The following is a 144,179-nucleotide window of genomic DNA, read 5'->3' on the forward strand; positions in this document are numbered from 1 at the left end:
AACAATAATTGCAAAATATGTAAACATTTTAGCATCCACTTTGTCTTCTGAAAACAGCGGTCCTAGCAGTCTTCTGGGTCATTCCTGGATTCAAATGACAAGGACAGTAGAACACAATAGTGCTCATTTTGCAAGTACCGGCTCTTAGAAGACTAGAAATATGAACTGGTGGTAGCAACTTAGGGATCTTAGCTCTTCCACACTATGTACAGGAAGAGTGAGCCACAAAAGCCAGCTGAGCGAATAAGGCTGTGTAGAAGGCAATTGGTGTGCTGGGGCGTGCTGTGTTACTTCTGTCTGTTTCTGGACAGGCAGTGTAATACAGGGTTCTTCTGGGGATCACTGAACGAGCTCCAAGGAAAATAGACTTTTTTTACACAGGAAAGTGATGCCCCACTAAAAGATAATCATTTGGATCAGGGAGGAAGTGCAAACATACCAGTTAATTAGCTCTGGTCTCAGTTTACACAGCTGCACTGCTCCAGGTTGAGTATGATGCTGGACTGTACAGGGTAGGCATGCCCTTGGAACTCTACTCAGAAGATATCTAACACTGATTTCCTCTTTCAAGAAAGCCACCTAAGCAATTCTTCAAAAATCATACAATTCTCACTCCTTTCAAAAAACAACCAGAGAAGGTGGAGTTTGAAACTCCCCAGTGCTATGCACACATCAATAGTTAGCATCATATTAAAAAGGAAAGCAGTCCACCCCCATGGAATTCACTGCTGTCCTCAGATGACGGTGTCTCAAGGCTCCTCCTTTTTTCTCCCAGTGAGCACAAAAACTCTCTGATGAAAACGCAACAGGTCTGAGCTGGAGACAAAGACAGCTACCCCGTCTCTGTCCCAGAGAGAGAACCCAGCAAATTGACTTCTCCCCCCCTTGAGCCGGGCCAACTACCCAAAAAAAAATCCCAAATTTCTCCCCCCCACTCCAGCCTTCGATGGGCCATTAGCTAGGAATTCAGCTTTGCAGGCCAGACCTTTTGTAAAGGTAATTGACCCCCTTCCCCCTTCTCATGCGAACTCTGTTCTTCTTACAGTGGAGCAGAGGAAGGAAAACTTCCCTCCTGGGATTTATAGCCTATAACAACATGCTAGCCTTTCAGAGAAGGAGAAAGAGGGAGAAGGCTGGGTATAGATAAAACATAAATTATTCATAGGACCAGCCTGGAGTTTGGAAAAGGATAAGGGCTAGAGAAGGGAGAAAACCTATGTGACCTCTCAAGGTCTTTTTCTCTCCATTTTTCTTTGACACTCCTATAAAACTGACTCATTTTCATGGGAAGTATGTGCATGAGTATTGCGAGGACTTAAGGTTCTCCCTAGTTTCCAGCTGTTGAAGAAGAGCCTAGTTGCTTGTTTTTGGCTTGGTTTGTATTCTCTCTTCCTTGTTTACATTTCCAGGGCCCTTCCTAGTTAGAATGCCTGGGTCTCCTCTCTTCTCTGTCAGGGCAGGGCGTATTTTATCCTTCCTTGCAATAACTCTAGAGCATTGTTTCTTGTCTGCACACTGATTTCATTAAAACTCTAACTTATTGATTTATCAGCTTGGACTTCCTGTTTCAAAAATAGAGATTTCTCTGAGTTAGAAGTTTATTCTCTGAAAATGCTGTATTTACAAAGTAGTGATTTCAAAGTGATTTCCCTGATACTATAATCAGTAGTATCATCTTTTTTAGAATCATCTTTTTTTAATGTGGTAGAAAAAGTACTTTTTTTAACAGTTAAATACTTGCCAGTCATTTAGGACAAAAATCTTAAATTTGTGTTCAAGTTTCAGGACAAACTTAACCTGACGTGTGATGGGATTTCAAATACTTTTTCTAGAAAAATAATTACTTGTTCACCTGGAAAACGTGTTTCTTGATTCTAAATGAAATTGCTATATGGTTTGTCCAAGGATAAAATACAGTACTAAAATTCATGTAATAGAAAAACTGTTAACTGTATTCAAATAATTTTGCTTTGCAGACCCAAGAGGATCAGTTATCAACATCAAGGAGTCCAGCATAAGCTGTTAAGGGAGAGTAATTATACAAGAATGTAGAACTCCCCTGATGTAAAACATATTGGGATCTTAGCCTCTAAATATAGCAACAGTTTCCTAAATGTCTGGCTAAGGACTAGTGTTGATAGTGTGGATTTCTTTCCCCTGTCCCTTTTTCTTGCCAAGTAAACATTCTTATCTATGGCAACATTCAGAATTGAACGATACTTGCTTATTTTTTACATACAACTATTTTCATTGATAGTAATAGAAGAGAAGGTATCGATACTGGAGCTAATATAAATCAGCACAACTCCATTCCTTCAGTGGTTTTGGCAGAACCCAGGGTGGATTAACCTTGAGTTGTTGCCAGACCCTCATTCATCTGCTCTGTTGCTCTCCTTTCTCAAGAGGACAGGGGGAGAAAAACAAGATGGAAAAGCTTGGGGCTGAGATAAAGGCAGGGATATCATTTAACAGTGGCTGGCATAGGGAAAACAGACTCAACTTGGGAAAAATTATTAAAATTAAGTATCTTTAAAATTAAAGTCATTAAAATGGAGTAGTATGGTGAGAAAGAAAGAGAAACCAAAAAACACCTCCTCCCCTGTGCCCTCTTCTTCCCAGGCTTTACTTCACTTCCTCATTCCTGAGTCTTTTATTCTTTCCCCCCAGATTGTCCCAGGAAGATGGGAACAGTGAGTGGCTTGGAGTCAGTTCATAAACACAGTCTCTGATTCTTCTTTTTCCTCACACATTTTTCCTACTCCAAAATGGGTTCTTTCCATGAGGTACAGTCCTTTAAGAAAACTTTTCCTTCATGGGCTTCTCTCCATTGGTCACAGTTCCAGCCAGAATTCCTGCTCCTGTGTGGACGCTCTACAGGTTGCAAGGGAACAACCTACATCACTATGGTCTTCTTCATGGATTACAGGGGAATTTCTGCTCCAGCACTAAGAGCATCTCCTTACCTTCCTTGTTGTCTGATCTGGGTGTATACAGGGTTGTTTTTCTCACTTTTTTTTTGTCATTTCTATCTCCCACAACTCTTGCACAGTGTTTTCTATCTTTTTTTTACCAATTTTTCACAGAGGCGCTACCAGGTCAGCTGACAGTCACAGCTGTGCCCTGCAGTGGGTCCACTGAAGTCAGCTGGAGCTGCATGTATCTGGCAAAGGGCAGATCCTGACCCTTCTTACAGAGGCCACCCCTGCAGACCCCTGTTCTAACATCTGGGCACATAAACCAAATACAGAAATATCCTGGAGAATATCAGCTAACAATTTCGAACAAAATGCATTTTCATCAAAGATCTTCACATCCCATTAAGTGTAGTAAATCCATTTGTTTAAGTAGGTAAGGCTTAATTTTTACTGTCACTAATGAGAAAATAAGAGCTCAGCTCCAAATTGTCACTTCCTTCCTTACACTTTCCTTCTTCTTTTTTTCCCCCCATTACTTTTTAATTGTAAATTCCATGTTAATTCCACATCTTGAACAGCAGAAAGATATGCAGGTACTGTCAGGAGAACAAGAAAATGCTATGAGTATCTGATTCATTAACTATACAAGTAAGAAGCCTGGCAAGTAGATAAAATCTCTTTAGAGCTTCTAACTGATAAAAGGTATCAGGCTGCAAATACAGGACAGTTCATGTGGTAGGGTGGATCATCCATTTCAACGAGCATCCAGAACACTAAAGTACTTATTCAAAAGCAAGGCTTTGAAAACCAGTAAAATTCTGTTATTTTCTAAAATAAAGTAAGCTTTTCTGATTTCACCTTTTTTATCAGGATAATTTTTGAGACAGGCTTGTTAAACCTGGTGAGAAAGCTAAAAGATCCTGTTCTTCCTTCTACTGATCAACCTCATCAGTGAAAGCATTGCCTCATCACTTCTACTGAGACAGATATTAATGCTTTTTAAGTAGGTTTGAATTTTGAACATTTTCTTCTGTCTACCCCTAATCAGCAGAGCCTGCCAAAAAGTTTATATTTTGTTTTTATTTCATTTCAATTAATGGATCTAGACTTAAGCATGTATTTAAGTTGTTTGATGAATGGGAAAGAAGGAGAATGCTTATCTAAGCATTCATGAATTTTTGGATTGATACACGTGATCATAGCCAAGATTTATTTTTTTCTTTCAGTCACAGATAAATATCAGCTTCAGGGAAAACTGTTCTCACTTACTTTAGTGTTCTTTAAACTTAATTTTCTATGACTTTCCTTTGTTACTCCAGATTTATCCCAATGTAGCTGAAAGCAGCAGTTGGCTCTTACAAATTGACACAAAAATAAGAGCAAACACAATTTAATTGCCAGTTTGAAAAGCCCTTGTCAAACATTTACTGAAATGGAGAGTTAATTTTTCTTATCTTTCTTCTTACATTTTCTAGGACAAGGAAGAGGTAGTAGTGGGAAATATAACATTGTTGTTTATAAAGACAAACATGTCTGCAACAGGGGATTAACATTCATTTTCCTCCCAGAAAGAGACCCACTTATATTGTCTTTGAGCTCTGTAGATACATGTAGATAGTATAAAAACCTTGAAGAAAGAGAAATGAAACTACTATTTCAATGACAAGGTCTTGAAATTTTGGCAGAACCTATAAAAATGTGTTTGAAACCTCAAACTCCTCTACAGACAAAGAAATTTATCCTTACAGATAAAGAAATTAAACCCTTGATGAGAGAAGAGATTCTAAAAAAGAATGGTAACCAAAATAAGTCAAGTACTATTAACACATTTACTTGATGAAAAGGCAGAAAGACAACTGGGATATTTTTTTTGTTCATTCTTTTTAATCGTCTTATATTTGTTTTGGGTTATTCTTGTTAATGATAATTGCCTTTCCCTGTACTGCTTATTTTTAATGAGCCCCTCAAATGAAGCATAAATACTGTAAAATCACAACAGTAATTATTCTCATCTACTTATAAGAGAGTATAAAACAAAAAAATAAACAGGACAGTGGTGAATTTAAGGCTTAAATGAAGCTTGATAAATGATTCAAAACATTGTTTTAATATCACAAATCTGGTACTCATACTTGGGTTTCACTTCAGAAAAAATTATCCAAAGCAATATCTTGAGACAACAGCTCAGTTTACAATACCAATTCCACTCCAATTGGAATTTGAAAGCCATAGTCAATACTGAGAAGCTCCATACCTGAGAAGCTACCCAAGCAACCTCAGAGTTAGGTTGTGTTTCTCTACTGCAGTACAAGTTCAAGTTCTAAAAAAAAGACCAGCTAGACCATGTGAAGTGCTGCTGCAGCTGTATTGCTTCTGTAACAAACTATTTGGTACTTACAAGGGTTCTCAGATATTAACCGTAGGGTGTAAAGTGGCTCAGAAAGGAAAGTGCATGAACTCCTATACCAGCACTGAGGGCAGTAGAACACCTCCTGTACAGAAGTCAAAGACAACGAAATTGTAGGAAAGCCCTTGAGAGTGTCAGCATAGATTTATGCTATTAAATTAGCCAGCAGAAGAGAATGCTTCCAGACACTCATTTACTGTGTATTACCGCCGGGGTTTGGAAGTTGTTAACTCACTTGTCTACCATTGGTTTCTGTGTTGCCATAGTTATTATATTGTCTCCTTGCACTGGCTAGCCAAATGGCCCATCCCCTCTTTGGCTCAGCAGCCCTTATAAGCTGCGGGAAATTTGAATAAAGTCTCTTCTTCGCTGCTGGATTCCCTGCGTGCTACCTGGTCTCTGTCTCCTGGCTTAAGTACCTCGGCCACCTGTCCCTGCCACGAGGGACGGGCAGCGGGGGGGTGATCCCAGCCCTGAAAACCTTCACAGAGCGGCCAGCAGTGACCCCCCAGAAACCCCTCGAACTGCAACATATTATCAGAATAGCTTTAAGAATGTTTTGCATATAACACTCCCAAACAATGTCCAGGTACAAATCAGGATTTACTACAAGGGAGTGAGCATTGCCAGTATGCAAAACATGTTCAGGCAAACTGTCTTGATGACTCTGAAAGTTTGATAGCTCAGATGTGGAACATTGGTCCTGGCTGGTTTTAAAGCCAAAGAATGGCACACTAAATCTACTAGTACAACCACAGATCACTTTAAACCAATTAAGCAATTGCACAGGAAATTCGGCATGCAAAAGGAGTTTATGCAATTTCTCTCATTTTCTTTAAATTTTCTGGGTCAATGGAAGCTAGATCCCTAGATTTAGGGCCAATTTCAAGTTATTCCCTCCTGCCTTTACTGCATGATTAACATCCTACTTCCTAGAGACATAGGTCAAGTTTTTTAAATGTTATTCCTTTAGAGCAAGTTATCTTTAACAATATATCTACTTTAAGTAAATATATAGGGTGGTATTAGTCTGTATATATTCATATACATGATCAAATATAAAATAATATTTATAAATATGTAAATGCATAATTTCATAAGTATATGAAATAATTTCATAAGTATATGAAATTAGTGTCAAAAAGTTAAACTTTAGTTCCTGGATCTCTTCTCAGATCTCCTCTCATATCTAGTTTGCACCCACTGTACCACGGAGGTTTTAGAGGAAAAATTTTGTTCCATTAATTCTGAAAGTAGTAGCTACAACATGCTGATAACTTCAGTACTCTCCTTCTTCAATGAAGGGTTTCTAATTGTTCTGTACCAAGGACCCATGTCTCTGTACCAAGAATTCATGTCTCGTAGATGTGTTACCTTCAGAGTTACTTTCTATGATACAGTAGAGGAAAAGCAGATAGCTCTCATCATAACAGTGTGCTGCTGGGAAGAGAAAGGATCTGTTCCCAGATCTGAATGTTAAATAATCACTTTTCATGCTCAAGAATCATGAAAGCCTGATTGCTTTATACCCATCCCTATGTTGTCTTGTACTTTCATTTTATAATTCAGCATGCCTTCCTGTAAGTTACTTTCCCTGACAGAGTGAGAGTTCAATGAGTGCTAATTCTCCAAAGCTTTTTCAGTACGTGTGTGCTGGGCTGTGAAGAATCCCCAGAGCGCACAGTGTAACAGGTTCGTGCCTTTCCATCTCCTGCCTTGGCACATTTCTTGAAATCACAGCGCACCAGCAGCAGGTTCCTGCAGAGTGCTTTGTTAAGATGTGGTGTGCAGCTAAGCACCACTTCTTCTGACAGCTCTGCCTTACGGGGGTGGATTTCTCAGTGCTTTCCTTGCTTTTGTGCTGCACAGTGAAGAGGGTGTGCAGCTTTCTAAATGTGCATACATTATAGAGACTTTTTTGTTCAGCTCAGGATATTAAGGGGAAAGTCATTAAATCTTATGGTGAAAACTTGACTCTGATGTCAGAGCACATCCTCTGATAGAGTGTTCATTTCTAAGTTGTAAGCCTCTCTTGCCAGGGCCGTCCACAAAGCTATGTCATTTCCTTTGTTTTCTGTGTAGTGTGTTTTAAAATTGTTAAGGATGACAGTTCTCAGTAAGCATTCTGCTCTCAGAACTGAAGCAAAAGACATACTAATAGGGTAGGATATTTGTTCACTTCAAATCAATTAAATCGTGAAACTATCTCATGCTATTGTATGTCCTTGTCTCATCCTTTAACAATATATTTCCAACTTATTCCAGTGTTTCCTTGAGTTACTTTGGCACATAGGGCTTCTGTGAAAGCAGAGTACAGATTAAAAATAAAAGATTGGCATTTGCTGTATAGGAGCAGCCATGTAGCAAGGGCCTACACCTTTTACAGGACCCCTTTATGCTGGCTAGGCTGGTGCACAGTGTCACAAAGGGACCGCAGATCAGATCCACAGTTCTTTATGACAGGCTTCATTTTTGTTCCTTCTTTATGCTTATCCATTGAAGGATGATCTGCCAAAAAGAGTAAACACTTTTTTTGGAAGATAAAACATTTATAGAGTTCATGTTGATCAGAATGGAGCTTTAAAACAGGAAAAATATGCACAGGAAATAAGGAAGTCAGGTACAAAAGAAAAAGTGAACCAAAACCCATGAAACAATATGGAACATAGAACAGAAAGATTTCATTTCACATGCAAGTACACTGTAATAATTAATTACTGCTTCAAGAAGATCTGATTTCATACTTCTAATTAATTTCATCCTCTCAGGGTAGCAATTTTGCATCTATTCCAGACCTACACTGCCATATATGACACAATCCAGGTCTCATCTGATCTCCTGCCTATTCAGCTCATGATTAAAAAGCAAAAAAAAAAAAAAAAAAAAAAGACCTTTTAACATACTTCCTATAGCAAAGATTTAGTGGACCTTATAACAGAAAGTCATGTATTTGGGGATACATAAACCATAACATAGTAGAGTAGCATAATTTCTGAAGACAGCAGTGTATATAGAGGCCTGCCAAGAATTTTTTTAAAGCCCTTTATTGAAACGATTGGTATGAGTCCCTAAATACAGACTGTTAGCATGGTGTTGTTTGCCTAGAAGTTGGCAAAAGTTAATGTGAAACTCTCACACAGCAAAGTGAAGAGCTATACCATAGAGGTAAGCCAACAGACCATTTCACCAAAAAGGTGTTAGCAACTATTCAGACAAGACTTGTGAAATGTTACACATTCTGTAATCTTTCCTTTTATTATTCATTAGGTGTGAATGTTTGTACATAAACATATGCATGCATGAAATCAGCGTTCACAGAAAGGATTCAATTTTCTATGATGGAGCATAAAATATTACACTCATTTCAGAGATAGTATGGTAGAGGTGAAACAGTATAAATTCTTCATACATTGCCTTTGTGAGATGTTTCAGTCATTTCTAGCGGTGGATATCTATGTACTTCTCATGCTCTTTCTGCTCAAGGTTACTAAAATGGGATTTTTTAAGCTAGAATAATTAGCCACAGAAATTTTGATGGGATTGAGGGTGTAAAATTCTTAGATCATTTAGGGTCTATAAAAAGGGGAACTGCTTTTTAGCTTATGAGTTATCTTTTATAACTTTGCAATGTCATATGAAATATCTGCAACTATCATGTTTTTCTACACATTGCTTCTCTAGATAGATGTTTTGTTGTGTTTTTTTTTGTCCAAAATATGCCCATCAGCAACTAGTGAGGGCTAGAGTTCCCTATGGTTCCTGCAAATAAGTCTCCCTGTGATTCTTGCCAATAAGTCTATTGACAGTGAAGATATCAGTTTTTGTCTTGACAGAAACTTTTACCAGATTTTCATGCCATTGTCTTTTCCTTTTTTTTTCAGACTGGTGTTGAAAAGTGTTTGTAAACAATAATGAATAAGTTTGCAATACTGGAGCTCTCTGTGGTTAAACCTTATTAAATTGTGTATCTTGAACTTAGCTACAAAGACAGCAAAGTAAAAAACCAAATCAGATGCTGACATCAAATGAAAGTACTGTAAGTAATGAAAAACTAAAGAGAAAGATGAATCCACTAGTTTGTTTGTGTGTTTTGTTTTGGTTTTAATTATTATTCTCAAACTTATTTTAGAGCTGCTATATACAAATAAATTGATTGAGAAATAAAATGAAAGTTAATCCAAGAAGTCCTTTCATACAGCTCTGAAGATACTGTGGTCTTGTTGTGTTTTCATAGCAGCATAGGATGGTTACACATGACCTTAACCATCTTTTCCAGATGATCCAGGGAAGTGAATACTTTAAACAAATCAGACAAATGAACTTTATAGTTAAAGGTAGAAAACACATTAAAAGATAAAGTTTATCTATACTATTTAAATAAATATTTATTAATATTTAAGACTTTGCATTGTGTGGTTTTAGAATATTTGTCCTGTTGTTTTGGTTTTTTTTTCATTTCATGGTCATGAAACTTTGTTAAGTTCGAAAAGTAGGTTATTCACACATTAAAACAAATGATAGTTGCTTAACCTGCATTCAGAATTAAGGCAAGCAAAACATGAAAGACAGGTAAAAAGCAAGTACACTTTTTTACAGGCATAGCAATCTCAGAAGCTATGTGATCTTGTATCTACAGTCTTTAACAAATTAATAGAGCTGAGGTACAAAGAAGATAAACAAATATTTAAGTTCATGTAAAAACTTCAAAGGCTGTCAAGAAGTTGAAACTGGTATGGGTAAGTCTAGCACCTGGACCTTGAAGTATTTTACATCTCAAAAGACAAGTACCATTGACAGATTGTCTGTAATTGCAGAGTAGATAATGAAAGCAGAAGATCTGTCTTTTAATTGACTGATGTAACCTCTATCCAAGGAAGATTTGGCTGCAGTAGAAACAAATATTCAGATAGTTGTTTTAATAATCTCATAGTTGAAGAAGAAAAATTTGAATAGTGAGTGTTCTGAAATAAAGGTGTGTATTGAGTCAGGTGATAAATATTTTTAGATATTAATCAGGAAAAAGTTCAATCAATTTAATTAAATATTGTACTTCTCTGCAGGAGAGTCAGCATAGTGGGAAAAGCTCAGCCAAGCATCAAAGCATTCATAAGCAAAAAAGGCCTCACACATGACCACATTGATCTAAAAATGCCTCAACTATGCTGAAATTTTGTTTACCATGAAATTTTCAAAATCTGGATCAAAACAGATGTATTCTCTGTAGTTGCTAATGCTGGCAATTACATCTTGTTGCTTATGAATGCATCTTGCATAGCTTGCAATTACTGTTCAAACAAGAGAATTATCCAGGGAGTTCCTATTGTGTGAGGAAAGCTCAGCAGTCCTGTTTTCTAAAATAGTAGATAATTGAGTTTTCATGTGCCCCATTTCTGTAACATTTTATCTAAATCATATTTTATTTTGCTTTTCATCTCAATACCTTTTTTTAATTCCACCAGTTATGACTCCTAGACATGCTAGATATACCCACAATTCTTACAGGATGAGACTCCTTTTCCATTTAATATATGACTAAATGCATGTAAGTTTAATGCATAAATCCACCCATTTTATCAGCCAGAAATATCAGAACAAGTAAACACTTTCTCTTAATTTTCAGTGAGTCTTCATTTTTTAAACTTTCATGGGGGTAAAAGTGATAGAATCAATTGTAATATTAAAGAATGTATCTTTAAATATATCTTAAAGAGACTAAGCAAAGGTTCTTCTTCTAGTACAGGAAAGTCACAGACCCAAAGATAGAACACTGGAAATTTCTTATGTCCATGTTTTTATCTCCTTTTCCCCTACATGTCTTGTCTACCACTATTTCTAGTTCTGCTAAGCACTAATTTTAATTAAAAAAATGAATGAATGCAGCTGTAGGCTTGATGGTTCATTGAGATCTTTGAAGACTTTAGTTTTATGGACATCTCTCTTTACTTTCTATTTAAATATTGTCACCTGGCACTGACATTGTTCACAAAATTGTATTATTCCCACCTTTTATTCAGGTGTCTTTTAAGTAATAGTACCATCTGTTTTCCTTTGTTTACCCGTTGTTTTCCTCTGTTGCTGATTTCCACATCTCTGTGAATCTACAAAGAGTTTGGAACTGATTACATGCAAAATATAATTGAGCTGTAAGTCATTTCAGTTGATACTGATTATATTTATACAATAGAAGAAAAAATTATTTCAACAACCGGCACATTTTTCACCAGAAGAAAAGCTACCTTTTATGGTGTTTGACAAACTCACATCTTGACTCTTCTACGTTCTGAATAGGCTATTGAGTATAAATAATTTTTATTATAGCATGCACTCCTATTTATAATACAATTTTAAACACTATTTATTGTATTACCTATAGAAAATCCGTACCTTTTAGACAACAACAAACTTGCACCTTTTGGACAAGTAAAGATTTTAATAAAAGACTAAAGGAATCATTGATATTCCAAGAAAGCCTAGCAGTACCAATTGATTGAGGCTATTCCCACCCAGAGCACTTTTTTGCATTCAACTGTCTAATTCTATCTCTTCTCTAAAAAGGTCTGATTGTTTCCTCCCAGCACTTGTAAAGTAATTGTCGTTGTATGACCAGCAAATAACTACACAAGATAGAATAAAAAAAGACAATGGAACAACACCAAACCCTTTGATTCTCACACAATCAAACACCAAAATAATTTTTCAATGACTAACAGACTCTATACGGACCATTTAATCTCTCTGTTGGTAAGATTTTGGAGGCCACATATGAAAAATTTAGCTACCCAACACTTCATACAGTATTGATAATCCTAGTAGTACCTGAGTGATATGAAAGATAACAGAACTCTCTTAAACCATTCACTGTTGGATCGTGGGATAGGCATTAAACCAGTGAAATGAGCTTGGAGTGAAGGGTTTTGTTCTTTCTGCAGAATTAAGTTTCTAAGAGGTCTTCCCAAACTCTTAATTTAAAACACAAATCCAACAGATTTCATGGCTCTCCCTGAAATGGAGACTTTGGGATACAGGCTCTCTTTTTTGGAATAAATTTTTAACAAATAGCAGTGGTTTTCCTCTTACTCTACTAATCTATGTAATGGATCAGAAAGTGCTGATACACTTTTTTACCTTTAAGAGTTTATCCAAATAGGTCCAAGGAAAAAAAGTGTCCACCCATTGCCTTATCATCGAAATGTCCATCCTACTGACTTACTGATGCATTAGGATAGTTAGTGGTGTCACTTAAACTTTCTTTTGAATCTTGTTTTGTGTTGAAAGTGAGATACTTTGAGAGACAGTATAGAGGAAATGCATACTAATTATTCTGTGGTTATAAAAAAAACAAACCCAAAAGCTTCAGACTTTTAATTTAAAGGTTTTCAACTTCAAGTACCTTCTTGACATTCACATTCAATATTCTCAAAAAATCATAAACATGTATAAAAATATAACTATGGGCTGTAACTATGGACAGGTGTGGTGGTTTGAAAAACCTTTTTTGAGGTAGTAATGGTTTGCCCCACTGATAATACTCTCACTGGACCAATCAATAGTCCATGTGCTCCCTACGGAAATTACATGCCCACAGAAACAGAAGAGAATGTAGTGAAGATAGTGTAGAAGGAGAGTAGCCATGATCTGAGCCACGAGGAGGAAACAGGGGGCCAGTGAGCCCCTCTGGGGGCCAAGGGTCAAGGGCCCCCAGACCCCAGCCGAGGCTACAGGAGACCCAGTATAGTGTCAAAGCTGGACCGGGTCCCGTCCAGCTGGAAAAGTTTCCTTACTGTCAGCAGCAGCAGAAGACATTGAAAACTGGCAGTGGAGCAGTCCTGAACAGAGACAACAGTGGCTAAAAGCCAAAAGATAGCCAGTAGCAGTAAGATAGTGTGAAGCCGGCTGAAAGACGCAGAGATGCTCCTGCAGGAGGGAGAGCTGGCAACAAAACAGAGGAAAACTCAACAGAGCTGGTTTGGGGTAAGACTGTATTATTTTCCCAAAAACCAGAGACTCTCTGAAGAGGAGGGGTGGACTTCCAAACCCTTAGGGAGTCCCGAAATGCAGCAGCAGCTAGAGAGAGAGAGAAAGGAGCTGAAAACCTGGAGTTTGTCCTGAGAGCTGAGACGGAATGTGGAGGAAGAGGCCATGCCCTCTGCTGCTGCTGCTGCTGTTTCTATCAAGCTGTCGAGCTGGGACAGAGCAAAAGAGAGTTGGTAAGACTGAACTGAAAGCTGCTTTCAATGTTCTAACCCAAGAGGAGTGAAGATCTACGAGGAAATCCCCCAAAGGCTCAGGCTCGGGGATGGAGTTTCCACAAAGTAAGAACAAAAATCCTGACTACCATACTTAAATCTGCTGCCTCAGGAAAATGAAGGACACTAACCAGTGCCACAAAAACTGAAATGAAGGAACTGTGGCCTGAGAAGTGATAGACTTTTCTCTTTTCTTCTTGGACTTTTATTGAAGAAGATGAGAAATTTAATTTAATGTAAATATATATGTGTAAATAAACCTTTGTAAATATTTTCCCCTTCCCCCAATAACGAATGGTTGTGTTTTGTCTGAAAACTCTTCAGGTGGGGTGAAAAAGATATCAAGTCCATACCATCACTAAACCCTCTCACAGGGGCAAACTGTGGGAGGGAGGGCTTGAACTTAAAAATTAGATTCTCAGGAGTTTCAAACCACCACAACAGGTTACCTCAGCAGCTTCAGAGAGCCTATTTTTCTTAAAATATAAATTAAAAAATCCCTAATTAAAGTTCGCCCACAATTTCTTCAACTCCTTACAGATAGTGTTGGCTTCCCACCAGCAACTCTCTGAACTTAGAGTAACCAAGTTGACCTTTCTTCTATTATTCAGGACTCTTTTGTGTCTCATAACATCTGATACATCCTAGTTATGCATCCTATTAAACTAATATTTGTAGGTAGTTGAACAATTTTTGCAGAGATATTTCTCTATTCTGAGCAGTAATCACATTTTATTCATATATCTTCCCTCTTTTCCCAAAGACTGATACAACACTTTTTAGGATCTATCTAAATTCTGTAAAACTGTGAAGGAGGCAAAAGCTACTATAGACCTCTAATCTGACCTGCTACATCACTTGGGCCAAATATATTCATTGTGACTTCATGAAAAAAGTAGCTTGTAATTTTGTAGATGATTTAATCTATAATTTAAATATTTATGGTGACTTTTTATTGGTAAAAGCCACAAAGCATGCTTCTGGGTGTTGTAAACCCAAAGTATTTAATAATTAATAATTATTAATCACTACTATGAATAGCACAGAGAATTTTCAACTATTCAACTAAGTTATGCATACAGAACTTCACTAAATCATTGAAAAAAGCTTGGGCCATGAATCCAGGCAATTTTTGCTGTGCTTCTTCAATATTGTTATATGAATAGGAAAATTTCATATGTCACCTAAAAAAGCAAACATAAGAGTTATTTCCATTGATATGAAATCAGTTTTCCTTTCCTAATTGCAGTGCCCTTAGAATCTGTTCCACCATGTATGAAGAACTTATTTCACTGGAAATTAAATAAGTCAGTGAATCCATTTCTCACTAGTATGCAATTTAGCTCCAGGTTAAGTCACGTAGGTTTCTCTGGTGACATGTTAGTTAACCAAGACCTAATGAATAAAGTCAAATAGCTTAGGCAGTCTTTCAGCTTATCCTAAAGCTGACACCTCCAGTATGGTCAGTGGAAAAAGTCTTTTGGGCTTCACTGATGATATTGGCTTGCTCTGTGTTAACTGTAGTGGCAGGTCAGTCACCTTACTTGCTTGTAAATACAGGTCTGGAGGTGCCTAATCTTAACTGTCTGTACAAAACTTAACCTGTTTGAATGAAGTCCTTCCTGTTTTAGTACAGTCCTTGTGACTGTAGTGGAAAACATTAAAAATCTGTGATGTTGATAGCAATCTTCTTGTTATGAAGCCTAAAAAATGAGAAATCATCAAGAGCGTATGGTAATTGATACAGGTAATGAAAACAGATAAGGAAGGATTCAGCATTGTTAATCTCCATAAGAGAGGCATCTGTCCTTGCATGAAAAAGAAGTCACTCTAGTAAAGGAGAAAGATGCCTTTAAAAGAATACCTCTCCATCATTATCTTAGCAGATAAAGACAATATATAGGAAGCATACTTCCTACAGTATAGATACTCTTTATCCAATCTGAAGTTTCTTTTCTACTGTATATCCAATGACACATTGAGTCCCATAGTGCAGTATCAGTAATTTTAAAGAATTACACAATCCACATGAGTTTTATGAGTTTTCTGTGGTTTAAGATACGTTCCTTTACTTTTAAAGGTAATACAGCTACAAAGCCTATTTAACACCCTGAATATTCCTTAAGAATAAGGAAAAAAAATGTTCCAAACAAATAGAGTCTTTGAATTTAAAATTTATAAATCAATTTTCCAAAACAGCTTTTTACTCAAATATTTTACATATGCCTATTCAGTATATGAATTTTTAATACTCAAGTGAAATGGATACACATCTTTGTGAATATATAGCTACTGACCCCACAAAAACATAAAAAAGCTAAGTAAAAGCTGTATACCACAGACTTAGACTGTTCTTAAAGACAAAGTCATGCTTGAGCTTAGAAATACAGACAAGAATGTCAGAAAATCTGCATGCTTCACATTTAAATAACTTTAGATGTTGCTTGAATGCTCTTTGAGCCTTTCCCAGGGTTTAGCCAGAAACAGACAAAATGGAAACAAGGCACTATTGTCAACTCAGACATCACAGTGTGTCTTTTATATTTATATTGGTAGACCTTCAATATCTGTCACATTGTGAGCATAACCACCCATGTTGTTGGACCTGAGAGGAGAGAAGAAAAGCAATATAACATGAACAAACTGATTTCCAGAATCAGTTTTGAAAACTTAATTGTCAATTAGCAGTAAGATAGTCTGTTCATACTTTGGATATTTAGAGGACATTTAAAACGAAATAATGTCTGAGACTTCTCAGTTAAAACTGACCTATGATTTCAAGCTAAATTAAAACTAGGCTGAACCAAAATGCTTCCACTTAAAGAGTGTCAGTGAAATGTGTAAGACCCTTTTAAACAGTCACATACTTCAGCTCTCTGCTTTTTTAGCTGTTCTTAGTAGTCACTTCAGGAGAGCCCCGCAGAACCTGGCGTCTGTTGTGTAATCTCTGTGTTCGTCTTTTGGTTCAATGGTCTCTATATACACAATAAGTGACAGACAACGGTGATATCTACCCATAGGGAAAGAAATTATGTCAATGAAAACAGACATTTATAGGATGAAGTTATATGTGGACAGGAGCTTAGAAACAGTGTTCTGTCAGGTGCGTGTGTATATATATATACACACACATATACATACATCTCATGTAGTAGAAAATCTAGTCTTCAGATAATTACTACTTCCTATTAATCAGAGGCAATGGAGGGTGTTGTCCTGTTTTTTGGCTTTGGTTTGTTTTGTGGGGTTTCTTTGGTGGGTAAGAGTTGAGTTTTTTCCTGCTTGTGCTATGATTTTAATTCTCTCAGGAATTGCATGTGAAATAATTACATTTCCTGAAGCTTATTTTGTATTTATACATTAATTAGAACTAGAAACTACTATTGGATAATGTTTTCTGATAATGTCCTGAAAAATTCCAGTCTGAATCAGCCAGTAAAGAATTCTAGATTATACATAATACTGTGCCTAGCTAAAGAGATAAATAAATTGAAGAAAAAAACCCCAACAAAACAGAACAAAACTCCACAGCCTTATATACATGTGTAAAGTGATGTACTATTCAGACTGAAGATAATAATCAGCTGCTCCTCACAATGGTAAGAAAAGCCTTGACAGCTGTGAACCAATTACAGCCCCTGAAACCTTCAGGGAGACCTAATCAAGAAAAGTGTTTGTTACTGTGTTCCAGACATTGCAAAGTAAACAAGATGACTGAATGTCTTGGAGGCAAGCAGGAAGTTTCTTAGGTATCAGACCTCCGAACTATCTTTGGGTATGTTTGTATTCCTCTCAGAAGAGGGAGAATTTTCTGAAATAATAAAGTAAATACATTCCTCAAAGAGACCTCCTTAAGAAATAATTCTGACATAAATTTTTCGGCTCCCTATCTTTATGTTAGTGAACCTTTAATTCTTTCCTCCATGGAAAACTTTCATTACACCTCACTTTACCCATATGAACCTACTCCACCCCTTCCAAATTCCTAAGTGAAACCATACCCAGAGCCAGAAGTATTCATAGCACTTGTCTAAAATACTTAAAATTATGCAGAAAAAGACTCTCATTGATCAAACCTGACTAGTTCACTGCTGCAAATGTTTGCAGTGATCTTCATTTAAAACTTGGATTAAGCAGCTGCTGCATTTGGCTCCAAATATTCTATCCAAGAAGGATGAGATCAGGGAGAGCGAAGAAGGGAAGAGCCTTGAATCATGGTGCAGGGGTTATTTTCTGTTGGTAGAACACAGAAACATAACTAGAAGAAAGTTAGTGACTAATTCACAGTACTGAGCCTAGCTCCCTAACTGCAAGCTCATGTAAAATTTAGTTCACAAGAAGTCTTTGAGCTGTTTTCTCCCTGTGAGCATGGCATGGGTGTTTGATACTTATACAATCCAAATTTATCACTTCAGGGCAGTCAACAAAGTGTACCTTAGCCTATAGGGTTAAATATTTTTTTGGCACAATTAAGCAAAATAGGAATGGGAGGAGATAAACAAATTTCACTAATAAATAAATAATGCAATAAACTAAAAACATCAGAGATATCCAGTTGTTAGTGATAAATTTGGATATTTTTTTAAAAAGAAGATTGCACCCTTTTTTGATTTGAGATGAAAGTAGAAGTCTGTGAGATATGGTAGTTTTCTTTAAAACATTTCACAAGGATATGTTCATCTCTCTGCCTAGCTCCCCCTTTTAAGTTTCAAGACCAGTCAAATTCAAAAATTAAAAAGAAAAGAAAAATCTAGACAGATCAGTCAAGTCTGAAATGGTTTTGATGTTGGAACCACAAATCATACCCAGATTCATTCGTCTGGACCTGGCTTTCATTCAAAGATTAGAAAACCCTCAGTAATCCTCTTGATGAATCTGGGCTCTGGGCAGAATATTCAATAACAAAGGCCGAATTGTGGTGGTTCCTGAATTTGTAATAGAAGGGCTACAAATTCTAGAAATCTAATTCCTCAAATATCTTACAGTACTTCTCATTTGTCCTTGGAAATTGTTTATCTTACTTGCTGTTTGTGTGGTGCGAATATTAAAACTTTTCAAATTTAAATAGAAGAATAATGAATTGATGTGGGTTTATCAGCTTCAAGATCTCCTTAGCTGCTCTAGTATTGTCAAAGCTTGGCATTTATAGGGAACAACTGTATCAAAACTTATCCTCTCCTGCAGAATGATGAGAAAGCTGTTCTGACACTAAGTGCTACTAAGGAAGTTGACCTAAGCTGGGAATGCCAGAAATAGAGCCAAGATAATCCAAAGGACATTCAAGTGCATTTTGTGGCATGCCCTGAGGCACTGGTTCCTCCATTCATGGAGACTAGGGATCTGTCAGGACACTCCACAGTAGCCAAGTATCCAGTCCCTGATTTTCATTACCACGAAAACACAGAGGAAGAATGAAGGGAATACTAAAGAAAGTGAAAAAATGTAATACATCTAGGTCTGCCACTGGAGATGGAAGTCTCCAGAGGAAAACTGAATCTGGGCATCTGAAGACCCCATGAAATTTGATAAAAGCTGGGTTTGTATCTCACTCCTTTCTTGAGTATCGCTATATATCCAGTTTAAAAAACAGTATTAATTGGTGTTATTTAAAAAAGAAAAATGTGGTTTGGATGGATTTAGAAGGTAAAAATCTTCTGATCTCTGTGTCAAAAAGTGTGTTAAAAGGATGCTGAGTAGTCATTCACCAGGGACATATACCTGGTTCCAAAGAGACCAAGTATGTGGATTCTATGGAATTTGCTATCCATTCATGGAGATCATGGCATCTGTTTTGTTTTCTTGTTCCATAACATCCATAGGAGTAATTTTTGCACTTTTCTGGAAAATATATAGCTGCCAGAATATTTCACTAGATATTCCTAACTATAATTCAAGATAATATTTAATTTTAACTGCTGTAGAAGAAAACACAAATGGAAAAATAGGTGAAGAAAAATTTGAATTATGGTTGCAGGCATGCTCTTTGGATTCTGAACACAGGTGAGGAGAGGGAAAATGTGGTTTTGTACCTGTGTATGTGTGTTTCTTAGTTTTGAAATTTGACCTTGAGTTTCAGTGGAATGATATTTGATTTTCTCATAAGTATATATATTACATATATAATATTCATAAGTATATATTATAAGGACCTTCCACTCTTTGTACCCCTTTACTATCTTGAATCAAATATGAAATACTTCAATTTTGACCTGGGAATATTTTTGTAGTATTCTTCATTCATCTACTTGAGCTTATCAGATAGGTTCTTCTCAGCAGTACTTGCTTTAGCAGATTCTCTGAGGATGCCAGAATAGCAAGGAAACTAATAATTTCATTATATTCAGAAATGAGTGATTGCTGTAGATGTTTTAGCTTTTAATTTTTCTCTCTTAAGACCTGTTTGTAACATTTCCTTGTTTATGAATATATCACTATGGACAGGAGACAACGTAATTTGGTTCAGTGTAACACAATTTAAAAATAAAATAAAATGTATACTTGTTGCACAAAGGGGAAACAATAAACATATAAAGGTTAAAGTCTCAGCAATGCATGTGTGATGGAATGCCTTTTTCTAACTTTCAGTTTTACAATCCCTTTGAAGTATATCTCTAAAGTGCTGATGTCAAGAAGCACTGGTGGATTGTTCAGAAGAAATATCTGATCTCGTACAATTTAAAACATACCTTATTCAAAACATATCACAGAATCACAAGCTTTCATATTTCAATAGTAAATATGATTCTTTTCAAGTATACTTTGCCTGGATCTGCTGTTTTGGGTTAAAACAACAATGTCAACTATTTTTATTTGTGTTTAACCATTTTTTTTTCTCTACGAACCAGTTTCAACTTTGAAAATACTTTTCTTTTCTGATGTGAGTATCTATTTGGTAAGCATTAATATTTTTATTCCCTAACACAGATAAATGCTGGCACGATGACTGTTTTCTTATAATAGTAATAACAATTACAATTTTTCTAGCATCCTAGCAAATCAGTGTTATTTGTTCAAGCTCATCTGTTGATTATTACAATTTATTTTTGATTTTCACTCATGACAAGAGAAGCTTTCTGCTCCGAGTTAGGTGCCTGTTCCACTTAACTTTATAATATACAAAGAAAAAGGTAGAGCATTCCCAATAGACTGATGAAACCAACATCAAAGGACTTCTGAAGGCCAAAATTAACTGCTTTGTTAAAGGATTTGAAATACAGGATTGATTATTTAATTTTCTTGATTTTCTCTCTTGCTTCAAAACAGTGGAGGGAAAGAGCTTATTTAGAAACCATATTATTCATTTATTTTTCATAGTATCCTGTGTGATTGTCCTTGTGCCAGACATCTTGACATATTCTTGTTGATTTAAGAATTTTGCATTTCACATTTATTCTTTGTGCTAGAATAGGGTTATACAAGCATTTTAAATGAACCTCCTATAAACTAGTGAAGCCCACATAAGAAGTAGAGGTTTAAATTATATAACTGTATTAACCAGTTTTACAATGTTTTCAACATACTGCTAGGGTAAGAGAAGGATAACAAACTATCTACTCTTCTCCATTGATTTCTATTAGTTATTCTCTATAACAAGAGCTTCCTGTTGAACTATTTACTATATACTCTGTTTCAGAAGCCAGAAATCATTGTGTAAAATTATTTTATATTTCTCAAATCCCTAAAACAATTTTCCTTTTGGTTTTTTTTTTTTTTTTGGTTCATAATATTTTTACCACATGCAGCAGGTAAAATTCTGTTAATGTGCTTTTCATAAATTTGAAAAATTTCTTGAAGCACACATGACTTGTTTGATCTGGATTTAAGGGCTAAACTAAATAAAAAAGTCATAAATCAGTAAGAAGTTTGATTTCATATCATAAAAAAAAGAAAGAAGTTGTTTATCACCCTTTTTAAGTATCATTTTGCCCACATAGGGTAACATAAAACTACAAAAAGAAACGGTTGTGGTGGATTTTTTCATTTTATTATGCTTGAGTTTGTTTTGTTTTTACATAATTATGAATTCCTAAAGTTGCATTCAATAGCTAGATTCTTCTTCTCCCTATTCAACATATTCAAAATTTAATCCCTCTAAAAGCACAACCAAATTATAACTGTAGCTGGAAGAAGTCTTGTATTTCAGCAGAATAGGGTGTGATTTGGATGGTGCAACAGACACTCAGGAAGAAACAAACAATTCTCTTTTGTGTAGTTGTCTACATAAAAAAGAAGAATTTGGGGAGGGATGAAGGAAAGAGAAGATATAAACTAGCTGACAAGTATGAGAGTACATGTAGCTAATATAAATGATTAGTGGCATGAAACTGCTGCAAATGATTTGCTCTATTTTCTAAGCCAAGAGCAAGAAGGAAGTGATTTTCCCCAATATTAAGAATAAGGAGTAGTGAATTTATATGGCATTTGCTCTTGGCTGTGATTTCTGTCAATAGTAAATTTGTGCTTTGAGTATTAGTATTACTCTGATTCAGCACTCAGAAAATAGACGAATGTGATAAGTGACAAGCGCTATTGTGAATTAAGTGCAAGTGACCCTTCTGTTCTTTCGGAGTTCCACTTTGGTTTTTTTATGAGTTTAGGACACTTATAACTTTGAAAGTAAAATAAATAAATCAAAACCTGCTGTGACTAGAGTATTCTTGTGCAAAGAAGTGAGTGACCAGTAAATTCGTTATTGCCTTCTTGTGATCAGTAAATTCATTATAGTCTTCTTTCCATGGAGATCTCTTCATTAAAAGAAGATTCATTCAATTGATTTGAGTTAAATAAAGGAATCTAGTCTCAACTAATCTAAACTAATCTAATCATCTAGTCTCTCGCTCTCCGGTCAAGGAAAATCTGAAAGTGTTTTGTCAGACCATGAACTTATGAAAGAAAAAAATCCCCTGCTGGCAATGTTATTGACTGGCTCTAAAATGGAAGCAATTTGAAACTGGTGATCAATTTTTAATACTAATAGTAGTAGTTGTAGGAGCAGCAATAGACCACATACAAACAATAATGACAGCAGTCATAATAGTGACAATAATAAGGGGTTAAAGTGATAGTGGTACTCACAGTAGTAGCACTAGCAGTCAGTAATGTTACAGCAAAAGTATACTAATAACAGCAGTGGTTTTGACCATTGCATAATGTTGCAGTTTCAGGTTTTTAGCATAATTGTTAAGGGTAAACACCACCAAATCTCATTTCACAAGCAGCTATAGTAGCAACCAAACAGAGTATTGCTTTCACAGTCAGTAGCAAGAGTTACTCTTGTTCGAGGAACACAAAGAAAGTTTTATTTAAGGTAAGAATGGTCAGTTCCCACACTTACAGGTTAGTCACTCTGTTGTATTAAAGCAAGTATCCTGTTTAGATTTAATACCTTTTCTTTTTCCGATTCAAACATATTGTTAGTTAAAGATTCATTTATTAAAGTAAAACAACTTCAAGAATTAAAATATGTCTTGCAGTGATGAAAATATAAATGATAACAGATGTAAGCTAACATGTTTAGCATTCTAAACAACTTTTCCTCTTTTAAATTGTGTTTTCCATCTCTTTGGTAGCACCTCTATTTCCATCCATGCCTAGTACACACACAGCAAAGTATCACAGTGATTCTGTCCAGTGAGCCACTGAAAGTTCATAGGTGGGCATTGTCATACCTGAGAGTGAGAGAGCTGGCAGCGTGACCTTTGGCCAGGTCGCATGGTGAGGAATAGCTGGACTTTGGCTGTTGCCCAAAAAAATCAAAAACAAAAACCTGAAATGTAGTATAAATGTCAGGAATGTTGTTTTGCAGTTGGGCTTAATTTTCACATAAACAGAAACACACACTCTTCCAGTTAGAAGTTTTATTAAAAAATCAGAAGATATTTTGCTTGATATTTAACGACTAAAAACTGTTCATTGAGACCTTGTCAGATTCAAAGTCAGAAAAAAAGCATAAGATGCTACACCTTGCATATGTTCTGTGTTGGAGAACTTTCTGAATATCTTTTTATTTTTCATAAGAAAATGGTACTTATGATCCTTATGGACCCTAGATAAAGCTCAGGCTAGGTGAAAATACATGAATGTGGTGTTAATGGGCATTCTTCCTTCACACGTTTAGGTCTATTGTAGCTGAAAGCCCTAATGTCGAAGCCAATTTTAAAGTAGAATTATTAGCTTGTGATAAATCTATTTTAAAATGCTGGGGTTTTGGATCTGGAGGAAAAATAGAATCTCAGATTATTATATTTTTAAGATATCAGAAAATCACAGAATATGTTGAGTTGGAAGGGAACCACAAGGATCATCGAGTCCAACTTCTGGTCCTGCACAGGACCATCCCCAACAGTCACACCATGGGCCCGGGAGTACAAATCAAATGCTTCTTGAACTCTGTCAGGCTTGGTGTTGTGACCACTTCCCTGCGGAGCTAACCACACACTGGGAGAAGAACCTTTTTCCAATGTCCAATCTAAACCACCCTTGACACAACTTCAGGCCAACTCCCTTGGATTCTGTCACTGGTCACCACAGAGAAGAGATCAGTGTCAACCCCGCCTCTTTCCCTCACAAGGAAGTTGTAGACTGTGATGAGCTCTCTCCTCAGTCTCCTCTTCTGCAGGCTGAACAGACCAAGTGACTTCAGCCACTTCTCATACAACTTCCCCTCAAGGCCCTTCACCATCTTCATTGCCCTCCTTTGGACACTCTCTAACAGCTGAATATCTTATACTGCAGTGCTCAAAACTGCCACAATATTCAAGGTGAGGCCACCCCAGTGCAGAGCAGAGCAGAGTAGGACAATCATCTCCCTCAACCGGTTGGTGATGCTTTGCCTGATGCCCCCCACCCTGGACACAGTCGGCTCTCCTGGCTGCCAGGGCACTGCTGACTCATATTCAACTTGCCATCGACCAGGACCCCCAGGTCCCTTTCTGTGGCACTGCTTTCCAGCATCTCATTCCCCAGTCAGCATGTATATTTGAGGTTGCCCCATCCCAGGTACAGAATCTGGCACTTCCCCATATTGAACTTCACATGGTTGGTGATTGCCCATTTCCCTAATTTGTCAAGGTCTATCTGCAGGGCATCCCTGCCTTTGAGCTCCCAACAGCTCCTTCCAGTTTTGTGTCATCTGCAAACTTTCTTAGTATCCCTTCCAGTCCTGTGTCCAAGTCCTTTATGAAGATGCTAAAGAGCACAAGGCCTGAGATGGAGCCCTGTGGAACCTCACTAGTGACAGGTCACCAGTGATGTTCCCCCATTCACTATTACTCTCTGTGCTCAACCTGTGAGCCAATTGCTCACCCACCAGTTTATCCAGCTGTGTGCTGGACAGTTTGTCCAAAAGGATACTGTGAGAGTATGGAAAGGTTTACTGAAATCCAAAAAGTTTACATTGTCTTCCCTAGATCAACCACATGGATTACCTTGTCATAATAGGAAACCAAGTTGGATAAGCAGGACTTTCTTCTCATGAAGCTGTGCTGGCTGTGACCAGTGACTGTGTTGTCTTTCAGGTGTTTTTTCAATACCTCCCAGAATAATCTTCTCTGTAACTTTACCAGGCACTGAAACGAGACTGACAGGCCTGTAGTTTCCAGGGTCCTGCTTCTTGCCCTTCTTGAAAATCAGGGCAATGTTCTCCAGCTTCCAGTCAGCTAAGACCTTCACAGACTCCCAAGACCACTCAAAAATCAAGAGGTTTTGCGATGATATTAGCCAGCCCTTTGAGGATTCTGGGATGAATTCCATCAGGCCCCATAGATTTGTAGGAATCCAGATGGAGCAGCAGATCCCACACAGTTTCAGGTTTGACTGGGAGCTGATTGTTCTTGCAGCCATGGTCCTCCAGCTCAGGGCACTGAGACTCCCTTGGTCCATCATCTGTGTTGAAGACAGGCAAAGAAAAAGTTAAGCACCTCTACTTTATCTCTGCCCTTGTTTTTGAGGTGACCATCCTCATCCCGTTATGGGCCAGCAATATTTCTATACTGCCAGCTGCCATTAACGTATTTGAAAAAACTCTTTTTATTGTCCCCCACATTTCTGGAAGCTTCAACTCCAGTTGAGCTTTGGCTGCACGAATTTTCTCCCTACAGTAGCGAGCAACATCTCTGAATTCTATCCATGTCACTTGACCCTGCTTTCACTGGGAATACACCTTTCTTTTTTTCCAAGATTTCTGTTCAGCCAAACCAGACTTCTGCCTCACATGCTTGGCTTCTGGCATTAGGGAATTGCCTGCTCCTGTGCCTTTAGGAGGTGATGTTTGAAAAGTAACCTGCACTGATGGACCCCAGCACCTCTAAAAACATTTTCCCAGATAACCTTACTTACTAACTCCCTGAGCAACCTGAGTATGACTTTAAATATATTCTGCCTTTTAATACATCTTAATTTTAGCAGTAAACTTTTTAAAATTAGTTTTTACCTTCTATTTGCATCCCATAGATTGAGAGAAAGAGGAGAAAGCAAAGATGTTTATGAGTTTTTAAAGGCACATATCTCTATAAGCTGTGCAGTTTTATCCAAATACCTATCAAAAACTAAGAAAGGTTAGATGTTTATTTTGATGGATGCTGCATAGATAAAATTCAAGTTTTTGCAGAAAGTAAAAATAATATATCAGAAGGGGTTAGTAGAACCTGCAAAGATTTGTCAACCTAAGAAAATCTATACTCTTCAGGGAAAGATATACTATAAGTCTGTCCCATTAACACTCACATCTAGAGTGTGTTTGCAAAAGACATGTATTTCAACATACCTTGAATGTTGTCACATACTGATGAATAGCTCTCTTCATTGAGAGCTGATATCACTTTGGACACATGGTATTTCGTTATCTAACACATGGTATATTAAACACAACATTACTGAGTTGATACTGAAACTTCGGTAACAGTACAGAGAACCAAGTTAAAAACAAAAGTGAAATGGACTTAGACTTTTTTGTGAAGTTTTGGAAAAAGCTTGCAATCAGGAGAATAGTGTTTAAAAAATAAAATTTTATTTGCAATGTAACTTATTCCAATAGAATTCATGGCATGATGACCTTTAATAAATACATGGATTCCACTTGTTTCTTTATTGCCGTGTTCCTAAATTACTGTTCTTTTTTAGCCACTAAGCATTGTATTAAGTCACACATAGACAAATATCTTAACATGAGTGACCTGGCTAGATTTGGTAATTTATGTTTTGTCTGGCTAACATTCTGCTTGTATCTATCATAGGATATAACATTCTCTTTCCTGTTTTGTTTCCGTGAAATTTTGCTCAATATAGCAAATATTTGAAGCCTAGTGTTTCAGATATAGATGACTGGGATAAAAAATAAAACAAAACTGAGAACTGATTTCCTGTGAAAAAACCCCACATATATCACATGACAGTAGCTAGAGCTGAAAATGTAAGAGGTTGACCTTTGAATATAATTCCACACACACTCACATATACACTCGCACACAATCACAGACAAGCCATAAATAAAAATGTCTCAAATTACTGAGAAATAAAAGAGCCTTTCATGGATCACTTGATTGTCCCACAATGTGTTATATAGTATGGAGTAATAGTTGTTTCACATCCCAAAGCCATCAGGTATTTCAAGACAAAGGAAATATAAAAGCCATCTTTAGAGGGGGAGGAAGGTTGTCAAAGTCTGAATGTACCTATTGAATCTCAGTAATTGCCACTTAGTGTTTGATTTAATGAAAGCCACTGAATAAAGGCAACTATTTCCTTTGTCATGGCTCCTGTTCCCATTTGTACATACCCTTCTCTGTCTTCCAAAGTCAAAGCCACAATCCTCCATTTCAATGGAAGTACCACTTCCTTCCCTTCTCCTGCATTCATCCCCATCTACATGTCTTTCCCACATGCTAAATGGCTGTGTTAAAAATTAGATTCCAGTTATTGTCTCTGAAGCTAACAAGCTTGTTTTGACTCAGCCTTAGACACACTGAAAAGACACAACCACAAATGCACTCAAATCTGCGGGCCTGCCTGTGTGTTCTAGCAGAAATATTTAGCCTTTAATATAAACGTTTTTGTCATCCAAGCTCCTTGCAGACAGACCATTTGGTTATCGCAGAATAAACTGTTTACAATTTTTTTTTCCCTTTTCTAGTTGAAAAAAATCTGACAAATATACCAAACTCTCTGTGTCAATCAAGAGATGAGAGGGTACTGCTTTTATCACAATCAACTCTTTGAATTGTTGAAGTCCCATTCCGGTGGCAACAGTGGTAAAAAATCAAGATGATAAGAAAGCTATTTGTTGAGATGTTAATTTATTTTACTGTTAACTGCTGCTGAGTCTGTCTTGGTTAAGTTTTTTTTAGGGACAAAGAGATTTTGTTATTTCTTCAAGGGATAGGTTTTTTTAGAATTTAGAATCTTTTTAACTCATTAATTTCTATCCTAATCATTGTATTAAATTTAAAAGCAGGTATAAAAACATAGATTTGGAAAATGGATATGAAACTGGTTTACTGAAACATTCTGAGAAAGACCTTTTAATCTTTCTGTTCTCATGAATTAACTTGAAAAATAATGAGATACTTAACTACAATTCCTGTATTGTAGAAAATTCCTGAACTGAATTTAGAATTTAAAGTAGGAAAAGCTAATTGCAAAGATGGGGTACAAATGAGAACATATAGAGAACACAAATTTCTTCATTGTTTTTATTCTTGTTGAGAAATTAAGAAAAATGAGGACGAATTTTGGAAGAGGTGGTGAAATGGGCAAGGTAGCAGAATTTAGCAAACGATATATATGTCTGCGAGTGTATATATATAAATATAATTAGGTGTTTAGAATAATGAGGACATGGCAATACTCTTAGTTCACCAGCATCTGTAACTATGACTTAAATTCCACCTATGTTTTCCCTTAGGTTCCAGAATGTGATTGAATCCTTTCCTTATAAACATGTGATTAGGTTCCCCATGATTCCTAAAACTTGCCTGAAAGGCAAAAAGTTGGCACAGCAATTTCATTATAAAGGCCTTGTCATGAGCAGAAGAATTATTCTTAAAAATAAATTAAAAAAAAGACATTTCTCTTTACAAATAAAGTGTCCACATGAGAACTGTTCTAGTCAATTTACAAATGAAGACAAGTGTCTGAACTCCTAAAAGAATAATTACATCTAAAAATGCTTCAAAGTCAGATGGGTGCTTTTGGGAGGGGAAAACTCAAAGCAATTCAGACCAGAACACCCAGTGAAATTATTTTGAATAAATAGAAATACTACACAGCAAAAAATGCATCAATTTTTGAATGTCTATGAGACATAAATTGTTTTAATCTATAAAATTTATTTTCTATTTTCATGATTGAAACATCTGTACTGTACAGGCATAATAAAACTTCCTTCTATCTTCATTTCTATCTCTCAAATTCAATTTTGAAAAAACTGACAAAAGTTTTCAGTGAAATAGGAATGGATTTTTATAATCATTTCTGAGAGCTGTTCACCCTTTCTAGTCTGCTTCTTCTTTGTCTGTCCAGGTTCCATTTGTTTGAAAACCAGTAGCCTTGTCCTGTCAGTCCGTTTATTTAAAATCAGAAGAAAAAGCTACAGACTTGGAAAAAACTTGACAGAAGACATAGGTATTTCTAGACTTATTTTAACCACCTGGTTGCTTCTGAGCCCTCCATGTAGATTCAGGTAGAGTGCTCTGCCTGTACTGCTGCGCAAACACCATCTGTGTTAGAGAGCGTGCCAAAAGCATCCATGTAGAATGTGTCTGCTGGCAAGTATATCCAGTACTGCATATCCTGGTAAACTACATCTGCTGCAAAGCTGCCTTTTTTGACATTTTGAAGCAACACTGTCTTTCCAGTCTTCCAAGACATCCAGCAGCAAGAAAATGGCACATACAGATCAGTAATTTATATCTACATTCCATAAAACAGCCATGGGATGGAGTGGGGTCCCAATGCACCTTTCAGACACAAAGGTCTCTACCCAAATGGCTAAATATTACTCACCAAAATGACCTCAATGTTGTTTTGAAGTTCACACTGAACAGAATAAAATAAGCAGAATAAAATAGGAAGTAAAAGGTTGAGTTTCACAGAAATACACAGTTTATACCAGGACCCCCATTACATGCATGCAATTATACTTTTATTAATAGTTGTAGTTAAATAAATATACTAAAACTCTTCATCTTGCTTTTCGTAGTTATTCATCCTTATGCCCCCGTTTGTAATTAAACTGGAAGCCAGGGTAGGATGTTATTTTTTTAATTTCTGAAATTAATACTGTTGGGATTTTTTTGTCACATTAGAATGCATTTTGGTAATGCCTGTTTAGGAGGGAGAATATCCACATAGGGTGTGAAAGATCGTGAAGTATGGTATGGTCAAATTCCTTGTCCTGGAATCAATATAAAGAATCACAATTTCTGGGATAGCAAACCTGAATTATGTGTGCAGTTTAGTGTTTTTATTGCCTTTTTTTTTTTTTTTTTGGGGCGGTGCATTATACCTCCGAGCTTCTAGGAAACTTACTTGTCTGTAGATACAGTAGACACTGTAATAAAATTTTCATATACTTAGACAAACAACAACAAAAAAAGCTTTTATTATTACCTGAAGCTTTTATTCTTTTTCCTTCTTTCTTTTCCACAATCTAATAACTACCTACTTTTAAATTGAAAGTCAATGTTAGCAATTTTTGTGAAGAAAAGTAGACAACTTTACAGATTTCTATTTTTAAAAGCAGGAAAATTCTATAGAGTTTTGGTGGGGGATTTTTGTTTGGTTTGGTTTTATTTGTTTAATTTTTTTTCTTTTAACAGAAGTAATTAAGAAACACATGTTCTCTATGGGATATGACAACCTAATTGAGTGGTTGGAAGGCTAATGAAGGCAGGATGGGAGGGAAATAACAGGTGAGCAATTCAGAAGAACAGCTCATTTCACTAGTGGTCTGCTAGAATCACAGAATATGCTGAGTTGGAAGGGACCCACAAGGATCATAGAGTTAACTCTTGGCCCTGCACAGGACCATCTCCAAGAGTCACACCATGTGCCTGAGAGCATAATTCAAATGCTTCTTGAACTCTGTCAGGTGTGGTGCTGTGACCACTTCCCTGGGGAGCTTGTTCCTGTACTCAACCACCCTCTGGGTGAAGAATCTTTTCAAATATCCAACCTAAACCACCCCTGACACATTTTCAGGCCATTCCCTTGGGTTCTGTCACTGCTCACCACAGAGAAGAGATCAATGTCTACCCCTCCTCTTCCCCTCATGATGAAATTGTAGACTGCAGTGAGGTCTCCCTTCAGTCTTCTCCAGGATGAAATGACCAAGTGTCCTCAGACACTCCTCATACGACTTCCCCTCAAGGCCCTTCACCGTCTTCATTCCCCTTCTTTAGACACTCTCTAACAACTTAATATCTTTCTTATACTGCAGTGCCCAAAACTGCACACAATATTCAAGGTGAGGCTGCACCAGTGCAGAGCAGAGCAGGACAATCCCCTCCCTCGACCAGCTGGCGATGCTTTGCCTGACGCCCCCCAGGACATGGTTGGCCCTCCTGGCTGCCAGGGCACTGCTGACTCACATTCAACTTGCCATCGACCAGGACCCCCAGGTCCCTTTCCATGGCACTGCTTTCCAGCATCTCATTCCCCAGTCTGTATGTATATCTCAGGTTGTCCCATCCCAGGTACAGAATCTGGTGCTTCCCCTTAGTGAACTTCATACAGACAAGGGAGAGAGGGAAAGTAGGAGGTGTATAAAGAAAACAAGAGATGAATGCTTGGTTTTAATAGATGTTGTAGGCTTAGCATTGAGCCTTTAAAATGTTAATGTTCATTAGCATCTGAAAGAGTCTACCAGAAGGAGAGAGTAGAATAGATCAAGATTCTTATTTAGGTAGGTGGAATAGGGGAATATCCATTTGTCTATATGTGAACTCTAAGTTTCCTAGGGCAGGCAAGTAAAAAAACCTGTGACAGATTGAGCAGAATCCTTGATTTGAAGATCACAGCTGCAATCCAACTGAAAGATTCTGCAAGCGTATCTTTTTTTTTCCCCCCCAGTAAGACATATTTGAACTTTAGGATGGTAAAACAGATATTTTAATAAATTCATGGAAGAAGATGAATTGAAACACTATGTGCGTGTATTGAGTGTAAAATACTTCAGAAAAGAAATTTCATACAGTTTTTTTCTCTATTGCCTATCCTAGCATTATTAGCTTTAGACATACTTTGTGAAAAATACCATCTAAACCTAAATCTTTCACTTTCACAATCATATGCTGACAAATCTTACAGTACCCCATAACATTGCAATGTCTATTTCTGTAGCAGTGATGTAGAGGTAAGATTGTAAATACCTGTTAAAAACTATGGTATTTAACGCTTTATTATCCTTTATGCAACACTCAACACTGTGCAATAGGTGAAAGATAGTTGATCACAAAGGCTTAATGCTAAAAAGAAAATGAGGATAAAGGTAAAAAGAGGAAAATATTTCTGGATGGTGCATTTTCGTTTGTATCCTAAGTGTCTTTTTCCTTACTATAAAAAATGCTGTAAAACTTAAGAAAATTATTTTAATGTTTTAGTTATGAAAATTTCCTTACAATTTAACATCCTCAAAAGTAGAATTCTCACCTATAATTAGAAAATATATACATATATGTAAAATTGCAGATATAAATTATGTATATATGTGTGTGTGTTTAATTTTGCTTGTTCAGTTCTACAAAGACTCTTTCCACTCACCTCTTACCATGGAGTTTGCAATAAATTCAAAAGAATGAATGAGACAAAACATACAGTAATATGAATGAGACAAAACTTTAATAGTAAAATGAAAATTGTGATTTCACACAGAAAGTGCTACTGAAGGCAACATTTTAACTTTCTTACAGTAAAGAAAGAAGAATGTTATTGAGCTTTGGATGCAGTAAATTTATCTAAAAAGTGTTTTTTTGGTATAGAGCTACTAGAACGCAAGAAATATTGGAGTAGATATAACTAAAGCTTTGCCCATATTTAGATGAATCTCATTTTTTATAATCACATTTGTTTTGTTGCTTTTTGCTTTCTCATTAACATTAAACTTTTCATAATTTGTTAATTATATCAACATTCACTACTAGCAGTACTAGTCCTTAAATTAAAACAAAGCAAAGAAAAAACAAAAGAAGTCTAGTTCTAAACTGCAAACGATTGCCCTTTTGGAAAGTGACAGTAAACTACAACTATGCTCTATGGCTGTATTGGCTATAAATAGTTGTTTGTATGTGCTCAGGGACCAAAGAAGTACAATTGCAAAGTGGAGCCGTGAAGCTGATGGCAGTAGGGGAAATGACATTTGCTGTGGTAGTCCAGTTGTCATGAGTAGGAGCACCCAAAATACTTTCAGAAGAGATGTATAATCCAGCTTCTTCTCCTTTGATGTGTTCAAGCAGCTGGGCAATGTTTGCAAATTTTTTTTTAGAGCAAATCATTCTGTTCATAGAAACAAAAGGAGACCTTTTGGACCTGAGCAGCCAAAGCCATAAAACACAACCTGCACTTCTCTGTGTCTGCTCTGCACCAGGGTAGCAACTGGAATCACAGATGTATTTATGCTGAAGGACTTTTTTGAGATGAGCACACAGGCATTTCTACTCTGGGCATCCAGAACTGGGAGCCAACATAGATTAATAAAGGTTTATATTTTGGAAGTGTTTTCTCTAAATAAAGAAATTTTCCTTCTTCCTCCAGTGACCCATTTTTATCTCATTGTTGGGAGAATATCTGCCTCATTGAGGTCGGGGTCATGCGATTTATTTTAAATTATTCTACTTTCATTGTGGAGTATGTCATAATTCCTTTTCCCCTGAAAACCTTTTCTAAATTTCCAGAGAAACTATTTGGACTGCCTAAAATGCAGCTGATATGACCAATGTTCCAGCAGTCTACCCCTTACCTGCTGCTATTCAGACGTCTTTGATAGCCAACAATCTGACAAAGTCCTACTTTAGGGTACAGGCTGGGCCCTACCAGTATCAATAGCCCAGATATAAAATTGTTTCCAGCTATTTCATGTCCATAGCCCTTTGAGATGAAATTCCTTCTACACACCAGGCATCTCACTAATAATAATACTGACCTCTTAAAAAATCCATCTGTGTGTGGATTTCAAGTTGCTTTATGTAGCATGGTTCCATTTAACGCAGGAAAGCAGAGGCACACTCAAATGCCATGGCTTCTATGCCACAACCAATAGTCTGTATGGCAAACTGCCTCATCATCTTGTCACCCATAAAAATAATGACCAAACTTGAGAAGCTTGTATGACTGGCTTCCCAGCACCGTTTTATTTTCAGCAAAAGCCTTGGAAGACAGAAACCTGTTTGTCCTCCCCTCATGCAAAACAAGAACCTAGGAGCATCAGGTAATGATAACCTTAACGTTGTCTTTTAACATGTTACTATTTGCTGACAGATCAAAATGTGCTATACTGGCTCACACAACTAGCCATTTCACTCTACTGCTTTTTCTCAGCTTTGACATGTGTACCTTGACTCTCAGGTGCACAAATAATCAGAGAATGGCTTGGGCTGGAAGGTTCCAACATCATACACCATCAAATCTTTTTTTTGGGAAGCACTCATGGCACTCATAAATGGCAAAACCATGAGAAAATTATACAGGTTGTCCCAATAGGGCATTAACACAGTTATAAAACTCTCCCACACTACAAGCAATCTGGATGTGCCATGTATATTACAGGAAAGAAAAGTGAACTATTTTATGAATGTGTTTTAAGGAATTATAAATAAAAAAATATAGAAACCATGTCCTTATCCCCCACCTGTGAAGCCAGGTGCTTTATTTATTGCAAGAAACTGAAAGACGTATATGTTATACTAATGCCACTTAAAAATATCTAAAGTTTCTTAAAAAGATCTTTCTGTGTATTTGGAGCCCAGACTTGTGAAATACCAGAATTATATGCAGAGACAATGTCCCCATCAGGAAAAAAAATATTAAGACTTTCCACAGAGTAAAGACATTGTTCTCAAGCTTAATGATTTTTAACAGGGCGAGTAATAAAATCTGAAAGAGTTTCAGGATTGGTACTGATTTTTCTGTCCTTTTAGAGACATATTAGAATGCCACACTTTCCAAACAAAATGAGAATTCTTTCTGAAGCAGAAGTACAGGTTGTAATGTGTACCAATAAATGGTGATGAAGTTTTTGTGAGTTTATATGTGTGATAATTTAGCATATGTCTTTTACCATAGATAAACTGTCAATTTTTTGCTACACACCTGTAGTCATTTTCTGTGCTTCTCTCATGTCTTTGTGACACATAGCATTATTCTGACTTTTTCCTTTATTAATTTTGACACAATAAGCATATACTTCCCAATGCAGCTGATGATCTTTATTTCTATCCAACTCTGTGATAATGAACTGAACTTATATTCAAGATCGTCACTAAGCATGTCTTTGCAAGGAGGGGAGATTAGCCTACTCCTTGTATTTTAAATGATTCTGTAAGTGGCTTTGGGTAGTGTGTTTTCTACCACATGCACCCTGAAGTGAAGAATGAAGCTACATTGTGTCAGTGATAAATGTTTTATAATTCTGTAAGACTCTAGTTTCATAATAAATCCTGTGATTTTATTCTAGAAAAGGCAGAAAGACAGCACAGTTGACTGACTTAGTCCCTTGAAACAATCACTGTAACATATCTTGATTTTGCAGCTACACGTTAGGGTAGTAACAGCAGTTGTATGGTACATATCTACATTTGTTTATAGGGAGATACTTTCATTGTAGTTATTCTGGTTTTGTCTTCCAGAGGCTCTTTCAATTCTTTTTGTCCTCAGTGTCATATGGTGATTCAGACAGCAGACTTCTGAGGTAGCAAAATTCTTCTATTATTTCTGTGTATTTTAAGGCCTCAACTTCTCTTTTAGCAGGAAGAGGCTGGAACAGACTTTTGTTTTCCTTATGTTAATGGCCAAACAACCACTTGGCAGTGTGATCAAAACAGACAGAAATGGACTGGACATCTACAAGAGTGCTTACCAGCAACTTGCAGTAGTGTCTAAAATACACACCGGCAGATTTGGAATAGCACAAAGAGTCTACAATAGGCAAAGTTGAATAAAGATGCTTTTATTTTTCTTTGTCCCTAAAACCATTGTGTACCTATATGCAAGCACAAGGAGAGCATATGGTTTGCTCACTGAATTTTTTTATAATTAGAGAATCTACCAAGCCTTTTACACTGAGGATCCTCTGCACCATAACTCCAAAAGATAGGCAAACATTTATGTGCTTGGATGTACAGTCGAAGTCCTACAGAAACCTAAAGAGGTCTTCTGGGCTGACAGGATAATATGCTCTGGTCAGGTTGTATGTGATTACATAAGGATTTTTATTCCACTCCTCAAATGGAATAAAACTTTCTTGCATCTATTCAGATGTATAAATCATATTAGGCTGAATTTAATTTATCATTAAAGCTGAATTGACATACAGGAGTGGTTTTTGAGTAACACCAATACTACCTCCATTGCCTGCTTTCCTGGAAAGATTTTTTTCAGGAGGCAGACAACAGCAAGTCTAACAAGCAAGTCCAGAGCAAGCAAGTCCATAGCAAGCAAGTCCATCATTTATCACAGCATGATTGGTGATATTTTGTTTGGAGAGGTCAATGATGCTGGTAAACTTGAACTCCCAGGTCATTATCTCCTTATTTAATCTCATCTTGGGGTGTTTGACTGCTATAAATTGGTGAGAATAACATCAGACCTCCTTGGTCAGCAACAACTGTGTAATCCCTTGAAGAGACTGAAAATAGCTGTTGCTTTGCTGGCTGGCTCCTACGTAGAGCAGTGGAATTTTATCAAAAGTTTCATTACAGTTGCCATACAAATAGTTTAGAAAAACATCAAAGCATCTGCATCAGTACTACTCAAGTTCATATTTTTTCTTAATGGAACCTGGTCATCTTCAACAGATATGTAGAATGCCACTGATTTAAGAGAACAGACTGTTTTTGAATCCTATAGAAATATGTGACCTTTTCTGTATCTGCAGCTTGTTGAAACTCTTCCCACCTCTTCTACCACCATTTATAATTTTTTCTTGAAGGCTTGTTTTTTCTCATTTGTCTGTAAGATAAGCTGCTTTTCCCTAGATCATTTTTTTCTTTTATAAAAGCTTTTATAATACATGCATAAAAGCTAATAGAGGTTTGATATACACACCTCTTTGTCAAATTAATTTTGATAATGGCATTTGACAAAGGTAAAACCCCTTATGAGTCACTTCATAAACACCTATGAGTCTTTTCTACTCCTCTTAACACTTTTTGATTTGATTTGCTAACCAGAACTGAATACTAGTTCTGGTCCCCCATCTTTCCTGCTCATTAGCTGTAATATCTGTGCTTTGGTTTAACAGAAAAAGACGATGGAGGTCCGCTTGAATGTGTCTGACAACTACAGTGTATGAGACTGACATCAAAACTCCATTCCTCTCCAGCTACATACACTTTGTTGTTTTGTTATTTTTTTTTAAGAGAAAGTCATTTGAGAACATAAAATAAAATTAAATATAATAATCTTTAGTGCTCTACTACTTATCTATCTTGCCTCTAGCTTCACTGACTTGTGTAAAGCTGTGACTAGTTCCATAACTTACTGTGCCCCACACCAGATCCAACAGTATTGCAATGAAATACACAAACTGTTATCTAAAACTTCTGATTGTGACTGTATTTCTTGGATGAACAATGATGAATATGTGGGATATGTTGGGAACCATATCTTTAACATGGACTCAAGAAAAACCCTTTCATTTTCTCCATCAAAGATTACCTCTACCAACAGAAGGAACAACACCCAGAAGTAGTTTGCTGTGAGCCTGGAGGCTAAGCATGGAGCAGAAAAAAATACTTAGCATGTGTTTAACTGTTAAATAAATATATTACACATTTTGGATCCATAAAATAGCTTGATTATAGAAACTGTGGAAAATAAATTATATTAGCAACCAGATCAAAGAGGCAAATAATCTGTGAAGAATTTGACCAAAAAGTAGATTGGGTATCCTACAGGGAAATCTCAGTTAACACTACTAAAATCAGCATTGCAGGTATAAAGGCTCAGGCAATGAAATCAGAGTGAGATGTCCATAAGAGAATAGATATAATGCAAAAAACTTGGGATCCCCATGGAGCTTGGAAACTGAGTGTGGGAAGAGCAGAGAGGGACAATAGGAGGAACTGGGACAATCATGTTAAAAAGCAGGATTTGATTCTGTACATTTTCTTATAACTTCTTATCAAGAGGTTCATGAGGGGAGCACAACAGAAATCCAAATACAGTTTTGTTCCATTTTGACCACCACCCAAGCATCTAATGTTTACCCTAGAGATGCTGGGTAGGTGTGAGGCTGTATTTTAGCTTGGAATTAGCATCTGAGCTCACATTGAGGAGAATAAATAAACACAAGTGCTCTGGGTTCACACTTGAAATTTTTTTTTTCCCTTTCTTTCTTTTTTAATAAAAAGCCTTAACCACCAAAATGAAAACTAGCTCTACACTTGATTTAATATATTCTTTTCTCTCTCTCTCCATCCAGGAAGGAGGAGGAGCAGGAAGACAGACACCGGCACACCTGGTATGGAGGATGAAAGCAATTATAATACAAGATGTAGGAGGAAGAAAATTATGGGGAAATTATCTATAGCAGTTCACTGATAATTACCTTCATAGATTATAAAAGAATCACTGAAAATATATATATGTAAATTACCTGAATTTTCTATTGAATTTTCCCTCTGCTCTCTATATTGTGAAACTTCAGTGAAATTTTGTAAATTAGGGAAAATGATAAAAATAAATGTCAATATATTTTATTTTAAATGATTTATGTTGCCAGGAAGATGTGTAGATGGTTGATTTGTATGTGTGTTCAATTCTTTTGCAAAATACACATGTGATGATTAATTAATTAATGTACTGCTGAAAGGAACAGTACAGTTTGGAGTGATGAAGGTAAAGCTAAATAATTGTATCTGGATTTTATTATTTTTTTCTTTTTTGTCTCCAAGAGTCTACTTTATTAAACTTTTGTATAGTGGAAAGATAATTCAGCTAGTCATGTACTTAGTAGCTATGCAGAGTCATTTTCTACTGTATGCTTAGATATCAGAGTTCAGATAAGTTCCAGTAAAGCCATTTCTTTAATGTACTGTTCAAGACGAATATGGATAAAACAATTTTTCCCTTTTTCTGTATTTATTTTATTTTTTACACCAATACTATTTCATCTATTTCACAGGAAGCTTAAGAGTTATGGAAAATCATTTGGTGGACCTGGAAGAAAGGGGAGAGAGGGATGAAAGATCTGATTTTTCTCTATAATCTGAACTTCAGAAACGGTGGTCGTAAAAGTTGTCCAGTTAAAAACTTTTGAACTCATATTCAGTTACACTGGTATAAATCAGGGGCAGCCCTTCCTAAAACAAAGGCAATTGCTTAAGAAAAAAGGTAATAAGTTATGAGTAGAAGCTTGAGGCTTTGTTTTTCTCTTGTTTTTCATCAAACTGCTTAACAAGCTAAAATTTTCACTCCTTATTTTAGCCATTTTTGTTTGTTTGTTTGTTTGTTTGTTTTGGTTGGGGTTTTTTAGTTTAATATTCCTACTGCATTCCATATATGCAACTGTTGTGTTTTTTGGACAAGATTTTCTCGAAGTTTTGTCGGACTGAGATTGCTGACTGATACCTGCATGTTACTGTTGACAGAATGTTGTTTCTTTTCTGTTTCTTTTTTACTTGTTATACTGTAATTCCTGCTAAACACTATACTACTATGCACAAAGTTAATTTCCCCACTAGTGAGAAAAGTGACATCTGACTCAATCTTCTGTTGTAAAGGTATAGTTGGTCATTGCTTACTGCTTTGTATTGTCTGGGCATCTCTGTGTCTTGGAATAGGAGTTAACATCTGTTCATAGAGACAAGAGATGGGGTAGGCACTGGCCTATTGCATGCAGATGCAAGTGTTTCACATTGTTTCCTGTCTTCATTCTTCCCTGCCCATGTTTCTGCCCTGTTCATCACCAGGAATGACAATCTAACTCAGAAGCGAGCAGCAGCTCTCACAAGAGGTCACAGATTTTTTGGAGGAAGGTATTGCATTCACTACAAATCTTTTCCTCTTCAAGGTAGTCCCTATTAATTTTGACAGAATTTCAACAGCCTCTGTAATCCCCATAAAAAACTGGAAGAAAGCAGGCTCTGATCAGATAATGCCAGGCAAAACCAAACATTGAATTTTCCCCACTTTCTCTCTGAACTGGTTTTGGGTAGCTTGCAGCAGTGGACTTGTTTGAACTGTCTGGAACCATTACTCTTTCGAAATGAACCACCCTGGAAGGTATTTTGGGATCACAGTTCATGTCTCAGTCAGTTCTATGGTTGTTCCTGAAGTTATTCTCATTTAACATGAAAATATAAAATACTTGAATGAAATAATAAACACTTGTATGATTTCCACTGATTCTATTTCTTTGTTATATTGAAGTTTTTTGGGACCAGGTCAGAACATTTTGTTTCTTTTAAAGTTTCTCCCCAATACTTTCCGATTTCTTTCCTGAATCACAAATTCTGCAACTCAGAGAACATTCCCAAGATGCATTGTTTTGTTCTTTCCATTTTGGAAAAAAATTAAAAACATTATTAGATAGTTTAATATTTAGTTATCACCCTAGAGAGTCAGATTTTATCAATAGTTAATTTTAGATCATAATTATCTATCAGTTCAGGGGGATTTATTTAGCAGAAGGGAATTTAAACTACCACAGTATTACGCACAAGGGTTTCTCTAGACATTTACTTCAGGTTTTATCTCAGCAAGGAGGCAAATGGGGCAAGTCTGTGATTGTACCTCATTCACTAAAGTTCCATGAGGCAGGTATAGGTACTAGCAAGAATTTTTCAATACTGAACATAATGAACAACCTGCAACACAGCCACAGCTTACAAATGTTTGTGTTAATAAATCATCAAAGGTGGATTCCACTTCTTTTTAAAAGAAAACTTCAGAAGGATCATCTTACATTTGCTTCTGCATCTGATTTTCAAGGTGATGTGCAGAATACAAACAAACTTCACTGAAAGTAAGAAAAGTGAAGATGATCTAAAAACTGTACTTTTTGATTGGGAGACTTAGCAGCAGCAACAATAACAAAATATAGTGAAAATCCAAATCAAGTCTTCTGCCTGTGAAATCAGTGAGTTGCACACCTAGAAACTGAAGCTTTGCCAGAATTCAAGAAAAATGCGTATGTTATAGAGTGGACAGAGAGATCTTTTATGCAAGACAAGTCAAACAGTTTTTTGTAGAGATGATGGAGTTTGTGTGGTCCGAGTCCTTATGCCATGTAATTGAACTGTTCATGCACCCTGTAAGCAACATGCTGCTATTCTCCATCACTAAATGGCCGTATGGAAAAACTGTACACAATGTATATACAGGTAATAGGAAAGCATATTACAGAGCCTTTAGAAAGAGACAGTGAGGAGTGTGATGTCAGAAACATCCAGATGACAGAAGAAAAACTTCATGATCTGAGGAGAACATGAATAAAACATAAGAGAGCTGGCATCCATTGTCCAGCACCTAACGGAAGAGATAAAACTTCATACTAACATACAGGTTAAAAAGATGACCTGCTTATCATTCCAGTCACCTGAGAGCCTGAGCATCTTTAAGAATTAGCATAGACATGCCATAATTTTGATCCAGACAAGGATTGAAAAGATTCTAGAAAAGTAAACAGACAGAATTTGCAGTACTGAGATATGAATGAGAGTCAAATGCTGTAAAACTATTACTGGTTAAATATCAATCGAAAAACTGAAGGCTTGGAAAACACATTCCAATTAGTATCTAAACATGCAGAATATTCTAATGCTATTTTCTCTATCAAAAAAAAGTAGCAGTAATACCTTACAGATGGATAAATGTTTTCCTAATCAGCCTGTCACATGCTGAGCATGGAGCTGTGTTATGATACAGTTATTAAAATTATTAAAATATTAAAATTTTTAGAAACGCCTGAATTAAGGTGCAAACAAGACCAGATGCCAATAGTATGGGTTTTATTTAACAGTAAATGTGAGGCAGAGAGAGATAGAAAGAAATAGGGAAAAGGAGGGGGGGAGAAGAAGGAGAATGACAGAGATTAAGTGGAAAATATATCACCACTCTGTGGAACCCGACAATGTCCCATAGGTCCTCTTCCTCTAACCTCAGTAGTGAGAGCCCTTCAAAGCATAGAGTCCAATGGATTAATATACATTCAGAAGATGCCCAGGCACATCCCCTGGTGGGAGGAAGCTTTGCAGTCTCTTGCCACAGATTCTGCAACTGCTACCTCACTTGGATCATATGCAGTCCTCTGGTGATGGAAGGCCTCAGGAATGAGTCTGGGGGGGGTGCTTTGGTAGTCCTTGATGGTTTATGACCCTTTTTTAGCTGACTTTCATATGAATGTCCTGTGTGTATGTGGTCTTCCCAGGGTGGTGGTGAGGGGGTGGTGTTACTCCTGTTTCCAGTGGACAGATTTTGCCATCACTTACCCAAACCCTCCTCCACCACCCACCAGCTAGGACTGATTCTTAGCTGAGTTTGGCTTTCTTTGTGGATTCATTCTTCTTCCCTGAACCTTATTTAGTTCTCCATATATGTGAGATAATTGGACAATAGTCTTATCTCAAGCTTCTGTCACAGTCCAAATTCCAGTCAGGACACATATTCAGGGGAAGGGAAGGGGTGAGTGGGACATGTAGGAGTGTGGGTGGGGGTACTTTGGCCGTCACAGATGGGCAGTTGCTTCTCTGCAGTTTGACAAAAAGTCTTTCTATGATTTTGACTATGTTTAAGAACTTTTCAGTCTCTTACAAGCTGTTAACATACCTTGGAGGAGAAAAGGCCTTGTTATATTAACTGCATTATTTGTGTTTGAAAAGCAAGTGCAAAGTCTTGGAATAAACAGATTCAGGGCTGTGAACTGCTGGTGTCATTTATTATTCTTCCAGATAAAACCACTCATAAGTTTTTGAGTCTGAACATCCTTTTGTCTCTTTTCATATGCAATACTGCATTCCTTCTCTTGAGACAATTTTGTCCTATAATTTCAGATACATGTGAAGGAAAGCTAATCCCTTTTATTGGAATGAAGAGCACTCTGCTTATATTGTAAGAGAACCAGGGAGGTGAAGACATATTCTTCCTTGCAGGTCTGTCTCAGTGTGGTATTATTCAGTATTCCTCCAGGCTTCTACTAAGTTATACTTCACTAAATCAAACACTATATTGCAATTCACAGTATTGAATACCTGAAAAAGATGACATCTTGCTTAATCTGTCTCAGAATTGCACTCTAGTTTAGAATGATTTCACTAGTATTCCAAGGTTTAAATTCTCAGTTGATTTAAATTACCTAAAGAAATTTTATTCACATTTCCTTTTGCACTGAGGTCAGTAGTTCTAAACTAAATTCATAATCTAAATATGAGTTTTCTTGAAACATATAGGGAAAGTGCATCAAGGCAGCCACTAATGTTTAACAATGTTTCCTACCTGTGAAGCATCATGTCTCCTTAGAACTAGAATATACACTAGTGTCCATATTTTTTAAAGTCATTTCCACCTTTTTATCCCTCAGTGATGTAGACCTGCAATCTATCAGAGTCATAATTGTGTCACAGTATAGGAGCTCAGACAATCTAAATGTCATTTCTATGGTTTTAATCTGAAGATGACACAAACCTCTGCTCTTGAATTTGATTTCTATGTTGAACACTGAGATCTAATTTGTTGAATTTAAGATTGTTCATTAAGTCAGTGACACAGCAACAGCTTCTGAAACTGAGGGAGTTTATACCCTGACATCAGTTAAGACAACATCTCTTTCCTGTTGGCAAGGCTCGTAAGGAAGTCTCCAGTGGTTCATGGTCATGCTCATAATGCAGTTGTATTACTAAGTTTCTAAAATATGTATTGAAATCAAAGGGAAATTGAAAGCAAAAGAGAAAGTTAGATATGTAAGAAATTTTCTTTCTTTTTACTCCAGACCAGTAAAAAAAAAAAAAGGTTTTGAAAGGAAGCATGAGCAATACTACTTGGATTTTACCACAGTGAAAAAGTCACTACGCTTTTTTTTTTTCTCTCCTTGCTCTCCTGCTAACTGATCTCTGGAATCTATTCTTACTCAGGTATGTTCTTTTTACTAAAATCTCTATTCTCTCTTAGATGCCAAATGCTTCATAAAGCAAAATACTGTATAAAAGAATGGTTAAGACAAACTGATAACTTGAGAAGAATCAGAATTAAGCACTCATTAAAACAGCAAATCCAGTCTAATAACAAATTATTAAGTACTCTTCAACAGCTTTACACAGTGAGTGGAATGGCTTTATCTTCTCATCAGCATTAACCATAAAGTTCATAATTTATTGACTCTCTAACTAGATAAAATCTGTTCGCAAAATTAAAAACAAATAATCATAGTTCCCTACATGATGGAAATACATTTTGTTGCTTTGGAAAATATTGAATATTTGGTCACAGAAGGCATTACCCCAAATTCCATATTTCCAGCAATTAAAAGATGATTCCTGGGGCTCTGTCAGATCTCTACAGTTTTCTAAGGTTTTCCATCAGCCAATAAGTCAAGTATATGGCCATGATCATTCCAATCTCTTGAGAATGATGTTCAGATGAACTAGTTTACTTCAATTCAGCTTGACAATAGGAAAGTATAATCTGTGCAACTCATTGATCAAGTAGATAAAAAAAATTGCACATTAATCCAATAGAGAGCTTTGCTGGTAAAGTCTCAGGACTGTGTTCAAGAAAAAGAAAGAAGAAAGCCTGAAACTTACCTTGTAGCTAGGTGTGTATTTCTGCTGCATTACCTGCATTTTATACCCCTTTCCCAGTATTTGAAGTCCTCAGACTCACATAATTATTCTGTAATTAGCATATGTTATGTCTATTTTACCTGTAATTTGCCTTTTTTTTTTTGAGGGAGTGAAACTCAGGTTCATAGTTCTGTCTTCTGACAACTGTAAGCAAATTGTGGTAGACCACAGTTAGTTAAATTCTGAGACCAAGGAATAAACAGATTGCAATGAAGTAATTCATGGGATGTGGGATTTCTTCCTGTGTTCTTTTCTGTGTAGTGAATGGTGTCCTGATTTATGTTTGTAATAGCTATATGGATGGAAGGTAGGTAAGGAACATACACACTACTCTTGATTTAAAAGGTGGTTTGAAAATGGCCAAGAGATAAGTAAGTTTGTCTTTACAGTGAAAGAAGTAATCTCATACATAACATGCCTAATATGTTCAACTCTGTGATGTCTAGATAGCTACCCTTCTGAATGTAGTACTACTTTTCATAATCCTCAAATATAAAATTTTACATATTTCAGAGGACTTGGGAACAGAACATATTTTCAGAATTTACTTCTGATTGTTTGAACACCCACAGATACTTCTTCAATACTTATCAGCTTCTGGAGAGACCACATAAACTCAACTCCTAATTCTCACAGAATCACAGAATCAATTAATTTAGAAACTAGTTGATTGATCATCAAGTCCAACCTATAACATAACATCATTTTGTCAAATAGATCATGGCACTAAGTGGAATACCCAGTCTTTCATTAAACACCTCCAGGAATGGTGAATCCACCACCTCCCTGAGCAGTCCCTTCCAATGTCTAATCACACTTTCTGTGAAGAAATTCCTCCTAATGTCCAACCTAAACCTCTCCTGGTGCAGCTTGAGACTGTGTCCTCTTGTCCTATCACTTGTTGCCTGGGAGAAGAGGTCAACCTCAACCTGGTCACTATGGGTCTGCTGTCCCACTCGCAGCCTATTTTCTTTCAAATATAGTAACTTCAGTTTATTTGTAGAGAGACCATTACAGTTATCACTTCTCTGGATTTAGAAGAGATATTTAACAATTAGGGAAAATTTATTAATTACTTTATTCCAGTTGTTTTGTGCTTTTCTCTAACTATATCCACTTTATCCATTTTCTGACTCTCATAGACTCCTTCTTTCCTCTGGCTTCTTTTCAAATACTTTTATGGAGTCTCTGACAGAAAGAGGAAGATGTTATCCACAGACATACAGATAGTGGACATTGTTTGAAGGAGGACTGCAAAGCATGTACCCGACGTGTGGATTGATTCCTGAGCTTCTGTGAATGAGAGCTGAAGCTTTATTTCTGGCTCTGTTCCAAAACTCACAAAAGCTTGGAGAATATTATATATTAATGAACACACTAAAAGAAGTCAGTATTTTCAGCTAGAGTATAGATCAGTATTTACTGAGCACAGCCCTTGATTTGTCCTTTCTGTTATACTGTTATATTTTTCTAATAGTCATATTGAGAAGTATAGAACCGTAGCATGGCATGTCAACAGGATTAACCCTTACCTACTGTTGATTTTAGATTTTATTTCTTATTGACACTCAGTTTAGTTCAATATACCTCTAGCTTTAGATTTGTAAAGACCACTAGATAAAAGATCAATTTACAGAAAGTATCATCTGCTGTTTGAAGGACAGGTGCTCATTTGTCAAGAGCTATTTCTTACACAGAGAGGTAGTAGCTACCGAACTGCTAACATTTCATGTGACACCAAGTAGATATTTAAAGAATTATTCATTAGTTCTTGTACTTGGGATTGGATAATCTTGCATTAATAAAATGTGTTTTTTTCACCTTTCTGTCTAAAAGCCCAAGCACAGATCTAACATTTTCCATAGAGAAAAAAGAGTACTATATACTAAAGGAGATTGACATTGAAACATGCAGAATTGCTGTTAGCTTCTGTAAGCCATTAATGATCAGCACCACCGGATATCAGCCTATGAAACAAGCTTCTTTTTTTTTTGGATGTTGTTGTTGAGGTTTTTTTGGTTTGGTTTGTGTTGGGTTGGGGTTTTTTTTGGTAGTGAGAATTAAATTCCCCCAAAAAAACAAACCAAAACTAACCAGCAATTCCTAAAGAAAATCCAGAAGTCAGAATCTGACATGCCTCACAAATAAGTTGCCTGTGCAATCTTTAATGGGACTTCTATATACATATTTCACACAGAATTGCAATCTGTAAAACTGAGAAAGTTTCCTGTCACAGTACACAGGAGAGATGATGCTTCTTAACAGCTATTGGCTATATGGGTTTGTCCTTAGTGCTCAAAATGGATGATGCTTTTATTCTGCGTGGTTATTTAACACATTCAGTAGACAGGACTATTTATTTTCTACAGTATATAAGCACTTTGCAGAAATTAATTTTCCTCTACAATACTTTTTTTATCACTTTCTTTTTATGAATTGAGGGGTAGAGCATTTTGATATCCTGCTTCATGTATGAGGATTGTGAATTTTATTTTCTTTGAGCATGTACTAGTACCAGATATGTTCAAAAGACTCATCCCCACAATTTAATTTACATGAATGAAGAACATATGAAACCCAGAAACAACAAATATGTAGTTAGGGGCCCTCCATATAAAGTTTTTATTTTAAAAATGTAACATTTGCTTAGCCTGACAAAGGAAGACCTTTGTCAAAGCAGAAATTATCTTGCTTTATTCAAATATTTTATTACCTTCTGGTCACTATATAGTGTTTTCTCATCTGTTATAAGTAAGATCCAAGTCCTATAGCAGCAGTCTGCTTTATTGCACAAGCTGGCTCATCTCTTAAGTCTGCTATACACAAAAATATTAGCAAATGTTAACTATTTAGTCCACTGTTACTCTCAAGCAACCTTCACCCATTACATCTCTCTCTACACTACCATATGTGATAGAGATCTGCTCTCTCTGGCAGTGTGCCCTTTCTGTCATTGATCTTTCTTTTCTAGTCCCTTGAAGTAACTGATATATCAGCTTATGCAACTGGTTCCTGCAAAGCTTGCAAGGAAAAGTAATATCTCTTACTAAAACATCTGCATATATTTGGAAAAAAAGCAGGCAAACTTTGAAGAATCCGAGTCCTTCTTGAAGCCTGGAATAAGAGTAGCAAATTTCAAGATATGTATAGATCAAGAATATTTATGCCAATTTATTAGGTGAGGTGAGAGGAAAATGTAGTTGGCACTTGTGGAGCAGAGGAGGCAGAGAGGAGGGAAATCTATAGTCACTATGGGACAGACAGTTATTTATATTGTATGGTTGGCTCTTGGCACAGGAGTCTCTGGCTTCATTCTCCTAGAATGAAGCACTGATGGCACAGGTGGCCTATGATCTAGAACCAGTTTAATCCCTGTACTGATGCTCCTGGAACTTTAGAGGAAAATCCTAATTGTACATCTCTTAAGGATGCAGTAGATGTTTGATATTATTCTAGAATTCTTGTGATTTTTACTAATTTCTGAATTAGTTGTCAATGTATAATAATAACCAGTTTTGAAATATGCCTAAAATTTTCCCAACTCATAAAGCAGAAAAATTCAAAGTCATTTAAACTAGGAGGCATTAAACACTCGTTTTATGTCTTAAACTTTTCAAATTCAAAACTATATCTGAACAACCACATTCTTTTCTCAGTAATGTACGTTCAGGGCCAAAATAACCCAAATGACATCACCAAAGTATTCTGAATGCACATTAGAAGCTAGCAGGAATGTATCTCTCTTTCCTTTGTAGGTTATGATGGTGCTTCCATTCTGATTTAGCTCAGGTCTTTGTTCAGACACCAAGTTCTCTAGAAGAGTTGTGCAATTTAACATACTCCTGAAAAGTATCCAGTGTCCAAAACTGCATGCTACTTCTTTTAATTCCTCCTTTCTTGGCTGTCACAAATTTCCCTTACAAATCTGTGAGTTTTGGGATTTGAGACTTTTGTCTTTAAATTCGTTGGATAAATCCTATTTTTTAACTACCATGAAATTAGATGTTTAAGTTTAAAAGTTTGCTGCCAAGTTGGAATGACTAAAACTTACAAGCAGCTACTGGCTTTCTAATTGTTTTTCTCTATCACTCCTACTGCTATTGTTGTTTATATTCTTTACTCCTATTTATGTTCCAAAGCATAATATTAATTATTATCAGTCTTTGGCTCAAGTAATTCAATGAGTTATTTGATGCATCAAGACTGAACAGACTGCAAGAGATAACTGTAATTTTGTTAAAGCCTTCTCAGTTCCCTGATATGACAGATTTCTGTCACCAAATTCAAAATCTGAACAGCAGTGTGTACCCTATGACTGTCTTCTAGGCACTGACAAGAAACAATGGCTTACACATTAAAGAGCACATCATAAGTTTCATGCCCTGATACCATTGCAGATTTCTGAGGCAACATGCAATCCATATAAACATTCCTTTTATAGTTTTTCATGAGTTCAGTGTAGGTTTCCTGTCACTCTGAAAAGAACAAGTGTGGGCAGGTGCTGTGCACTTTTCTCTTGATGGCTCTGCAGATGCTTTAAAGCTTTCCTTTAATGGAACTGCACGACAGTATGTGGTAATGCTGTGAACACCTGGCAATTAATTAAAGCCACGAGGTTCTGTTCTTGACATAAACCAGTCTCATACTAAGCCCCACAGAACTGAAAGCCCACATGCTGTATTACTGCCTGCACAGTCTCTTCCAACAATACTGCAGTAGTAGCCCTTCAGATAGACTGACATTTTCCTGTCAGTGAATTACGGGAAAACTCACTCTCATCTTAGGGTTTGTCATGTTTATATATTCATCCAGGAAGGCCATGAACCTTGTCAAGAGGTCTCTTGCTTCAGTTTTTAGACAAATTTTAGGCTCATTACTAGCAAATATAACTCAAATTCTTCACATTCCATTCTGTATTGCTGGTCTTTAAAGTCTTTACCTTAAAGTTAGTGATAAATCAAAGATTAATTTTACATAAGAAAGGGCACTGGTTATCTTAATACCTACTTCCATGACAGTAATGTTTCACCTAATGCACTTTGATGTCACAATCACCATTACAAAGCTTGATAATACATTAATTGCACCAGCTTTTGTGATTTATATATATAAATTATTGGCTCATTTTAAGGAAAGAACTGAACATTCTAAAAAGCATATGCTGCAGAATAATACCAATTTTATATTTGACTAATTTATGCATTTTTCAATTTGGACACATAAAAATATTCTCTTTGCAAAGAAAGGAATGGTTTTGGTATATTCCACTAACAGTTTTATTTTTTTAAATAAGCTTTATCACTCTTTGCGCTGTGAGTGTTAGTAATGAAAACTAAATTATACTTGGCAAAGTACATATATAAATTGCTCTTAATGATCCATTACTTTTAACATTTTACAGTTTGTTGTTATAATTGTATTGGTTTGCTTACCTAATAATAAGTAGCATTAAGTAATTTCCTTTGTTTATTTCTGTCATTAGTGAGTTAGCAACACTGCCTCATAGTGCTGTAAAAGACAAAAACATTGGTGCACGTGCCTGATACTCTTTTAAGCAAAAGTTCTAGAATAGTGTAAAGTGTGGTTTTTTTCTTTGTTGGCTTCAAAGAATTAAGGAATCCAGTTAGTCATCTCATAATTATAGTTTGAAGATATTTTGGTGGATAATGTTATGGAAAAAAAAAAAAAGAGGATTTGCAACCTTTCTTAAAAGGAAACCACTTTTTTCTTTTCTTATTACTGCCATTGTCAGAAATTTAAGCAGGGAAGCTTATTCTTCCAAAATTTTTCCATGCAAATCTGGGGCAGATTTAAGAAATATACATCTGAAAAGCTTAAGATAAGAGCTCATCTATTTGACTGTGTTTCTTTTAATTTATGGCTAACTAAAAACTGTTAAAAAATAAAAAATTGCAAAAGTTTCTTTGTACCCTCAAGTTCCTAGCAACTTCCTTACCATACAGATTTACTCAACCTCAGTCAGAATCACTGCTAATCTGAGTGAAATATTGCAGGTCCACTTATCACTAGTTCCCAGGTGACCAATCTGCAATTTATTCATATCAGAAACCATTTTTCCTCTGGCCACTCTGATTTTAATGTGGACTGTATATCATCAGGCCATGACAAGAACAGAGGGATTGATCTATCTTAGCATAATAAGCTTATTTTTATCTTCAACCTTGCCTTTGTAGTGGAGGAGATATTATAAGCTGTCTGACACTTATTTGGAGATGTATACACAGAAGAAATAACTCCCAGCAGCTTCAGAGAGTGAGCTGTGTGTGCTGAAGTAAAACTCATGAAAACTTCATAATAATCTTTGCAACAAACAAAACTTTTAATAGGAGAAATGATCTGTTACTACCCCAGAAACTTTCAATAAATGTTCTTCTCCACAGATGAGGTGCTCAGGTAAATTGGCACACACTGACCTGGATTCAGGGACAATGGCTATAATTTGTCTGCAAAAAACCCAGTAGGCTGTACAGAGGCTTCATGTCAATCAGAGAAAGAAATGGAAGTTAAACAAGCACTGCTAGATTTTTGTGCTCTTTTTTTCACATGCTCTGTTTGTTTAACCAGCAGGGTGTCACCAGGTGGATGTTAGTGTTCATGTACAAGGCTTTCACAGAGATTGATGTTCACAGCAATAGCTGAGTTCATTTACAATGCCATTCTCTGAAAGCCTTGCTGAATAGATTCCTAAAGACAGTAATTTACTGCCTGTCTTTTCCTCTTTTATTATATTCCACCACCAAAGATGCCTATTCTTATTTGATGACTTAAGTATCCTTGCTCAAAGGTGCTCATACATTTTCAAATTCTGTTGCTGTTAGAAAAAGGAGAGAAGGAGGAATTATGACTGAGCTGTCTTTCAATAGCTACCATGGTCTTGCTGTCCTGTATCCTGTAACTATTGTAATGTGTTGGATTGTCTTACAGGGAGGAGTGAACATCAAGAATCTTGACAGAAGAATGCAGCTTCTGGAGAGGTCCCTCTACCCTGAATTCTCTATTATCTCCTTTTCTATTTAGTGTGTCTAAGTATAACATCCTGAGGATTAACACTGGATAGGATTGAAATCACTGAAGAATTAAAAAGTTGCAGCACTTCATAGGAATTTAATAACTGTTTGCCCCAGGATAAATGTCATAGCCAGCCTTTTATAGAAGAATTTTTGTTCCTCAGCCCTAAATATGAGGTGAGCACATATTCCTTCATTCATTTTATAGATGGTGGATTAAACTGACAGAGCCATTCACCCTTTAAATGCTTAAAATCTGGAGAAAAAGAAAACCAAACCAAACCAAATAAAACACACCAAACCATAACAAAAGCCCAAAGAAAAGTCTTCTATTAAACGACTGAAAATTTCTGGCAGTTCCCATATTTTCTGAGATGGGGTTTTGATGTTAGAGTGGGGGATCAAAAAGGTATTTTTGTACCCTTAAATCAGAATCCAGAAATAAAGATAATTGAAATGGAACAGCTTTTGGATCTCCAAGGGCCTCTTATAAAAATAAACAGGTATTCATCAAGGAACTGAACTAAAGTTTGTTGAAAACACCAAGAGTTTTTCCACTAATTGTATTATTGGCTTTTGGAGAAGGCTTTGAAATTCAAATTCTCAATTTAGCAGCAATGCCATCACCCCATTCAATATCTAAATTGCTAAGTACTTCCTAAGAGATTGTACATACTAATTTCAGTGATCAGAATGATACATCTTGTTCACATCTTTGTTTCAAGTTTCTGTCTTTTAATTTCACTTATTTATATGTTACAAAATTTAAAATAAATATATATAAGGGAAAGGAGCTATAGGAAAAATGGACAGCACACTGCTGTTTATAGCTTAGAAAGCTGCCGTGTAACTGAGATTTGTCAAATATCATGTGCATTATGTCACTTTTGTCTCTTTTCCTGAAGGAGACCTATGTTCATGTTAGTTTTTTCAGATAGAAATTGCAGTGAATTGTTGTAGCTTTTATAGGTATCAAAAATCTGAGTGAATTTCCCAACAAAGTGAACTAAAATACCTATTGTAACTGGATCTGCAGCTTAATAAAACTTCACTCATTTTTAAAATATGAAGAAAAAATACAGGAAAGATGGGAGACATCTCTGTATCCAAGGGTGATGCTATTAAGAAGGGAATCCTCAAAGTCTAATGATCTATTGTCAGAATGATACTCTGTGTGAGCCTCTATTTTACTACCACCTCCAGATTTTAGCTTTCAATGAAAGTAGAAATATGAAGAAAAAGGATTCAGTTTTTCACTGTGTACTTTCCCTGACTTTCTTTTTTTAGGGTAAGTTATGTGATTTTTTTTTTCTTTTTTTTTTTTTTTTTTTGGTTCATGTTTGAAAGCTTGGCTTCCTTTTTCTCCTTCCCAACCCAAGCTGAGACATGGATATGCTTGTGCATATATGTAAGAGGTTGGTCTTGTAAGCAATCTTCCACCTTTGACTGGTGTCAGTGGCTCCTTCTCCTCCAGAAAAATAGAAAATCTAACCCTAAATTTACTAAAGACAAAAGTAACTAATATCATAAACAGTAGACAAATATATGAGAAAGAAACAAAGTATTTAGTAGTTTCAAAAAAATCCTCTCTTCTAATCCTGGTAACACAGATGCATATCCAAAATAGTCAGAAAATTAAATATTGTTCCTGTTAATGTTTTGTTAAGCAATTTTGACAACAACAGACACTTGGCCAACTCACAAATAAAGCATGCCTTGTCCTTTGAATTGTGGATGGTTTGCACTATGCTAAGAATGACAACAATTACAGAATTTGCATGCATCTGCCAAGAGAACAGATGGTTTTGTAGGTGTAGGACAATGGAGAAAAAAAGGAAGAAAAACAATCCTCAAATTAAATCCAATATGTAAAAGAAATCTTAACTAGATGCTGATATAAAGAGTAATAAAGGACTTGATTTGAAAATATTGCAGTGTCAGGGCAAGTAAAGATACTGTAGTGGATTTGAGATGATTTCTGAGGAAAGTATTGGAACTGGATGACCATGCTTCTGCCATATTAAATCATGAATATTCCTTAGCCCTCTCCTGGGTGTGATTGCTCAGAGTTACATTAATGTAGTTCCTTCAGTCCTAAAGTCTATAGTGCAGTTCAGGTTTTGATCATGATGGGCAGGCATATGAAGATACAATATGGAAAGTTTACTTGTAGAAACAGCTCTAAGAATATAAATAGTCAAAAAATGATTGAAATATTTACTATAGTAATGATTTTGAATAGCTAAAGAAGCTAAGGCATATTCATAGTTCCATTCCTTTTATCCTTATACTTCAGTGGCTACCTTTTCAGACAATCAGTGGCAAGACATAGTATGTGCATACTGGTACTGGCATTTTCCAGCAACAGAAACTGTTTTTCTACCACATCTCTGATAGATGCTTTGCAATATACTGAACAAGAATATACCTGTGCCCCATTCATTTCATAGTCTAGGAAACAAACAGGTTTCTGTGTGTATACGAAAAGCAAGACACAGGGAAGTTTATGATGTGATATGATAGTGAGTAACATGGGAGACAGGTACTATAGCACATCAATAGCTGAAATGCTACCCTTTTTTATTTCTTTTTTTTTTTTTTAATTTTTTTTGAAAGCACTGGAACAGAAACAAATTTCAAAAGTAAGATTTTAGTGATAGAATGCAATAGATCTGCAGAAATCCATGGTGACCTCTCCCCATGTATGAAAAACATCATTGGAATAAGTGAAAAAATAAAATAATTGAATATGTAATTAATTGAATATAACCAATTAGAACTGTGGTTGACCTAAATTATAAACAAAAGACAAAAGGAAAGGTGAATATCAGCTAAGAAACACTGTACAAAAAGCTGTATTAAGAAAAATGAAACAGAAAAAAAGACATTTCTAATGATCCAGTAAGCAAACAACTGATTCACAACCGTTCCCTATCATTCAAAATACTTTTAACAAATGAGAGTGGGGCAAACCCTATGCTAATATAACCAAGTTTTTCAAGCTGATGATTTGTCCTTTCGGGACAAAATCATACCTAGTGTAATTAGGGACAAATGCTGTTTGCTTGGTATCTTATGAACTTCTTATCCATTGTTATATCAAATCCATATTTGGTCCAAATTATTTTACTTTTACTAGTATTTATTGTAGGTGGTATCTGTTCCCTTGTTTTACTACCCCCTGTAAGTACCTCTAATTCCAGTTTGTTCTCCTGGACAACATTGTTTGTGGTTTAGTCACTCTGTATGCACACACTATCTTATCTCATTTCACCTTGCCAGGAACTTCTATATGACTGCAAAGCATTTTTATTGAAGAGGGAGGATTTGACACTGAAAATTGCTTCTTGTGAATTCATCCATGGAGTGTTTTTTCCTAGGTGGTTATATATTCACATGTAAATGAATCATATTACTGTGGCACCAGAACACCTCACAGAAGCTAAAAATAGATACACCTTGTCCCAGAGCAAGATCCTGGGACTTAATTTTCTATTTCTTATTGTATTGCCTTATTTTCATGTCTCTCAGTATCTTTACTTTTAATTCTTTCATTTTATTTTATACTGTGAGAAATTTTAACTGGAAGAAATGGATCTTGCAAATTGTGTTGAAGATTTTGACTCTTTTTGTGGACATTTCTGTCTCCAATCAGATGAGAGTTACAACAGCTTGCCTTTATTTCTCCTTAGGCTCTATTTGCAACTCTCATGACTGCTATCTTTGAAGCAGACAATTTCATCACATATCCTTCAAGGAACCTCTGTTAAGGAGAAAAGAAAAGAGAGAGAAATGGTCTAAATTGTCTTTTCTACTACTGAACAAACGTGTTGTTTCTGTTTAACATCAAACTGTTCGTGAACGACCACAATGGTTAAAAGAAATAGATTCAAAGTCATAAAGGGGTAGTGAAATAATTGGTGACATCGCAGTCTTCTGTCCCAAAGTCAGAGGGAAGAAGTGAGATGAACTTAGGAAGAGATCAAAGAGCTGAGAACAATGACCTTCTATGTCCTAGTTTTATATTATAGTACCAATGACATTTTCAACTTATTCTTTAAGATCAAGACAGGGATGACTAAATGCTGACAGCATTGAAAGTTATGTATGTTTCTTTCACCAACAGAAGATGTGCTCTATACAGAAGGCATGAAATGCTATCCACAGTTCTATGTGAATTATAAGGTCTCTATACTCAGGCAAACAACAGGGGATGTGAATTGCTACAGACACAAATCTAAAAACCCAGTAACTATCACTTTTCTTTCCAGTAAAAACTGTCCATGAGTGGCATTGAGAGTCCTCTATTGACTTAAAAAAAAATAAAAATTCTCTGTGGTAATGCAAAACTGTTGAAAAGAATTCTCCGTAGTAGGATCCTGTTCAGACATATGTGCACCCATCTTCATTTCATATTTTTCTTTAATTTGGGTCTTGCAAAAAGACATTATCATAGCAGATATTTTTAATCTGAAATCTGTTGACCCATATGAATTACTTCATGAAATAAATCATTGAAAATATAAGAACATTATCATATTGATGTGAGGACAAAATTCCTAGATAGGAGGTATTTTCAGCATTTCTTTGGTGTCATAGTGTGCTTATTTTTTTACATTTAAAACAACAAAGAAACTGAATTCATTCTTAAGACATGAAAGTAAAAGTGTTTATATAACAATTTAGAGACTTTAAACATGATTAGTCACATTCTGATCTCAATTACATATGTGTAATATTGGAGAATTTCAATGAAGTTGAATTAGTAGTAGAATCTGTCTCATAATTTATTTTTTTTAGTAGTGTTTTCAAAGATCAAATGAACAGAGCATTTATACTGTTTGAGTTTATTTTCTCCTCCCAACAGATAAGGTGAATAAAATCCTCGCCGTATCTTAGATCTTCTGTTCCTATGGCTCACATAACATGAATGCAATTGAAACCTGAACATAGTCTGCCTAGAAACTCCATCTACCTTTGTGGCCATAAAAAAATGAGTATCCTACATGCTTACCACTAGTCATATGATATCTCAAAAAGGGCCCTGTACATATTTATTCTTACATTCACAGTACGAGCATCAAAGGCACCATTGCTTACACCAATGGCTCTAGCAGCAGAAGTATAATTGAGCCCAAATCAAAACATAACATCCTTTACCCATTTATTTGCCTTTAATTCCTCATACATCTAAAGCTATTCTGAAGCTCCTGAAGCTCATTACAATTGGTTTTGATTGGTTTTGGATTTATCACTTCTGTGTATATATATATATATATATATACATATATATATATTTATAAACTAAGACTGTATTTATCATCTTATTAATATATACTTTCATATATGTTACCTGTTATAACTCTTTATCTCTCTCTCTGAATCTGTACACATCCTGATGTATGTATTTCATAGCTATCACATATTATATATTTTCCTGCTTTTTTCTGTGTGCTTGCACAATCATCAAGACAGCTAAAAGTCTCATTTTATTTAATGAATGTAATCTTATATTTGAAAATGCGCTCATTTGAAGATACATTCATTAATAAACGAGTTGTCTATTAGAGTCTCAAGAATATATGTATTTTCTTTAAGGAAAATTTCTCTCTCTTTAAAGGTCAAGTTTTAAAAGGCTAATGATATTGATTTATAGCTAATAGTCACTTCATTTCTGTTATAGGAACTCTAAGGACAGACTTGGTCTGTGACAAAATGTAGGTTAAGTCTGTCCTTTATTATTTATACCTTTGTGATTAATTGATCATTTACAATGATGATTACTTAATCATCAAAAATATTAAGTAGCAGCCAGCTAAACAATAGCCCCAAATGTGTTTAATAACCATGACCAAGTGGTCACTGAAAGGGAGAAATCTGCTCAGTTAAAGAGCTAACTTTAGATTCTGCTATCAACTTCTAACTGTTAACCTCACATTCCTATTTGCTGATAAAAACTCAGTACTGATCTGGCATTTCACCAAAATCAGCCCTCTAAAATGCTGGAATCAGGACTTTTGCACAGCAAATGACTGCATTGTTTCAAAATCTCAGAAAAATTCCACAAGGCCCACACAATATTTTGTAGCACCATCACAAGATCTTCTGTATGAAAATAAATATGACTGCAGCACACTGTAAGCTAGTTGATCAATGCAATAATTCAAAATAATACTGCAATGGTAGCCAAATTCACTATCTGCTATGTGAGGAAATTCATTATTGCACAATTAAGTGTCAAAAAAATTCCATTTGTATCATCTTTATTATCCTTGGTGAAATAAATTCCCTGCTTCAAACTGGTATATTTCCTTTTCACTTTGTTAGTGAGTATTGGGAAAATTATCCTCTTACTGTAGACTCAACATAACTCAGAAAACAGTTTTGCTCAGTTGGCTCTATGGACTGAAGATTTAGTGTCATTTAGTGATCAATGAATTATTGTTGTGGCAACTGTGTTCTCACATTTATTGAAAAATAGCACTCAATCTCTGTGTGCCCTGGTTTACTGAATAATGAATGGGGTTTTTTTATAATGATGTTACTGGTGCAATTTTTGTAATGGTATCTTACCAAATTAATAAACACGTCCTGAACTTACCTAATTATTGTATTGCTAAACACAATAGAACTATTGATAACATGTTCTGTGCTTTAGCTGATTGTAGTATACTGCATGTATCAAACTGCAATAATTTACTGCATGACATAATTACCTTAAGAGGAGATAAGGACTCTTAAGAAAGGAGCAGAGTGGGCAGTCCGACTGCAATAAGCTACTACTTTATTTTGGTCTTACCAGCAAAAATATTGAGTTGTTGAGACTTTGATGTTGAAAAGAATTACAGAAAAGTTACATGTATAAAATAGAGAGGTGATGAATTTGTTTTGGAAAAACAAATTCAAAACAAAGCCAGATCCCAAGATATTGGGTAGCTAAAAGAAGCAGAAAAAACGTATCTATTTCATATTCAATTGAAATGCAAAAGAAAAAAGCCTGCAAAATGGGAGGCTTAGCTACTGGTCACCTACTGCGAGGATTTGACCTAGGAAGTTGTTGATTCATGGAGCAATCAGGTAGACAGTTTAGGTCTTAACTGCTCTGGTGTTACACTTTGTGAAAAAACAATCTGACCTGACAGATGGATTTTTGTATCTTTGTCTCTCTTCATCTTGAGGAATGATATCTAAACTTCTAGCTGAGGATCTTAGAAAGCTCCACAATTTTCAGTTTCTAGAGGAAAATATGTAGGTACACTCAAGAGAAACAGAGAGATAAACAAAATAGTGATGATCCATTGGGTTAAATGATAGAGGAGACAATTCAACTGCTGCTTCCACTCAGTAAAAGCAAGAATAATCCTTTCATGAAGAAACATTAGAGCATCAGAGTGAAATATTCTATAAATGCATCAAACATTCAGCTGGTACAGGGATTCAGTGCCCCACACAGAAATGAGGGTGAGCAAGCAATGAAAGTTAGAAAGTGATTAAGAATATAGATTAACGTCTAACGTACCAATAATCAGAGAGTACAAATCAAAATGCTCAAACGCTACTGATCACAGAGCAGAATAGGTTCTGGATTGTTTAACTACAGAGGAATGTGCAAAACTGAAGTAAATCCTATGAGTAATGAACTCATGCCTAAATCCAAAAATGAACAACTGTGTAATCAATGTGACAACGAGTCAACAGGAGTGAAGTTTTCCACTCCTGTATGGCAAATAATAGATGCTTCAGAAAAAGATACTTTTTTTTTAAAACTGAAATAAATTATATAATACATACATCTCCATCTATTTTTATATTGTTACATCTTCAATCAGGAATTGCCATTCCTTGCCTTGAGAGGTGAGTTGTAGTGATTTTCCATTGTGGTATAAACTGGAATTCAACAGTGCACTGCTATCCCTCAGAGCTTCATCCTGATGTCTTGGCAAGCCACTTAATCCTTCAAAACCACAGTAAAATAAGAATAATGCAACTTTTGTGACCTGTTTGTAGTTTTTTTAATAACAGATCTGTCATACTTGCACATATGGGCATGAAAATATTTGGTCTTAATGGTGGGAAGAACTAGTATGCAACCATAGTACCTGACATCTATGACAGAAGTAATGTAGTTAGAGGGGAAATTTGCTATTTGGTAGCACAGAGGGGCAATCTTGGAACATATTTGCATGTGTTGTGCATATTTAAGAGACACTAGTGTTAAATACTAAATTATATCTTTGAATAGAGATAAGCTTGTAGTTTCAAACATATATAGAAATCTAGGCTGGTTCTTCCTAAATATTCCTAGGGTGAGTGGTTTCCTTAATCCAAACCAATGGCTTTTAGTATTATGTTAAAATGTTCAAACCCGAAAGAACAAATAGGAAATCTAGTGCAAGAGCCTTCTGTGAGGAGGGACATATGAAACAGCTGAAATTCCTGTGAGCAGAGTAACTTTTCAGTTCACCACCAGTTCAAGAGCTGAAAAAACAAAAACTGTGGGCAGATCTGTGGGAGTTATTTATACTGTCTTTTGGTGGTAGGGACAGCTAGAGGGACAGACGCATGGAGTGAGGAGAAGCTTACAAAGCAAATCATAGTGCCCTATCATAGCAACTTAATTCACTCCTCAGTACCAACAAGACTTAAAAATACAAGTGAAGGAAGGCTATTGCAAGAGGAGGAAAGCAACCAGCTGTCCTTGCAGTGGTTTCCTGGAGATGGAGATTATATTGGTTCAGTTTTGTTGCCAAAATTACGTGTTCTTCTCTGTTAAGGTTTCCCATGAGAGCTTTTCTCTCCCTTTTAAGTCCATATTGTTTAACAAATTGCTTGGATCCTCCTGACAGAGAGGAAAATGAGTACAATGGAACCTAGAATTTTAATAACATTCCCAAAATTCAGAGAATTTTGCCAGAGATTTGAGCCAGGGTTTTTTGTGGTGACATTTAATTTCAGCCCAGACCTTGTTGCTGCCTATCAAGTCAGAAAGAACAAAGCCTTGAATAAAACAACTACATACCACTGCATTAGGACAAACCATAGTATCAAATGCCAAAATATGCATAATGACAGCTGCATTTGTTTGGTCATGCTCCACCTTGCAGATCCTGATGGGTCTTCACATCTTCCATATTGCCACAGTAGTTGAAATACCTCTTGTGGAAGAATCCCACTGGACACATCGGGGAGGTCAGGCTGACCATGTGAGCCTTGGGTGTGCTGCTGGGTATAGGCAGCAGTCTGAGAAGACTCAGGGCAAGCAAATTTACTTCAAATGTGTTTGGAGAGACCTTGAATTTCCTCTGAATTGCTTTATTCCTTAGCACATAACAAGTATTACAGCTCCATCTATTCAATGCCTTTTCAATTAGTAAAATAAACAACTCAGGAGCACTGGAAATCAAATTTGCATCCTTTGATAAGGACTAAGAAAAAGTGCTACAATTTATGGGTGATGTGGTTAAAAACCTTCCTGATAGATAATAGAGATACAAACTTGAGAAAATCTGCCTGGGAAAATTATTTCACAAGGAGGAAGATAGCTGCTGGCAACATAAAATATCTTTTCTTGTCTAGAGATTCACTACTACCATTCTTTTCAGGGGCAATATAAAAGAAATCGAGAGTATCATCTTCTAGAAAAGGAGGTGTCCAGCAAACTACCACACTATTTCATGTATTTCTCGTCTCAGCTCAGGACTATCTACTACCTTAATTGGCAATAAATTGTTATTACTTCTCACTATGGCAAATCCCTTTGTGACTTTTATACAGTTGGATAGACTGAGACATAGAGAGAATTAAAAAAAAAAAAACAACGACAAAACCCCAAGCGCAGTGCTTAAGTGCTATCAATAAGAATATTAGTGACAATAATATAAGGCCTGAAAAGTATTTTCGTATTTCCCTTGAGCTGTGCAATAGAAATTTTGTTCAAGTGCCACACCTTGTGCCAGGTCAGTACAAAGAATATAGGTTTCTTTTTTTTTTAATAGCATATATTATTAAAAAACATATTTGGATCCCACCTGTTTGCAGGGGTGTTGCCATTTTAGAATAAGTAGGTAGTGTTAGCTGACAGAAGTAAACAATAAGAAAATTATATCCCCTAAGGCTTTACTTGCTCCATCTTGTCGGTTCTTACTTGTCTTACATTTTTATTCTCCACTTCTTTTACTCTTTACTACGTATAATTGAATCTCTTAACACTCTGAAAATATATTTTAAAATAAAGTTTACCTTTATTTTTTTTCCTAAACCATTGGACTTCCTGCCAGATTCCTGAGTCTATTCCAGATTCCATAGATATTGAGAGAGGCTGTATTTACTAATTGAAGTAAGAAATAAACTGAAATAAACAAATAAACTTCTATATTACCTCTCTGGAAATGCTTCTTGAGTTCTTTGTTAGCTTATATGTAGCTGAAAATACTTTAGGATTTTTGCTTGAGAGATTGAGAGAAACAAGATAGAGACTTGAAAAATTTGTGACATGACTTGAAATTATCAGAGCACCTGGGGTACAGGTATTGAGAGGAGATTCATAATAACTGACTCATAGTCCCATAAACAAGAAAAAATCCAACAGTGCAGAAACAGAGGTGAATAGGTGAGTGTATCCAGTCATCTAGACCCATCACAATTACAGAGATTTTTATTTTTGCTTGGACTTTCTGTTTCAGCCATTGCTATTGCACTCCCCAAAATAACCCCCCAAGTCCTAGTTTGCAACAATTGTCAAAGATCCTACAGGCAACTTCACAGCATAGCCTGAGAGTGGTTAATTTCACAGAGTTAACCTGACATTGCAAAATTTACTTATATATGTCTTTTATGAAAGTTCTAGGAGACTTCAAGGTCTGAACCTAAGTTTCTCCAAATCAGGTCTAATTGTGTCCTGTGAGCTCTAGTGCTCTCTCTGTTAAATGTTTGGTACTGAAAATTATAGTTTGAATATAAAACACAGAGAAATTCTTAATTGTCTATACCAGTGCTGTCAGTAATTCATCTTTTCACCTTTACCAATCTTCTAACTTACCGAGGTAAAATTTTCCCTTTCTGCATATTCACAATGAGGTTAAAAAGAGAGAGGAAGAGAGAGCTCAGAGAGGTGACAGCGTTCTCAGAAACACAAGTGTGAAGTAAATTAGCAGTATGTTTGGAAAAAGAAGATTGCACTGGATCCAACTCAAAGGAGTCTTGAGATCTGCAAAAGAGCTGAATTCATATTTCCAAAGCTAGATCTGAAGGTCTCAAAATCTTATACTGAATGAAAATTTTCTCACACCTTTTAAAGTCCAGGTTGAGCAACCTGATCTAGTGGAGGGTGTCTCTGTCCATGGCACAGTGGTTGGAATGAGATGATCTTTAAGGTACCTTCTAACCCAAATCATTCTACGATTCAGGACAATGAAAAGATTGCTTAGAGCCTTTTAGAAATCTGAAGGAGAATAACACTCTCCATCTGTGAGATGTGATTAAAATATTCTGCTATTTACCTTGCACATTACTTATGAATAATTGCTCACTGCAGAGATGTGCAGCAATGTTAAGCCAAATCCTGGCAATTTTAATTTTATTTTTTTCTTTATTTAGGAGAAAGGCATGTTAAAGTCAAGTTGTGTAATATCTTTTTGAAATCTTTTTTATTCACAATACCTTTATTGTTCAAAAAGGACTTATACTATGTTAACATGCTTGCTTTCTGTTTTCTGTTTGAAACTACCATAGCCTGATGAAAAGTGAATAATATAAACCAAGCTTCAAAAAGAAAAAAAAAAGGCAGAAACCAACTTGGAATAAAAACTGTTCATGCACCTGTGCTCATTTTCTGTCCTCTTGATAAACTGGGAAAACAGATTCAAAACTGAGTGAGTATTTACGCATCTTTCCTCAGAAACTTGGAATTTTTACCATTGGATGCCTATAAGCACACGCCTTGCTGGGGTCTCAAATGTATCTTCTTAATTCTTCAATCAAGAATAAAGTACTTTATGCACAGAAATTCTGACACAAGATTTCTTTTTTTTTTAATTTGCTTATTATTTCTATCTTGGAGAGATTCCCTAGACACAGTCCAACTAATTTAGAAGAAAAAAAATTAGACCAGTTACATTTTATTTTGTCATAACGTGGGTTTTAGATGTATACTGAAATCTTCTCATGGCAGAAAATCCAATATATTTTACAGCAATTTGTTCCCTCTATTCATGGTACATCTTGTTTTACCTTTGCTTGTACGGTAGTAAGAAGAGAATTTTCTAGTTTTCAGATATTGCTAGTGACAGAAACTGATTTTATGTAATAGATGGTAAGATGTGGCTACTGTGACAACAGTAGCTAAGTGTATTTAATGACTGATGATCCTTTCCAGTTCCATTAGCCACAAAACAAAATTTTGCAATTATTTCTTTTTTATTCCATCTTGGGGTTTTTTACAATATAAATTATAATATTTTGTATTTCTTTGCAACTTATTTCTGTTCCTGTGTTGTATACAAATGGAATGTTCAAAAGGCCTCAGAATTAGTCTAATGTAGTTTCTGTGAAGTCTGTGACAGCCTTGTCAGTAACCTCACTGGCATCAGATAAACTAATGGGATTTTAAGAAATTCCCCCATGATAAGTGTTGACTTCTTTCTAAAGAAAGAAAGAATGAATCAATTTTTTATTTTTCGGTGACTACTATTGCCTAATAAATCAAACCTCTATCTTTTATTTTAGTAGCTTATTTATTTTTTCCATTGCTTATAACCACTATAGCATTAATATTTATAAGAAAAACAGGTTGACAAAAAATTGTAGATCAGTAAATGATCAGCAGTAATGAAGAACCAAAAACATTAGATAGAATTGTAACTACTGACTGTATTCAGGAGACTTCTGTCATTGACTCATTTTCTTCAGAAAACTTTTTGTTGCTTAGATAAGTAAACAGGGCAAGTGATACAGTCATTTCTTCAATTTATTCTATTTTCCTAAACCTTTATGCATTACCACTGTCTTGCAGTTCTCAGTATTTCTAATATCTCACTGTTTCACAACACCCCAATGTACAACTTGATGGGTTTTATACTAACACTCCTTTCAAACAAAGCAAGAGACATATAAACAGATGCTTAGCCTGCAGCAAAGCTCAACTGTTAGTTAGGGAGTCATGTGAACTGGTAAAGAATCTGGCTTCAGAACAAATTAGTGGTTTGTTGCTGTTTTGCAGTACTGCCAAAAAACACTCTGCTGAAGGGTCATATCAGGGAAATAATGCTAGTTAGCAGTTCTGCAGAGCACCTTTTTCATAGCTCCATTCATTTCAGTGTAATACACGGAAACCAATAAGAATTGGAGAAAACAGTTCAAACATTTTGCTGTCTTGCTTTTTTTTTACACAAAAAATTGCAAAGAACTCATCAAAATTTAAGTTTCTACTACAGCTGAGTGACCATATGGTACTGTTGCAGTACTTGAACAACTCATTCAGTTTTTCTGATCTTGGAAATCAAGAGAAAGGGGGAAGGGGAAAGAGTGACAGAAAACACCTTCCCATTTTAAATATACTTTGAAGACAAGCCCTGGAATTGGTGGAAATTGCTGCTTGCTAAATTTGACTTTCTACTGCTTTTTCCTGTGAATGTATGCCAGAAAGAAAAATGGACTTCATCTTCTTTTTAGCTGTGTTACAGATAAGAAACACAGCTGGCTGATTTGGACTTTAATTTAATTTTATTTGTTTTATTTTTTTGCATAGAAAGTAGAAATAGAAAATTCCTTGGTCAAACACCTTTTTTTTTTTACAATTAAACCCTCTTTCAGAATATTCAGTATAATCAGGGTTTTTTGTTTGGGTTACTTTGTCGTTGTTGTTGGTTTTGACTTTTTTATTTATTTATTTATTTCATTATAGCATCGTCTTGATTTTGCTTGGACTTTCTCTTCCATTCTTGGTAAAAAGATCAGTAAAAATAGGCCCTGAAAGACTAGAGCTTTAAAAAAATTTGTATAGAAGTCATGTTGAGTATAGGCTGGTTCAAAGCTTAGACCCTTTGTACTGGCTCAAGTGCTACCCAAGTACACACAGTGTGTTTCACAGATTCTCCTTTCTGTTATGAATCACTGAGAATTAACATCTAGTTCAGATAAAAACAACTGTTTTTTCATTGACTGGATATTCAGCAGGTCTATCTTTTTATGGGATTATATGACACATAATCATTTACCTACACTGAAAAGTATGTTTGTATCCTTTCTGCTTACCATTACATCTGAAAACATGTCTCAGTAAACTCATGGTAGAAAAATAAAGTAAAAATATTCTGAAATATTAAATTAATTTTCATCATTACTGAACACATTGAAATTTAAAAGTAAGTGATTATTCCATAGAGATAAGTATAAAAATAAATGTCCGGAGAGAGTTTGCAATAACCAAATAATTCATTAATCAATTAATCATGCTGCATAAATTTAATTAATCAAGTAGAAGCATCAGAGAACAAGCAGAGACTTTATATAAATGGGGCTGGAATTTTAGTAATTAAAAATAGCCAGCTGTTCTTTTGATAGATAATATGCTTGCTATAAATACGATGGGCTCTTTTTCTCTCTTTTGATAAATCAGCAGAATTCACATATAACACCTGTCTCCTGTTAAACAGAAATTACTTTAGCTGATTTTCAATATATACATTTCTTTTTTTTTAAATGAGAACTATGTGAGCTTTGGGATATATTATTACAGTGTAATGATCAATAATTACTTGCGAAAAGCCTGCTTTAAAATTTCCATCTGGTTAAATTTCTTTCCACTAATAAATTTACAAGTAGGTACATGTTCCAAGAAGGGCATTGATTTGGCTTCATTTGGTTTATACTTACACAGATGCCTCCCTAGAAGACTTGGCTGGTTTCTTTTTCTTCCTCACTTTTCCTTATCTACCCTTGCCTCCTCTTGCCTCCTGATGGCTTACAAGCATTATAATAACTTATCTCTTCATTTTCTCTCAGAATTTCCTACTTACAGGTATGATACTTCTAATATTCAGTGTGTCCATCAATATTCTATGAACTCATGAGGAATTTCTACCTTTTCAGTTTGCAAAGTTTCATATATTGGAACTAGCTATCAGTGGCCATATTAGTGAACTGCTTAACAGCTCTGCAAAATGAACTGTTTAATGACTCCTGTCTCTACTCCTTGGTCCTTATCTGTACCTTAGATTCAGTAATATACAGCTATCTCTCACAGGATCAAATCCACTTCCTATCAAAGTCAGAAACTGGACTGAGCTCAAGTGATTTTATGAGATGTCATGGTTAGAAAACTACTGCAATCATTTGACCACTTTCCTATACATGAAAACATTCCTTCTAGCAGGACCTCCCTCTCTTATCTATTTGAATGTGGGTTTCTGGAATTCTTCTCTTTAACTAAATCTGGGTTCAGTACACTCACAGTTCCTAGGCACACAAGCTCACATGCCAGATACATTTTCTTCCCTCTGAAAGAAGTTCAATATATATATTTTTAGCATACATGGGAATGAGAAAGTTTCTTTTAAAAAATGAAATTAAGAACTAGATTAAAACAAACCAAAACAAAACACCAAAAAACCACAAACTAACCAAATAATTCACTGTAAAACATGTGAATGTTTTATTTACCTGTAGATGCGGGGCAGGGCCAGACTCCCTTGTCTCCAGAGTAGAATTGCAGAAAATAGACAGTAGAGAAAGCAACCTAAGGTAGAGAGCCCTGTGAGAGCAAGATTCTTCTGCAGGAGGAGAAGTGTAAACTGGGGTCAAAACTACCTGTGACTCCTGCTCGGGTACCTCAAAACCTGCCTGAGCAGCAGTGATTGTTTTTGGGGATTTTGCTTAAGCAAATGTCATAGCAGTGTCGTAGATGCTTTCTAATCCCTCACTGTCTGTCTCAGGCAATTTCCCTTTTGCCTGCTTAGCTGCTTGCAGGGCCCAGGATTGTGTCCATACTTTCTAAACATTATGTGGTTCACGTATTCCTTTGTTAACAAAACTATTACTATATAAATCTCCACTCTTTCTTTGTGAGGCAGTTCTTTATATTGCATCACTCTGAACTGTAAATCCTAGATATGAAAATTTCTATTTTCTATAACCCATTTCATACAGTTGGATATTATTTGATTCTTTGTCATTCAGATTCATTATGCTGAAAATATTTTTTCTTACCGGTCTTCTCCAAGAAAGATCATACTTTCCACTGCCACCACTATTTCTTCTCCCTCCTGCTGTTCATTTCCTCTCTCTAATTCAAGGATCTTATACAGAAAATCCATTTTTGTAGTAGAGAACTATTGCCATTAGTGGTGTCCTGTAAGCTGTTGCACTGAGATTTGTATTTTCTTCAGATCCATGCTGAGAAAATATGTTCAGATTTTGAATTAAGTAACTGGTCTTACAAGAATCATCCTAAAGAGTCTGGTTTATTTCCTGTTGTTTTGACAGCAGCTAGGTCATATGAACACTTTTGAGCTTTAAGAGAAGGCTGTGGGAATCAATACTAGTGTATAAACATATAGTATAGCACGGCCCCAAAACTGAAATATCAAACCTTAGGGAAGAATACAGTCAAGGCAGTCCATTCATAGGGAATCACAGAGGCAGTTACTATGTTGAGTCCTGGGTTCCACTGTGGACTTCTTACCTGTTCATATAGTTTCTATATTGGTATGTTATATTTTTATTATATCCAAGATAACAAAAGGAAATCTAAATATGAAAACATGCCTCCACAGTGAAGCAAACATTCTATAAAGAAATAGACCTTTTAAGAATAATGAAAAAAAATGTTTAATCTTATTGTTAAAACAATCAATCTCCTTTTCACAAATAGTTTTTTTTGTTAGGGATACCAAATACATAACACTCCATGAACGTTATCAAGTTCACAGATAATTTCCAAAGATACATACTGTAATTTTTTTTTGTCCACTAATGAGTTCCATAGTTGACATTATTGCTTGGGATTTGTTTGTTTGAGGTTTTTTTCAGATTTGAAAATCTACAAAAAAAGTTTAATTTAGATAAAAATAATTTGTTGACAATTATCCATTTTTTTTCTATAAATGTTTTAATTTAAATATGAAAATACCATGGAGCATGGAAGTATTTCATTCTCAGTTTGCAACGAAATTAAAACATGCTGAGCATTTTAAATCATGTAAGCAATACTTACATTAACTTCTTTTTCCTAATGACTAATTATCGGAATTTTTAATGTCAGTATCCCTTGTCATTCCTGTTCTTGTATCGATTTCTCAACTTGTAAATGCATATGGGGAATATTTCTCACCTGTGCCTGGTAAAGCCAAGCCTTATGGCCTATACCCTTAGGTTTCCTTAGAAGCGTGAGTTTGAGATGTTAAAAAACAAACAAAAACCCAAACAATCCCATAATGAGAATATTTATGTATTAATCACTTTGAGATTCTGGAAAGCTTTAGAGTGGAACTAGAGGTGGAACTAGATCAGAGAATTTTTATCTATCTTGAAATAAATATTTTATTTCAGAAAGGAAAAGTGAACCAGTAGGAGGTTGTTACCAAACTTAATATTTTCATTTCAATAGTATATTAGAGTAGAAATGCTTTAGTAATGCACTTTATTTACATAATTAGTTTTAATTTACACGTCCAGGTGTGCTTCACGTTATCATTGATCTCTTCTTTTATATTTTTTCCTCCTGACACGTAAGTACTGTTAGTTCAGAAAAAAAGAAAACAAGATCAGTGAACAAATATAAATCAAAGAACAGAATGTAAATCTGCAGACTAAGAACACTTATTTTCTTATATTCTGTCTGAAATGGTACAAACCAGCAACTAGACGGTGTCTTAAGTGCGCATCTTTAAGACTGACTTCAGGGAACTTTTCTTCTATTCATTACAAAAATACCCGCCCACCAGCAAAACAAATTTTGAAGGCTGGAAGTGAGAGTCATAGACTTACAGTAGTGCTTCATTACTCGGTATATACTGCAAAAAGACCATTGTTTGTGCAATTATTGCTTTGAACATCATTTAACATCTGTGCTTGCTATTTTATTACCCATTTCTGAACCTTTGCTTCTGAGACTTATTGAAGATTTTGTTGCTTAAAAAATTATTTAGTGTTTCTTACTTGGAAGGCTAAGAATCTCTGGAATATTCTTAAATTAATGAAGATAGTTTCAGGGAAAGGTTGTAGGTAAATACAGAGAGAGGAGAGCTGCACAATGAAATAAAAATTAAATATTGAGATGACAGTAGCTCATTTAGCTACAGTGCTGAAAATCAAGGTCCACTGGTCAGAGCTGACATTGCCTTCTCAGGCCGCTGATCATCCATGACCTAATTACAACTGTCTGTAATAGATTGTATCTAAAGTAGGGGCCATGGAGCCACAGTGAATTTACTTAGATAAACACACAGTCACACAACATGTGCTCAGCTCTGTTTGTTGTGGGATATGGTGTTCTTTTATTATGTCTGTTTGTAAGATGAGTTAAATTAAGCTTAAAATTGCATAAGAGAAGTTCGGCTGAGAGAAATTTTGCCAGTGTTCAGACAACAAAATGGCATGTAAAATGGTTCAGATCAGCACAACTTTACCACAGCTGTAGCGACTTATTGCTATCTTAACAGCAATTATCATCTTAGTACTTCCTCAGAAAACTAAAAGATTTTAACTCTATTGACCTTAGTGCTGTCTTACCACTCTGAATGCTAATGTCTATGATAGAATTGAACTAATTACCTCATTTCTTAAAAAATCTGTGGTATGTTCTCCCCCTTTTGTGCTCCTGGGATAAGCTGTTTGTAAGGCAGGTTTAGCAGGGAAATGGACAGGTTCTACTGGTGTTCTCTGTTCAACTGCAAGTGATGGCAAGGCACTAATAGCATATTTGATAACTTAGATACAGCAGAACTGATTATTGGCAAATTCTACATATCCAGCAATTCTGGACAATTGAGCATACCACACACATTGAATAAACAGTGTTTTACCAGTAGAGCTGATACGGATGCAAACAGTATGTTTGGCACATCTGGAAATGCTGAAAAAGAGCAGAGAAGGTGGACTGCTCCATAGATATTTCCCAGTGCACATTATAATGTTCTACCCTAGATTTCCATTATTGAGAGACTAGAGAATGACTTGTGGGGTACGCTCACACTAGAAAAAAAGAATAGAACTTTTTGAAAACTTTATTTCATTGGCAAGATAAATAAATAAAAAGAATATATATATTTTTAATCAGAATGATATCTATTTTTCCACAGTTTTTGCAGCAACTTAAAAATGAATAAGTTAATATCATTTCACTGTTGGGTGATGTTTTACCCTTGAAAAAGAATTTTGTATATACATTTTTAGTGAAATAATATTTTTAAATAAAGTTCTAAATAAATAAGTTTTTAAAAAGCCAAAAGAAACTTTAACCTTTAGGTAGGTATAAGTGTAGCATACTGGAAAAAAACCACAAACCTCTTAATCAATTCCCTCAGATCTCTTCAGGGAAAGCCTTCCCAAGTCTAAGAGAAACAACTTCTGCCCTGAAATTTCAAAATGTTAGGGAGAATGGAAATGACCATGAATGTTTAAGAAATGACACAGACTACTTCCTGTGTTTGAGGACAAAAAATAACCATTGCTCTGATGTGAATAGAACCCAAAAGAAAGTGATTAATATGTAGTACTTTACTTTTTCCAATATTCATGTTGCTTATCACTGTATTTCCTGTTCTTCGACATTTTGCTCCTCATTTTTAAGTTTAGGAGTTTTATATCCCTTCAGATAATCTTTCAAGAGGATGTATTAAAATCTTCAGACTTCTTAAGGTTTTCAGATTCCAGTCCAAGTCTAGACCAGGTGCTTGGACATGCATTTTAGTGCTTAGACTTTTCCCTTCCTCATTTGCAATAGGTGGCCTGTCTAGAGGTGCTGGCCAGGAGCTGAAATCTTAGATTTCAGGAAAAGTGCAGATTAGTTTTAACAGAAGATAGAGCAAAGAGTGCAGTAGGCAAGTATTTAACACATTTATAGGAACAATATAGCATCAAAGTCTGAAGTTTTGAGGCATGACTTTGGGCTATTCAGTTCCAATATGGGGTTTTTTGCTTTTAAAATGAGCAATGAAAAGAAAAAACAAGGTAAATAATTGAGATATACCTGTTCATCTGGCCCATTTTGTACACTAGTCCTACAGCTGAGAGGATTCTGGCTGTAAAGGAGACCCCCTTAGATTTTCCCTTAAACATTGATTGCAAGAGTAATTGCCTGAGAAACAGTCTGAGCACAAAAATTGATAATCATTTGTACTGTAGAAACAAAAAACCAGGAAAAGCAAGATTATCTTTTTTCTCTTTTATTGTTTCTCCTGTTTCTTCTCTCTTCTAGAAAATACTTTTCAAGGAAATTTGCTGTGAATAAACATTTATCACATTATTTAAATACTTCCCAGTAATAATGGTGTTGTTTTTTTTTTAAGAAAAAGTGCAAAGATACAGGCTTTAGCACTTTAAGATAGGCTATTTGAGAGAAAGAAAATGAGGCAATTGCTGTCTGATTTCCAGTAAGAATTGTTATAATAATTGTCTTTATGAACTTACATCTTTTTTTTTATTAACTCAATCCTATGTTTTATAGATTTCTTTATATTTTGATTTTCTATAAAAGGGAGAGTCCATGAAGTTTCTTTATATACTTATTTATATATATAAAAAGTCTTTCTGAAATGTGTTCCCTCAGAAGTCATAGTGACTTCTAACCTCAAATTCAGTCACAAATACATTTATACAATCTCTTGTAATCTTCAAAAATATGAATATATATTAGTTCCTATTTTTCTAGGTGACTTGGTAAGCAAAGTCTTTACATGTTTACAAGTCATGAAGAATAACAAAATACTCTGATCTAAACCAAATAATTTTTAATTTTTTTAAAAGATATTACTTGGTTGAATTTTGCAGAAAAATCTCATACAAGAGTGATTGATGTATGAATAAGTAGTGTTTAAAACAATCCATCCTGCATTTTATAAATAAGGAAACTGGGGCTATTTCTTTGTTCACACATTTTTTCAGGGTAAATAATATATTTCCACATATCGACTAAATCAAAATTTTGACCAATGGTAAGGTTACAGATTTTATTTCATCTTGAACTACATAACTCATTCTCACAACTGATTGAAAAGCGGAAATTTAGGTGGCTGTGAGCCAACTGAACTGAATCCAGAGTAAAGTGCTAATCTTTGACATGTTACCCTTGAAAACAATGATTGAAAGGAAACTAAAATTCTTCTGCTGCAGTCGAACATTTTACACTGACTGGGAGCTGATTACTGCGGGCACATCAGACACGCAGGCTGGTCTCTTTCCAGACCACTTGTTTCAAACTGTTGAGTTTGGATTTAAAAAACGTAACAGAAAGGCATCATACAGACCAGTTTCCCAGATTTACTTGTTTTGATTAAGAAACGCATGGTAACAAACAACCAAGATGTTACAGTCATCATTTTACTTGTTTATGACAGTCTTTAGTCAAATGAATATGCAAGTATTAAAAAACCCACAAATTTTTATTTTCTCCCTGCTGATAGTGACTGTCCATATCTTCACATCGTTTCTTATCAGATTTGATCATATTTATTCTCTGGCTTTTGAGTAAATGCAGTTTCAATATATGGCTTATGACTGGACTTTCCAAATACTGCATAATAAAAAATACATACTACAAAGCTCAGTAGGCAAAAGTTCTGATTTCACATTATACAACTCAAGAACTACAGCATAAGACTGGATTTACACTGCATGATAATTCAGTCCTAGTCTGCATTAAAACTGTCACTCTTTCTACCACATGTAGGAACTACTCCTGTGCCAATCACTGACCTTGAGTAAAACAAACAGCACTAAGGAGAATTTTGCAAGCTGGAAAAAGGAAAGAGAATCATAAATAAGACATTTGAATTATATTGTATATCATTGATGATAAAAATGAGGATATGTGATGCATAAATTAGGTTTTAAAAAGAAAATCATGGTGGTTTTGAGTAAGAAATATTCACATATTTTTACACTGTAGTATTGACTTGATGCAAGATATCACTAACCAACTTCTGTAAGAAGAAAAAAGAGTTAACTTCTTTCTACTTCCGCAGTTACCTTCTAGACTTACCAGTTTCTATGCAGTTCCTTCTAAACAGAAGCAGTACTGGAAAGAGAGTTCTAAGAAGTTTGACACTAACGTCAAAGAGTTAGGGTGTCACTTTGGCAATAATAGGTTTCAAAAGTTCAATAACCCAGGACAAAATCTTTCTTTCAATAATGTAGAATAGCATTGTGATGAGCTTCATAATTGGATGGACAATTTGAATGATAGGTACTAAGTTAAAAATAGCTGCTCCTGTTGCATCAGACTGTAAATTGCCAATATTTTTTCCATGAAATAACAAGTGTGAACTGCAATGCACAGAGGAAGAGGGAAATACAAACCTTTCCAGGTACTAAGCCTCTTGTACTCAGTCATCAAATACGTGGTTTCCGTCTCTCTCTTCTGACATCCTTGATATGTTTAGACGTTTGGTCAACTTGGAATACACACTGTGAGTCTGAACAGTAATTTACACCATTTGATAGCAACAAAACAAAAAACCAAACAAACAAAAAGCAATGAGAACCCTCAATTATAACACTAGTAAGGGAGTTTGTATCACCAAGCTTTAAAAGTCTATATTGTAGATGTTTATGAACAAACACAGTTTTTTGTACTCCACTCCACTATCTAAAAGCAGAAGTAAAATAATTGCAACAGGTGTATTTTGATAAAACAGTAATTCCGAAGTTCCTAATGCGGGATACCTGTACATTGCAGTGAATGAAAGTAAGACTTCATTATGATAATAAATAAACTAAAAATGAAAGTTAATTATAATTTAATTCTATGATTTTCTAAAGTTATTAGGTTGGCTCTCTCCTTTATAATCTGTCTGGCCCTTTACTCAGTTTTTCTGTAATTGATGCAGGACATACTTGAGAAAGAGAATGAAACAGAGGTAATGCAATTTTAGGATTCTGCTAGTTGGTGACTGCACCAGAAAGCAAATTTTAACAATCAAAATAGGTTTGTTTGCTTTCTTCATAAGTACCTTTTTGTTTTTATAATTATTTGAATTATAAAGAAAATAATTGCTTTGGTCAATAGATGACCAAACTAGAAAAGAAAGATCATCATGAAATAAAAAATCTGAAGAATCTTAATTCTTATGATAACTGAGCAAAAAAAGACAGATTTTCTTTAAAACAAAGAGAAATAGTGCCTATGAGCATGTCTGATAGGAAGATTCAGAAAAGCAAAAGAGTAGATCACAGAAGCACCCATAGTTAATTTAAGGAGGTGTATACAATGCATCATATCTGCACTCACATAAAATTCAGTGGTACTTGTGCAATTTTAAACTTCATACCTGACTTTGAAATTCTTTCTCCCTGAGGGAATATATCACTACAAAATTTAAAAGTCTTTAATGAACAGCTTTACCTGGTTTGTAAAGCTACTTTTCAACTCATAATTTCTGTAATCTCCTTTCACTAGTCTCTCTCTATAATCTGGTGTAAAAGCAAATGTTTTAGAATAACAGGAAACTACATATGACTTGGATTTTACTTGTTTCTTCTACAGATGATATTTATTGTGCTTATCTGTAAAGCATCTTTTTGTATGACTTTTGCAGAAAGGATTGCATGGAGTTGTTTTCTTTACCAACAGGGGGATGGACTTGGTGACCAAGTTGGCCTGTGGCACTCATAGATCCATATAATGGTATTGGAATACTTTATTTCTTACAGAGTGAGGAGTGCATGAGAGCTATACTTTTCAACAGTTTGAACATCTGATAAATTGTGCTATTAATTAATCATTTCACATTATTTCACGGTCATTGTGAGCTGCCTGTATATCCGGTCCATAATTTCATGCACTGCCTTCTCATTTGAGATAATGAAGGTTCTCTAGAAGTGGGTGGAGAACATCTATGGAACACAAGGAGAGACTCTGAGAGATCACATGTTGGCTAAGATCAGAGCCATGTCTTAATGATAATAATAATTTGACTCTTCAAAGCTTTGTTTAATCTTTATGCTTGCAAAAAGATGAACTCAGTATTGCTAGTGTGGCAGGGTGGGGGTGAAATGAGGGAGAAGAGAGGAGAAGGGAAGGAAGAGGAAGGGAAGAGAGGGGAGGCAGGATTGGATGCAATAACCTACCCATCCACCCACTTTAACCTGGTGATTTTATTTCTTGCTAGTTTTCTTAAACTTAGAGTACAGACATATCTTTGTTTAATGTTATAGATTTGGATAACCCAAATTGAGATAAAAATGAATACCTGATTTAACTATAAACAGCTCTCCTCTTCTTTGTAATACATTCTCCTTGATGTGTTGCAGAAAAAAAAATGAATAAAACATTAGGTCACATTGTATATCTTCCAGTAATACAGAGAGTGTTCTTTAGTTGAGTTATCAAGCCACTTTCAAAAATCTAGAGTGAAAAATTTCAACCCATGTTACAGTGAGCTATGTCTTAATAGAGTAACTCTCAGCACTGTATTTTGTATTACATGATGAACTAACTTTCATGTTTTCATTTTCTTTAAAGACCAAGTAGTAATGATGCAGTGCATATGCTGAATATAAAAACCTATCTTCAAAAGGACTATTAGGTACTGGGGAGATTGCATTTAATACCAACAGGCATGGGAAGACAAAACAGCCAATAGCAATGCCAGCAGTATTAATGAATAGTAGTGGTCTGAGTAGGCTGGTGACTGGAGCCACTGTTGCCTTGGACAAGAATAGACTCTATAATGGGTTTGAGTGCTACAAACCCGTTCTACTATTCAATGCACCTAGAGGGTGCATTGTTTAATCTTTATGCTTTCAAAAAGATGAACTCAGTATTGCTAGTATGGCAGGGTGGGGGTGAAATGAGGGAGAAGAGAGGAGAAGGGAAGGAAGAGGAAGGGAATGCACCCAGAGGGTGCATTGTGGCTGAGTAAACAAAATGAGTGATAACACTCCTGTCTCTACTGACCTACATAACAAAATGTACACTCACAGTGCTCTAATCAATTAGTTTGCTAACCCAGCTGGTTCTTCCATTCTCAATCAATGAGATCACAGATGAAGCACTCATTCCCTATTTCCTTGATCTGAATAAATATGGATTTGCTCATGAACTTAACATAATTATTGCTTTAAGGACAGAGTAAAGAAAAAGGTGTTTCTCAACTTAGCAGATTGGTGACAAAGTGTTAAAGGACGTACCATTTTCCAGTGAGGTCAGTGGAAACTTTTCTAGTTATTTTGATTAAGACAGCACCAGGCATTTTCCTGAGACAAAGCCTGACATTACAGATTCCTCATACGCATCTGGAACACAAAGGTCTCACGTTTCAGAGAACTTGTGATTTACTTCAGTCTATGATAAAGTTAGGGCATCACTGGAAAGTAAAGAAAAGGTTGGGATTAACATCTGTGGTGTCAAGGCAGAAAAAATAGGTATTAACAAGATCTTGATATGCTGACGGCAACCTTTCCCCATCTTTTAATGAACTACAAAAAATTTTCATTTTTTCCCTCTCAAGAGTTTCGAGTTTTAAAACAACAGGAAAGAAATTTCAGAGTTAAATACATTTTTGCAAGAGTCAACTAACAGTCAGCAATAGACACGTTACTCCACATTTAAGGATTTCAATATGCCTGACCTGGTTTTCAAAAATGTTGAACATCAACAACTCTCAGTATCACTACTGTTAGTAAACAGCTGAAAATCAAATAAATAAATACCCATGTAGAGGCTCAATTTCATCCAGCAACTAAGGGTTACACAGCTCACGCACTCTTCCTCCAGTGGGATGAGGGGAAGGGAATCGGAAGGGTAAATGTGAGAAAATTCATGGGTTGAGATAAGAACAGTTTAATAATTGGAATTCTTTTTAAAAATTAATGGAAGTAGCCACAGTAATAATCATCATCATTACAACACTAATATGGATAAGAATACTTTGCAATGAAAAGGAAATAACACAGAGCGATAAATAAAACCAAAGAAAAACAAGCTACGGCAATGAAAACAATTCCTCACTACCAACTGACCGATGCCCAGCCAGTTCTTGAGCAGCCACTCCCTGGTAAACTTTCCCTCTAGTTTTATTGGTGAGCATGGCATGTGGTCTGGAATATCCCTTGGGTCAGCTCGGGTCTACTGTCCTGGCTGTGTCCCCTCTCAGCATCTTGTGCAACACCAGTCTACTCGCTGGTGTGGTGGGCAGGGGTGGGGAGCAGAAAAGGCCTTGACTCTGTGTAAGCACTGCTCAGTGGTAACTGAAAAATCCCTGTGTTATCAACATTGTTTTCGGCACAAATCCAAAACACAGCCCCATATTAGCTAATATGAGGAAACTGAACTCAACCTCAGCCAAAATCAACACAACCCAACATCCCAAAAAACCCATGAGCCCCTCCCCAAGTAATGCATTAAGTGCTTATACAAAACAGCGTGTCCTTAGCAACCATTCTCCTGAAAGAATGAAAGGTTCTCCTTTAGTTATGCATTTCTATACTCTTGCAAGACTCCAGTGCACTTAAAGAAACAGTGAAATGTTCCTCTGCTCAGTGGGAAATTAGCTAAATAAATATAGACAATATCACAGAAGAAATTCTGGTTCCCAGCACTGAAAATATACTAAGAAATTTAAATGTTATTTGTTACATCCGGTGATTAAGAGCCTAACCATTTAAGTTAACATTATACTAGCACTGAGACAGAACTTAAAAATCTGTACACAATTTGGTTAGCATTACATAATTTCAATCGGAAAATTACATCAGCAATAACCACTGCTAATTAGGCTTTCTTTAAAGCATGGATAGAAACTGGACTTTGACTCTGTTCATCAGTCTTGAAAACAAGAAATCCTTAAATGTAGTCAGAAAGCATTTAGAAAGAAAGAACTTGAATCAACTCAATAGTATTGCACTGTAGGCTGCTCTTTCTATCCATTTTAAGCCATAATAACATCAGTATGATTCTGCTCATAAGATTGTCTTACAGGTTAGGATTTTTATAAAGGTTTTAGGATATCCTATCTAAAACATTAAGTATATTTTCAAAAACATTTTTTCACTCAGAAACAGATGCAAAGGTCAGAAGACATTTATAGGGTACAAAGCCACTGAACATATTTACAGTGAAGACTGAAAGGAAACACATCAGTTCAAGTGGACATATGGTTTGTGAGAAGCCATCAAGCAGATGTAAAGTTTTCTCTGACACTGTTTTATTATACTGCTTCCCAAATTCTATTCAGTACAAAAATATTGGAATTATCTGCAAAGTAATAGTTATGTAGGCATAGGAAATTTTTACTCTTTTTATTATGTTTCAAAAAAAGTATTTGTTTTACATGATTTAAATTTCAGGCCTCAATTTATAAGCATCCTTTAATACTCTTACAAATTACCCAAATTAATAGTTACAGGTTCCAGAGAACCATCTTTATTTGAAAAGCAAAATGCTTTTTTTCTGATGCCTAAATAGTATCAGATTTTTCAGTGAAAAAGAAAGACAAATATAGGTAGAACAAAGAAGAATAACTAGTAATCAGATGAAGTGGGGAAATGGATGAATTTCAATTTTATATATTTATGTTTTGTTTGTTATATTTATAGCATGTGTGCTTTGTAAACAGTGCTCAAAGCTCATGAATGAGACAAATATATTCAATGGTCAACATAAGAACAGGTTTCCAAAGCAAAGAAACAGAAGTCATCTATGTGTAGGTCACAGCACAAAAAAATTACTCTTTCTTTGTACATTTCCAGTACAACACCTGATGATAAAGACAATACTCCCCAGGAACACTTGCTTTCAACTCAAGAAGAAAAAGACTAGATATCTCTATGCTAGCCACTGAAATCTGATCAAACTTCCTGCAGTGTATTTGGGTCAATCAGCAAGATGAGTGTGTGAAAAAACTTCAGATAGAAGGACTAAGTAAGATGGAGAAAAATAATTGGAGCTTCAGTGATGCTACAACTCAGCTGTTAGAACTGGAATGTTAGGGAGGTAAAAGATTTAATTATGCACTTCACCTATCTCAAGTGTAGACATAAGCCATGTAGTTTTTCTGGTTTTGTGTATAACCAAATGTAGGGAAGGTGTAATTCTAACTGATTGCCATTAGATGTTACTGTTCTTATTCAAAGTACTGAAAAAAGTAATGTCACACTAAAGCATTTGCATGTGGGGTCCGTGACCTACTTTAGAGGGAGTTCTAAAAGTTTATGAGAGGACACACATCTTACCTATGACGGTAAAGAATGACCTCAACAACCAATATCTACATTAAAGCAGTTCACAGAGCAGTTAATGTTTTGCATGATATAAGGAGTTTTATATGTGATTTAATATATTACTACAGCCTCTTGGAGATCTTGAAGTAAAAACTTCACAGGTAGTTTCAGTATTTTTCATTTTTTTTGACCTTATAACTATTAGTGAAATCATCTAGTCAGGTAGTTTTTAAAACTAAATTAGACTTTTCATCTGGGTCAGCTCTTTGAACTCACAATCTGTTTTGTTGTGATTGTCTGTATTCACAGTATTTCTCTGATCCATGCTTATTATCCACCATCTCAGCAGCTGAACAAGCATTTTACAAGTCTAGGTAGCAGTTTCATATGAGATAATAACTTTTACTGACTGTTCATTTCAGTCAAGTAATCATTTTAGAATTTGTTAATGATTGTCTCATATCTTTTTGTAGAGAGAACATAGGACAGAGAGAATGTGAAATGTGTAAATATCAGGTAGACAGCTTTTAAATGTAAGATGAGATTTGTCCAAAAGAATTAAGGAAAGCACAAAGCTACAATAAAGGCCTTGGAAAAGGTACAAATTAGCGTTAAGCTCTATAATCACTTTACAATTTAGAGACCTCACAAATATGCAGATAACATGCTTTCGTAATGTGGTTGAAATCATACTTCTGAAACCAGATGCTTTGTCCTGCCATCTGTCATAAGCCTGTTATACCCTAGCCTTCTCACTTCTTTAGAAGACAGAACAAATAAAACAAAAATGTCTCCTGAAAAGCAATGGTACAATATCGTCACTTCATTAATTTTCATACCACATCATTTTCCCATGTTAATACATTGCACATTTTTTTCTTTTTTGCTGTGGACAATAAAGTTATGATAATTTTATTTTATTAGCAATTTTTTCAAAAATTTTAAAAAAAAAGTTTCCTAGACTATTCTAGAGGGAGTCTCTCAGCTAAAAGCTGTGAGAACTTCATGGACACTTTCTAGCCATTTGAACCCAACTAAACCTATGGCCAAGGAAGTCTTCAGAATCAAATACCTTGGGTGGGGGCTGCTCATGACCATTGCACTAACAGCCAGAAAAAGGCTGCTGTGGGAAAAAGTTATATATATCTCTGCATGTGCTCTAAATTTTGGTCTTAATGTCAGAGTTTTCTCAATTACTATAAAATTGTGTACTGCAAGGTATTTTTCAGTCTATTGTTGTACGCAAAAGTGCCTTGATCTTATAAATAGGTAACAGTAAAACATTCAACACAATCACTAGCTGATATATGTATACAGATAGATAGATAGATATAGCTAGATAGAAATAAATAAATATATATATATTTGTATCGAGTGGGTTTGACAAATATTGACTGATTATTCACTTTGTTAAACCAGCTTTTATATACTGGATAGAAGATTTAAGACACTTTGATGTGTGATGGATTGCAGTATGTGGATATGCCAACTATACTTTGTTCTGCAAGAATGTATTTTTTCTTTTTTCTTCTGCATCCTTTGCTTTTTCACAGTGATCTCTTACTTGAAATGAGGGCAAAGGAAGCAATAAAAGGGATAACAATAAACCTGTGCCTCAACTAGAAATAAACAGACATTTCAGAGAGAAAAGAAGAGAATTTGCCCATGAATTTAATGGTTCAGAACACTGAGACTAAATATAAAGGTTATTTCTGTCCTTCCAAGTTCCATCTGCAGACTGCTGAGAATGACTCTGTACTGTGTTCTGATTTAGTGGTTATTTTATGGCTAGGACATTACAGTGCACTTGAGTCTTTTTATGACTAGGGAACCACTGTGTCCCTTAGTCTTTTCACCTCGTTGTAGAGAGAAATAATTGCTCTAAAACAAGATGGAAAGAAGTCTATCAGAGCTTCAAAATATAGAGGCTGAAAAATACTTCATTTCTTTCAAAACTGCTGCTGTCTTCCCACTGAACTTTACAACACCTGGAAAAAAAAGGTACCATACAGTCTAGCAGGTCTATGAAAATATTGGTAGGTCATTAATATTTGTGATATGATATCACTAACATTTTAGAATGTTATTACTGAATGGTAACACTAAATCTCTTACAGTTTATATGCTTTAATTCTTTTCTTTCATGCACATTTATTTTGGACTCCGAAGTGTACATTCAAATCACTTTCTCAAGGGCAGTTTAACTCCACAGTAAGACAGATAGTACAATTAAAAATTATTTTCTCTGAGAAACCTTCCATGAGAAAGTTTTCAGTGTATGTTTATGGCATATCATAAAGGTTTTTTTGTTCAAGCTTGAAAAGTAATATTGTGTAAATAATAAAGATTAAAAAAAAAAAAACCTGGAACTTTCACATATAAATTCTAAATTAAAGTTTTCTCAATAAAAACAGATTAAATCCAGAAAGTTTAAATACAAACTACCGGCATAACAACTACTGTGGACTCCTCTACAAGGGGTTGTGCCAATTGGAGACATAAAAAAACCTTGAGAATATTTGTATACTTGTTATAAAAAAGTGCTTTGGTACAATGTGGTATCATTTTTATACAGTAAACACTCAATAAAAATATTTGCAGTGTCATTCTCAGAAGCTTGAAGCCAGACTTGGGGAAACAGAACTAAGCAAGTGCTCATAACAAGTATATTAGCTGAAGTCTGTATAGGTCTGTGACAAGTGATCTTGTAAATCATAATCTATTTTGATTTAAGGACAATAAAGACCATCCAGATTTCTTCATAATACAGAATCTGATAATTTTAATATTAATATAAACAATCTACTGAGACTGCCACTTTTATTTATTTATTGATTCTCCTATTGTCAGCAAGGTACAATAGCCAGAAATAAGAATAGTCATTCCTTCTTAACAACAGGAAAACACGGTCTGATTTGGTCAGATAAATAAAGATACACTAGCAAAAATGTTCATAAGTACTCTAATACAGTATCAAAGCCTTGAGTCTCTGTTCTTATAATACACAAATCAGAAAAAAGTAAATTTTTGTTTCAAAAATCTACAGTATACTCTAAATTATATTAGTTTAATTCATTCTTTTCTGTATAGGAGTACTGATATGAAAATTTGGGAATCGTAGTATAAAAATCAGAAACCCTGTTTTTGCCTGTGTTCTATCCCTATGTGGAAAGGTCTGTTTCTCATAGTGGAGTGTCCTGGTGTCATATTGGCATACATGGATTCATCCTGGCAAAACCGTCTCTACAAGTATGTTTGTTTGTATGTGAGATTATATATGCATATTCTTGCATGTGTATACATAATTACATACAGACACATATCTATGCTTGATTGTATTAGTTACAAAATACAGAAAATTTAGTCTTCTGGTTTTAAAATCTTTCAACATTTTACAAGATATGCCACTAAAATTTTCAAAATAATAATTATTGGTTTTTTTTTTTTTTGTCAAGAAGCAGGAAATGTAAATAAAGGCTATTTACTGTTAAATATATTCAGTTCTCTACTTTCTTATACATTATTGTTCACTGTTTGTAATGCTTAATTAACCTTAAAATTTTCAATGAACAAGGATGAGATAACAAATAAGTCATTTTGAATTTTGATTTCTTATGTCATCCACTTGTAAGGGTTGAGGAACAGTAAGAGAAAAAACAAATAACAGTCTGTTTTGGGTGGGTATATTTTAATGAAAAAATGATGACATGAGAAAAAATTATGGCAAACTTGGCAACTTATTAAATAGGATCCAGCTGAATTTATTGGATGGAGTGCAGGAGATGAAAGTCAAAAAGGAAAAAAAACTGATTAAGAATTAAAAGCTGATTCCATTTTTCTAGATATACACGGGATTTATTTTATAAGTTATATGTATATGTGTGTCTGTAGTTTTTTAGATAGAGTAGAGATACAAGGTAGAGGAAAATATCCCAACAAGTTCTAAGATATTTCCTCTTTATCTATCCCCCTTTGGCTGAGTTGTTCTCCTAAGATATACAGTGATGTCAGAATGGGGAAACATGATACAGAACGAAGAAACATTATAAAGTCTGCAGAAAATATAATTTCTATTCTCAGCTTGAACTGATTACTGAATCAAAATGATTCAGAAAAGTATAGCTTTGTAGGTATTGCCATAAACAAGGTTACATGAAATCTGAACATTCCCTAGGCACTTAAGGGAAGATACATCAACACTGAGATTTAACTGGTGTATATTTAGAGAGACAGCGTACAAAAAGTATATAAAGAGCATATAAATAGTTACCATGATTAGAGTAGATTGAAACAAGGTAGACATTCCTTTACCAAAACAAGGATGACAGAGTTGCTTATCATTATTTAAAAAAAAAACCAAAAACCAAACACATGGAAAGTAGGGAATTTATTCATTTGAGCAGAAAGAAGGATCTGGATCATTCTGTATTTGCCCACATTGTAGCTGCTGTGGGCAAAGAACTGCAGAGGGAAGGATTTTCTTCCCTGGAGAGCAGGTCCACCGGCTGACATTCTCTGCCCCAGCATATGTAGATGCAGAATTGTAATCCTACCTCCCTTATTTATTCATTTTGTGTGCACACACATATTCATGGCAGTTAATACATTTTAAGAGAAAAGTAGGAAACATGGATTTAAGACAATAACTAGAATCATTTTTTGAGCTCTCTGTAAAGAAAAGAAGTTGATAAATTCTGTTGGGAAAATAAAGAGAGATCATTTTAATCTTATAATTTTAATTCTTCCTGGCTATCTCTACAGCTACCGACACATTCATTCCTTATTAAAAACATTTAATAAACTTAAGCTTTTTCTCTCCAATGTTGACATCGATTTTATGTACAACATATTGCAGAAGAAGGATGGAAGAGTGGACTGAATCAAGTTTGAAATTCAGAACTCTCTGTCTTCTTAAATGACCCACCTGAACCCGTGCACAGAAGTGTGTCATTGCCTGTGTCTATGGCCATGTCTTCATGTCTGCATCTTTGTGCATAAACAGGTGTCAGCTTGTCACACCTGTACTCTGATTTAATAAGTAAGCTCCAGCCTAAATGCATGTGCAAGTATCATGCCCAAGCCAGTTAAGTTCACCATTTCAGCTGATCTTATTGTGTCAGGAACAGCACTTCTCTAACATAGCTGGACAGCATGTGCCCGGTGTAATGTGGGCACACACGTATGCACACATTTTTGCAGACACTCCCTAGAAATTAAATTCTTTTCTTGCCATGTAAGTCTAAAATTATTACCCTCATACAAAGATGAGTTGGGATTTTTTCCATTTGTTTTTGTGGTGAACTGTACATCATAAAAATTTGTTTTTTTCTTGCAAAGAAGAAGCTCCTTGACCCTTATACCTGTATTAATCATTTTCTTGGAACTTCGAGTTTCCAGCTGGTAACACCCAGAGAGTTTTTGAGGTCTTGTTTTTTCAGGTGAATCTTCACTTTGTATTATTTAATTCTAGCTGCTTTCTACTGTCATATGTTTCTTCCTGTATATAGGTCCTGTACAGTGTAATACTCCACAAATGTAAATCATCATCCAGTATGATCCTTGAAAGTCCATTTAGTGATCTTGTCACACTCATTAATACCACTTAGTGACTGTTATTCAATTACCTGTTCTCTAATTACTTAAATGCTTAATGTTTACTGACATGGATTCAAGCCTCTGGTATGCTAAGAGCTGAAAGCCTTTTTTATCAATATTTTAAGGGTCATCCATAGATGAGGTCAGTTAGCCTTAGCTAACAACCACTTACACACTCCCCCTCCTCAACAGGACACGGGGAGAAAACAGAATGAGAAAGCTGTTGAGTCAAGATAAAGACAGAGAGATTGCTACAATTCATTGTCACAAGCAAAGCATACTCAACTTGGGGAAAATTAATTTAATTTATCTGGACTTGGGTAGTGAGAAACAAGAAGATAAACTTTAAATCAACACTTTTTTCCCCCACTCTTCTCATGTCCTTCTCTTCACACTGACCTCACCACCCTGAGTAGCTCAGTGGGGATCTGTGTTTGATGGGAGTGTATGTTACAGTAGGTACACAGACATTTCTTTCTGTCTCTTCTTCCTCAACAGACTTTTTCTCTGCTTTTGCATTGTCTTTGTGTGGGCCATACATCCTGCAGGAAAATCCCACTGCTCCCCAGACTGCAGTAGATACCTACTCCACATGGAGAGTTTCATTCTCCTTCTCTGACCTAGGTGTTTCTTTTGTTTGTCAAATTTTTGTAGCCTCTTCCTCTCTCTTTTCTTAAATATATTTTCCCGGAGGTGTTACCAGATGTGTTGACCATGGACATAGCTGGAACAGGCTGTGTCTGGCATGGGTCAGACACTGACCTCTTCCCCTGGAGGTGACCCGTGCAGCCCCATCCCCTCTTGCCTCTTCCTCTCTGCTACCAAAACCTTGCCATCTACACCCAATACATTAGTTTAACACTTTCAGAAATACAGTTTCAGTAAGTAAGATATAACATTATGTTAATTTTCTTTTAACTATGTGCTCCTTTGGGACACTTTTTCATCTCATATAATGAGGTTTTGGATCAAAAATGGAGAAATTTTTGCAGTACTTTCTGAGAGCTATTCTTCACAATCTATAGATTTTACAGACAAAAGGGGTCTAAATTCATTTGGTCTAATGTTCTATATAATGCAGACCACAGAGTTTCAGCACTTGTAATTTATTCTATTCTGGTCCTGATAAATGATATTTGACTAAAATATATGTTGTGCTTAGAAGCTGTGAAAAAAAAGCCTGTTGAACTTAGCATTCATAGTCACTGCCTTCAGTTTGAGATGAGTGTAAGGAATGATCAAGTTCCTTAAAATAATACCCAGACACGTGAGAAATCTTAAGTAGTAGTTGTACCGTATGGTTTAAGACAGTCCATGAAGCTTCATGCAAAATGCTTGTGCTATATATATAAATAAAAAACAGAAGTAAAAGCATCCAGTTATACAAAAATATAGAAGTAAAAGCTCACAGAAATATAAAAATCAAGAAGAAAATCTACCAAACACAACCAGGAAGCCTTTTGCAACCTGTCTGACTGATAAGAAGAGAAATGTTTTGCACAATATATGAAAGGGAATAAAAAAACTGGTTTGTTTCCTCACAGAAATTTCCCCATGCATTCTTTGTAAGTAAACACTAATGCATGGAAGAAATACTACATTCTTTTATGCATTTCTCTTTTCATATAAGTAAACAATTTCTCGATTATAAAAGAAAAGAGGAGTAATGATTTGGGAAAAAAGAAGTCCTCTCTTTTCCATGCAGCCACTGCAGACATTAAGTCTTAAATTATAGACTTTAAAAAAAATAAAAATATAGAGGATATAAGGCTTAAATATAGAGAATATAAGGCTTTTCTGTTTGTGAAAATTCATTATACTCAGTATGTCATTAATCCCATCTATTTTCTTTCTACACAATTCATTCCATGACCAAAACATAACCTGTTCCAGTAGAACAAAGAGCAGTTTTCCATTGCCATCCTTGACAGAAATCTTCCCATTCAGCACACAAATAGGACAGTAACACTACAACTCCAGTAAACTCATACAAGGGAGCTGTGTTGATTCACCAAAGCTCTGATAACATATTGACAGTATCTGTAAGGTGTATTCAGCCTCACTGGCACTGTTCAGTTTATCTGAAGTAAACCGGGGGATATAAGTCTACCAGCCTGTGATCAGGAACATGAAAAGATCTCACATGAAGAACCAGAGCACAATGACTGTCATCAGGTTTATACATATACTTCCCTCCGAATAATCTCAAGTGTCAAGACTTGTGAATACTAGTGAATACTCAGGTTTCATAATGAAGTTACATCTGGGAGGCTGTATCTGGATTGGGTGATCAGAGTCACCTCAAGTTCAGTAATTCTGTCATTGTTATTAAATGGAGTATTTGCATAAATTTGCAGTTAATTATTTACCAAGTACAGACTTGTACATTCACTCATACAAGCTACTGTTCTGTATTTCCTGACATTATGAGTAACATTTTGTCTCATCCTCTCATCCTCCTAGCTCAAAAGATGGGCAATCAAATGTATCTTAACTGCAGGTTAAAAGGCAAAAGTCAATAAAGACAAAGGGCAAAGCCGCTAGCAGAAATTTATTGATGTCCTTCAGTGTCTTGTCCAAGCCTTGCTCTTTATTGTTCTACCTCTATTCTTACAGGAAAGAATCACTCAAGTCCTCATAGAGAATATAAACAGAGCACTTGCCACTCAAATCTGACTGTTTCCCTCAAATTGTCATCTACTTTTTGGAACATATTGCTTTTGTCGAGTGAGGCTGCAGTTTAATTCCAGAGGCTTTCCTGTAAGTAAAGAAAGCACAGTCAAAGCCACCGGCAGCCTGATTCAAATTTCAGCAGGCCAGGCAGAGTTAATCCTCAAGAACTGATACCCATTCAAGGAAGATAAAAGCCCAGGCAAGGGAGTTAGTGTGAACTTGCACCATTAAACAGACAACTAAAAGGAAGTCTGTTCTCTTACTAATGCTACATAGTAGTGCTCTGAGTAATGAGTCTAAAAAGCTAACTATGAAGACAAAGGGAAAAGGAAGCAAGAAAATGAGGGGATTAATAAAAATCAGAGATGAAAAAACACAGGTTTATTGTGACAACTATTAAAAAAATATACATAATAAAGAGAGAGAAACACGGGCACTACAGGAATCACTCTTTCAAACCAATGTATTACATGGGATTACAAGAGAGTTTTTTTCCCTGCAGGCTCTGGTAATTTATATCATTCTATTTTGATTTTTGTCAAAATGAAGGGGATAGACAGTCTTTTTGCTACAATAAAGCATTGCTACTGGGAATTTACACTCAGAAGAAAGGGGTAGCACTGTCTTCAAACACAAGGTCTGGGCACTGAAATGTAAGTTCCTTTAATTCTCTCTGCATCTTGATACTAATGCAAAAATTGAGGGGCTTTTTCAAAGAAGCCTAAAGGTACATCAATGACTTTCAATATAACTGCCTTGGCATCTTTTTAAAGTCTCCACCTAGAAGACTAGGGGAAGTTAGAATGGCCTTAGGGTTTCACTTGTTCATGCTTTGTTACTTTTGTCCCTTGTATGTTGTTCTTTTTTGCAAATAGAATTCTTTTTTTTCATCTTTTATTTTTTGGGGGAGGAGGTGTGGGTGATGGGAGGAGAAGGAAGAACAACCTACTTGATTAGATTTATGCGTAGAAATAGGGTCAATATATAAGAAGGGAAAAAAGTTAAAAGATATTTACAATACAGGATTGCGAAAGATATTTAAATACAAAGTAAATAATATTCTTATCCATCAATTTGCAGTGACTATTCCCTATTTGGTGTGATTTATTACAATAAATAATTTCATAAATAGAAATAGATTAGTATGGATACAAAGGGAATGATGATTTTATTGACAACTGAGATTAAATTATATATGTATGTATTTATTTATTTGTTTATTATTCTGCAATTCCACGTTGAAAAGAAGACTAAACAGCTAATGGACTTTTGAGGGATTGATATGGGAAGGGGTTTGATATGTGCAACCCTTAGGCTACTGCCGTTACTTCTGGAAAATACTGATAGAAGATATAACATCATGAGAAACATACTACAGCTACATTTAAAACCTACATTCACTACATAACTACTTCTAAAGTCTATAAAAATTAAAAAATAAAAAACCTCTAAGGCAACAGAGCCAAAGATTTTATTTAGGGTTTTATAGAGTAGCTAACGTATTACAGCTCAAGAACAAAAAGTTCTAAATAAAAGAAGGGAACATTCATTTAGGCACATCATACTTGGTGCCAAAACACAGCCTCAATCATTAGAAGATAGATGGATTAGAGAGAGCTTTTAAAAAATCTCCATGAAAATTCTTCATTTCCTGAAAGGGATAGAAGGAGAGGACAGACCTATGAGGGCAGTGGGCACAGAAAATTCAACTTAATATCTTCCTCTTTAAAACCTGGGAAAAAAGCTTTGATTGTGAGAAGGAATAAGGATAAACAAAACAGCCTGTTTCTACTTTGGTTTTGAAGTGAAATGTAGACTTCAGCACTTCACATTTCCTTATAGGTTTGGATGTCATTGTCAGCATCCTAAGATATTCTGTACATCTTTCCTGCAGTTTACCCTTATCCTCACCTCATACAGACTCAGATAAAACCCCTTTCATGGCACTACCAATGGGGCTTTGCAAAGTTCATACTTCCAAACCCCTTTAAGACAGAATTTCGTGGTGTATAGGATCTGTCAAAGAGTTTAGTGAAGAGAGCCAGAGAGGATACGTTTGGGAAAGATAGGTCTTTAAGAATGTAGAGCAAATGGGAGTGTATTCAGTTCTTTGTTGAAGAGGTTTGACTTTTCAAAGTCTGAGAAAAGCTTCCTTGAGGGATATGAATTTTACATGAGCTACCCTATGTCAATGTATTTGCTTCTTTGACAGTGTCAATTTTATTTAGCTCATTAATACTATTTTTATGAGTGATTTAATCACTAATAAGTAGAAGAGATTTGGTTTCCTGTATCTTAATTATTGCTCATTAAGGTCTCATTTTTTAAAAGTGTTTACCAACTTTAATTCAGCCATGTCCAAACAGTGGCTAAATACAATACATTCCTCCTCCTAGTGTGCTTTCTATTCATTGCTCAGCTTATGTCAGGAGCAAAAGATATAAAAGATATTGGCCCCAGCTGTCTACTCTTATAGCACTAACTATAATTTGCTAAATCAGCTTGGAACAAATACTCTAGTATCTAGTAAATTTTGTTTAACATGTAGCAGGCCAACTAAGCACATGATGCATGTACATGGAGATGATGTAGATCAGCAATTCTTACTGCTGCAATTCTTCTGCAAAGTATGTTCAATAAAGATAGTTTTTCTGTCATTCTTTTTTTATATCTTGGATTTTTTATTTTTTGAAAGATTCAAAAAAATAATCATTTCTTATCCATATCAGAATGCTTTTCAGATTCTGTTACAGAATAATTCATATTTTGTTCTGGATTATTTATTTTTGTGGCTGTCTTTTTGGACCTTATTGCACCATTTTCCCTAGTAAGTGATTAATTATGTTCCTATGTATTGTCAAATCAAAAGAATGAAGTATTTATTCAGTGTATCTCCAGTCCTGATTTTATGATTATACTTATGTTTCCTTATGAGCATACTTATACTCAGAAGGAAGCCAACTCAGTTTGTACAAGACTCTGGGTTATGAGTGCTATATTTTCTACTTTTTCTAATAATAAGATCCTTGAAAATAATGTGCTGAGACTTTAGAAGACAAAGAATTTGTGAAAGAAATCAGATAACAGAAACTAGATGGAACAGATCACAAATAACGGGTGATTGTTTAGGTTGCTGCCACGTCTCTATTAAATCTTTAAGTGTTTTATTTTAGTATTGTTCTAGAAACAGCAACTTGAACTTCAGCTTTTCCCTTGGGTAACTCCTCTAAGAGTCCACTTAATGAATAATTCATACATATTCTTTTTTTCTTTTTAGCCTAAATACTTGGTAATTGCATGAAAACAGAACTAAATACATCAGGGGAAAACGAAAATTCCCTATTTTATGAAATTATATCACATTTAATATTTTCCCATAGAAATGAAGTCAAATCCTCTCACACTGGAGGAATTTTCACTCCCTGGGACAAGAAGTCAATGAAATAATGAATATTGGATAGCACATTTCCCTTGCCTTTGACATTTAACCTGTGAAAAGGTAGATGTCTCTCTATTCCATTTGGGGGATAAGAACTTTCTCATAACGATGGCTACCACAGCCTTCAAAGCAGTTGAGCTTAATGCATCCTTTTCTGACATTATTCCTCTGACTTTCTTTGGAATCCTACTACATTAGTATACTAGTTTTCCTGTCTTCATCTCCCAGATGCTTATTTCTTTGTAGTCATGAGGCTAAGGAGTAAGTATCTCAGTCAAGCACACAGATAATGGGAATTAAAAAGACCAGAAACTGGGTGCTGCAATAATGTCTTGAAATATTTTGTTCTTTTCTGAATCTACTTCTCAAATTCTCCGTGACTTCATTTGGATAGAATAGTTCTTCCGTACTTTCTTAGAAATAAACTTCTGCAAAACATCCTGAACAACCTTTCATGGTGCATGTCAGCATCTTATACCAGATCTACCCAGAAGGATGACATTAAGATAGAAAAGAAACTTGGCATCTTCCATGCTTGCTTATACATTGAATAGGCATCTAGCACACATTCAATTTATAAATTTCAAGAAAATTAACAAGGAACACAAAATAGAGTTGGGTTCCTCACCATGGGACATTAGACATCAAGAATTCTTCAAAAAAGGTGATAAAGAATCCAACTCCATACACTTTTTAAAGAAAGAATTAGGTTTCTTTATAAATTTATTGAGGTAATTAATTTCAGTCCATTAGTAAAAATACCCATGGCTTATGTAGTGTTACTGTTATTACTATTCATGCTGCTATTGCTGTTATTATTGCTACTACTAGTACTGGTACTAGTAGTATTACTACTGCTATTATAGGAATTACTATTATCTCTTCTTCCAGTCATGAACATGGATTTTATTTTCCCATGTTCAATTTTCTGGTTCTTTTTGTTCCTTTCGATAACTTGTGTACCTTGTCAGAAATTCATTTGTTCCCAGGCTATGAAGTAATGGGAATTGACAAATTTGGCAGAGAATCTTTCAGTCTCTAAGAATAGAGAAGGAGGACTTCTAAGGAAGTCTTCTAATAGTAAACTGCATCTCCCTCTCTTTCTCATATACGTGTTCATTCACACATACATATATAACTGGAAATGAAAATGACATTCAAAGAATGTTTAAGGTGGCTACAGAAAACAATGAATGAAAGGAAACGTTAGTCAAGGGTGAAAGGTACCATATGTCCTCAAAAGCCTTGGCACAATGGGGAACCACCTAAATAGTTTTCTTAATGCACCCTGTCGTGCCTAGGTATTGATGGACATATGGTACATTTCACCCTGAACTGTGAATTTCCTGAAACAGCTGTAATGCTCTTTTAATGTTTTTTTGGATAATGACACATTCACAGCATATATTATTTAACCATCCCTCCCTGACCCTTCAGGGGGCCCATGTGCTTTATCAGTCTATAGAAAACAGGATATCAGTGTATCATTTATCTTCTGCTCGCATAAATACGTCTTATTCATTGACATATTTGGCACAGCCTTAAAGTTGTTAGTGACTGCACCGTGAGAATTCCAGCAATGCATTCAAGATTTCTGTCCTCTGGTATAATTGCAAACTGGCTCAAGACAGAGGCACATAAGTAGCAGAATTAAGCACACACGTGTGTCTTTTCTTTAATAGTGGTATGGTTCATTTCCTTACTTTTATTTTGGCAAGATAAACTGGGAAAAGTGCATGGGCATACATGGAAAAATCAAGATTAACACAAGTGAAAACATATAAGGTAATGAGATAATATGGTATTGCCATACGTTTTTTGTTCTCCCTGTAGTTCTAATTCCTCTGTGTAAATCCTCCTGTGATTTGTCACCCTTTATACATGCCACAGCATCATTCAATTTTAATTGCGCTGCTGACCAGTAAAATATAATTTCTTGATTTTTATGATCAGTTACTGGTAGTGTAAGATCTATGTAACTGTTTGTGTAAATAGATTGGTTTATTTAGGAGAGAAATCATATTGTCTGTAAGAACCTCTCTTTCTTGTTATTTAAAAAAACCCACACCCCACTGATGTATAAATTTTCAGATTAAAAATAATTTTAAAAATTATAAAAAAATAATCATTTGGTCTAAATAAAACTGATTTTCTCATACCAGAAACATTATTTGAACACTTTTCTTACTGTCTTTTAGGGGAATTATTCACTGATGAAAGACTTTAGATTAATAAAGTTTTAAAGACTGTTGTTTCTTTTTTATTGTTACTACCCTTTCCTTTTGCTATCACCTCCTTTGTGTAAAAGGGACAGCGTATTTTACAAGTCATCAGTCTCTTCATCACTTCTGTGGAGCAATGGACTGCACAATCAGAATTTTTTCATGATAAAAAAAATCAGGTATCTGAGTGGTTTAGAGATATTGGTACTATAGCTTTATTTTCATCTTCTCTTTCCTGAAACTGTAGAACATATTTTCAATCATAAGAGCTAAAAACAAGCAAGAAAAAATAAGCAGTTTCCTCACCATATATTTCACAGATTATGAAATCACTAATTCCTGTACTACATGCTAGATTATCATGTTAAGAGCTCACATGTGTAGAATTGAACTGCTCCTTTATTAAAAGAACTGTTTCTAGAAATGCTGTGGCCAATAAAATTGCATATAAATTTGCTTTTGTTTGACTCCCCAAAAGCAAAAATTCTTGAATAGCGAGAACCCAGTTGGTTGCTGAATTTTTGTTTGGACTATTTTTGTTTTTGTTTTGTTTTGTTTTGTTTTTTTCTTTCCTGAACGGATTGTATTATAGATTTTTGTGTGTACCCATGTTATACCCAATGTGCTGGTCAGAAAATTGGTGTTGCTATTTTCCCCAGCTCTTTTAATCAAGATAACCCTGTCTCTGTCAGAGGCCTTACTCACACAAATGCTCATTTCTTACTCAAAGTGTACTTCTACCCACCCAAATTTCAAATCAATCATATTCTGTCACATACTGCATCAGTTGGTCCCAGCTCTCTACTTTCACATCAAATTTGCAAAGCAGATCCTCCCCCTCATTTAATTTTTCCTTTGTGTTCTGTCATCCCGATTCTTCTGGTATGCTTCAGCACTTTCTTGATGCCTGGGGAGGGAAGTTGCAAGGTCCTCCCACTTTTCAGGAGGAGGAACTGCAGTGAGGAGGAATAAGTAATGGAGGGAACAGAGTGAAATGAAACAGAGTTTTCCTGAAGCAGAACTGACAGTGCTTGTCTCCCAGAGGAATGCAAATAGGGTAGACAGGTAGTTGAACAAGTTTCCCTTCCCTCTCCCAGTTAAGACCAAAATTTGTGAGAATACTGGAATTTATTGCTTTGGTATGATAAGAATCCTGACAAAATGCACTTTCCTAATCTCAACGAACACAGAAAATACAAGCTATACTCCCACAGGGAAATGTGTTTGTCAGCACTCGTAGTAGAAACTGGAGAATCATTGATGTAAAGATTCTGACAGCTACAAAGTGGCTAGATTTCTATCTAACAGGATGCAACAATTATAAAATAATTGCCTATCTTTCATGCTTGCAGAAAGCAAAGAACTGCAAAGGTTATAAAAAAAGCCCATGATCTTTAAATGATCTGATTTTCACATACCTATTTCAGGGTTTTATACTATCTATGAATGAAAATACCACTAATAGAAAGTCATGTTATAATTATTCAAACAAAAGTAAAAATCACAAGTAAGTGTCATTGATAAACTTTTTTACTTAGAATTATTTCAGGTTCTTCATGCTGGCACAGGCAAACATATCTAATAGAACGAGACAGTGAGCTACTTTCTCCGGTTTGGGTATAGAAACCTTGTTACAGAGAGGTCTGAATCTCACAGTATTACACCCTGAGTCTCATTAGTAGCTTAGATTTATACTTATATCTTAACAGAAGTGGGCTTGTTAATTTCTAACTCAACAAATGCTGAAAACAAGCTTCAAGCTGAGGTTGTCTAGTTTTCAGTATGGCTTGGATTTTATTGTCTGCTTCCATATTCTGTATATAAAATCTACAATCAATATAAAAACCTGGCAACAAAATCTTAAAATTTAATTCTCCTCCACTTGTCCACAATTTGCCAACTTTGCAGCACAGCACTTCCTAATTGTATACTCAAACACCAGCTGTCACATATAAAAGTATTGATGGGAATGAAAACTCCTGAAACTTAGCAGGAAAACAAATGTTGAAATAAAATATTTATGAACACAAGTAAATTTTTGAGATTCTTAATGTTAGAAAGTAGCTCCAAAGAGCTAACATAAGAGCTCAATTGCTGCAGAGAGGTGTAGATTAAAACTATTCTTAAATTAATTAAAATACATATATCCTCAAATTCTTTTTTAGATTTGCATGTTATGTAAAGACCAGCCTTGGAAAATAGTATCAAAATGCAAGGATTACTGTAGATATGTAGAGACTTTTTTTAACAGAGGAAATATGTGGAATTACTGTAGATATTAATTGTCAGATAGAAATACAACTCACAGATTCCCAAGGGTCTCACAAGATGCTGATTTTATAGATCCCGATGCTTTAGACAGTAAAAATTACTAGTCAAAATATTCACAGTTTTGAAAAGACAAATCTACACCTAATTAACTGGAAAATGTGTCCTCTATTTAGTAAAAACCCACACTCTCACAGGAAAAGATTGCTTGTTCTTTTGTAAACAGAAGACAATGAAGAGCAGCATTATTGTCATATAAACCTGAATCTCACTAATGGACACCATATAGGCCCACAACTCAATTTGTTTAAGCAACATTGGGTAGAAAATGGTGCAATTCTGTAAAGATTCACACCTACCTTCACAAAGGTTTTTTTTTTTTTAGATTACTCAATAACCTTCATATATTTTCTAGATTCACTCTTGTCTACATTTTGCCATTGCAAAATGGAATATGAACTCCATGCAAACATGGATTTTAATATTCTAGATTAGTAGTCACAAGCAAATAATACTCTTTGATATTGGCCTATGTAAAACTCAGTGTACTTTATAGCTCTTGCAGATACTTGCTCTAGAAATAAACCAGGTCTAAGATGTATGTGAGACCAGATGAAGTTCAGATATATATTTATGCATTCTTTGCTGGCAAGAAAGTGGTGAGTATATCACAAAAAAACTGCAAAATTTTGGGCTTTTTTTCATCTCCGTTTTGCTGTTAAAATCAGAACATTTTAATTGGTCATTTGTTTATTTGGAAATGCACACATCTGTGCACCTATTATAAAAAATGTCAAAACACCAAAATTAGTGATAAAATAGGTAAGTCTATGCCCCTTAAAAATGGGGCATCCACAAATTCCTGCTGCCATCTATTGGTAGTAGCTTGGAACTACAAGTTCTTATCTTTTGCATGACAGATAAGATAATTAAATGCTTGAGTCATGACATCCTACCAGTAGGGAGACTTAAAAGGTAAATAGGATATTACTGGAATCACTTGCAAGACACTAGTTCTGGAAGAATGTCTTCAGTGGGAGATGTGGGTATATTTGGAGGTGTTGTCTATTTTTCTGAGTTGAGAACATATTCTCTGTTTTTCAGTGAATCACCTTAATAAAGGATGTGGATCTAATAATCCCTAATCATGCTGAATAGTACTTTTTGCACTATCCAATTAAGGACTCAGGAAAAGCTTTTCGCACTAACGTGAACTTTCAGTCTTTCAGTGCACAACCCAGCCTTGTCTTTGAGTAACCTGGTGTGAACCCATTAGCAGAGGTGAATGGTGTCTGGCTGGAACTCAGAAGACCTGCACCTTTAAGTATGAAACTATCTAAATTTTACAACTGGCTGCTTAGGCTAGGCACTGGGTTGTGTTTGAAATCTGTCTGGACCCGATGCATCTAGATTAGAGTTACAGAGGAGGAACTTCTATCTGAACCTGGACCTACAGTCTGAAGGCCTCTCCTCAGTGTCCAAACTCTGTCACTAGAGTGAATAAGGCTACTTTCATGTGACAGCCCAAATAATTTAGTTCTACAGAGAGTAGGAAGGTCATGGCTATCTCCCAGCTTGGCTGGGCTTGCAGTCCCAGCTGTCCTCCCAGGAGACTATTTTTTCCACCAAGTATGTTTTGTTCTGAGAGCAAGAGGAGAGTGTTCAGCTTCCATTGAAGATGAAAGGCAATAAATCAAGATTGCGGAACTCAAGAGAGGCCATGACTAGGATCCATTGTTTGCAGCTTTATTTTCTAGAGTCTTTCTGCTTTTTGCAAGAATCAGTCTTATCATCAAGGTGGTTTGCTTCCTAATGGATGCACAGGTCTTCTCTGCCCTGGTCAAGTGCTCTGACCAGCAGTGCATGCAATACCAAAACCAGTAATGACACTGAGCATGAGCATATGTTAGAAGTAAGTGTAGTCGATGCATGTAAGGTGTATGGTGACAAAATAATCCAGCTCAGGAGACTCAGGAATTATGGTCTTAATTCTCCCAGTAAATGCCTAAGTGCTTTCTTGATAACAGGCCTTAACCCCTGACAACATTCTGAAGATTTTCCTTGTGTTCCTGGTATGTATATCCAGCCCAGTGTTATTAACTATTCTCTTCAGGAAGTAATAGACAATTCATAGCAAATAAACTGTGAATTTTTTTTTTTAATAATATTTGACATTGCAGTCTGTTTATTTCATTTTCATTTTTATTCCTGATTTTCTGTTAGACATCCCATTATACAATATAAACATTTTTTAAAGCAGAAACGTCTGTTTTGGAACCAGCCACCATAAGTAATGGATGGTTGATTAAAGCAATGGATTAATATTCTCTTTCAAAACAAACCAAAAAATGAGTAATGCTTCATATTAATGAAACAGGTCCATTTAAATAGAAGTTATCCAGAATTTGTATATACTTTCTTCCTTGAAATACAGAAGACTTTTCCTTTTTTTTTTTTTTTTACAGAAAGAGGGGAAAAAAAAAAAAGGTTTTGCCTAGTTTTTAGCCTGTGAGGAGGGATTACAATATTAATTTACCGGTAGAGTGATAACATTGTCTTTACAGACATATGACACTTCTTCATACTCCCAGTTTCTCAAAATCAAGATTCTTACTCTGTGTTCAACCCATTTTCTCTCCTCTCTTTGGTATTTTAGGGACAATTTTCCCCCCAAAAAAAATCAGTGTTCTGAGATAGACAAAGCACAATAGCCCCTGAAATGAAGATGTGACTGTGTGCCCAACTTTTGTGCTTTGCTGAGATATGACAGCATCTCTGTTTAGACAAGTAGATAGGGGGTACAGGACCATACCATAATCCCTCTGCCTCAGTCCTGTCTTCAGTCCCACTGCTGGGATAAACTGATATTTAAATGGATTTTCTCCCCAACAGGAGTGCTTTAAGGGTGATAAATGGATAAGATTGGATGTGCAAAAATAGGAACTGTAACCTAGGACTGCTGAGACAGAGCATTTCAATTCTTGGGAGGCTACTGTCTACAGAAGCTGCTCTGCCATTTCTGCAGATTTTGCCATCAAAATCTCATCATGCTTTTGCCCTAGGCAACTTCTTGCTTTGCCTGAGGACATCCCTGGTGCCTAACAGCACACAAGCCAGATTTCAAACGGGCTCTGTTCCCATTTCTGACACCTCTGTTGCATCCCAGCATCAGCACCACTTTGAATTTGTTCAGAAATTACTAGTAGGAAACATTATACTGACTGGGTCTCTTCTTAACTAAAAAGTATGACCTGCAAAAGGTATTATCTCCTAGTCATTTAGAAAAATTGGGTTTCATTCCATCTGGTTAATTCATATTAGCTGAATCTGACCTAAACTTCTACTTACTGTAATTAAGAAGGCATAGCAGGAGATGAAAGTGACAGTCTTCATAGTTTTTGAGGTGAAAATGTTTTCAATTAAGTAGTATTTACCTTAGGGAAATGTCTCAGATTTCCTCCTGCCCTTTGTATTGCTCTTGCTTGGTGAAGGCAGTTTTTGCAAGACTGTGTAAAAATGCATACTGTTGACTATATTTATGCAATGTAACAAGTCAGAAATGTTATGTCTTTGATACTAAAAGAATGAATTTTTGAGCAGAGAAAAAAAATGTAGAAAGAGCTTGAAACATATTATGTTCTCTGTCTTCTTTTTTTTTTTTTAACCTGCAATTTTCTCTTGTGTCCACTCCTAAAGCAATATTTTAAGTACTTCACTGTGCTTCTAAGAGGCAGTTACAATCTCCAACATGCAAATTGTCCAAGCAGTCATTTAAAAGCAATATTTTTTGTGCTTGTCAGACTGAAGGACAGAGAAAATGAGTAATTTTCCCATCCCATGGATGATATTGAAAGGGGTGGGGAATTCACCCAACTGTTAAAATCTTAGCAGATTCCAACTGAGTCATATTTATCTTTTTTTTTTTATCTCCTTTTTTTATTTTTTTTTAATATAGAACTTCTTCATTCAAGGTCTCTAACTATGACCGTGATTGCTGTACTCATGACTAACAAACAAACACAATTCTTGCAATGCAGAAACTCATAGTTGTCACTGCTACTGAATTCTGAAAAGGCTGAACAAAATTTTCTTCTCATTTTGTGTTCCTCGTCTTTCACTGATAACTCAGAGATGGCACTGTCAAAATTGTGTTGTAACTTGGGATAACTTCACAGAGCTACACTGAAGAGATGACCTTCAAGGCAGATGTATTAGTCTGAAAATATTTTATTCTTTGAGAATAAAAAAGAAAAATTTGGGGCATTTTTTGGAAACAATGGCAAAACTTTATTATTGTCACCAAAAAGAAGACTGGGACCATTCTTGTGGAATACATTGGTAACAGTGTTTTCCTTTTTTTCTTTTAATATAACATGCATTATGGTGAAGGTAAAGTGCATGTAGAGTAAATTCAATATTCCATCCTTTATTGGCAGCCCCTGTGAAATAAAAGTCACATGGCAAACATAATTTCATTCTGACAAAATATTTGTGCTAGCATTCCCTTTTGCTGGCATGGGACTAGTAATGTACAAGAGGGAGGTTCCTTGAGTGATTTGTTGCCTCATAACTGTGTGCTCTGGGATTTTCTGTCTTAGAGGGCATCCCTCAGCTGCATGCTGCAAAGGGACAGCTTCAACCCTGTAGCAAAGTGAGCTTTAACCTGACTCTGTCTGGTATTGAACACAGAGTGGAAATTTGTTGAAGCGCAGGGTTTGACAAAAACTACTTTTTCAGGCTATACTGAACTTCCTGCCACAAAGAGCTACATTGATGCTGGCAATTTAACACTTTGCTTATGTGTTGGTTTTTTTTAATTGCAGTCCCATCACATCGACATCTCTTTGTTCCTGTTGAAAGTCACAGAAGCACAGAATATGCTGAGTTGGAAGGGACCCACAATGATCATTCAGTTTAACTCCTGACTCTGCACAATACCATCCCCAAGAGATACACCATGTGCCTGAGAGTATCATCCAAATGCTTCTTGAATTCTGTCAGGCTTGGTGTTGTGATCACTTCCCTGGGGAGCTTGTTTCTGTACTTAAACACTGTCTGGGTGAAGAACCTTTTCTAATATCCAACCTAAAACTCCCATTACACAACTTCAGGCAATTCCCTCAGGTCCTGCCACACAGAAGAGATCAATGTCTGCCCTTCCTCTTCCCCTCACGAGGAAGTTGCAACTGCAATGAGGTCTCCCCTCAGTCTCCTCTTCTCCAGGCTGAACACATCAAGTGACCTCAGCTGCTCCTCACAGGCCCTTCACCATCTTCATTGCCCTCCTTTGGACACTTTCTAATAGCTTAGTATATTCCTTATATTGTGGTGCCCAAAACTGCACACAATATTCAAGGTGAGGACACACCAGTGCAGAGCAGAGCGGGACAATCCTCTCCTTCGACCAGCTGGTGATGCTTTGCCTGATGCCCCCCAGGACATGGTTGGCCTTTCTGGCTGCCAGGGCACTGCTGAGTCATATTCAACTTATCATTGACCAGGACATCCAGGTACCTTTCTGTGGTACTGCTTTCCAGCATCTCATTCTCCAGCCTGTAAGTACATCCAGAGTTGCCCCATCCCAGGTGCAGAATCCAGCAGTTCCCCTCATTGAACTTCATATGGCTGGTGATTGCCCAGTCCTCTAATTTCTCGAGATCTCTCTGCAGGGCCTCCCTGTCTTCCAAGGGAGTCAAAAGCTCCTCTGAGTTTTGTGTCATTTGCAAACTTGTTCAGTATCCCTTCCAGTCCTGCATCCAAGTCATTTATGAAGATGCTGAAGACCACAGGGCCCAAAATGGAGCCCTACGCAACCCCCTTATTGTCATCAGTTGTTCCTCATCACACTGAATCTGAAGATGAGAATTCCACAGTCACTGGTTTAGTCAATCAGTAGTTTTGATCCTTCTTTTTTAACTTGAGTTTTTTGTAAAAATTTGGACTGGGAAGTGAGTTTCTCACTTCTGAAAGAAGACGAGCAAATGGCATGGCAATTAATCTAATTAGTACATGTCCAACAGCAATATGGAATGCCATAAAAGAAGCACTTTGGAAGCTCACACTTAGAGAAAATATAATGGGTTTTATTCCCTGATTTTTAACTTTTCTTCTCAGTACTCCACTTGCTAGAATTCATTTTTTTTAATGCAATATGAGGTACTTGTAACACATTTTAAAGAAGAAATTGAATGTGGTGACTGGAAGAATGAGATAGCAGTTCTGTCCTCATTGATTTGGTTATGGCAAAATTCCCAGAGCCCATTCCATAGAGGTACCTATGGTATAAAGCCTATAGAGTACAAATAGAAAACTGCAACTTAAGAATAATGACTGTCGGGAGCTTAGAAATGAGACTAAAGCTCCTGTTGGAAGGAAGATAAATCAAAAAAAGCACTTTTATTTCTTATATTTAAAAATAAAATAAAAATTGCAATCTATAAACAAATGGTAATAGCAGTTGATATGCTGAATAAGCAAGTGAAGAACTACAAATCCCAGGTGTATTTTCTGCTTATCTTCATTCTCAATTTATTGTACTACGTGATGCACTACAAAAAAAAGTGAAAAATTCATTTTTTGAATATATACCAAGCTACATAGGAATATGAATCCATTTTCTAGCTGCCAATTTACCTTATTCCTGAGCTAAAATACCCCAATATTATTTCAGTTTTCTTACTCTTTTTTGGAGCAGACACTGTCAGTCTTTTATTCCCACTTATGCAGCTTTTTCTTGAGGTAGATGTGAAGTAGACAAAGTGAGGTCAAGATACTAGACCCATATTTATTTCTTTCTTGACCAAATATGGAATTCCAAATACAAGATCATTACAAATAATTCCTTGAAGCATAAATTATTTTTTTCCTTTTTTTTTTTTTAGTGAAAACCCCACCAGAACACAGCTGTGTAAAATATGGCTGGATATTTTCCCAAGGATACCATGTATTAATCCATTATAACAGCAAGAGGATCACACACTGTGTGAGTTATTCAAGATTTTTTTGAAGGCGAATGAAATTCAGCAATTTGTTAAAGTATGTCACAGTTTAAGTGTATTGCAAAGCCCACACATGATAAATATACAGTGACTAGAAGGCAAATATTTCCTGTTTGGTGTAATACTATGTTATGCATCAATGAAGTTGACTTGTAAAAGGCCTCGTAATAAGTATTGGTACCTGGAGGTAGAGCAGAAAGCAAAAGTATCTGAGATGCAGGAAACTGAATTAATTCAAGAATTTTTCAGTTTAGATGGGGAACAGATGTAACCGTCAATATATAAAAACTGAGATACTGTTTCATTTCTGCATTATGGTCAAAGCCTACATAAAATATGCTTAAAATTGCCTGAAAATTTAAAAATAATGGTAGATTATATAGAATTGTCAGGTTTTTTTTTTCCCTCCCAGGATCAGAATCTTTTCTTTCTTCCTTCTTCCTACCTCTCCACATTTCCCCAATTCAAGTCTTCAAGTCTTCAAGTCTTTCTTTTGTATAGTGAAAATCTTAAAACTGTGAATGTGAGTCAAACATAAACTGATTATTTAGACTGCTGATTATTTAGACTTCTAATAACACCATGGCATTTATTTTTAACATTAAAAAAAATCAAGAGAGATCAGAAACTGAAAATGAGGACCAGTAATGGCTTTTTTCTTTTATATTTATGAAATTTTTAGTAATAAACTATAGTTTTCCAGTGATCTCATACGCTCTCCCTTGAGGAGGAAGGATTGGCAGAGACAATGTGTGATGAATTGACTGCAACCCCATTCCCCATCCCCCATGGTGCTGGGGGGGAAGAGGTAGAGAAAATCTGAAATTGAGCCTGGGAAGAAGGAATGGGCAGGAGGGAAGGTGTTTTAAGATCCAGTTTTATCTCTCATTATCTTGCTTTGATTTGATTGGTAATAAATTGAATTAATTTCCCTGAGTCAAGTCTGTTTTGCCTGTGACGGTAATTGGTGTGGGATCTCTCCTTATCCCTCTCTCTACCCATGAGCCTTTCACTAAATTTTCTCTCTCCTGTCCATCTGAGGAGGGGGAGTAATGGAATGATTTTGGTGGGTATCTGGTATCCAGCCAGGTCGGCTCACCAAACTGATTTAGTCTGGTATATGACTACTCATTTTTTGCTCTCTAAATTATAGGGACTGATGTTTTGGAAGTGTGGTACCAAAATTTCCGGGCTCCCTAGCCATTTTGGTTACCCACCATACCGTGTTTTCGGAAACAAAATTTATGTGGTTACCTATCCACATCTGACCTCAGACTTCCATGACACTATTCAAGCATTCAGGGATGTTAAAAATGCGATATACTCTGTTCATGTCTCTCCTAACGTACTGAGATAATGGTTTATCTACCTTGCTGAATGCTGAAACAGAGACTGTTTTCTATTATACTTTCAAGACTTCTGGTGATAGCAAGTGATGAATAATGAAAGAGTCTTTCCTTCAGTAATGGCTTTATATAACAAAATCACTTGATAAAGCAAGGAATTTCAGAAGGTGAGGGGAGCTCTTAGATTTAAAACTAAAGCTCCAGACATGAATATCTCAAGTACATAAATGCTTCATTGCTCTGACAGGGGAGAATGGCTAGTAATTGACTGTCAGTAGGATGCAGTATTGAAAGATCATTACATAAGCAGAAAGAGCCATTTGGAGTAAGTCTGTGCATTGTAATAACAGAATAAGGGTTTCTAACAAGACAGTTGCTGGAGTGTTAATAACAAAGATGAAAAGCAGATGATTCTTCCAAGCATGCAAATCACTGAAAGCTTCACATATACACAGAGAACTGTCTGAGAGAAACCTATGTCACAATATTCTACAGAACTGGGACTACTCTTGAATTTTTAGATTGTAATAATGCTTCAATTATGTTTCAAACATCAAAAAATCTTAATACTCTTGGAATATTTTTTTTTCATGTGTTCTTCTCTCTTCTTTTCCCTTCTATTTCATTCTATGCAGAAAAGAATGTTTTGAATGAAATTTTACAAAACTTCCAGAAAGCAAGTTTTAGGCTTGGAGCAACCCTGATGAATGATTCAAACACAAAACCAATCTGATACCTGCATCTGAATTGCTAAGAATAACAAAATTTTTACTGCTCATGCTGCCACTGCTGCTGCTCACTCCTGCTAAGCCAGATGTCTCTTAACTATCCTTCTGCATGCAAATAAAATTGTTATCTTTCAGAAAGACCTTTTCATCTTGTACTGCAGTGGCTTTTAACATCCATGGCCGATCTCACATCTGGTATAATCTCTAGTGAAGACAGTAGGCTTGGCACTAGGAATGATTTTGACTTGCAACACAAAGACAGATTTCATTACCATCTGCTTTATCATGAAGCTAGATTGTGTTTCATCTTTGGTTTAGCAACTTTTCAGTACTTAAAAATGTAATGAGAAAGGTGGTGTGAATCAATATGCCACTTTTAAACCCTCTCTCCACCCTACCACCCCCACTTATGTTTTGATGCTTAGAATTGGAATCTTTCTCAGCAATAACATTGTGCTGCCCCTCTGTGACTCCGCTTTTTAAACTTTCTTGTGTCCATTTATCTACCTAAGATTTCTGCAACAGTTTCTGTCATTATGTTACATATGGATTGTTAGCTTGAAAAATAAAGATTACACAATTTCAGTTGCTGAATAGAATACACATAAGGTGTTATAGTGATAATAAAAGCATATAATTGCAGTTAAAAATATATTCTCCAGAAATCTCACAGAACATTATAACCACTAGTTTTGTTGAGCCAAAAAAATGCTTTCTATTATAATAATATTTTACTTGATAGTGAACAAACTACAGCTCTATGGAACTAATTTACTGACCTAAGACTTCATAGTAGATCAGTAGCATATCAAGAATAACTTCTTTGTTCCAGTGTCATTATTGAAAAATAAAAGAGAACAAAGCAAAATCTGCCTAATTTTAAAAGGATTAGGAATTCACATCAGAGTTTAGGATTTACTTGTTTCTCTTCATTTATTTCAAACTACCAGATAACTCTGCTAGTCATGACATGTGGGATATTTAGGTGTTTTGTCTACAATGTAGCTATATTTTAGAAAAGGTAAGCAAACCCCTAGATTGGAAGAAGGTGCCATACACAGTATCTCCAGAAAGTAGCGGGACACAATGTAATTCCAAAAGCCTCCTCAGAGATCAAAGTAGTGCTGTTGGTAGTGGTCAGTTAACACCTACACACTTCTGATACAAAGCACTATGAATGAGACATCAAGGCCTTCCACTGTGGTTACTTGGATGACCAACAAAGTGGCTTGAATTTCTACTTTTTGCCTAAAGATAGATCTCCTGTCTCTCTCAGTGACTCACAGGTACATTTCCAGTACAAGCAGCAGATAGATGATGATGAGAATTATTCCTAGGCAAGGAAATTGGGTAAAAGAAGTATAGTATTCTTAAGTGAAAGATAAAATAATTCTTCCTCCCTGTACAGTAGCAACAAAGATGGGCAAAGCAAGATCAACCCTGGCCCATGATTTCAATCTACATAATTGTAAAAGTAGTCTTCTAGTTTACCCTCCTTCAGGAAAAAAAAAGAAAATTGATAGGTGATTTACTTTGATTTAGAGTCATTTCGCAGTTGGGAATCTTGTGCCTCACTGCAGGGATTCTCAGTGTGATCAGTGGAAAAGGGCTTGGCTATTGCAATGGACTAGATTCTGAAAAGCATGAACAACTTTTGATATCTTACTTGAATTAGTGAGTTTGCTACAAGAGGAACATTTCAAGGGGAACACACAAATCAGAAAACCTCCGTTTTCTACTCGTCAATCAAACCTCTTGAGATGAGTCGTTGACGCCATTAAATATTTGACATCAACACAAAATTGATGTGTCGTTGTTACTCACAAGAACTCTAGAAGAGCATAAACTCTCCATAGCATAGCAAACCTCTGTAATAACATTTTTATCTGTTGCTTTCTAATGTACTAGCTCTAGAGACTACTGTCAAAAATGAAAATAATATCAGATAATATTTCTAGGAGTTACACAGCTGTAGCTTTCCTAGAAGTACCAAAGGATTTAAATATCTTTGTTATATGACTAATCAATTCTAGATGAAGTCTTATCATACTCACATTCCTAGCCAAAAAAAACCATCATTTGATGGGACTTCAGTTTATGTCTTTTTTACTTTGAGTCTTATTACATTATAAATTGGCAGCCTGGTTGACAGTCCATATGTGATTTTTCATCTTTTCACAAAAGATGTCTTACAGTCATTAATACATTTTACTTAGCTCACATTATATTTTCTTAAAGAGAATGATTACTGATTACTTTATTCATTCAGCGGTAATTTTAGAATGTGGCATAGCAAGTTATAGATAATATCTGGCATGCATGAGTCTGATGGTAGTTTTCTATATACAAGAATGTCAGTAATTAGGGAACAGAGGCATTGGAAGGGTCATGTCCTGTATTTTAGAAGTGTGCATCATGGAATACCCTACTAAAGATGAGTTTTAGTTAAGGTAGGATCTGAAGGATGTTTTTGATCCAGATTCAGCTATATTAGCAAAATTATAAGAATCCATACTAAATTGCTACTTTGGGAACTCAAAGTACATAACCATCAGAATCTTCTACATGTGCCAAGATGCATCACTAAGATGTTTTGAGAGGCAAGGGACAATGTATCATGATGCTGTGCTTTCTTAAAGTACAACGTGTAATAGAACAAACCTTCCCTTTCTGCAGCACCCGAGATTGACTCCCCATTTATCAAAGAACAAGTCTTGCAAAACAAACAACAGAATGTCAAAGAAAAGCTAGAACACCTTAAATTCTTTATGCTTCTATTATCAAGCAGCCATAGTTAGAAATAAAAATCATCTATCACAAAAATATCTTTTAGAAGCTCACTCAGTTGAAATGAGGTTATAGCTCATATTCAAGACACTGATAGAACAGTCTAAATTTATCTATGATACCACTTGAAAAAGTAACTTGAAAGTGTTGGAATCAGGTATTGATTCATTGAAAAGTGTTGGTTCATTGCTTCTGGGGAGACCATGGCCTGTTGCAATGAAGCAAATGCAATGAAGCAAATGCAAAAACTTCCACTGACATTGTTAAGGTTTGAATCATTCACTAAGGACAGAAGCCCAGCCTAAATTTCTGTCTTTCAGGCAATTCTGTGTCAATTATTTCTAATTAAGAGGAATTATTATTTCCTAAATTAATCGCTTTTTGTTTACGTGTCTATGAACTTAAGCAGGATTATTTATCAACCTGGGCACTTATTCAGAAACGGAGGCCCAGTGTCATCTCAAATTGCTTGTTGCATTTTCTCTTTTTTTTTTTTTTTTTTGTAATTTAATTAGGAATGGGTCAACTCAGAAAAAGCTTAGACTACATTCACAACATAAATATTGATACTTATTTACATTATCATAAACTGTATTTCGGAAAACTGGGTTGATTGTGAGATACCCGCTGCTTTACAACTTATAGCAGTATAAGGAGAAAAGTAGTTTCTGTATAACTTTTCAGGACCAAACCAAAAGACAGACTGAGCTGCATAAACAACATCCAATACAGTTATAATAATTGATAATGTGGACTTTTTTTGTTGTTTGTTTTCTTCCTGATTTTCTGCTAAGGGATCAGTTTGAAAAAAATGTAAATAATGAGCTATTTTTTTTTTTTTAAGTTGGTTGCAATAAAAATACCTGCTGTATTTACAGCTTTTTCTGAAAGGCGTCTTTTTATAGAGATGTGTTTCATGATCTGTGTTTCCTAAGTTCTTTATGTGGAGGCATTGCATCATTACATATCCATAATGTGGAGATTGAAGCTCAATGTCACATTGTCATCTATGAGATAGCAGATAAATTTTCTTAAAAACACTTAGCTTTTTTTTCAGATTATGTCTGGCGATGACTGGTGAGCTCAGGATCACAAGGTATGTGTGCTGCATGTACATATATTATGCAGCTGATCTGCAGGTACATAACAAGTCCAACACCTGAAAGCTATTCTGAACTTGCAGAGTGACTTTATGTTACACGCACTGTGAAATCAGATATATCAGAGCTGTTCAGTTCAAGTCTTTGCAGTCCCCAGTAGGCTTGTAAAGCTACATTGCGCAAATGTAGAATTCTCCTGTTTTGCAAATATGACACAGATATGTGGTTACATAAGAATCCTTCAAAAAATTCTTCAGAAAATCCAGTAGTTGAACTAAAACTTTTGACTATTATTACTGTCCATAATCATTGTACTGTCAAAGATGGAACTAAATGATTTTCCTTAAGAACAGTGTATATACACTAAAATTAAATGATTCTGTACAGTCAGTGAATTTTTTTCTTCCAATTTGCAAAAGTACTGGGTAAGCTTAACCTATGAAATTTTTGTTCCTTCTGTTTTCTCCTGTGAAAGTGCAATTCTGCTGAGGCACTTCAGTTCTGCTAGTTAACACACTGTTCTTTTCCAATATCCCTTCTATTTGAAGTAAAAATTGTCCTGTAGGACATATGCTGTGTTATTTTCTAATGAACATTAACATGAGGTATTCAAACTTATTTTCAGCTAAGAGATAAATGGGTTTTGAATCCAATTTCTTGGTCTGCTTCACTAAGCCGTTGTTCCATTTACCTCCCTTCATAGAAACAAATATTCCTCTAAAATAAGCCCTTTCTGTTAAATGTCTGTGGCAGTCTGCTTGGCAGCTGTAGACACAATTTGGGTCACTGTGTTGGAATTTGAGCATATATGTATATATTCTGTGCCACCTCTGACACTATTATGTCATGAATTGAATGCACAAGTGAATAGATGATGATGGTGATTTATTCTGATAAAAAAGACAGAATGACCTGAAGGTAATTCTTTACACTAAGGACACAATATATAATTAAGAACATTTATGAGCTTAAGACCTTTTCCTACACTGCTTTCTGTATTTTCTCAAAACTCTACCCCTAATGACCTTTCTTTTAACTGAAAAAAATGGAAAGTCCCCATAGATGTTGGTTAAACTAACTCACCAGTGCAGAAGACTGATACAGGCAGCACATAACGGAGAGGGAATGGAATTACTGTGAGATGTGCTCAGCTGGTATGAATGTGTGCTACGATGATTTACACCATCAGAGAAGCTGGACCTATATTGTTTCTATTTCTTCTAAGAAATAGAAACACTAAAATATAAGAAGTATAACTCAAAAACTCATGTTCTTGTCAATAATTTTATAAAACTTGAATACAGTATGTCATAGGTAATGAGGACCATAAGCAACTAAAACTGGTGAAGAAGGAAAGTTTTTAAACAAGTAGAGCTAAGCACGTTGTTTCAATTCATGTTTAGCCATTGACATTACCTGATCTATTGAAACAACAGAGAGGTTGAGCTAGATGACCTTTAAGTTCCTTCCAAGACAAAGAACTCTATGATTCGATAGGTTGAAAAGGTTGAGGATGGTAAGACCCATACCTGAGTTTCTTGAAGCTTCAATATAGATAGTTGTACAAATGTATTTTCTATTCTTACCAATAACAGTATTTAATTTAGTTCCTTGCCAACAACAGTTTTAAGATGCTTTTAATAACTCAGTAACCAGATCTCCAGTATTTTAAGGTTTTGATTTTATGGTTCAAATTTAGATTTCCCTAGTACTATCCTAGGACTACTAAGAAAATAATTAAAAGTAAAATGAAAATCAAATGGTTGTTTTCTGGGAAGTGAATAGTTAGAAAGAAGTCTAAACACAACATCAAGGGCTTCCATTTCTTTTCTATGTCCAACATAATGAGATTATAAATTCATGAGCTCTTTTTAATTCATCAGGCTAGAAGGTTTTTTACTTTAGGAAAATATACAGATACAAAGCAGATTTCCTTCTTTGGCCTTTTACAACTTATCACTGAACTCGGGTGAACTGCTCCGGGGTGAAAGGACTGACTGGAGTTCATTTAGGGCCCCATTTGATGAAAGGCAGAAGATTGTGATCAAGAGCATATGGGATTGGAGTTGGAGAAGAGGTTGACACTTTTATGGAATAATGATGATTAGCAAAACTTTTTTTTTCAGAATTGTCTATGAACAGCTCTGCCGCTAAGACTTCTTAGTGTTCACAGATTTATAATCTATGGACAGAAAAAAAGCAGAATCTTTCATCACTAAGATATCTTATTTCAAGAAATCTTAGCCATAGAGTTGTAAAATGTGCACATTCTGAGAGCACAAGTGAACGAGGTTTCCTAGTTATTTTCATTCTTTATACTGTTCCCTGAAGAATCTGAAGGCTCAAGAGGTTGCACATTAGAAGAACTAGTAACTACAGTTGCAAAAGAATATCTGTCTATTCAGACAACATATGATGAAACCACATAATTGATCAGATATTTGAGGAACCAAGCTTCTCCACATTTTTCTTTCTCTGTATATTTCTTACAGTGTCACAGCACCAAGCCTGCCAGAGTTCAAGAAGTATTTGGACAATGCTCTCAGGCACATAGTGTAATTCTTGGGGCTGTTCTGTGCAGGGTCAGGGTCATTGTGGGTCCCTTACAACTTAGGATAGTCTATGATTCCAAGCATATGTCCACATTAGCAAAACATATAATAAAGCGACAGCGTATGAAATCAGTGTTGAGAAGCCCAAATCCCTAAAATCTTTTTCTCTTGGTGTGGAGACTACTTCATGTTTTTTCTTGTTTGTTTCCATAAACTGAATGCCCATTTGTAGCAGGAATGAAATACGTGTACCATCAGGTCGCATATTCTTGCAATCCAGTTCTTTGAGTCTGGGACCATTACACTATGTGAACCAAAGACAAGTGGAGAGACCTGTGAGATTTGCTTTGAAGGTGCACTCATGATAACATTAATATAGACACAATACCTCTTGAAATCTACCTATGCAAACAGATGCTGCACCTACTGAAAGAGAAAATACGAGAGATAACTGAGAGGAAAGGTGCCAATTAATCTGTGAGGACTAGCATGAAAGGAAAACAAATCACAGTATTATAGTTTGGAATCTAATGGGATCATGATAAAGTGATTGTATATCAGAAAAATTTAATAAATTTATTATTTAAAATAAATTTAGAAGTATACAAACACACACACACGCACATGCACGTGTAACTCCTTTGTCATCAGACAGATTCCTACACAGCATAGCCTAGGAAGGACTTATCTTTGGGTGAATCCTTCATATAGTTGCTTTTCTCCCACTCCTTTCTACAGAGTATCTGACACACAACCAATTTATTGTGATCCCATTAGATTCCAGTTTACAATTCTCTGATTTCTTTCAGATCCAGCTGTTTCTTTTGAATGAAAATCATTCAGCATCTGGATCTGAAATGTTCTCCAATCTATATCTGTTTATTATATTCTTAAAAACTCTGACTTTAAACAAGCAAAATCCATACTAGGAGAATTGCAGGAGGGGTGATTTTTTTTTTTTTTGGGGGGGGACTTTTTCAGTGAATGACTTTTTAGATAGTAATTTGCAGCATATTCCAAGAATAAGGTTTTGAGTAGTGTTTATCACTATTCTACTTAGTTCTCAGGAGAATGTGTTGGCATTGGTTTTAACAAGCAGTGTCAGCATTTCTGAGTTTATGACAAAATGCTATATAAGTCCCTCCCTTTCCTCTTCTTTATTCTTTTCCCACTTCCAAAGGATTATCTTAAAGGAGAACCTTAGAGACTGAATCATTGTTCAGCATATAAAACACAAAGCAGAGCAATGAAGATAATGAATGCATATTTGGACAGCATAGGCCAGTTCAAAAGGTCTTAATTCTTCATGCCAGCTTCCCACACATTGTCATGTAACATTATGCAGCTATTTTTTTGCTAATTTGATTCACCTTCTTTAGTATCACTGCAGTGCAACCATCTCTATTGTAGTACTTATTTAATACTATTGCGTATCAGTTTTAACATTTTTGGCATTCTATGAACCAAAGTATTTTACAGTAACTTGTATAGGAGTTCTGACATTCTGTCTCCAATTTGAAATGCTTAAGTAGCACAACTAAGAAGGGATATTTAGTACTACCATCTAAATGAGAGTTCAACCGTCTATTGAAAACTGGTTATTTTCTTTGAATATTGGATCCTTATTTACAAATAAATATCTGAGCTTTATCCAAAACATCTCTTTCAATATTCTAGCATGATAAATTTTTCACCAACACTCTGCAGTGTTGATATTGACACCTAGAAGGAAAAGGAACACGAAGCACACAGGAAACTCTATACATATGGTAGCGATATTAAAGAACTAAAGTGTGCTTTTATTTTGTATGATGACTTTGGCAAACCATTAAAAGTTAGGGAGGATCACTGAGAAGATGGTCTTTGGCAGCCTGGAGTCTGGTATAATATTTACTATGTCTGAGTTAGATACTTGAGAGTAGTTTTTTAACCATGATTTAGCTGTATCCCTTGTATTTTTCCTTCCATTACACTCAATAAATAGAAAAGTGTTATTGTACACATTTCAGAATCAAGAAGCAAAGGTGCAGGATGCATATGGACTACAAAGGATTTAGGTACCCTAGGTGTCACATATCAGTGTACAGTCTCTTTATAACTGTCTATGAATATAATCCACTGTCTGGGCTCCCTATACATTGAACGGATAGATAAAATGGTGGAAAATGTAGAAATCTGGGTACTAAAGGGCAGCAAATTAAAACCAGAAAATAGGAAATATGAGACAAGGCTTTGGACAAATGTATCCTCCATTTTTGTTTGCCCTAAATCCTTTCCTTTTGAGACAACACAAATATGTCTTGGAATACAGAAACAGAAGAAATAGCAGAAGTATCTTTTTCTACAGCAGTCTCAGGTATTCTTTTTCCTGTCTTTGGATGACATCAACTGCCTGAGTGTTATGACACAGTTGTAGGAGGCCTTATCTAGATGCATCTGCTTCTAGATGCCTAAAATAGTAACAGTCATTCCCAAATTCTCATCTCTCTCTAGTGCAGAGATGCCTACATTAATTAGAAATGGACTTGGATTTTTAACTTTGTTTCCTAAGGTCTAGTTGATCTATCTACAGAACCATCCTTTCTATACACTTAAAAAACCAACCAACCAAACAAACTTCAACTTAGTTGATTGCAAAGATTTATAATATATTTTCTTCCATAAGCACTTCCTCTTTCCCTGTTACTGCCTTTTTTATCCTCATACTGAATCTTGACAGTTTAGGTTTTGTGCTTTAGACTGACCACAACTGCACTAGACAACACAATCAATCCTGTACTCCTTATCATTTCTGGAAGCTGAACTAAGTGAAGAGACAGCAAATATGGACAACAGAGCCGAGTCATAGAAAAACAGAATAAAATCAGCTTCAGTACAAATGTTGTAATAACACGTTGATGCTTTCCCCTTCTGTCATTGCAGTCCATCCTTGTCACTGGCTTATCAGACAATAGTTAATGCCTATCACACACCCTGTATGAATACTGTATGAGTACAGTTTTAGGTCAGCTTCCCACAACCAATCTTTTATTTCTCTGATATTCTGTAACTGTGTTCAGTTAATATTGAAAGCAATGTCGTGCATGGGAGTCCACAATGGTCCACTTCAGACGTCAGAAGACTGGAGTTCAAAAATAGCTCTACCATTGAGTCAGAACTTGATCGTGGCATTGCCATTTTTTTTCTTTACCTCAATCTGCTTATCTAATGGGTGTCAACTTGCTACATAGGTGGAAAGTGGTGCTATTTATTATCTGTTACATGAGGACAACATGTGTGCAAAGCATTTACATACCTTGAGTTAAAAATTGCTATAAATGTATGAACAGTTGTAGTGACTTCCTACCTAGTACCACTTTAGGGACACCAAAGTTCAAGAGCATACATTCCTTAGGACTTTCTGTTGGCATACAAGGTAAGTAAAACAGCAATTATAAATCGTAAACCTTTTCTTTTTTTAAAAAAAAAGTGACACTTTGTGTCATTCTTGTTGTATTGGTACTTATGCTGTACATGTCTTAAGTGAATAGAATCTTCTGTGAAATTGATACATGTAAGCCACAAATCTTTCTCCTTTGGTATCTCTAACTGGACATTAAATTTTTATCAACTCTTAATGAGGGACTAGGGAGTTTAGCTCCTAAAATAAAGAAAATGCATACACATACAGAAACAGTAAATTAAAAATGTTATGGATTTGGATATCCATGGAAAATTAATTTCAAATATTTATTTACAACCAGATTGCAAAAACATACTTTATGACATGTGAATGCATTTATAGACTTCTTACTTTGAAAGTCAATTTTGGATTAAACATTTATTAAGTGATTTATAATAACTTTTGGGAAGTTACTTGCTCTGGGACAATGTGGAGAAAACCAGAAAAGACAGAAAAAAAAAAGATGAAAAATAGATTAATAGATTATTTGCTTCTATTGTTTTTTCCAAATCTAGTCTTAGATCATTGTAACTGCCATAATGACATTTAACAAGACAGAAAGTACCTTCTCATGGCCTATGAATACCATTTTATGTTTCACTTTCTTCCAGTCAGCCTTGAAGAAACTTTCAGGAATGTCTCTCTCCAAAAAAAAAAAAAACAGACCCTCTGTTTTTCTAAAGATGATTTACCAACTGTTCTCAGATAGAGCTAAAGAAGAGCTATATTACTTCTATATATTTAACAGCCTGACTCTTTCATATGAATGCCAGAGGTACTGTGGCATACATTTTTGACAGGATAGTGAAGAAAAGATATCAGTACTCCAGAGGCAACATTGTATATATGTGCTTTCCAGTACCATGCACAACCAAACATGTGAGGAATGTATAGAAACTAATGGAATTTTCTCCTGTGTATCCCAAAGCAACACAGCCAGTCTGGTTTTCGCTTTTAAAAAAAATGCTGTTAAGTTCTTAAAAGACAAGAATGTGAGAAAAACTTCATCAAAGCGAGACAAATCCTATTTGCAATCTTTAAAAATGTGGAGAAAAAAAAGTAATATTACTTAACACTGTCAAGATAGAACAAAGTGATTCTGCATGTAGTTTTAAAATAGATGTAAAAATTCAGATGTAAAAATTGACATATTTAAAAAAGGGAAAGTCCTAGCAATAACATGTACTCCTTGCTATCCATTGCACTGTAAAGAAGGTATATTAATTACTTTTTTTTCCTTTCATTAGCAGGAAAGTCTTTATTTCATCTACCCTGAAAATATGCCCAGACCGCAAGTATTTGAAAGCAAGGGAACACCTGCAAGTCAAGTAAGAATGAAACAGAGACTGCCAAAAGCTATAATTTTCCTTACTTGGTTCTTTGCTGTGAAACGCATCAGGGGTATTATCAGATCATTCACTGACATGAGAAAGAGGTACTCACAGATTTGCCTGTCACAAACATAGTTTCTGATCCTAAGTCTACTCTGGCCAAGAGAAAGATCATCACTTACTTCAGCGGCAAACTATTTACATTCTAAAATGTAGTTAAACTTGCTGCAGTAATGTCAATGTATTCAATCAAGGAATTTAAAACTCTTATTTAAATATAAATAAATATAAATTAATGTAAATTTTGATGTGTTTGCACCTACCTATTCTATTTCATTGCAAGTTTTAAGCACTGGTTTTTTTCTACTTAAGGAAAAAAATAACTTGCCCTTTAGACTTATTATTAAAACTACTACTGTCAGGATTTTTTTTTATGTAAAATACAACTTGATTTGCACTTTATGGTTCTGTTTCTTTCTTTTTTAATTGCATTCATTTAGAAATTATTACCTTCAGTTTGACAATATAAATTTCCTTTACTTTCCAGTTGAAAATTTAAGTGAAAACTGTGGGTCTCTTTGACTTCTACAATTTGGATTATACAACAGACTTTGATCAATCTGCCTCTGTTTTACTATTGCTGAAAATACTCTGTCCAGGCTTAATTATGTTGACTTGATAGGGATATATTTGCAGCAATATAAGAGCAATGTTTCTATAGCTCTCCATAGCTGAATAAATTAAACACAGGAAAATTGTTTTTCTGCTATTGCTATGTATAGTCACAATTTATCAGTTTCCATCCTGTCTAACACTACCTATGGGTCTAGTCATATGCAGTGTTTTACTCATGCTGGGAGATTCCATCAGAACAGTCATGGATGCCCATGAACTTCTCAGTAAATTCCATAAATTAGACATTGAAACATGTTATAGTCCTTCATCTCTCAATTTGTACTTGCAAGGTTGGAGGAACCTTATCTTAAATTTCATATGTACTGAAATATCTCAGTAATATATGTTTTTAGCCTTAATAAATAATGCTGGAATTTGAGAAAATTAATTTTACAAACTGGGCTAAAAAGTGGAAATAAAATGAATATCCAGAAAGTCATTTTAGCCTCAGAAACCTGGTCTTACTAGATGTCTTCTACACTTAACGTAGGGAAAAATGTCCTGTGTTGTGAGGCTGTTTATTTGAAACCAACCCACCTTGTCATGTATGTTTGGTATAGACTCATGCTGTTTTGAAGAGGCAAGTAAGAAATCTTTGTTGTCTGTCTACTATTATACTTCAAGGTTGTGCGTCTTTAGATGAAATTGCAGTTGTGCTAAGAAGATTACACATCTGCTAAATTCAGCTCTGTCCTCTGAGAAGAGTTTACAGAATGAACGAGGGTGATAAATTTCTTAGATCTGGAAAGGTATTTCTCAGGTTATCAGCTCTGTTCATATTCTGAATGATATGAAAATCACACAAATCTTCTCTCTTGTGATAACCCAATTTATCTTGTACCACTGCTGAAGTACACATGTATCTATTCTATGATTCACAGATCACTGGAAGTTTTTAGTTGTGCAGAACTAGAGCTTGCTGAAAAAGAAATCACTGATTTTAAAAAAAATATATGATTTGTTCTAGCAACTAGTGGTATTTTCATAATTATCATCAAATTCCCTTTTCTGTCTGATCAGAATGGGTCTGATCAGGAGCATAAAGACTATTCAGAGGGAGCTACCTGCTGTACCTCAAGGGCATGCACAAGTTTGTAAAGCGCTTATTGCTTTCTAGAGGGGAGTTTTCTAGCTGGGACATAAGCATTGTAATGTATCCCGGACTGGGTTCATGATGGTTCTCCAAAGTTTACCAGTCCGGAAGTAAAACATATTCATTGTCGTTTTAGTGTGCAAAAGAAGCCTAAAGCTCTGTCTACTAGGGTCATCCCTTTTTCAAATATGTTGGCAGTGCAAACACTGTGTTTGTGTCTAGTGTTTGAAGTATATTGCACACACATATATATATATTTGAATCCAATAATAGCTTTGCATACTAAGGTAGCCCTAGCAGGCCATGGGGACTAGGTGAAACAGGTAATGTTTGAAGCATAGTTTTCTTCTCCTTTCTCTAGGCAGGTGTGAGTCATGACACAAACTGGCATAAAATACACACCCATGAGAATTAAATGTTGTGGTTTTTTTATCCTTAGGTGGTATAAATAGCATAAGTCAATATAGTACTACCAATTTACATAAATTTCTACACAGATTTTGGCTAAATGGCAACTCACAAGGATATGATAGCATTCTGCAAGTATTTAAAGGCCATAAACACTAAGCAGGGGGACAAATGATTTAGGGTGGCATAAGGAGATGTAATTAGGAGCAATGAGAGGAAATTAAGGGAGGAAAAAATTAGGCTGAATATCAGAAACAATTTTCTGACAGTGAGATGTATTAGACTGTGGAAAATAAGTCTCCCAATGGACATTCCATTGCTTTAGATGTTTAGACTGGACAAAGTATTAATACATATACAACAGGGACTAATTTTGCAATGTCTGGTGCATAGACTAGAAACCAGAGACATTTAATGGGGTAAAAAGAATTCTGCATTAAGATAAACAAACAAATCTCTTTTTATTGCTTTTACCAAATGTTATTATATGTCTGTATCTTTTATGTATGTGCATTTATACAGGAAAACATAGATATATGTACATTATTTTCTTTTTTTTTGTCTGAAAATTAAAAAGTTTTTTAAAGGTAAAACTTCAGTTTAATGGAAAATTTCATAGTGGCAAATTTCTTGTCCTCTGCTGTCTATTAAATGCAGATGTGCTACATTAGCTAGTATTTAAGTTATTTTTTTAATCAAGTTCATACCCTTTTTTTTTCTTAACCAGGAAAAAAATATAATATACTTAATTTATTTTATTATATAAAAATTTAATTGTCCTGTCTGTTGCAGAACTGGGTAGCCTTTTGGAACAGTATGAATAGTTTTGTGGAATTTGATTTTGATATAATTTTTATTCTGAAAATAGTCGGAAAAACTTTCTCAAATAATTGAAATGTCTCATTTTAATCATAAATAAGTGTTAAGATAAGTTATTGTTCTTTCTGCAACTAGTTGGCCTTTAATCAGTAAAGGAATTTTTCCAAACTAATGCTTACAAGACTTATTACAGAAAAACATTTCAAAACTCCATATCTTTACAGGTTTTTAGAAAATTCAGAGATAAAAATTGGGATATTTCTCATTTTACCTTACACTGATGTCAGCTAAATAAACAGAACATGCTTTCAGAGTTATTAGCTTACATGTGATGTAAATATAAAGTATGCTCAGGAAGCCCAAACAACCTATTTGGTTGCTGAGTATCTAGAAGGCAAACTACAAAAGAAAAATATGTAAACCAGCACATCTAACAAGGAAATCTGTGAGATGTCAGTAAGTAAACAACTCCAGAACCCATATGTACAGCTTGATTTACTGAACACTGTATTGATGCAAGTGACAAAAGACAGACAGTTTCATAGATTGATCTCACAAAAGACAAATGAAATTACCTGATTCAGAAAGGTATAAAAATACTAAAAAAAAAAAAAAAGGAGGGGAAGAAAAATATTTTGGAAGTACTTTGATAACAAATATTTCTTTTTTTACTAAAGGGCATGTACAAACCCTAGCACTTCAGGAGCTGTCAAGCATTTGTTTGTTATTATCTGCCTGTTTCCACACCTATTTCCTTGACAAATCCCGTTCAACATATCCAGATGCTTAATATAGTTGAAATTAATATTTTAAGCTTTTTCAGCATTCTTTCAGACTGAAAGTAGACCTCTATAGCTGACATGATAAGTCAAAGGGAAGTACAGAGAACATAGAGACTGTTTAGTCACTTGTTCTGTCCACTGCTTCAGTAAGGGAAAAAAACATAACTGCCAGATCATCCTTCTCAATGACCCTTTTGGACAACACTTTCAGCATTGTGAAGCAAAACATCAGTTCACCAGGAGTCATGTGAGAAATACAATCGTGAGGACCTCTCAGAATGAAAAAAAATCTGTTGCTATTCTGAATTACAAGAGAATAAGCATCCTCAACACGTTCAAACTGCAGTATAGGCAATAGCATGGTTTACAGTATAAAAATATCAGTTCACACTGTCACAGTGCACATTTCACCAAAATCTACCATCACCAAAGTTGAAAGTATCTGCATAACTCTAGGAAATGTGCAGTTGGGAATTTGCATAGATATCAGTCTAAATTCTTGAGATTCAGAAGCAACAACTAGCTAACTAACTTCCAAAGGAAATGAAATTGATGTTTAACACTTTTCAACTGAATTTTGATAACACTGTGGAGAGTTTACATATTTGTGGTTTTTGCCTCAGTGACTTTAAGTGTTCAAGTTGTCATTACTAAGAAGTAGTAGTAACAAAAAACATTATGCCTCAAGTATTGTAACATAAAGAATCCGGTTTTATACCACGGGAATGATAGACACTCTTGGTTATGTTAGCACTAATTCTCAAGTGATGACAACTTCAAGTTTATAACTTGTAATCTTTATTTAGTCAAGTATACTGAGAAAGGAGATAATCACCCTCATATTTATTTTATTATTTAACACAAGTTAGGATTGAAAGCTCTGTGATTTTTTTTATAGTTGCTTTCCTAGTTAGAAATACTATTTATTTACCTTCAGAGGACACTCAATATACAGTGGATGAAATACACTGGATTAAATTAGAAACCAGATAGAGAAACATGCTTTTTAATAGTGTACCATATCATAAATCATTGCGTCTTAAAAGTGTTAAAATTTTCTCTAGATTTTATTATTTCAGAAAAGAATTTATTGCTTTACACTCTTTAGAGCTTACTATCTGCCAACAAAAGAGTAAAAATTGTGTAATACGGAATCATTTAAACTGCCTGGGCAGCCAACTGTGATATTGTTAAAACTGGTTTACATAGACTACATGACCTGTGTTCAACTCCCTGCATTCAGAACTCACTGATGGGATAACCCCATAATGTGAAATCATCATGGTTGATGTAGTGCAACCTGATTAAGCAAAAATAACTTTTTATATATCTTTGATCCAGAGGAGACTGATGCCCGTTCTTTAATTTCATTTCTGATCTTGTTCAGACCTCCTAGAATTTGGGAAGTCTATTTATAGAAGTGGTGTAACTGAAGACCACTTTCTAGTGACTACACATAATGCCTTTAAAATCTGTAAAATATCCTTAACTTTGATAGCTGCAAACCAATGATGAATTTCTGTCATCATGAGAGGAGTCTCATAGCCATATGTCATTATTGCATTAAGGAATGGTGTATGCTGTTGATTTCCATTTCTGTAGCTGGATCTCCTGGATCTGTGATTACATTCCGAAATGTTCACTCAAGAGATGAAGCAGACAGAATTTCTTCACCCTGAAAAAAACACATTCTCAACCTAAATGTATTTGCCTGAGAACATTTTGAGCTAATAAACCAGTAAAACCAGCAATTTTAATTGCTACAGCTGAGCTATGGGTTCTCTTTAAATCAAAACTGGTGGACAGGTAAGCTGCCTTGCAGACATACATCATGTTGCATACCATCATTTGTTGTACAGAGTCATTGCAGGTGTTGGAGAGTTTCAAGGTTTTAGCCCAGTCAAAGATTGAGATAACTTGTCTGACTGCTGCATTAGACTTTTTTTATTTACTTGGGTTAGTGAAGCTGAGTTAGAAAAACTCTTTTTCCTACAGACATACCCTTTCTCTGTTTTCCTAAGTGATGCTATTTTCGAAGATTTCTGGAGCTCAGAAAAGAGTTTGAATGTGCAAACAACAAAACCTTTTTAAAAAGATGCTGAAAAATAAACCCCTGCAGCTGCTGCAGTGCAGGATATGAATCTAATTAGCCTGAATGAAAAGTTGAAGTTGAAAAGTTGCAATATATCGTGCAGTTTTTCAGGTCCACTTGGTGACCAACATTTTGGCAAGACTTGAGCTGTGGTTTGGAGACAACAAAGGGTTTGCTTTAATAACCAAACGTCAATGAAAGTCTCTGGATTTTTCTCTTTATTTTTTTATTTTTTTAAAATCTTCATAAGGAGTTTCTAGAGGATGAAAAATATTATAAATGTCATAATTGGCTGGACTTCCTAGAAAACATACAATAAACATAGCATAATATCAATTTAGAACTTAAAATGTCTTATTTACGTGCCACAAAGTTTTAAGGATCTGTAATCTCATGTTGAGACAGTATCTATAGAAAACGTGTTGCATAAATGTACTGTGAATTTTATGGTTTCAAGTGTAATGCAGCACACAATAACTAAAGAATTCATACATACTTTGCCATAAATAAAATCATATTATTACTTAATCTCTTATTTCATTTCTGCTACAGCAGTATTAGGGTTCTGTGTCATCTTGAGCTGTCAGAATTCTCTACAGAACTTATCCTTTCAGAAGAAATTGCTATCAGCATTTTGGATTTTGTTTCTTTCTTTTCTGCACAGGGGTTTTTGGATGTCTTTTTCCCTTTCCCTTTCCCTTTCCCTTTCCCTTTCCCTTTCCCTTTCCCTTTCCCTTTCCCTTTCCCTTTCCCTTTCCCTTTCCCTTTCCCTTTCCCTTTCCCTTTCCCTTTCCCTTTCCCTTTCCCTTCTCTCTTTGATCCTTATTTGAAAAAACATGAGCCCAATGTGATGGAGTGTCATCCTTCTGAATTTTTAGATAGGCTGTAAGAATAGCCTCTAGAGGAATGACTTTCCAAGATGACGTCACTCAAAATGCCACAAAATCTTTAATATCATACTTACATAATTTGTCATCTTTCCAATGTATTATAGAATTCAACACTTTAAAGAGGGAAACTACCATTTTGCAGCAACAAGACATCTGACACTGTAAGTTTTCCTTGCCTACTAGGAAATTCCTGTAGAAGTTTTTTCTTTTACTTATGGTTGTGCTGTTGACAAGGCAGTGGCAGTTACAAATGCTGTAGTAACGCACTGCATTCTCCCTGGGGAAGACAAGAAATTTCTATTTGAAGAACACACACTCTTGAAATGATCAAATATCTCCCCCGAGATTTGAAATGGTTGTATCTGCCACATCATAGTGGGGTTGCTTCCCCCAAGGACACACACAACCCTGGAGGCTCCTGTTGTCATCTCAGTGGAGACTGCTAATGAAAGAATGAAGTATGGAGGTCTGGCTTTTGCCAGGCCAAATTCACTTACAGCACTAAGTCTGGACTTCGTTAGCATATCCAATTTGGATGCTATGCATCTCAAAATTACAGTAGATATTGAACTATGTTTTCCTAAAATAGCTTCACCTTTTTGCCTTTTCGACATAACAACTTTGCTGCAGAGAGCTAGTTTTTTAATTTTCTTCTCTTAAAGATTCTTTTATTTATCTTTCTTCTGGAGATATCTAGGACTTAAAGTATGAATTTTTGACCTCAATGCTTTTTTCTGGAGCTCTTGATAGGTTCTGTACATTCTACAAACCAACACAGAGTGAGAACCTGCTAGATTTATTTTCTAATGGATTCTTCAAACATAATAAGAGATACTTTAATATCTTCCTCTATCTATTTACTGAACTGGATTAAATTTGGTGGCTGTCGTGACGAAGGCAAGTGAATTAACGAAGTAAACTTCTGTTTATTTCTGGGTTACTAGAAGTGTTAATTTACTGCTTATTAGTATGAATTAATATGAATCTGAATGATTATTAAAAAAATATTAAATGCTTTCATCCTACATAACTTATAGAATGAATAAATTTTAACTGTTCATAGTTATTACAGAACAGGTTCATTGCACCTAACTATCCCACTTTTGTAACACATAATAATTATAACAATGTCTGCCTAGTGCCACTTCTTTAGCCAGAGGACAGACACCAGAGCTCTTGATTATCCTTTAACAGGTAGATATTATTGAAGACAAAGCTTTGATTTCAGTACATTAAACACAAGGAACTAATAGTTCACCTTCTAAGGATCTACTATTCTTGATTTATATCTATTTGCATTTCTTATTTTATAGTCTAAATTTTTAAGAGGGCCATGCACAGTACTGAGATATTTTGGGCTATGTGAATTTTATATTGAGGTTTTTTTCAATAAAGTTATTAAAGTTTGATATTAAGAGCCTTCAAAGTGATTTAGGCATGCATCCTTATTTTTTAATATAATCAGGTTTTAATTGGGTTCAACAAAAATCCTAAAGGTTTTTTTCAGATTTGAAATATTTATGTGTATTATCATACTACTATTGGACCTGCAAAATAAATAATCTAATTTTCCCTACAGGGCTTTGAACTATGAGGCCTTGTTTACCTCTTGATCTACAGCAGTCTTTGATGCTCTTTACAGGGTATATGATCCTTGGAATGAATATCTTGTAAAAGTATGTTTCTGTTTCCTTCATCTTGCACTGAAGAGATGTCATAAAATCCCAGCAGTTTCTAGGCAATATCAGCTGCTTATAAATGAAAAATATGGTATATTAGAAATACTGGTTCATCTTTCTGCTTCCTTTTAATACCTTGTACAGTGTCTTTGAAACCAGTAAAATAAACCAAAAAACCCCCACCTAAACCTAAAGATATTGTATAAATTCCATATTAATTTAAAGGTTAAATATGTGAAATATTTGAGTTTTTCTCTTGGTGTCTACTGGACTTGCATACGTTGAGGTACATCTATATGTACTTACCACTGTGGAATCAAATTTGCATATTTTCTTTACAAAAAAGAGAAGATATATCAGAGATATTAAATTTTCTTAAGCTAATTCAATTACTGGGGCGCTATTCAAATCTCTCCTCCTTTTATGCAAGACATTTAATCTCTTATGATTAGTCTGCCATTCACAGTAAATATGAATTCATCAACCTGCATTGTTTACCCAAATTTCTTCTCTAATCACTGAAAGTAGATGGTGACAGGTATAGGAACACAGACTTTGTCAGCCCCAGTCAAAGGAAACTGGTAGCTTCTTACTATTTGAGACTAGTTACATTATTAGAATTTGTGCTCCAGCATCACTGAGTTTTGAAGCTCAGCAAAAAAAAAAACTTTGTATATGTGTACAAAATATCTCTTATCTCTGCGGTGCTATTTATTTCTTGATTTGTGGAACCACTGTCTAACATGTAGTGTTCCAGTGTAGCAGAGTCAAATCTGCACAAATGCAGAACAGTCTCCTCTCAAACAAGGGAGATCAGAAGAAACAAACATAGGAATGCTAGAAAGCAGAATGGATGTGGTTAGCATGAAATGTAGTGCCCTCCATGCAGCAGATCATAATTTTTTATTTAAAACATCGCAGCAACCAAAGGTCTAAAGAAAAGACTTGAAAGAGAAGTACCCTTTTAGGGGTATTTGCAGCATGAGAGATAGCACAAGATATATTCTGTTGTTAAGTGTCCTACTTTGACCTAGAAGTAGCCTGGATAATCCAGTAAATCTTTTTTTATTTTTAACTGTCTTTTAACATTTTTTGCACTCTTTATTGTGCTTAATAACTTTCTAACAGAATATTGACTAATATTACACAATTTAATTACAGCAATAAAATGATTGCCAAAATTAATATATTTTAATCAATATATATCATTCAATCAGCCACATATTTTGAAACGTATGAAGGTTTCCTTTTTTTGATTTTTTTTTCCAAACTCTTAGCTGAGTCCATGCAAAATCACCCTCTGCACCCCCCCGAAATTATGGAAAGCAAAAGCCACAACATCTACTGAACACTGTAGGTCATGGAGAGATATCTTTTTTGACAAATTCAAATGCTAAGACTTTATTTGTCAACCTTAATTCATTTACAGAGAAAAGAAATGTGAAACTTCAGTAGTTTCTTTTAGATGAGGTCTGCTTGTTCAAGAACACTATTACACTATTGATAAAGCTGTGTATTTGCTTAATAAGGGATAAGAAATTAAAACCAGATACACAACATTCTTTTGTTTTTTATCAAGGTGGGTGTCCGTGGCTCTTTGAGTTTTCAGAAATAATAATAGCAGTAAGGTAGTTGTAATGTGCAGCTCTTTGCGAGATTTCAGTTCTGATTGTAGTAAAGTTATCAAGAAAAAGAGCAGAAAAAGACAGTTTGAAAAGAAAATGAAGCTTTAATATTGGAATACTTCTATTTGTTATCTCCCTTGTATGCAAAGACATAGAACCCTGCGTCTTGCTGTGTGGAAACAGAAATATTAGTCTGTGGGGTCTTTAAATTGCTGATGAGGCAGATGCTGCTTTGTCTCCTCTCAGCAGTGTCTCAAATGATGAGCAGAATTTCATTAGCAGTTGATAACAGTTTGACGTTTTTGATCTGTTTTAGGTTCTGAGTCTCCACAAATGAAGCAGGTAATAGGTGATCTAATAGCAATACAATGACAAGCATCCAGTCCTTTTACTCAACCTCAGCTCTTGTTTTAAACTAGAACCAAATGTGGTCTAAACTTATCTTGGACACTGTTGGTTATTTTGAAAGAATGTGTTTCAGGGTTTTTTTTTAAGACAGCAGATAAATTTGCAAATAGAAGTAAAATCCATGAAAAATTATAACTCTTTGGGATGTGTTCCAAGTTTGAAGACACTGAAAAAGTTGATGTGCAACCAAAACTGATCAGAATGACAACTCCCTCTAGACTTCTTCATTATTAGCATGAAAATAGATTTTTTTCCTGTGTCCACTCTGGGTAAAGATTACTGGGAAAGCTGGATACAATACTTAGCTCTTAGCTTCAGGAATCTATTTCCAAAAAAGAATAATTTCAACAGCTGTAATCTATGATCCAAGAAACCTCAAAATAAGAAGTGATGAAATCACTAGCTCTTGAGAAAAGTTGGTTCCTTCATATAACCAATTAAAGGTTATCTTTTTTATGAACTTTCCCTAATTTTTGCTGTTCAATATTTCCTAATAATTTCATTCTTGGATGGACAATCATGTTTTTGGATGAGCACTCTGTGACAAACCCCCATGTCCTAACAATTTTAGGACCTGATTTGTATGTGTATATTTTTTTTTTCAACTTCTTCTATTTCCCTCAAAAAAACCCCTTGAAATAAAACTATTTTGTAAGACTGATCTTGAGCCTTGGGATCCCTGGCTAAGCTGACTGGGAAATATCTATATTTTTGATACTGATAAGACTTGGCTTTCTTTCTTGGCCTCTGACTACAGACAGACATGTCAGTTAAATTAAGTTTCAGTCAAAAGTTCATTAGAAGTCTGCTGTGACATACCAAGAAAAACAGTGATTTATGGGAAAATGTAGTGAAGAAGTATTTTTGTATAATGTTACAGGTGTAATATACTAATTTGGAAACCACAAAATATTATATAGTGAAATTACATAGCATTAATGAACTTGACAAGGAAACTGTAGAATATATGCAACTCATGGTCTGTCCATCGCAATTTGTCTCACCATGTCTCTTCATGATAATGTTAGTGATTTCTAATTGATAAAACTTGGAACTTACCTGACCTTTATTAAATTTTGGCAGAAAAAAAAGCTGAGACAGAATCTTTGGGGAGACTAAGCAAATGTAAGACATTTAAAGCAAAACAAAGTTTCTGATCTGATAGTCCAAAACATTCAAATAGGGATTTGTCTTTTCTAGGTTGATGACTGTCTTTGGCTACAATGGATGTGTAGTTGATACAGTACCCAGCTGAAGTGCTGCACTGGCTATTTTTCAAGGTTGTCTTGCAAGGAAATAAAATTAATTTATTGTGCCCTGCAGTCATAAAAAATAAAAAAATAGTTGATGCACCAAAACAATACTTAATATTTCAGATTCACTAGCAAATTAAATGTCAGTATATTTTTAAGGAGTCTTTTAATGCAGACATATGTTCATTATTAAAATTTATTGACACAATTCAGAATTTATACCACATTATATTTAGTTATAAGGTCAAGACATTGAAAAACAGCGCTATTTTTTAATCTTTTCTTTCACTTTATCAAATCCTGAGAGTATGAGTCAAGAAACAATTTTTTTCAGCAGAAGTATCAAAGGACATTTTAAGACGTATTTTTCAAGTCAAGACGCTAAAGTCATTCTAGTAAACCATTTGAAGTCTGACACATAAAAAAAAATTGAAAAAAATTCTGGTGCCATTCTAGCACCAATTAGAGTAGTCTCATCCAGACAAGTGTGAGACACACCTTCTTACTCCAGGAACAGGAGGCATCAGGCTGTTTAGGAGGGACAGGAGAGAAACAAGAGGAGGAGAGGTTACCCTCTACATCAAGAGATGGATATAGTGCCAAGAGTTGTCTCTGAAGAATGACCATGAGCAGGTCAAGAGCCTGTGGGTAACAATCAGATACCAAGGCAATAAGGGAACCCTGTGGTTGGTATCTACTACTGGCCATCTCACCAAGGGGAGCCTATTGATGAAGTCTTCTTGCTCCAGCTACAGGATGCATCATGCCTAGCATGGCAAGCTGTAGACAGTCCAGAAGACTCCTGGAATGCATGGAGGACAGCTTCTTAAGCCAGATAATAGTGAGCCCTACCAGAGGGGATGCAATACTGGACGTGATGGTCACCAACACAAGTGAGCAGATTGGTGGTGAAAAGCTTGGAGGCAGCCTGCTCTGCAGTGACCATCATTGGTGGAGTCTGAAGTCCTGAGGGACATAGGTCAGGCAAAGAGTAGAGTCAGGACCTTCAGTGTTAGGAAATCAAAATTCCAGCTCTTCAAGGATTTAGTCAATAGATCACCCTGTGAAATTGTCCTCAGGGAGCTGACAGATATTTAAGGGCATTTTCCATAGAGCACAAGAGCTCTCAATCCAGGTGTGTAAGAAATCCAGAATGGAAGACAAGAGACCACAAAGGATTAGTGGAGACCTTCTGATCAAATTAAAGGGCAAGAAGGAAATGCACAGGCAATGACAGTTATCCTGAGAGGAGTATAGTGACACTGCTTGGTTATATAGGGATGTGGTCAGGAAGGCCATGGTGCAGCTGGAGCTGAAATTAATAAAGGATGAAAAGAAATATAAGGGTTTCTACAGGTATGTCAACCAGAAACAGAAAGTCGAAGGAAGAGAACATGACTGGCAAACTGGTAACAACAGATAAGAAGGCTGAGATGCTCAACAACTTTTTTAGTCAGTCTTCACTGGCTACCTTTCTTCCCAAACCTCTCAAGCGGATGGATGTCAAGGCAGGGACTGGGGAAGTAAAGTCCCTCCCACTTTAAGAGAAGATTCATTCAGGTTCATGACCACCTAAACAGCCTGAACACAAGGAACTATATGGAACTATGTGGAACTAGATGAGATGTATCCTAGAGTCCTGAGGGAATTCGCTGATGATTGGACAAGCCACTCACAGTGATATTTTAAAAGTCATGGCAGTCATATGAAGTCCCAGATGATTGGAAAAAAGGAAACATTGCACCCATTTTTAAAAAGGAAAGAAAGAAGGACCCTGGGAAATGCTGGGAAGACAGTCAGACAATCAGACTCTTTTATAGTGTTATCTGTGTACATTGATTTGGATGTAAAGTATTTCTAAACTAGTACAGTCCAAGCCAAGACTAAAACACGATACAAATATAGATCTGTAAGTTTGTGATGCACAGAAGTAGGGTTAAATTGAAAATGAAACCAAACAAAATAGAATTTTGAATTTATTCTTAATTGATAAGATATCAGGACTTTGTACTGATAAGATTTTGAGCCAGATCCACAAAAGTAAAACTATATTGCATTAACCTCCCATAGTCCCTGTGGCTCATAATTGGCAAATCCTTTGTGATGTTTGCATTCTACCTTCAAATGACATATGTCCTTGTAGATACTTCATATTTTCTCTGCTTGTGCAAATTAGCTTGAATCATCCAAGCAATGTTGTTTATATAAACTGAAGAACTGGTGTTAACTTTTAGTTCCTGAACTGAGCACAGATTTGACAACACATTAATTGTGCAGATAAACATGACAGATAAAAAAGGAACATTTTGTTGTTTCCAGTGTTACACTGTATTGCTATAGTACACAATTGAAAATAGCATTTTCTTTCATTTAATGTTCAAGTTAAATAAATAAATTGTGAAGAAAAACCAAAAATAGCCCAAGTCTCTGAGATATTATCATGCATATGTTTTTTAAAAAAATTGCATGAATGTTTTTTGAAGAACTGCAGACACATCCCTTTTTTATATATATATTTGACAATGTATTAGTATGCTTTTGTTTTTCTTTAGTTGTAGTAGCCCTGTCTTGTAGAGGAAACATATGAGGTTGTAGGGTAATCTCAGTTTTTAATTGCTCTAATATCTTGGTGATGCATATTCAAGAACAAAAAATTTCTCCTTGTTTGCCCTTTTCTTTTGGGGATTGGAGAAAAGCCATAAGTAATAACAATGATTCATTTAATTAGATAACTGATTAAATTCTTCACTGTTGTAATGTCCTTCAGGTTTAAATGAATTATTGGCTTTGTGCCAAAGAAATGAGGTCCCTGCTAACTTATGGGACACTTGTTTGGTCCATCAAACACTGGACACATCCAATAATCAAAAGAAAACAAATAAACAAGCAAACATTTATTTCTGAGCAGATTTATACTAAAAAAAAAAGTAAAATTTGTTACAGAAATGGTTATAATTTGCAGTAATTCACAATTGTGTAACTAAGAAAAGAACATGGGTTATTACAGGTCTTATTATTACTAGTTTTTATTAGGAAAAGACATATAGGCCAATAAACAATGGAATTAGACTATACTAGGAAAGAGAAGATAAATTCCTTTCATACGGTATTCATAAAAAATTAACATAAAGTGTACAGAATGTGGGACGTCTTTATTAGAACCAGGTTGAACAATGGCAGAAAGAATGAAGCAATCTCCCATTTTTTTTTCTTTTTAAAGATGCATTTCTTAACGAAAGCTAAAATTCATGGAAAGAGGAGGGAAGGTGAAGAGCAGGGTTGCAGGTATGAAATAGGTAAAAAGGAAGTCCAGTGAAGTAACAAACATTGCAGATGGGAAGGAAGAAAGAGTTTGTAGAGAGCAACTCCACACTCTGATTAGAGGCTGACTATCACAGCTGCAGGAACAGTGAGGTCTTTGACTTCTGACCACCCAGCCAACATTAGAATTGCTCCTCATGCAGCAGCTCCTCACACAGGCTTATGAGTAGTTAGTACCAACATCCAGAATAGTAAAAGACAGTAATGAATACTGTCACTGATGCAGTGTGATATCACAGGCATATCTGTGGCTTTAGAAAGAACTATGTTGTACAAGTGAATAACATTGTCATTTATTCCTTCTCTAGTTTAGTATGTTGGGTAGACACTTTCAGTTTGGTTTTGGTTTGTTTTTTTTTCTTTGACTTTTTAATGCATCAAAGCTATTTTGCCATAGAACTATACTACCTGGTGATATCTGCCTATATCGCCATAGGGATGAGTGAAAGTGCTTGTTTATGGCACTGTAGATCTTCTCCTTTTCAGGAAAGCACATTGTTTCTTGCACTTCTGAGTTTTTGAGTAAAAAAGTCTCCTAATGTTTTGGATTCAAGGTAAAAATAATACACTTTTACTCAGCTCCAGGACATGATCAGACAATTTTCAAGTCCATTCTCCTTTCTCTTCCTATCTAATCACTAGCACTGACATAGATCCTCATCTGTGTTTCTTCTGTTAGATAACACTAGAAGTGAAATCAAATTGAGGATTCGTTTACAGTAATCCCATAAGCACATCAGGCTTTAAGCTCATAAATTCTGGGATATTTCAGAAAATCTTTGAAAAGTTTTATATTTACAGACTGTCTTCAAGGTTCAGTTTTTTCCTCTATTTACAAAGTAAGAAAGAATTGGAATTAGTTTTTCATGGTGGAAGATTTAAAAATGCTGGCAATGTTTTCTCTAATAAATACAGATTAGAATTATACTCTTTGAAGTAAATCTAATAAATCACCTGAACAGCATCACAACTGATACGTCTTAGAGTCATTACCTGTAACTGGCTAATGGTGTATTTACTCTTGTGGTATTGAATCACCCTCAGGGATAATTCCAGTAAGCTTTGAATCTCAAGAAGGATCTCTCTATAGAGGTAAATTATCCTTATTTTTTTTTTGTAAAGAACACTAACTAATTACTTTTATTTAAATTCATTTGTAAAGCAGTTAGTCTGTCTTGAGGTCTCATTGTAGTTTCAAGAAGTGATGAATTTGATGTTCTCTGATGCCTTGAGTTCCCCCATTGTGCCAAGAAAGGTGATGAGAAAAGGAAATGAAGCCCCAAAATCCAGAGTTCATGAAATGCGGTGTATTAAAAACATATGTGGCGTACAAAAAGAGTATCTCAGTCAGTACCCTCTGGTTGTGAAAGACTATAAATGATTAAAATTCTTGTTTGAAAGGAAAATTATGAACTTAACATACCCAAAGCATAGAAGACTACAAGTGTGGAACATAGCAGATTCTGTTGCCTGACATGTAGTGATTCTCAGAAAAAGAGTACAGAAGCTGTATAAAATGATAATGTTTAGTGCCATCTTGTAACAAGGCAAACACATATTATATACATCAAATTACTTTTTCCTCTCTCCAAGTGGCTCCTTATTTCACCTAAGAATTCGAAGATGTCCTTTTAATGTCCTTATATTTTTCTCATTGTTTTTAGAAAAATTCCAAATTTTTGGAAGAAATTGATCTAATGTGGAATTTTGCAGTTTACAAACTCATTTTTACTGTGTAACAGACAAACAAAGTGAAAAAAAGAGAAAACCCTAAACCCATTTATTTTTAAAGCAAAAAGAAAAGAAAAAGAAAATAGATGTTTACTATTTGAAGGCATTTCACAAAAGGAAGTGCTTCAGAATTAATCTGTGTTCAGTTTCGAGGTAATAATAAGATAGACAAACAGATATTTAGATTAAATATTTAGGAATAAAAGAAATATTTAGGACATTAAGCTTCAGAATTATTGATTTCTGTTAATTAGTTTCCTTCAGTTGCCACCTTTAGAGTGTTTTATTAGAAATGTGTGATTTTAAGTAAAACACAAGACCTTTCTATAGATTTTATTTATAGGTAAGCATAAAATCCAAAATAAGCAGAGCACACATTACAAATTAATTAAAGGATATCTTTACTTTTGAAAGTTATTTTCCTTCCTCACCCTAAAGGCTAACAAATTCATCTTGGAATTAAATGATCAATTTAATAAAACAAGCTGCCGTAATTTTATTGCCATAAAATTACTGTTCCGTAAAATATGGGGTCTACTCTAAAAAGTCTATTGCTTTCTATTTGGTTCCACATTGACAAGAGCCCACCTTTCATTTTGTCTCTCTCTCTAGGCAGTTTGGACACTACGATGTAAAAACCTGAGTTATTGGAACATCTCTTGGCTTCAGTAGAGCTGGTAGAGCTTTTGATTTTGGTTTTCAGGTGAGGATTGGAATGTAATGATCAGCTGGATTGGAGTAACAGAAATTGAAAAGCTAAAATTTCATTTTCCATTTTACTGGAAAAAAAAAAGACAAGTAAACAAGGAACTATTGTGGACAAAAGACTTCCAGCCTGAGCTTCTAAGATGAATCAAAGCCTTTACTGAAAGAAAAAGAATTCTTATATGATCTGGAAAATAAAGCTGATGAGAACAGGACTGGAATCAGGTGTTTTAAAGAAGCTATTCTTTTGACTTCAACAAGGTAAACAGTGTGATTATAAGAAACTATGTGAAAGTGACAAGATGTCCAATGGAACAAGAAAAAATACTTACCATTAATTTCTCTGACTTGTCTTTCATACTAAGTGTATAAACCCATGCTTGATAAAAATTATTTGGAAAATTTTAAATGACTAGTGTATACAGAATTAGGTTGGCAAAAACAGCAGCGTATAAAGCAGCATGTAGTCCTTAATTTCTAACATCCTACCTCAGCAATGACACCTGATGACTACAGGGCCAGATAAATAAGAAGTAAGTATTAATAATGATGTTGAACCAGGTGGTCTCTTGAGAAAGTTATGCTAGTAGAGTTTGCCCCACAAATTTGGTTTGCTCTTGTTGATATATGGAACTATTCTGTTGCTGAAATATATCTTTGTGACTCCCACAGTGCTGGCCTTTTGATACTCTTTTTTCAGCAGGCTGAAAATTTGATACTCTGTGGGGATGACTAGGATTTTTAGAGACTGAGAAGAGGTGGCTGCTTATTTAAAGCCAGTGATACTTGGATACTTGCCTTTCTTAGGCTCATATTAGACTGCCCTTGTCATGCAGTGAAATGTTGTGTCAAGATTCCTTGTCACTTGATCAAGGAAGGACAGGTTTATGTTAGACTAATATATCAACTGGACTGGGATGTAGGCAGTTAATGGAACTGCACTTTGTCACAGTCAGATGGATTCAGAACTGTTTTGATGCTGATTTCAGAAATTAAATATATAATAAAAAAGCCTAAGAAAGGCACGTATCCAAGTACCACTGGCTTTAAATAAGTAGCCACCTCATCTCAGTCTTTAAAAATCCTAGTCACCACCATAGAGTATCAAATTAGTTTTGAATTGAGGAATAAAATAATGGTACCATCATTCAGAAAATTAAATTACAGAAAGATCTTCTGTCTGGTATTTTGTGGGAAGCAATGGACTGGACCGGTGGTATTTTAGTTTTTGGTATGACAGATAACTGATATCACTGAAGTGTGACTGAGAGCTCAGAAAAATGCCATGATATAATACCATAAGTTAACAGGCATATTTAGGCATTTAGCTGAAAATTTATTTTGTCTGCTGAAGAAAAGCATTCTGCCCTCTGACACAGTGAACTTAGATGCTTCTCAGCAAATCAATACATTCTTAATGAGTAGAGAAAACTCTTGAAAGAGCGACTCTTAAACAGTGAATTGTTCCAACTCTCTGTACCTAAATCAGATTCATTCCTAATTTGTTGATGGATTTGTGTAGGCTACTAAAAGTAGTATCAACAGAAGGAATCAAAGAAACTTGAGACTCTTGGAGGGGAAAGGGAAAGGGAGAAGGAAAGTGAAGACAAACTAACAAAATCAAACCCAGAATGACTTTGAGATAATAAGCATTGGACCATTAAAAGTGCATTTTTTTCATTCCTGATCTTATTTATTCTGCAATCAGTGATGTCAGGTGCAGATAGATGAACATCTCTCTTTGTAAAGTGCACAGACTGAGATTCTTCTTATCCTCTTCTTCAAACATTGTCTTCAAGTTTCTCAGGTTCAAAGATGCTGTCTTGTTCTCCTAAGCAAAGAAAGAAGCAGAAGACATTTGTAAGTGGACAGCTTGTAAATTCCCAAGGAATTTCTGGGCATCATAATATTATCAAGGAATTAGTGTAAGTCAACTTTGGCACACAATCAGATGCTTTTCACTTTGAGAACTTGCTTCATACCAGCCTTAGGGAATCACAAATGTCAGAACAGGGCTACAGTATATCTTTCTTGCCTTTCTAAACAGTGCCCTGTGTTAATCTGTCTGGCACATCTGGTAGCTTTCAAAAGCAGAAGTAAAAAGGCAATTCTATGTAGAAAAAATGTGAGAAAGAAATTCAGCAGCACCATCCTTCTTTTTACAGACAGAGAAAATTACCGGAGTGCAGTTGGTATTTTTCATTATTGAGAACATGCAGCAGCTTAGTTTCACCAAGGCTAATTGATTTTCACAGCTGGTGCATGAAAAGCTAAAGATGACAGAGAATTTGAAAAGGACCCTTTTCTAGCCCCTGCATCTTCTGGCATCTGTGGAGACAACAGAAAATCTTTGGAACTAGCATATCCAACAATAACTTCAGGTCACTGAGATATTTAAAATATTCATCAATCTCTCCATACTGCAGGTAGTTACAAGGAACCATATCCTTTCTCTTAAGAGAATCTCACATATCTCTAACATATTTAATTTCATTCTGCTACCAAAAAGGTGAACAGGTTTATGTCACATGTGATATAATTATCTACAGAATGCAACATTGTACTGAATAAGCCTGTTTTATTATTTGTAAGAGGTAAACCAGATCATATAGCTAAGACAAGTCTGCTACAGCTGATCTGTCATCAAGGGGAGGGTTTGTGTGAAAGAAGCAAAGACTTTTCCACTGTGGAAGGGATTAATCAAGCACTGCTGTAAAAGTCATTCTTTCATAGCACTTAATCTTGTTCAGTATATCACATTTCTTCATGTGTGGTCAATCTTCCTCAACACTGAAAAATATATCAGTAGGATGCACACATTAAGACTATTGGGGTTTAAGCATGGTCCCCAATCTCTTCCCGAATACTAAAGAGATTTTTGGTTGCCTTTAGATGTTTAAAAGCAACTCTTATGATCCATGTGGTATCAGCATTCTATTCAATGTGTATATAATGGGTGTTGATTTATGAAAAAGGAAGGGCAGGTCTCAAACTGACACAATGTCTCCAGCTTGTAGCTATGCCAGGGCTTTGCATGAGGAACTCATGCATCAGCTCTCACCTGATCCATTTGATTGACCAGCAAATAACTCATACTGAATCTTACACTTTCCCTCTTGGTAACTCATTAGTACGTTTCAACATGAAATATTTCCTACTTTGAACCTTACTTTCCACTACAATTTAATATATTAATTAATACACACACACTTCATGAAAGCATCTAATTCAAAGAAGTGCATACAGTTGTTAGAAGCTGCTTATTGAAACAAAGCATAATGGAAATTGATGATTTTGGGTGAATACAGATTTTGAAAGACTGATGAGGAAGATTTTCTCTGAAACAAAGTCTTATATAAGTATTTAAAAAAAAAACAGTCCAGCACCATGGGTTAAATTTTGAAGGCAGAGAGAGCCCTCTATAAGATGGGATATTTGGATTTCCCTATTTCGACATGGAATTTAATATTTTATTATATATTTTATAATATTTATATATGATATTTATTATAAATTTTATAATATTTTATGATATTATGATATTGAATATTTTATGATATATTTTTATGATACAAGATGTCCTGTGAGTCTAGGACCAGCTTAGAATGCAAAAAGAAAAATGCAAAAAATCAAAAAACCCTCTAACTGTAATGTAAATGAGATCTTTAAAGAATTGGATTTTAACATAGAAAAAATCCCTACCAAGAGATGTCAATGTTTAGAAAGAAGTTTCTAAAACATACAGTGACCAAAATGTATCAGGTATTTTGTCTTAGAAACATTATACGAATTTGCCATACAGGTTTTTCTTTCCAACTGTTTTACCTATGAGTGGCAGAAATTCAGGTAGTCTTTTACTAATCACTCCTGTCTTACACATAGTAGACAAATATGGCTAAACCTCACCTGTGAGGGGCACTCCATAGCTAACCTCTCTTTCTCTTAAACAAAAAAAAATCAGATATAGTTTGATGGTGTCCGTGTCAGGAATTTTGAGCATAACGTCAGAATTTAGCTTGGATTACACCACCTGGGACCCAACCTGAATGTGTGAGATTAACTCTGTGCCATTTGGGGAGTCATCTGCTCCAGTACTAAAAGGTGTTCCAGCTGAAATCGAGGAGACTAATTATTATACCTAAGTTACAATTTACATTAAAAATGGCTTGAGGGAATTTGGTTGGCACCTTTGTAATAAGGAATCCATTCATTCAGTGCTTCCCCAAGTTTACCAGACTCACATGAAGTTCGATCCCTAGTAAAGACCAGTAATATACTGATGCACCATATCGGGGATCAGAAAAATGTTATATCTCATTGCTATGAGAGATGAGGGAAAAGTCTCAGAAACTTGTTTAGATTAAAGGGAATGGGATAGAGAGGGAAATATACAGAAATAATTTTGGTATTGACAAATAACTGAAACAGTTTCTTCTTTCTCTGAGTGACAGTGTCTGGTATAGAGGCTGGGAAAACATTCATATGCAAACCAGCAGTGAAGTAACATTTTTAACAAGGTTTCTAAGGTTGAATTGGGTGGGAAAGGTGAATCTGGGATTGCAAACATTTTGAGACTATAAGGCTTGGAATAATAAATGACTGATTTCCTCTTCTCAACAAAGCCATGCTTTTCTCTCACGCTCCATTTCCTTGCAGCTAATAAACTCTAATGAAATATCAGTGCCTTTATATTTCTGTGCTTTACAGATGTCCTTTCTCACTTTGTCTCCTCTTGAGGCTAATTTGTCTCTCTGATTATAGGATTATAAGAAAGTTACACTCACACTTGTTTCATCCCTTTCATTTCTCTCTCTCTCTGACGATGATGAGAATACTTTTTTTAATTGACACCTAAGAAATGATATCACAGAGGCAATATAAAAGAGGGTTAGAAGGTTTTAGACTGTCTCAATTAAAATGTCAGACAGACAAGTTAATTACAAGTACACAAAATGAAAGACTATTGACCCTTTGAGGTCTAATAAATAGTTTTACAGTTCTGATTCTTTGTTTCTTTCCTCCATCTAAAGAGACTGTCATTAGAGACTCTTCTTGAAAGCAGATGATGGCTGTCTAATGAGAAGATTTCTCCTATTAGGTTAATCCATGCACACCAAGTATATCTAGAAGGATAAAAAAGCCTGCTGAAAGAAAACTCCATTTAACATTATTTTAAAATATGGATAGTGAGAAGGTGACCTATAACAGACACTTTCTATCACTAGAGTCAATACTACCAATGCACATCTGCATAGAAATATGAATATTGATACTCATTTAAAAGGAGCTTGTTTAGGAGAATCAGTATAACTGAGACAGGCTCTTTGATATTATGATTCTGAAACAGACTGCTTGGTGAATGACCTTGGCATAAGTTATTTGTCACGGGTGACAGTGGGTCTGTCAGCACCTTGGCACATACTGACGAAGCAATAGATGTTGACCAGATCAAAGTATACCCCTGAGATGGACTGAAAGAGAGGACTGAAAATGGAGGCCCTGATCCTGACAACATACTGATGCATCCTGAAGAAGCTGTCCTGTGGGAACAGAGAACACTGTCTCATGAGAACAGGAGCACTGTCTCATGAGAACAAGGACCTGTTTTGAACGAGAGTGGTTGGGAAGAACATCAACATGAGAGAAAAATAAGAGCAGGTGCTCAGGACTGTTGAGGGAAAGAACTGGGCTGTTTTGAGAAAGAGCAAACTTGTTGTGAGAAAGTAGAGTTTAGAAAATACACCTAATAGCTGTAAGAATTCTGGTGTGAAAGTTTGAACTGTCCTATCCATGTGCATTATGTGTGTTCAAAAACTGTACTTAAGGGGCTGCGCAGCAGCCCCGGGTGGCTGTCCCTGCTTTTTCCTTGGAATAAACTTTGCTGGAACCTTTTTCGTGTCGCTTTGGCCGTTCCGACATTATCAGCGACAGTTATTTATATACTGTACATGAAGACTAAAGGTCTGAGGGTATCATACAAGAGACACTGACAGAGCCAGATGAAGACTGGTGTAAAAATCTAAATTTTAGTTTGATTACACATGGAGAATTTGAAGCACTTTTTTTTCTTTTTGAATTTTTTATGATATATTGCATGATACTATGACATATTTTTAATGCCTGTGCTTTTTTTTTTTCTGGTTAAAAAAACTCTTTTCCATGCAGTAGTGCCTGCATTAACCTACTATGCTATTAGGATAGAGACAAAATATTCTTTTTTTTCCTCAGAACTACAGCTGCCTCAAATTTGGCTCAATTTCATTTACTTAGACTTAGAGGAAAAGTTTATACTACATTGAAAGAGCAATTCCAGAGCACTCATAACTAAAGACACTCTTCTTCTTTCCCATATTACATCAATGTGTTTATCTGACAAGTATTCTGTGGATGGCCTATGTAAGATATTGGAAATCTCAAGTGTGGAGTCCCACAGGCTCTAAGGAATAGCCTTTGGCTATGTTCTAGCTGTGTCAGAAGCCATGCTTGCAGACCTGCAGTGTGAAGGGAACTGGGAGTTTAAAGTCATCAATGGGTCTATCACTAAAAAAAGATCTAATAGGTAGTAATTCTGGGGTAATTTCTGACTCCAATGGCATAACTGTCTTAGAATCACTTAGGTCACTATGGAAGAGGTTTCAGAGATGTGCCAGTACTACCATTTGGCAGAAATGGCAAAGCAGAAAGTAAAGAAAGTGGTCAGGAAGTTCCTATGATATATGTTTTCTAAGCTGGTGATTGGCTGTCTTGATTTTACCTCTCTATGTCTGAGAACATAAAATATATTGATACTGAAGCTAAAAAAACCCCCAAATTAGGAACAGGAAGCTTTACCTAGCCTCCAAAGTGAGTGAAATTCCTCCAAAATGCCTTCTTCAACTTTGCATTTGGTAAATGACATGCAAACACTTCTTTTTCGCTCATCATAACTGACTGATCAAAAGAATGATGAATGAATCTTCACTAAACGCAAACCACCTGGATTTCATAAAAGGGAGAGAGGTGTTATTGAGCTCATATACCCGTAGTTCACACATAAACATCTCTATTGCAGATATCCAGTCACCCTAACATCCCTTTATAACTGAAGAAAATATAGAGATAGATAAGCATATTGGGGGATGCCACCCATGTGAATAATATTCAAAAAGTGCAAAATCCTTCTATGGATTAGCGGGGTTGTTTTGATGCTTCACTCAAACATTATAATTTCTGTTCTCTGCAGTTCTGGATTTCATATTATCTTCCTTCACCTCTGATCTGGGAATACTAAACAAATTTAGTTGTTTTATTCATAATTCCAATTTAAAGATAGTTCATTAACTCGAGTAGAACAAGGAAGTTGAAGCAAACAATTTCATTGGCAGTTTCAAATTCATACTTCCCTTATACTCCATGCGTTCAATAACATCCAGACTGAGTTCAGGACAGTAATGTTTCTCACACAATTTATCAGCAAGACAAAGGATGACTGATATTCTGGTGTGCATTCATGTAATAAATGAAAACTTAAGACTCTCTTAAGCACCATATCTGAATTTGGATTGATCTAAGAGGTTCTAATATGATGTAATTTATATGCTGAAGGAGTAGGCAAGAAAACTGCAGCAAGAAAAACAAACAGCATAAGATGCATAGAGGAAGCTAATCCCTGCTGCTGTAATTAAGAGAGCAATATATTATAATCATCATTATAAACATCTCTTTAAATAGTTATGTCAGGTCATTAAGAGAGCACCTGAGTTAGTTGCAACATGTCCTCACAAAGCAGATGGGACCCTGTCAGTTTGGCAGTAGCCCAATGAAATCTGCTAGTAGGTATTATTGGAGCCTCCACGTTATTACTGTTAGTTCACCTTCAGCAAGGAAGATAGCATTAGACAGATGGTAATTAATTCTGGACAGGTCAAAAGGAATTACTGTGAAAAGAACAGAGAAATGTTCTGGACATGAAGGCTCCTAGTTTAAGTTCCTCAACGTCACTGAATTGTAAGATGAAAAAGTTACTCAATATGTATATGCCTCTGTTTAGCCATACATAATCCATATGGAATACAACCTGCCCGAAGCTCTTACCTTCACAGTAGCAATGAGTATAGACCCACGGGTAGTCCAGTTAGTTAAAGAAAATGCATTGAAATCTTTGATGTGCAAAAAAAAATTCTGAATGTATTTAATCCTACTTAATAGCACAGGGTTGTCTTTTTTGTTTGGTTAGGTAGCTGGCTGGGTTTTTTGTGAAACATCTTTTATTGTCTGTTTTACCTCTATTTCAGTTGTAAATCTTATCTAAACTCCTTCCTAAAGCCTACTGTCCTCCATATCTCCTTATTACAACATCTGTTTCACAATTACTATCACTGGAACACTGAGAAAAGGACCAGACGTCAGCTGAACCTTAAGTGTTAGTATCTTTCAATTATAAAAAAAAAAGAAGGGGTTTTGGGGTTTTTTCCTCATCTTCTTGCTGATGTCTAACTGGTCTACTTATTTCTTCATCCTGTGGAATAAGACACTAGTTAGTTTCAAATAGAAAAATAGGATTTTATATAACTGCACAAAAGCTATTATAGATTTTACACTTAAGACAGAAAAATACAGAAGCGCAGCTTCTAGAGAGAGTATCTAAGTTAATTTCAAATTTTTATTTTTTCCTAATGTGATTGTTGGCATTTTAAGAATAATTATCCTTAGAAATAACCTTAGTTCTTCATTAGATCATATCCGTTGCAATCAGTTGTATCCTTGAACTGCAGTAGGAAATGTTTGTAGTGAAAATTTGTCTGCACTGGGATTTTATTTCAAGCTAACTAACTCAAGAACACATTTTTTTATAACTGACAGCATAGCTTTTGACTCTATGAAGTACAAGAAAGTAAGTGTTGCAAATGGTTCCAATAAGAAGGTGATTTTCAGAGTGTGGTCTTTGGCACACCAATAGTACATAAAACCATAGTAAGAGTTCTGCATGTAGATCATGGAGTTATACTATACAGCAAAACATACAACATTTACAATTACAGTTATTCACTAAAGCATAAGTTGAAGCTTAGATTTGACACTCAGCCATGAAATAACAAAAAAAGGTCTTATCTGGCATTGAAATTTCTAATAATTTTCTTATCATGAGCATATGAATGTAATGGATAAGCTACAGGAGAATCAGTCATTCCAATTTTATTGTTCTATTAGTTACTATGGGACTAGACTGATTATATCTAAAGATAATACTACAATTTATTTAGACAAATAAAAGCCCAATTTGAAACGTAAGAAAAATAGGGAAGCAAATTAGAGAAGGAAAAATCAGATCAATGCAGAGAAGAATGTAATTTCAAAGTTTCATTATTTAGGACATTTTTTTGGGAAGTCACACAGGCTATATGACCACATGCATGATTGTTAACAGCAGGCAGTCAGACTATCTCAGGATTACCCAGACTACAAAACTGCAAATCTCAGCAAAGCTGTGTATTTAGGGTATAGAAATGAGTCCTTCTTCCCTTGGGAGACTCCCTTATAGCAAGAAAGTCAACAGCTTGACGAGTTCATATATGACAACTACAAGATGACAGTGATCATAATTGCCAGTCTGAAGTGAAAAAAAACTGAGTTATTTTAACTACTAGAACACTACAGTGTTTCAAGCAAATTACAGAAGGCTGCTCTGTATAAACAAAGCAAATTGTTCACAATAGTATAAAGAGTAGGAAGCATCTCTTTCTCTTCCCCCACCATGGATTATTCCTAAAGCCACTATTTTTCTTTCCTATCACTTTACAAAGTGAGATAATAAAAAACCCAAACAAACAAATAAAAAAACCCCAACCAACCAACAAAAAATAATTTGAAATATGCGGAGGTATCCTTTTCAGACAACAATCTGAACCTTTCTCTCTCCTTTTTTGTGCTACCAAGAAATATGCTACCAAGAAATAATATTAGCTGTTGACTGTTCAGTGGACAGATTGCTCCTTTTACATAATTTCATTACAATATACTCATGGGGTTTGATTTTTTTTTAATCTATCTGAAGTTCATAAAATAGTTCTGTATAATTTTTTTTTTTGATTGTTCTTCTTTGCATTTGATGCATAATGGCTTATGAAATAAATGTCATAAAGGCTGTTCTGTATTAACTCATCACTACAACCATGGGAAAGAGATCAAATTGACCTTGCTTATACCATAGAGAATTATATTCCTCATTTGATCTGTGCTTGATTTTAGCTAATTCATTTGTTCCCCACATTTATTTCAAATA

The sequence above is a fragment of the Manacus candei genome, unplaced genomic scaffold (assembly GCF_025592945.1).
Source record: "Manacus candei isolate 608988 ecotype Guabito, Panama unplaced genomic scaffold, ASM2559294v1 h1tg000067l, whole genome shotgun sequence".
Lineage (NCBI taxonomy): Eukaryota > Metazoa > Chordata > Aves > Passeriformes > Pipridae > Manacus > Manacus candei.